This window comes from Dryobates pubescens, chromosome 2 (assembly GCF_014839835.1).
Source record: "Dryobates pubescens isolate bDryPub1 chromosome 2, bDryPub1.pri, whole genome shotgun sequence".
NCBI lineage: Eukaryota > Metazoa > Chordata > Aves > Piciformes > Picidae > Dryobates > Dryobates pubescens.
This window is the reverse complement of record NC_071613.1, coordinates 38,277,693-38,398,696: the sequence shown is the minus strand read 5'-3', so window position 1 is coordinate 38,398,696 and position 121,004 is coordinate 38,277,693. Positions and strand designations below refer to the sequence as shown.

The following is a 121,004-nucleotide window of genomic DNA, read 5'->3' as shown; positions in this document are numbered from 1 at the left end:
GCCCATCCCGGTCCAGCCCTGCACCCACTGCTGGGCAGAGCGGCCAAACTTAGAGGTCCTGGCAGCCAACGAGAACACTCTGGCCAAAGGCAGCCACCTCAGGGAATCTGCTCCCTGCTCCTGGGCTGGCAGGTACAGAAGAGCAGTGCTGCAAAGGCATCCAGGAGAAAATGCCCAACAGCAGGGAATACTCCAAGCAGTCACTCCAGGAAATCACCAAGTGCCGTTGGATGGCAGAGAATGGGTCTTTCATCCCTTGAAAAGATATGTCCTTTGGCACAGGAGAAACCCTTGGCATTCACCTGCCCAAGTGCTCACCCAGGCTCACTGCTCATGGCTAGAAATGGCTGTCCTGAAACTGGGTGCTGAGGAGTACTGGGAATGGCCCCTCCCAGTGCTCAGGTCCTCCCAGCCTGCTGGGCAAAGCAGCACTGCAAAGCTTTGCCAGGGACCCCAGATAGGGATTTCCAGGAGATGAGGAAGATATCCAGCTGCATTGCAGGGGTGCCAGAGAGTCCAAAAGGGTCTGGCCCCACCAAGACCGGGCTCCCTCCTTTTTCCATTGGCAAATGGGAATAGGAGGATTCCTGTGGCCAGGACAGGTTCATGACTACAGGTGAGTGTCTTTTGGACTGCCCACGGCCCTAAGGCTGAATAAGAGCAGCTCCTCAGCCGCATCTGCCCGGGCAGGGGCCACAAAGAGGAAAAGCCTACATGAAAGCTGCAGATGTATGGCTTCACCCGAGTCCCGGTGATTCAGGTACCCGGGCAGCCCGGTGCTCAGGCTGGCTCGCTGCCCCCAGCTCCTCTGCAGCGATGCTCTGCAGCCTGGGCCCCTAGCAGGGACCAGCCTGGCAGGTCGTGCCCCTTTACGTCCCCACCCCGCCTCAGTGGGACGGCCTGGGCAAAACGCTGAGTCACCCCAGCTGTCCCCTCCCGCTGGCCTTTCTAGCAGGGCCCGGCCGGGCAGCTAGCTGGGCAGGAGGCCAAGAGCAAGCGGAGTCGAGGGCTGCCCCGAGGCGGTGGCCGTGCCGCGGTGTGCTCGCAGCATTGGGGCCAACGAGCGAGGTGAGTACCCCGAAGTCTGCCCAGGAGCTGCCCGGCCAGCGCACAGCTTGGGACAAGGCTGGAGAGGAGGAGCGCAGGGGAGGGTAGGGGGAGTTGGGGGTGGAGCCCCTGCCCGGGGCCCGGCGGCGAAGCCGGAGGCTCTCCTGCACGCCTTCCTATGACCTCACCAGCCTGACAGGCGGCAGTGTGGCGTCACTCGCCGCCGCCGCCGCGGTTGGCTATCGCCGCCGCCCATAATCCTTCAAGACCCGCCTCCAGGCCCCGCTGCGGCCCGGGCTGGGGGGGGGACGCGCGACGCCGGCCGGGCGGCCCGGGGCGGGCGGGGAGGGCTCGGCTGCGGCATTCAGGTGGGCACCGGGGTGGGAGGTGGGTGGGGTGCAGGCAGGGAGAGCGAGGCGCAGGGGGCCATCGGGGGTGGGGGTACCGTGGCGCACTGGGGGATCGGCGCACAGGGGAAGCTGGGCCGGTCCGATGCGTTTCCTGCCCGTGCTGCCGCCCCCGCCCCTCCCGGTGGCCTAGATCCGCTGGCCGCAGGCCAGGGGTGCTCGCCGGTGGCGGCGACCGAGCGCGGGGAGGGGAACAGAAACTTCCAGCAGCGGCAGTGCCTAGCCGGGCTGCCCCGGGAACGCCGTGTTTACAGCCAGGCCGGGCCGGGCCGGCGGCACCGCCCCGCCGCGCTCCCAGTGCCGTACTGGTGCCGGTGCCGGTGCCAGCGGTGCCCCTCCCTGTCGGCCGATGCGCCCTGGCCGGGGGGCGAGTACCTGGGGAAATTGGTCGGCACCCCCTGGGGTTGGGAGCGGCCGGAGCGGCGGCATCTCACTCCCGTCCCCGATCCATCTGAGTGCCCCGGGGTGGCCCGGCAGGGGTGTGTGGGGGATGTCCCGGATGAGCCCTTAATCCGCTCCAGCCGCTAAGCACCTTAGCAGTATGCTCCCGCTGCCTCCCCGCCTGCCTCGGGACAGAGACCCCCGCGGGGGGAGCCGGGGCAGCTGCGGGGAACGGGGCAGAGCAGCGGGGCCGGCGGCGGGTATCCCTGTCTTTTGCTTAGGCAAGTGAGGGTGATGGCAGTGGGAAGGTGCTGTGGCAGTAGCAAGGGGTCCCCGGCCGAGCATCCGTGTGGTGGAGGCGCAGGCAGGGTGCTGGGGAGCCGTGGGTGGGTGCTACTGGAACGCTTTCGTGGTGACCTGTGTGGTGGTCGGGAAGCTGAGGAGGGCAGGGCCACCTGCCTTTGCTCTCTCGCCTCTGGAGCTGCCAGGCTACGTCTGCGGAGTACTTGACGTTGCTTTTGCCCCACCTCAGTGACCCCGCGGGACAGCCGCACGTCATGGTGGACTACTACGAGGCGTTGGGGGTGAGCCGCAATGCCACCGCCGACGACATCAAGAAGGCGTAAGTGCATGAAGAGCGTGCCCCTGCCCCGTGGGCAGAGCATATCGAGACACCTCCTAACCCCCGCTCCGCCCCTGGCACCAACGAGCTGGGGGCTGCCTGTGGGACCGGGACAGAGCAGGGGAGGAGGGGCAGGAGGACGGGACAGAGCCCAGTGTGACAGAGCCCAGAGGTGACAATCCGGCTTTTGTTTCCTTTGTGTGGAGGCCAGAGCAGGCTGGGCTTCACTGCCACACAAAGCCATCTCTTGGTGGGGTTTGGTCCCTTTGTCCCCTTGCATTTATACTGGGGCTAGCGATGGAGGCAGGAGGTGGGCCTCCATGGAGGTGTCCCTTTTCTCTGCCACAGGGTACAGGGATGACAGGGGGTTGGGACAGTAGGCCTCTTCTGGCATCAGGGTTGTGGGGCTGAACTTGCAGAGAGAGGAGCAACGTGTCCCCTGGCAGGGACAGAGGTTTCACTGGCAGATCTTATGCTGTGCCCCAGGGGCAGACAGAGCCTCCCAAAGCTCCTGCCTGGCACTCTGCTGAGGTCTTGCTGCTGTCTGTGGATACAGACATGGCCTGGGGAAAGAGATGCAGACTGGTGGCTTGTCTGGAAGGGGGCATACGTCCCTGCTGAGGGGCACTTCCTAAGAGCAGGTGAGAGAAGCTGTACAGACTGGATTAACCCCAGCTAACTGCAAGCAGGAGGAAAGGGCTGTTTATTCTCCCTTGGCCCCAGGAACCCCCTAGCACACCCTGGTCCTTGCTCATTCACGGAGGAGCACACCTGTGAGCATGATTGGGGCATCTAGGTTGGGGGCAGGCCACGCTGCTGGGCTCATTCTGCAAATACTTGCTCAGGTGGCAAAGCCAGTCCAGGAAACTCCCATTTGAAGATGCCTGAGACTGGGCGAAGTGGGCTCAGGGTGCCCCTGCCCACAGTGCCAGAGGGGTCTGTTGCTGGCCTACCCACCTAGGGGCCCTAGCCACCCAAGATCTGCTGTGTGCCCATTGTTGCTTGTCTGTGCAGGTACAGGAAGGCTGCACTGAAATGGCACCCTGATAAAAACCCAGACAACAAGGAGTATGCTGAGCAGAGGTTCAAGGAGATCGCTGAGGCGTATGAAGTGCTGTCAGACAGTAAGAGGCTATGGTGCTGTCTTGCATGTTTCCCTGTTCACCTTTGGGTGTCCTGCTGCTGAGCTTACACAGGTGGCATCCTGGGATGTCCCTGGAAGGCAGTGGTTCCCTCTGGTGTTACTGCCTGGCTTGTGGAGCTTGGCTACTTCCCCACACATCCCCCAGCACGGCTCTAGGGAGAGATGCTGGGGCGCTGGCCTGATTTGTGCATCCTCACCTGATGCCCTGCTCATGCCACCCACTCCTCTTGCTCCCTGCTGTTCCTCACCTCCCTTGGCCAGGGGAAGTGTTGGTGCTCCCGCCCATGCTGGGCAACGGGCTTCCCCGCAGCCCCCTTTCTTCTTTCAGAGCAGAAGCGCGATGTCTACGACCGTTACGGCAAGGACGGGCTCATGGGCGCAGGTGAGTGGGTGAGCAGAGCCGTGCTGAGCTCTGGCTACAGCCCCATCTGAAGACCTGCTGTGAGTCTGCCTGCTCCCCACACTGCTGTTCTCTGCCCTTTGGGGCGTTCCCACTCAGGGCTCCGCTTAACTCTGAGCCTCTTCCCTTCAGCAGGACCAGGGGGCTCCAGGGCCGATGCTGGGGCCCCAGGATTCACCTTCACCTTCCGCAGCGCTCATGACGTCTTCCGGGAGTTCTTCGGTGGGAGAGACCCCTTCGCTGACTTCTTCGGTGCGTGTGGTGTGGGGGGGGACAGGATACCAGCTCTGGGGCACCCCTCTGGCCTTGAGGCAGCCACTGGACTTGGGTTCAGAGTGCAAACCTGGTGCTAGTGACCGGTCCCTGCACTTAGCCCTGCTCCTGGCTTGCTAAGCTATGGGGGCAGCGCTGATGGGAAGGGCCCTGCCTTCCAGATGAGATGCTGCCCTTCTCCGAGCTGCGAGGACCTGGCCCTCGGCACCATGGGGGAGGTCACTTCTTTTCCCCCTTCCCAGGATCCTCAGGTAGGAGATGCTGCCAGCCACCCGCTATCTGGGAAGTCCCAGCCCACTGCATCCACCTGTGTGCTGGGGTCTGTCACTTGTCTTCCTCATACCTCCAACCATGAAACTGATCTTGTTGCTCCCTTCACCAGATTTCTTCACCTCCTTCAGCTCTGGTGCTGATGCAGGGCTGGGCTTCCGCTCTGTCTCCACCTCCACCACCTTTGTTAATGGCAAGCGCATCACAACCAAGCGGTGAGGGCAGTGCCAGCCCACCTTACTCCCGCAGACCCCCTTCATCAGTGGGTCTCAGACCCACAGCTTGTTACTGCAGTACCTTAGCTGCCTGGCCTTGACTGTCCCTATGTCTCTCTGCCTGTCTGCAGGATTATTGAGAATGGGCGGGAGCGGGTGGAAGTGGAGGAGGATGGGGAGCTGAAGTCAATCCACATCAATGGTGAGAAGTGACACCGCAGAGCATCCTTCTGGGGTCTGACAGTGCTGCCTCCCAACACCCTTTCCCTTTGAGGACCCCTCTTCTCCCTTGGGTGGCCAGGGGGTGCTGCATTGCGACTTGGTTTTGGCCCTAGCCCTCGTCACCCCTGGTTTGGGGCTCTGCCGTAGAGGATTGGTGGGGTGGGCAAGAGTTGCTGGGAAGCTGTGTCAGCTCTGGGGAGCTGGAGTGGACATGACTCCTATCTACTGTTCCTGTCCCCACAGGCATCCCTGATGACATGGCACTGGGGTTGGAACTGAGCCGCCGGGAGCAGCAAGCCTTCCCTAGCCCACGGCCCCCCTCGCCCCCACCGCCTGCCCCACACCGGCCCCCGAGCTCCTCACCCGTCTGCCTCTACACAGACAGTGAGGATGAAGATGAGGACTTGCAGCTGGCTATGGCTTACAGCCTCTCAGAGATGGAAGCTGCAGGGCACCACCAAGCAGGTGGGCACAGCCCTGGCACCCCACCAGCACGAGGGGGCACCCCATCTTCTGCGTGCAGAGCCCACGATCCCCAGGGAGGGCCAGAGAGGGAGCCACTGGGAGCTGGCAGCCCAGCTGCAGCTGGGCACGAACCTGCCCCCAAAGCAAAGCAGTGGCACTGTCCTCTGCTCTGAGCATGAGATTGTGGTTGTGCCCCCACTTTGTGGGTTGGGCAAAGGCAAGGAGGGTGGGGTCTCATGGCCTGGAGCTCAGCTCCTGCCTCCCCGTGCAAGGAAGAGGGGTCCCTCCTGTCCTACTTCTTGCTTCTGTGGTGGGTGGAGAACTGGTGGCACCCCAGGGTAGGGGGACTGCCAGAGTTTTGTGTCATGACTGGAAGAAGGGCCCTTGGTGGAGTCCCAGGAAAAGGGGCAGCTCCTTGCCCTGGCTCCTGGAAGCATGAGGTGCCCACTGGCAGGTGTGCTCAAACTCTGCCTGCTCCTCTCTCCCTGTCTGCCTTGCAGATGGGCAAGGGCTACAACCAGTGCCTCCCTGACTGCTGCCTGCCCCTGCTTGGGCTGGGGAGTACTGGGTCAGGCTCTCCCTCCTTGCAAGGACGCGTGCACACGTGGGCTCTGCTTGGTACCTTGTGTCTGTCTCTCCCTTCTGGATGCTGTTGCTCCTGCTTGTATCCCCTCCTCCTCTGTCTCCCCCTTTGCAGCCCCTGCCCCTTCCCTGCCCCTTGTACACCCTGCAGGGCACTGTCACCACCCCCCACCACCGCTTTGACCTGGGGGCGCTGTCCCTCCCTGCTTTCCACTGCAGCAGCGACCCTCAGTGATGATGCTCATAGATGTTCCCACCCTTGCCCGTGGCTCTCTTCCTTCTAGGACCTTCCTCCCTCCCTCCTTGCCCCCTCCCAGCACTAAGCCCAGGAGGGTTTCATGGGTGCCGTTGTGTCCCCCCTCCGCTTGTCTCCCCAGGTGTGTTCTGAGGCTGCTGCGCCCGGGGACTGCGCACGCCCGCTCGCCCACGGAGGCTCTCCCAGCCAGGACTCTGCTTTGTCCCTGCACGGCCACCCCCTGCCACCCCCCTCCCCCAGCACCCTTTGGCTCTGTGGGATGCAGTGGGGAGGGGTTGTGGGGATGCTTGACAGGGCTTATGGCTAAGCAATACCTGGGGCTGGGTGAAGATACTTCAAGGCCCCATGAGGTGGTGGGGAGGGTGGTGATGGGGGAACTGGAGGGGAGGGGGTGACGGGTAGGTGCTGTAATTAGGCTGCTGGGGGGTGCTGGTGGCAGGCAGCAAGGGGCAGCATGGCTGGGCTCAGCCAGCAGGGCTGGGCTCTGCCCCGCGCCCAGCTGTAGCCCCGACTCCCTAACCCTTTTCTGCTGACAGCCATCAATAAACATGTTTGCAGGAGCTGCTGCCTGCAGAGTGTCTCTGGGATGGGGGCTGCTTGGTTTCTCCCCCCATACTTGCCTGTAGGCGTGGCAGGAGCCTAGGCCTGTGGTAGCTTGTCTGGTGCTCAGGTGCAGGCTGCAGGGGTGGAGGGGAAGCGGGGGATGCCCTATATCCTCACCCCATACACACAGTCAGAGGTCAGGCCTGGCTGCAGCTGCACGAACGTGACACGAGAACTTTATTCACATCAAGATACAAAATTATAATTCTCTAGAAATTCCTCTTCTGCTCAAGTGACAAGGCAGGGAGCACAGGGAGGAGACCTGCACCCAGTTTCCCCTCACCATGAGGGACTCCTGCCCACTCCTGCCCCCAGCTGGGACACAGGGAGGGAGCTGACACAGGACCACCAATTTAGGGTGCAGGAGAGAGGCCAACGCCCAGCAGCATCACCTGGTTCCCCTCCTTGGCAGGGGATAGTGGACATGAGGCCAGTAACCTCTGTGGTGGCAGCAGGTACCATGGGGTTCTGGGCCCTGCACGCAGAGCGGCTGAGCTTTATGGGAGAGGGGCAGGGGGGCTGGGACAGGGGAAGAGAGCCAGTAGCACAGACAGCATTTTACAGGGAGAGCAGCCCCATGAGTAGGGCAAGGAGAGCACACAAAGCCGGGGGTGAGAGGGAAGACAGAGGGGAGGGCTCCTTGCCATCACTGTGGCAGCGCCTTCAGGATGGCATTCACTTCCTCAGCCACAGCTGTAAGTGCAAACTCAAACTGGTCCTGAGGGAGCAAAAGGAGATACTAGTGGTACCTGCCAGCTCAACCCTTAGGGCTGTGCAGGCTCAGGGAGGGAGGGGAGCCCCACTTTTGGAGATACCTTGGTCTGCACCATGCCGGGCCGCTGGTCTCGGATGTGCTCCAGCGTAGCAGCTATGTCTATCTCCTTCACCCCTGGGGCAGAGGGGGAGAAAGCTGCTAGGAGGGGTTCCACAGGCCAAGCACATGGCCCCCCCCACCCCAGCCAGGGCAGAGCAGAGTGGTGCTGCCCTGCACCTACCTTTGGCCATTCGGTTCAGGACCATGTCGACAAGGATGTATGTCCCAGTCCTGCCTGCACCATCACTGCAAGACACAGATGCTTGGACCAGGGAAGTGGACAGCAGGGACTGTTCCTGGCCAGCCAGACCCAGCCTTGCAGCCACTCCCCAGCCCACACTCCTACTTCCAGCCCCAGCAGTACCTGCAGTGCACAATAATAGGGCAGGAACGACCCCGGTAGCACTTGTTCACCTTCCTGCAAGGACAAGAGGGAACGGGTCAGTGCCCTGCCATACCACGGACAAGGCCGCTCTTGGTGCCTTTTGCTGTGCCGAGCTGGAGGGCAGTGGACACCCCATGACGGGATGGGAACAATGGGTGGAAAGGGGCTGGGGCAGGGAAAAGAGCCCAGCTCCTTGGGTGTCCAGCCCGGGGAGGGGAACAGTGGCAGGACCCCAGGGGAGCAGTTCAGGTCCAGTGAGGCACAAAGCTGAGGGCCAGGCGCCGGCAGGGCTCCCGGCACGCTCCATGCAGCAGGCACGGCTGCCAACGATCACTTTTGTGACTATGCAACTGGAGCCAGATTACTAGCTGCAAATCACAAAAATGACGCCGACAGCTGCGAGAGAGAGAGACAGACAGAGAGACAGAGAGAGCGTGAGCAGGGTGGAGAAGAGGGTGACGTGCTCAGGGACCCACCACTGCCCTAAGTGGGGTCCCCCTGGTCTCATGTAGCCTAAGGATGGTTTCCTGGCAGAAACCCACCACCACCCCAGGACCCTGCGAGCCCAGCAGGCACTGGCTGCAAACCTCCTGGGAGTAGTCCCAGCCCTGCAGCACTCTCCCTGGGCTAGCTGGGGAGCCACTGTTGGCTGTAAGGTGTGAGGAACAATAGGGTCATAGCTGTTCAAGGCTGGCTTCAGGAGTTTCTTCTTGCATCTGTGGCTTGGATGGGTGCTACATAGTGCTGCCCTCAATGCCAGCTACGGGAAAAGGTACTTTCCCACCCTCCCCATGAAGTGTGGAGTGCTCTAGCAACCTCAGATGGAGGTTTCTTGCTCCCAGAAAACTAAGCCTCACCCCAAGCTGGCCAGAAACCGGTTCTTTCGCTCCTCCCCATGCATGGCAGCCCCCTGTGTTCCCAATCAGTCCATGCCATAGGCCTGACCCTCATTACACTGGCAGCAATGTCTTTGCCCACCTCTCCCCTGTGGTTGGGACAACCTCTGGCTCCCTGGGGGCTGGCACATGCCAGGTGGGCACTCACCTGCGGAAGTCGAGGAGCGGGCGGGTGGTGGTGGGGATGCCCTCGGCTGGCCAGCTGAGGAAGTGGAACTGCGTCAGAGTGCGGGTCTCCTGTGACTGCACGTTCTTCAGGTAGAAGCTGCGCACCAGGAAATCCTCACACCAGATGTGCTCCGACACCAGATTCACCTGCCCGAGAGAGGCAGCCAGCAGGTGTCAGCATGAGGCAGGGGGGCTGCACTCAGAGGGGACAGAGACTGGAAGGTGCTCCCTCCTCTGGGCTGCAAGCCACACTTGCCTCGTAGATGTGGTAGAGAGAGGACCCTTCGTCCGGCCAGTAGCGGTCACACTGCTTAACACTGTCTTCGGCCAGCGGGCTCAGCATGACGATGACCGTACAGCCATGCTCCCAAACCATCTGTGGGCAAGGCACGAGAGTTGTTACCGCTAGGTGACACTTCAGGCAGGAGGGCAGCTGAGCTGCTGGGCTCATCTGGTGTGCAGCATCCAAAAGGACTCAAATGGGCTGGTAACAATGGGTGATGCTCACCTGCCAGAAGTCTGCAATGGTGTGGGACAGCGGCCCCTGTGTTGCGATGTATGCAGGCATCCGTGGATCATGCTCAATCTGGAGCAGGAAAGGGAGTGTCAGACAGCACTGGTGACACCAGGATGAGTAGGGGGATACTCCAGGGGCGATGGGAGGGCTGAGGAGGGAGCTTTGGGTGCCACAATCAGAAGGGAAATGGGTTTTAATCGCATACGAACAATGGGGCAAGCACATTGCTCACATCCCAGCCCACAGAGATGTGAGCTCAGTCCAGCTCTATCCCAGAGTGGAAGCCTGGCCTGGGCTGAGCACATCACAGGATGGGGTGGCAGAGCAGGAACCCCTGGTGATCACTTACAATTGGACTGGCATTGATGAAGTCGCTGCGGGATGGGTTGCTCTCTGCTTTCAGCTTGATTCGCACATGGTCATCTGGGGAAACAGATGGAGATGTGGCAAGTGCCTGAGGCAACTGGAGTCAAACTCATGCCACAGCCTGCTGTGCCCCCAAAGCATTCTCGTGCTCTGTACCACCCTCCTGACACAGTCCTGGGGGCCGGTCCCTGGAGCGGGATGGCTGGGATACTCACAGGGCACATAGTCAGGACTCCGGTTCTTCTTCAGGTTGGCTTCACTCTGGGCAATGGAGCAGATGCTGGGCTCAGCCTGATAGGCACAGAGAGCCTGCCACTCCTTGGCCAACCGGTCCCGGTTGCGCAGGTGGTCCTCCATATAGGCCTAAGGCAGAGGGGAGAGGTCAGCCCAGCATACAGCGTGGGGGTACATGCAGTGCCATGGAGAAGGCTGGTACCCTGCCAGGCCAGCTCACCAGGATCATGTGCCCAGTGGAGATGTCCATGTTGGACTGGACAGGCTCTTCACACCAGGAAGGCGTGCTGCTGTGGGAACTGGGACTGGGCTGCGGCGCGTCGCTGAACTGGGACGAGACGCTGCTGACGCGCGAGGTCTCGGCCGGTGCCTCGGCGCGGCCGAAGAGGGACTTGGCAGCCATGTGCTGGCGGCACAGCTCCTGCAGGACCCCAGCGAGAGTCCTGTTCCTCAGCCACAGCACTGCCCTAGGGCAGCCCTGTGCCCCCCGAGGAACGCTGACCTGTCAGCGTCGCATGCCGCAGGGTCCTACCTGGTACTCAAAGGTGGTGTCAGCAGCACCCTCAGGCCCCAGGGCAGCCAGGCGCTCCTTCTCCCGCTGTTTGGCATGGCGCCGGAGGCAGAAGGCGGCGGCAGCTGCGATGGCGATGCCGGCCACGCAGCCCAGGGCAATGAAGGTCAGCAGCACCGAGTGAAAGCCGTCCCCGAAGCGAGACGGGCGTGAGTAGGCAGCAGCCTCATTTCGCTGGGGGCAGAGCCAAGCAAGGGTTAGCAGGATGGAGTTTGCATGGGGCTGGAGGGGCAGAGACCCTGTTCTGCACAGCATTTTGGGGGAATAAAGCAGAGCAAAGACACCCAGTGCTGTGGTGATTCTCATGGCACCCTCAGCTGGGGCATCGCTGGGGTGCTGGATGTCACTGGAGTAGAGGCGTTGTGCACTCACTTGCATGTTCCATGGAGCATTGCTCACTATGGTGTCCCTGGGGCTGCTGGAGGGGACAGAGCCTGTCCAAGCCCAGGCATCAGCAACCTGCTCCCAGGGCTGCTCTGCAGGGCAGCTCCAGATCGAGCTACCCCCCTCCATGGCAGACAGTAGCCCTGTGCAGCTCAGGTGCAATGAGCTCTTGCCCAGCTGGAAGTCAACAAGGGGCAGATTCAGGCCAAAGGGTTAACAGCAAACGATGAGCCATTGAAACCCTGGGTCCAGGGCAGCAATTGCTGTTCCCAGGGAACTTCCCCTGCAGCCACTGCTCCACAGCAGGACACAAGAAGATGGTCCAGCACTGCCACAAGGCTGTTGTTATCCTCTCTGCAGAGTCTGGGGGACAGGTCCTCCCCATCACTCTCCTCAATTGGGACACAGGACAGCCACTGCCCCCCTGCAGGCAGTGCCTCCAGGACTCCTTCACTGTGGCTTGGGGCAGGCAGCCTAATCCATGGGACAGAATGCTGCTGAGTCCTTACTAGATAAGACCCATCCTCACACGGCTGAGACCTCGCAGGGGCACATCCTAGAGCTGCTGCTGATCAGAATGCTGTCACTCTGACAGCCAAGACCTGGGGCAGCACAGGGATGCCTGGGGCATCACCACCACCAAACACCCTGTGCCCAATGAGGTGCCAGAGCCCAGCATTACCTCACTGCCACAGGCTCCCATTGGCTATGAGCCTGATGAGGTTACTGAGGGAACACTGCATCATTATCACCTACCTCACCATTGTCATCACCTGGGAATGCCCACACCCCAGGGGTCCCCACTGCTGTCTGCCCTCCAAGTCTCACCAGCCCCAGTTTCTGGTGGCCAATCTGACTGCTGCCAGCCAGCCCTGCAGCTGCTGTGCTCACCAGGGGCAGCACCCTCCAGCTCCACAGGACACAAGCAGCAGCAGCCCTGCAGCCTCTGTAGGTATCGCCAGGACTAGAGATGTCAGCAGGGCTGGGGTCAAAGAGTGGCCCTCCCTTTCAAGGCCTGCCTGGGCCCTGATGTCCCCTTGCCTCTCTACATCACTCCTTCCCCAAATCCTGCACCAGTTCCACTGAGTTCAGAACAAAGATGGGGGTGTAAAAGAAAAGAACAAGCTGGTCCATGCAGAAGAGGGCTCACAAAACTGCCTCAGCCACCTCTGAACTCCAGTTCCATCACCTGTCATCTCACCCAGTTCCAGCCACACCCACATCAAAAAGCATTGCCAGAGCAACGCTCCAGGTTGCTGGTGGAGAAAGGTTGCCTCGGTGGTCAGGCCATCCCTTCTTTATGGCCACTGCCTCCTCTTCCAAGGTCTCCCCTTCCTTCCTCCCTGCCCATGGCTACGACCACAGGACAGGAGGCTGGGAAATAGGAATGTGCTGTACCACATCTGGGGAGCAGGCTGCAAACTCAGAACCAGGCTCAGTCCCCCATCTCTGGCCTCTGTTCTTCCACCAGGAGACTGTGGGAGTCCCCAGAGTAGCATAAGGAGGGGGTGCCCCTCTCCAAGCAGTTGGCTCCTGCTCTGTTCCTGCCTTCAGCTGCTTTGTCATTCCCTGAGGGCATGATGGCATTTTGCCTGCCTAGCCATGGTGTCTGGGGGTGCTCCGGGCAGAGCCCAGTGCAAAAGTGCCCAGGCCACAGATAAAGATGATGATGTAGGCTACAGCAAGGCAAGGGTGAGGATGAGCCCTGTGTGGTGTAGCCTGCAGCTCCCTGGCCTTGGTTGGATGGGTAAAAGCCTCTTGGAGACTCTTTCACATTCCTTTAAAACTTGAAGAGCATTTGTTTTGGAAAGAGAAAAGTGTGCAGGGAGTGCAGGCGGAAGGGGGTTGCTGGAATGGTCTGCCCTGGCTCATCCGCAATAATCTGAGTCTGTCTTCCAACACAGCAGCTCCAGCACTAGCCAGAGACCTGTGCTCTTCAGCTACACCACAGAATCATGTGTATGGCTTGCTCACAAAGACCCCTGCACGCTGGGGCATACTGTGCTCCCCTGCTTGCACCTGGTTGGTGCTGCTCACAGCCAGTAGCAGCACCTTCGCTGCCCCATCCCAGGCCACCTCAGCCCTGGGTGTGCTCATTCCTACCTCTCCCACTCCTGTTTGCACAATCTTCAGGCCCAGCTCTTCCTCCAGCTCTACCTTCACTTGCTCTGTGGATGGAGAGGAGATGGTCAGAGCTGTGCTTTCCCTCCACCCAAGACAAGCCCCTGGGGTGTCCCCAACAGCTGCCCACCCCATGCCAGCTCCTCAGTTCAGCCAAGAGTACTGAGATGTATGGTGGCAGCCCTCCCTTCCCAGTCCCTGAGACGGAGCAGCAGGACGTGGGGACCCCTGCACAACTCACCAGCCTGACTGGCCACGTCTGCTAGCGAGAGGTTCTGGGGGTTCTGCCGGATGCGGAAGGTGAGCGCGGGGCCCACAACGCTGTTGGGGAGGGATGACACAGTGTGAAACGGGAGAGCATAGGCCCCATTCCCAACAAAATCCAGCCCCTCACACAGGGTGGCTGTGCATGGACAGGGCTATGACAGCAGCACCCCACAGCTCCACTTCCCTCACCTGATGTTGATGAAGCTGACTGTGGAAAGGTGGAGGTGCTTGGCAAGGAGCTCCAGCAGCCGCACGCCAGCAGCCAGCCCCAGTGGCCTACAGGGACAGCAACAGGGTGAGCAGTGGGTAGCAGGGGAGAGTTCACACTTGCTGGGGAAAGGGAACAGGTAGACACAGCGAGTCCCATGTGTACAGGGAGGGTGGTGCTAGCTGCAGGTATGTCAAGGTGCACAAGAGGTAAGAACACAGGGGGGCACGGTGATGGGGGTAAGTGGATCTCTTTTCCTGCACATGGGCATGAGCAGAGGCAGGTGTGTACATACACTTGCTCCCAGCCTCCCATCATGCTGCAGTTAGCTCTGGCCTTGGCATGAGCTGAGAGCCCATGAAACTCTGACAGCTGGTTGGGCAGGGAATACAAACCCTCCACACACACATCCCCTCACCCAGCCCCTGGCTCTCACTTCTGGTCTGTGATGATGTAGCCGTACTCATCCGGTGGCTGTGTGCCCCGCTGCACCCCACTGTCCTTTGCCTCTGTGTAGCTCTTCTTCTCTACCACGACTGGCTTCCCAGGGCTGAGTGCATCCCCACCCTGTCCCTGTTGTGGTTCAGCCTGGGGGACTGCTGAGGATGATGCCCTGTCCCTTGGTCTGTCTCCTGGGGAGCTGCTGGCTGGGATTTGGGGGGGCAGTGCTGTGATGGAGGGGGACGCTGGCTCCTCCCCGTGCTGCATGTTTCCCTCCATTACCTGAAGGAAGGGAAAAGAAAGAGATGGGACATCCAAGGGGAGCCCTCAGGGGCTGTGTCATCTCCCTTCCTTCTGCCTTCCCACACATGCATCCCACCTGCAGTGCGGCACCTCCTCCAGCACCAACCTGCTGCAAACCCACCCGTTTTGCTGTGGGCACTTCAGGGCCAGCAACACCTGGGGAAGAAAAAGACAGAGGTCTTGCAGCACCTGCTCTGAGAGGCAACACTCCCGACCCCGAAACAGGGTCGTATTTGCACTCATTGTTGCCAGCCTCTGCCTGCCCTATCCCTGCACCCAACTGACCAGAGCTCTGGAGCAGCTGGAGGAGGGTGGAGAGGCTGCTCAGCTGCTGGGGGCTCAGCTCCGGCAGCCCCACACCATAGCTGGCCAGAAGGGAAGACAGTCTCTTCAGTGCAGCATCTGCATGAGAACACGGCATCAGATTGGATGCTCTGCATCTACATGAAACCCAAGGTCTGGGGACACAGCAGCTGGGGTCAAGGGGGCACCCTGCCCATGGACATGAAGCCAAAGAGGAGGGAGAGTCGGAGCTATGAGAAATGTGGCTGTGGGGACAGGATGGGGAGAAGAGTTGGTGCCTAGCTGTAGGATATGGTACCTGTCTGTGCAGGGGGTGGCTGTGCAGCTAGGGTTGCAGGCTGCTCCCTTTCTTCCAGGTCCCTGTAGTCACCAGGGAGCCGTGAACCATGCTGGAGCCTTGTGCCAGCAGGGTCTGGGCGGCTGGCTTTTTCTCTGGGCAGGGAAAGCATGCCCAAGTCCTGGAAGAGATGCCCCCCATCTGTTCCTGGCTGCCCACCATAGGAGGGCACAGGGCCAGCCCCAAAAAGGGTCTGGGCAGGGACTCGGTTCAGCAGTGAGGAGGTCTCAGAGCTCTGCCTGGATGAGCTGCTGGGGAGCTGGTGAGTATTGTCCTGATAGCCAAACTGCAACCAAAACACAGAGCCATCATGGTCAAACCCCACAGGACCCCTGCCACCCCAGAGCTGAGGACGCCCCCCAGCACTGCCAGGAGAGTGCTGGAGTGTTGCAGCCTCCTGCCGATCTTTGCCTTTCTTCCCTGGAAAAAGGGAGCTCACTGCCATGCCTTGCTTACCTTGTGGTATGAGTAGGGGTTGAGCAGAGCTTCCTCATAGCTCAGCTGAGGTGTGGGGGGCAACAGGAGGTGCTCCAGGTACCGCTGAACCAGAGAGGAAGGCAGCAACGGTGGGGACTGTCCCAGATGCTGAGCCGCTGGCAGGCCAGGGTCTCCAGGGTGCAGGGCTCGCCACGGGGAGCTGCGGAGGGGCTGGAACCTTGGAGGCAAACAGCACTGGGGTAACTCACCCGGGTAAGAGAGAGGCTCTCCCCAAAGCCCCATTTTGGGGACAAAGCCCTTGTTGTCCTGCTGGGCTTTGCTCACAGGCTTGCCACTGGCTCTACCCTACCTGTCCCTGGCTGCTGGCTCCAGCGAGGGTGGTGGGCGAAGGCGGGGAATGCGTTCCATCTCCTGAGAGATCACATACTGGGTAATGCCATCCTGCCATGACAGCCCTACCATGGGAGAGAGGTGTAAGACATGGAGGTGGCCTGGGACTGCAGGGCAAGTCTGTGAGAGGCTGCCCTAATATGCTGATCCTGTGTTCCATGGCCTGGGTTTGGCCCCATTGCTTCCAGAATCAGCTGGACCCCACTTCAGGCCACCCCATCCCCTGGACCAGCAGGAATCTAGACAGCCTTAGTGCTGCTAGGTAATGCTTTGTGACACCCCCTCCCTGATGGGCTGCAGTGACTCTCCGCCCACATTCTCCCCCTTCACCTTGTGCCATGAGATGCCGCAAGACATCCTGGAGGCGCTGGAGCACAGGAGAGGTGACCTGGAAGTAGGGTCTGTCCTGCATGGAGCCCACCTGGCACTGTCCAAACAGCCCATCTGCAAGAGATGAGAGATGGCAAAGCTGGATCCATGAACACCCTGGGGTGAGGGTGTCTGACACCCCCTGCTTTGCACCTCAAGTTTCCTTGCAAGGCAGCTCTGCACCCTCCATACTCCCTTGAGAAGCAAGAAGGGAGGGATCCCTGCAGCCTTGCCAGCTGCTTACCCTGCACGCACACCTCCTGGGGGGAGCACAGCCTCCGGTCAAACAGGCAGCCTGGGACAGACAGACAGGCCAGTCAGTACAGCGTCCAAGGGGGGCTCCAGTGGAGTTTGCTCATTGCCAACTGTTTGGGGAACCCCTCCTCTCCCAGAAAATGTCGCGGGGGTGCAGTATGGTGATGGGTGGGAGGGAGGGAAGGGGGCACGGTGTGGTAAGCCCAGAATGGAACATCAGTATCAGCCCTCTCCCGCTTGAATACGGGACCAGGCTGCATACAGAGTCTGCCCCTGGGGAGAGGCCTGGAGTGTTTTGGGGTGCTGGCAGTTAGGAAGGGAAGGCTAAGAGTACAGAGTCCTGCAAGACCACCTCTTTTGCCCTCCCACATATGGCATTACAAGGCAGGGACACAGCCCCGTGCTCTGTGGCACCAGATACCCACACTCTTTGTGAGAGGGACCCCAAAGAACCCATGCAGCGAGTGCATGCGTCTCTCCACCCCCTTCGGGGGGCAGCACTTGGGCAGGGGGCGGCATCCCTCTTCCTTTCCCCCCCCGTCTCGGTCCAAGACCGTCAGCAGCGAGACGGCAGCAGGCGATGACTCAGCCCCGGATGGCGAGGAAGGAACGAGAAAACAACCGGGGGGAGGGGAGGGAGGGGCCCGCCGAGCCCGCCGCGGAGGAAGGGGCAAGTGGGCATGGGGGTCCCCGAAACCCTTGCATCCTCGCGCCCACTTGCCCCGGAGCGGGTGCCAGCGCAGGTGCGGGGCACAGGCCCCCGCTGCCGAGGGGCGACCCCCGGAGGGGTCCGGGCCGGGGCAGCGCAGCCAGGCGAGCGCTGTCCGCGGTGCTGAAGCGGAGCAGCCGCCTCCCGCCGGGACGCACGGCTCCGCCGAGGGGCGACGGCCCCTGCCCCTGGAGGTTCCCCCAGACACGACGTGGTTCGTCTGCAGCCACTCCGGCACCATCCCTGCCTGCTCCGGGAGTCGGCGGGGCCCTCAGCGGTGCGGCTGGATGCGTCCCGGCGCTCCCGGGCCCGCGGGAGGACGAGGGACGCAGCGGCTCCAGGGGCTCGGTTGTGAGTCAGCGGCCACCGGGGCCGTGCCGTGAGGGATGATTCCGGGGAGCTTAAGCCCTACTAACGCAACAGTACCTGGGTCCCCTAGAGCCCCGGACAGGGGCCGCACGGGCCGAGCTGGAGGTGAGCAAATGGCCCGGCCCTCCCTCACATCCCGGGCCAGGTCGCGCTTACCAGCTGAGGACGACTAAAGGGCGCCGGAGCCTGGGAATGAGCCCTTGCTCAGGGCCCCTACCATGGGCTACTCATCCCTGCGGCAGACCCAGACACCAGCTTTGCTCTGGGCAGAGTCTCTGAGTGGGTACCGATTTACTCGAGTCCCATACAACCGGCTCAGGGGCGGCAGCAGCAACTCTAGCTAGCAGAGCGCCCCGGGGCCAGCACCGGCCCGGCAGTCCCAGGAGAGAGGCGCCTCCGCTGTCCGTGGTACCACTACTGGTACCTCTCCGGCACTGCGCCCGGGGCCAGGCCTGCTGCTGCGCGCCGTAGCACAAATCACATCACCGGCCGCGGAGACCCCTGCCCTGCCGCTCCCCGGCATGGGTTCCCCCCTCTGCTCCCGCGCTTCCCCAGGAGGGCGCCCCAGGGTCCCGGTCTCACCGTGAGCGGCGGTGGCGGAGGCACCGCCGTCCCGCAGCAGCCCGCGGCCGGCCAGGAGGAGGAGGCATAGGAGCGCCCGGAGGAGCCGCCGCCCCATGCTCCGCTCACGGCCGCACCATGGCGCACCCGCCAGCCGCGCCCCCGCCACCGCCGCGGCCAACCCGCGCCCCGTCGCGCGCCCCGCCCACCACCGCCTCATCGCCAATGGCGCACTGCCCGCTGCCGCCGCGCCACACCCCCCCCGCCCTGCGGCCAATGAGGCCCAGACCTTGATCGCCTTCCCGTCGATCTCGCTCCTCCCCGTTGTCGAGCCAGACCAATTACGTTACGCCCCGGGGGGTGACAGCCGAGCAGTGTGCCAATCGCAGCCTCCCTGGAGGCTGGCCACACCCCCGAGGGTGGGCCACCCGCTTCACCCGCCCCTGCCCAGTCTTGCGGACCCGCGTCCCTGAGAAGCACCCAGTAAGAGGCGAACGTTGGGCCACACCCTCACAGCCTCACCCCGCAGCATCACTCTGGGAAAGGCAGGAAGGTGTGGGACACCTCTGAAGCGGGCACTGGGGACTCAGCACCCCCAGCTTGGCCAGCATGTAGATAGCAGTACCAGGCTGGTGCCTGCAGTGCAGCCCTGACTGTAGAAGCACAGAGGCAGCCCACTCTTCACTCCCTGAAGGAGAGCAGCAGTCCCAGTGCTGAGAAGAGCCAGAGGGACACCCTCTGTTCTGCCCCCGAGCTAGGACACATGGCATCCCCCACCCAACATGGCACTGAGGAGGCCATTCCTGTCACCATTCGAGAGCACAGGTGGGAGTTGTGGGACTCCCCGAGGGGACCCAGGTCCATCACCTCTGCCCCAGCTGCACTCATGGACCACTCGCTGATGAGAGAGATGCTTTAATGGCCCGTGGGCCAAACCCACAGCTGCTAACCGCCCATGCCACTCAGTCGACCACCAGACTGCTGCTGACTGCTGGCAGGAGCTCGAAGAAGCCCTGGAAGAAGACAGGCTGTTAGGGTGCCATGGTGTGAACAGGCAGTGAGAGCAGGCAGCACAGTGGCTCCCTGTCAGGTTACGCATACAGCATCATAGCAGGCAGCTACTCAAAGAGAGCAGGACTGCATCACCATAGTAACCCATCACTGACTCAAGGCTAGCCCTGGTTGCCATAGAAACCATTTGGGGATGGCTGTCACCAGGGAAGGCTGGGATGTGAGGAGGCACCTCAGGAAGCAGTCGGTACCTGCGCTGCTCCAGAAGGATGGAAAGCCCCAAGGACAAAGGCTGGATGGGGATGGGGGAGGTGTGGAGCAGCAGGGAGGGGGCTCCAGCACAGGACGAATGGGACAGGGGTCTCACCTTGAAGAGGGTGATGCTCTGGAGCACACCTGAGGTGCAGCACATCTCCCGGATGGAGTGCATGGCCAGCTGAGGGCAGCCGATGTCCAGCACGCGCAGCCCCAGGCGGGAGGCCAGAATGGGGCCAATGGTGGTGCCGCAGGGCATGTCATTGCGCACCATGAACTCCTGCATGGGGACATCATTCAGAAGCTCCCCATGGCTTCCCACATGGGGCCCCAGACCTGAAGTGAGGTAACCTGGGATGGGGAGCTAGCACTATTCCCAAGCCAGGGTGCAAAATCCCACAGGGACAGGACATGCTCAGGACAGGCCCTCCCCTCCTGTTTCCAAGCCTATCTCCAAGGTAGCCCTGAAGGTGAAGTCCCAGAGCAGCAGGCAGCACAGACCCTGGCATGTAGACACAGTAACTGACAGGTGGGTTATCTGTCACAGAGCCCCCCTCATGAACTTATGGACAGGGCCATGCTCCAAGCTGGTAACACTCATGGAGGTGGCTTGCCCAGCCCCCTCACCTGCAGAGGGACACCCACGTGGGCGGCGATGTCCCGGATGACTGCTTCAGTGACAGCCGTGGAGGCGTAGCGCTGGTTGCTGTTCACTTTGATGACAGGGCCCTGCACAAAGGAAGGCACTGCACACCCACAATTTGCACTGGGGATAGTTGGTGGCTCTGGAAACAACCATGCCCAGGCAATATTCTCCCACCCCAACCAACTAGTCCATTCTCCCACCCTGGGTGATCTGTCAAGATGGGACAGCCCCAGGTGAGGGCATGGAAGGGCTCCAGGGCCAAAGCTGTGGTCACAAGTGCTTAACACAGATGAGTGGCATGACCAAATTGTGCTGCTGGACAAATGCCCTTTGAGAACTCTCAAATTGCATCCCAGGACCATGCTCCAGGCAGCAGATGGGTGTTTCACAGTACTGCTGGACAGCAACCAGTTTCAGCCCACAGCAGAGGGCTGCCCTCACCTTGTGGAAGGCTGGACGATGATTCTCCTCATGCTTGTCCCTGCAAAAGAGAAGCAGTAGTTTCGTTCTACAGTCCTCCCTCCCTGCGGCACCAGGAAATGTCTTGTCCATACTCCCTGGGGAATGACAGGGGTATGGCCCGACAGCCAGCATGGCAGGCAGGCTGCCCTGGCCTGCAGTGCTGCTCAGACTACTCACACATAGTTAGGGTGCACAGCATGGGCCATATCAGCACTGATCATATAGGACTTGGCCACAGCTTCCTCGAAGGCTGTCAGGTTTTGTGGTGATGCTGAGATTCGTCGCAGCACCAGCTCCGTCAGCAAGGACTCCGCACCCTGTGCACTCTCTGACCCTACCTGCCAGGGACCACTGTCAGCACAACCCATGGGGCACAATCCTCCAGCAGCCAATGGGTCAGCTGAGTGATAGAAGCACGCTCAAAGGCAGCAAAGCAGCTTCCAACCACACCCCCTGCCTGGGTCATTCTCCATGAGGGTGTAAACAAACCGCTCTTTGACCCACTGGTGCCTGGATTCTATCTCCTGCTAGGCATGGCTCAGGAAGAGTGAAGAACATGGAGCCCTTCCCTGTGCCAGCCACCCCATAGCCCTCCTCACCTCCTCATTGTCGTAGAGAGCGATGAGACGCACATTGGACTCCTGGGAGAGAGAGGAGGGCGCTGCACACGAGTCAATCAAGGCCTGAAGGATGAGAGGAAGGACACCAGCCTGAGTGCCATCCCCTCTCGGAATGTTCAGCACTGTCCCAGCAGGAACTTTTCCAGGAGAGCATAAAGCACCATGGAAGGGAGCTGTAACCATGCACACTGTGCAGTGAGAGCAGCAGTCACCCTTGGTAGTGGCTGGGAACCCCATACACCCACCAAAGGGGGCAAAACACCCAACCAGCCCTAGATCCTACAACATGCCACACATACCCCACAGGAACACATCTTGCAGAGCCTTGGGCAGAACATGGCCAGAACACTAAGCTGACCTGAGCTGGGGCATGTGGGGGACATGCTGAGGCCTCCATGATCCTTTCCCCTTCCTGCTCACCTGCAGGGCGCAGAAACAGCTGTGCAGGTTGTCCAGGCGTGGGGAGAAGATGAACTCATCGAAGGCACCACCCAGTGTCTGCAGGCAAAGAGTCAGGAGGAGCAGAGCCCAGGCTCTGGGTCACCAAAAAGTATCTGCCACTGGGTCCCCATTCTGGTACCCTCATCTTTGCATGTCAGGAGCAGCCTCCTCTCACTCCACTCAGCTCACAGTCCTGGCACGCTCCAGGCAGAGGAAGCATGCCAGGTAACACCTGTATGCAGCATCAGCCCACAGGCTGCATGCAGGCAGAGGGAGGTTTCTGCTCCTACTCACCGCTGGCTGTGTATCTGCCAGGCATAGTTCCAGCTCCACAATTTGCTCTGGTTTCACCCCCAGCTGGGAGCAGAGTAGAGAAAGCAGGACAGTGCTGTGCCGCTCTGCCTGGGAAGAATGCAGAGCTGTGGGCAGGGCAGGCAGCAGACAGTAGGAGAAACCCCCATTTCCTTTGGCAGGACAGCAGAGCTGCTCATGGGGTGCAGCGAGGGGCTCTCTGTCCCCTGTGCAATCCCTTCTCCCTGCCCTGCCTCACAGGACTTCACCCCCTTCTCTATGATGGCTGCAGACCAGGGTGGGAACAGAGAGAGGCCTGAGCACATGTGTCATGTACAGAGCTCTGGGCTGGAGTAGAAGGTTACCAGCAGTCCATTGAAAGGAGAACCTGCTGGTGAGTCTCCAAGGGATGGAAATCAAAGTTGGTAAGTGGAAGGTCCTACCGAGTGCTCCAGCTAGCCCTCGGCACCACCCAGCTTACCTGGGCTGCAGCACCGCAAGGCAAGGTCTCCATGTGCATCTCCTTTTCCAGTTCCTCTTGCACAGCAGTGGCCAGAATGGGAACTCTGTGGGGAGACAGTGTGTTGGCTCCCAGGGCTTTTGCTCATTACTCCTGCTTGGGTCACACACAACCAACCCAGGTTGCCTGCCTTGCTCCTCCAGGAGCAATTGCCAGGCCAAACAGAGCAAGGGAACAGAAGATTTCAAGCACCACTATCGTGCCACTTTAGGACACCCCAGTGTCCTTTCCCAAGTCCCAAGCTTGGGAGCATCTCCTGGGAAGACTCTATGGGGCTAAGAAAAGCTGTTGCAGACTCTGCCACTGCAATAAGCAGCTGCCAAAGGGAGAGAGCTGAGGCTGGGCACAACTCTAGCTGAGTCCCAGCTCTCCCAAGGGCTGGCCAGGGGTCAAGGCTGAGCCAGGCCTTACAGGTGGTGCTCGGTGTTGGGCCCAAAGTTCTCATTGATGCTGCGCTGCAGATGGATGGCCAGGTGGGGAATACGGAGGATGGGCCGCTCCACATGTACCAGGCGCTGTTCCAGGCGCCCCGTGGCTGTGTCCTGAAACACAAGCAGGACTCCTGGGGCCAGGCCTGCAGGGCTGTGAGGTTATAGTAGGTCCCAGTTTGGGTAGGAGCCATGAACCCAGGGCGAGGGCCACACAGCTGGCCCTCTGTGTCTGTCCAAACCTAGGCTTACCTTTATGATCACCCTCCCAGCCACAGTGAGGTCACGGTCAAACCATGTGTTCCAGATGCCCCCTCCGTAGGTCTCCACACCAACCTGCACCATGCCCACCTGCCCCCGCTTAGAGCGGCGCTTCACCTGGGCAAGAGGAGAGGTGTCACTGCCAGCTCTACAAAGTCCCACCAGTTAACAACTGGCAGGGACTGGGCAGAGTATGCTGAATCTCACTGCTGTCAGCACACAGCGAGGTGTTTTGTGAAACAGAGTACACAGAGGCAGTAACAGTAGGTGGAGCAATGCAGGGAGTCAGCACGGGCTGCTCTGGGTGGCAGATCTGCAAAGTGTGTGGACCCCCTCCCAGTGCTGTGGGACATAGTCAGGGTATTTTTCACTTGGGGAGTGAAACTGGAGGGCATCAGAGAATCACAGTCCACAGATGGTGACTCAACCACTTCCCTGGGCAACCTTTTCCAGGGTGTGACAACCCTCTCCACAAAGAAATTTTTCCTATGCCCAATCTCAACGTCCCCTGGCAAAACCTGAGGCAATTTGCTCATCCTTTCACTTGTTACTAGGGAGAAGAGCCTATCACCCACCTCACTACAACCTCCGTTTAGGTAGTTCCAGAAAGTGTTAAGGTCTTCCGTCAGCTCCTTTTCTCCAGATTAAACAATCCCATTTCTTTCAAACCACTCCTCATAAGGCTTGTTCTCTAGACCCTTCACCAGCTTCACTGCCCTCTTTTGGACATGATTTAGCAACATAATGTCCTTCTTCTAATGAGGAGCTCAAAACTAAACACAATCTTGGAGGTGCAGCCTCACCAGTGCCGAGTACCAGGGCATGATCACTGTCTTAGTCCTGCTGGCCAGGCTATTTCTAATACAAGCCAGGATGCTACAGGCCTTACGCCCCGGCTCCAGGGGAAGGCACTCGGCCGGCCAGCCTTACCCTGAGGCAGGGGCTATCTGTGTGGGCTCCCAGCAGGCTGAACCCATTTCCGGGCTTGAACTGGCCGCCGACAGCGAAGGCGATGAGGGTGGAATAGTTCCTGGTGACGAAGTACTGTGGGCAGAGGGTAAAGGGTAAGGGCAGAAGGGCAGGGGTGAGGGCAGAAGGGCAGGGGTGAGCGCCGGCTGCTCCCCCCGCCTTCCCCTCCCGCCCCCGTGCCGCCATTCCGGGCCCACCTTCTGCGCGGGCCGCACTTCCCAGTGCTCTGTCTCCTTCAGCTCCTGGAAGCCAGCCTGCAGCAGCCGGCTGCGGCACTCGGCCACCACTGCGGAGCAGGGGAAATTAAGAGCCGTCAGGGAAACCGCGCGGAGGAGCGGAGAAAGGGAGGCGGGGGCCGGGCGGCTCCTCACCGTGGTAGGGCGAGGGACTCCGGTTCACGAACTTCACCAGCTCCTGCGCCGCCGCCGCGTGCGCGGCCTGCTTCGAGCCCTGCACCGCCGCCTGCGGGCACCGCCGTCACCGGGCAGCGTCAACACCGTCCCACCCCGGCCCGGGACATCCCCCCGCTGCGGGCCCGGGGACGCCCCGCAGCCGCGGTCCCGGCCCGACCCGCGCCCCTTACCTGCATGGCCGCCGTCGCCACGCGCTCCCCCACGACGTGCGCCCGCTGCTGGCGCGGAGGAGTAAACCCAGGCGGCCCGAGGTGCGCGCCCGGAGCCCCGCAACCCCGCGCCCGCGCCGCGCACCCCGCAGCCCACACACCTGCACCACGCGCCCTGCGCGGCACACCCTGCACCCTCCGATCCAGACCTTGCACCTTGCGCCCCGCACCCCGTAGTCCACACCCTGCGCGTCAGGACCCGATTGCCGAGGTACCCAGGGCAGCGCGGGGGCGTTGTCCTGCTGGAATCGAAAGCGCCCTTAGAGTAAATTGCGGTGAAACAGCACCAAAGGGCTGATTAGTTAAGTTTATTTGAATCAAGGAGCATTATATGCTCAACGTGAATGCGTTTGGTTTCTTGTGCCTTAAAGATTAGATAGTTCGTAAGACTAGAAGATGGGAGGAGGAAAAGAGAAAGTGACATTGCCTGTCAGTAATGTCTTACAGAACTGGTGCAGATCTTGAGGTAGTTCTTCAGTGGTGGGTGTAGACACAGCAAAGTCTTCTGTGGTAGATGCACATCGATCAATATACTATTACCCTTTTAAATTCATTTGGACTATGAGTGGAGTGGGCATGGGCATGGTCATAGAATGAGAAATAAACTCAGGAAGACGCTGTCCCACCTTCACAGAATTTACCTCCTACCATGGTTAGATTCCTGAACGAGCAGCCCATGCTCAGGCTGCAATAAGCATGGTCCTCTCTGCATTTCATGCCTCCCCTCTCCATGCAGGCCTTTCCCTCTCTACACTCTCTCCTGGGGCACAATGTTACACCACACAAAATTTGAGACCCTAAGAAGCAGTTGGGCTCCTACAGCAAAGTGCACCCTGCACCACTCCCTGTGCACTTCCCAGGCTTCACACTGTACTCCTCACAAACGCACCACACGCCACTCACCGTGCACCCCATAATCTTCATACAGCATCACGAAGCCTGCACCCTCAAATCCGCACCCTGCCCCCATCACTCTACACTCCACAATCCACACCATACAACCTACACTCCACGATCCATGCTGTGCATCCTGCACTCTGTAATCCACACCCTGCACCCTGCAGCCCACACCCTGCAATCTACACCCTGCACCCTGCAATCCACCACTTCACACTGCACCCCACACTCTGCAATCCACTTCCACACCCTGCACCCTAATCTGGGGCCAGGCAAACTCACTGCCTGTCAAAATTAGTGCAAAAATGGGGACTGAGTAGGTGGAAGCTGGAAACAGCCAGGAGGGGCTGAAGTGGAAGCCAAGAGGCAAGGACAGAATTCCCAGGGATAGTCATTGAATTGTTTTGGTTGGAAAAGACCTTTAAGGTCATCAAGTCCAACCATTATCTAACTCTACCAAATCTGGTCCTACACCATGTCCTGTAGCACAACATCTTTTAAACACCTCCAGGGATGGTGATTTGACCAGTTCCACGGGGAATCTATTCCAGTGCTTCCCTGGAGTTCACCAATTCCAAACTCCAGGTAAGTCAAGGCTACCCTAAAACAGGGCTTGATCTATCTTCAGCTGTCCCCACACTACCCAGATGTGCAAGTGCCCAGGGGAATGGTTACATCTTTGGGATGAGTCACTGGTGTAGGCCAGGCTGCAGTCGCCCATCACTGCTGCTCCCCTGCCTTAACACTGCCTGGCCCTCACAGAAAATGAAGCACAAGACCTTGGTGCCATGTTGGGAATCAGTGTCCCTGAGTGGTGATGATGAACAGGGGTGCTGGGAGTTGGCATAGCGGCAGGGCAGCATCCCAGCTGCCTGCCAGCCCCAGTGGGAGCACAGCCTGGGCACATCTAGGGTATGGGACCCCTGGGCCTCACACAGATCAGGATGGCACTTGCCCTTGGCTGTGTCCTATGCATGGCTGGGTACAGCAGTGGGGTTTTAGGTTTCTATCAGTGCTCCTGCATCATTTCCCAGCAGGATCCTATGTCTTCCCAGCAATGAGTATACAGGCTTAGGAGGGACGTGGCAGCCTTTGAGCACTGCATGGGGCCCAGGTGCTCTGTGCCAGACAGATTCTGATCTCCTGAGTCACCAGTGTGGGTGCACTGTTAGCCTGAGATGCCATCTGTGTACTTAAGAATGTAAAGTGGGGCCCTGTTGCCCCTAACCCTGAGACCTGCTGTGCTGGGAGTTCATGACAGCTCTGGATTTATACTCCTAGTCTCTAGCACCTGCCTCTCCCCAAAAGGGACTGAGCACCCCCACCACCTAGCACCCTGTGAGCAGACAGCTGGAGGGTCTCTATGTCAACCAAAGCCACCACAGCAAAACACCCTGCTGAGATGTGACCAGGCTGGGAGTGGCAGCCAGCAACCCAGCCCAGAGCTGGGGCACACATGCCCCCTACCTTGCACTTTCCTTCTGAAGGGACATGGATGGCAGGCAGCTGCCCCCCTACTCCCCCTGCTAGCATCACTCTTGGCTGGAGCAGGCACCCAGCTAAGGGTTGGGTACTACTGTGTGGTCCCCAGGCTATTCCTGGGAGACCTCTGGGGACATCTGCAGTACAGGTGCTTGGAGCCCTTGGTTCCCCTAAGCTGGTGGCTGCTCCGAGCGAATGGGGTGGACATGGGTGCCCAGGGCAGATGGGTCCCAGGGTGGGTGCAGAAGCAGAGGGTACCCAGATCTGGGGTGACCAGAGCAGGGGTGAGTGGCAGGGCCGGGTGTGGCCCTTGCCCAGCCCTGCAGGCTCAAGCAAAGGGCAGTGCCTTGTCATGCCACAGCTATTCACAGGAGAGTGGAGCTTCCAGAAAAAGCTCCTGCTGGCTATTTCCGGGTGGTCTCTGACTCACCCCTGGCTAGATGCCAGGGGATGTGCAACACCTGCTGTGGCCACCCCCAACCCTGACCACCATGCTCCTGTGAAAGCATGGCTCCTGGCCCCATCTCTCTGCCTCACAGACCCCCTGGTGAGGCAGGGAGCTTCAGGCAGTGCCCCCAGACTAGCACCACCTCCTCCCCTGTCTCCCCACAAGCTGAGCTCACACATGTGCTCAGGGGTGCCTGGCAGGGGCAGAACCTACAGGGACAGGGCACCGTGCCCCTTCCCACATTCCCTGGGGTGCCATACTGAGTAGACTCTGGGGCTAGGCAGCCAAAGCTGAGCCCCACTGTAAGGGGTTAATGGAGGTACAGCCCAGGACAAAGCCTATAAACAGAATTGGAGCTTCAGGAGGTGCCACCCCTTTCTCCTGCTGCCTGACAGGCTGCTTGTACCCCCTCCCTGCCCATCCTACCAGGAGGAGTGCAGGGATGACACCAAGTGAGGTGGCTCCCCCCCACCTCTCAGGCCATGTGTCTGGGCTTGGGAAAGTGAAATCACAGCTTGGGCATTGTTGAAGGCTGAGCAAATGGTCTCCATGCCTTGCGTAAACTGCCAGTGATGCAGTGGGTGACTGCTACCTCATCTCACTGGCATGGGTGATGCTATTGAGGCCTGCAGGAGGGCAGACAGACACCCCAGAATCCTCGTGGATCACAAGGACAGCAAATCATCCTGACATCCACATAGTCTTGAGGACAGCTAGGCATCTCCAAAATCCTCGTGGGCACAGGGGCAAGTGAACATCCTCAGAGACAATGAGAGCAAGTGGACATCCCCAACCTGCCTGTGGGCTGCAGGGATAGTTGAACCCCCCTGTCATCCTGATGGAGGCAGGCATCAGCCTTGAGCCTCCACATAGGCATGGAATTCTTCCCCAACATCAACATGGCCCTGGGGGTAACAGGTCTTCCCCAATGTCCTCATGGACCACAGAGACAGCAACTCACCCAGAGGACCTACACAGTTGCAGGGGTGCAAGAAAACACCCCCCAGCATCCATTCAGGTTACGAGGGTTATCTGGCCACCCCCAGAATCCACACAGGCTGTGCACCCACAGCATCACTGTACCGCTTGGAGACACGCCATCATCCCCAGCATCCCCATCACTTGGGGTCACAGGAGGTGGGGCTAGGTGCAGCCAGGCAGGATGTACAGCCACAGTGCCAGCCCTGAGTCCTGGGGTCAATGAAGGCATGGGAGCAGCTGGGGTGAGCAGTGGGCTGGGGGGCTGCAGCCTGTAGGGTACCCATCAGCTCCTGGGACCTTGGTGGGCCAGGCTGGGCCATGGTCCAGGCAGGGAAGGAGAAATATCTCCTATTTAGACAATGTGCCCTGGGTCCGTCAGCGCCAGGGAATGGGCCAAACACTCCTTCCCTCTTAGGGTAAAGGAGCCTGGGAGGCTCATGGCTGTAAAAGGAGTGGGATGGAGTGAGACAGCCAGAGGCCAGGAGAAAGGGGGATGGATGTCCTCACTGCTTCATTCCCATCCCTCTGCTCACCCCCTAGCCAAGGCCAGACACAGGGTGGGCATGGAGGCCCTGGTGGCAAGGTACAGAGCCGAGGAGGGGCAGCCACCCCATCCACACATCCTGCCCAGCTCCGGGCCACGAAGTGCCTGCAGCCCAGGAATGTTGTGTTCAGCTCCCCGGGCAGCTTAAATCCTTGGGGAGCAGTGGGGAGGGAGGGCCAGGGAGGAGGGGCAGCCACGGGATGCAGCTGGCTTCGCTCAAGAGATGTCATGACTGGAGGGAGTTGTTTGACATTCCAGCTTCCCGGCAGCGGCTTTGTCCCAGAGCCTGGCGGGAGCTGGGGCGAGGCCAGTGCGGGGGCTCCAGGGCCGTTTCCCAGGCTCCGCCAGTCTGGGTCAGCCTGGCCTGGGATGGAGCTGTGGGGAAGCTGAAGGAGGCTGGACAGGGCAGGAGGCAACCCTGCACCGCTGCTTTCTTGTTGCAGCCTCCTCACTTTTCACAGCAAATGGGGTTTCAGCTGGCACTGAGTGCTTGGGGCCACATCCCTGGAATGGGACTCTGGCAGGGTCCCTGGGTCTTGCTTCTCATCCCCTGCTTCCCATGAAGACAGGACTTTCCTAAGAGGCTGTGGAAAGTCCAAGACATCTACCCACCCTCTCTGAAAGGAGTGGCCCCTGCCTGCACAGGGGTCTGGGGGAATGCACTCTTGGGCACTGCAGCTAGGAAGGGAAGCAGCTCAGAGGGGTTAACAAGCAGCATCCTTCTGACCTCGATTTAGGACAGGCTGTTTAAAGTGGATTTTCCTTGACTGCTGTCACAGCCTCTGCTTCCCCTCTCCAGGGCACACCAGCCCTTCCTTCCCCTGTTCCATGGGATGGGGTCAAGGACTCTTCAGGCCTGAGATGGGGTTTGCACCATCCTACTTGAAGCGCTGGGGCAGGCTGCTGAACACCACTGGACAGTCCTTTCCTGTGGGGCCCATCTACCCCACAGCCCCAGCCAGCCGGGAAGCAGGATTAGGTCACGGCAAGGGATGGCTGGATGGTACAGCTGGCACTGTGCTGTACCCAAACTCCTGAGGTCGCCTGCACCAGTGTGGACACCCACCTGCCCCTCTGCACCCCAGCTAAGGGCTGGCATGCCGCCCTGCTGGTATTCATGCATCAGGCAGGGCACACGTGCTGGGCTCAGGGATGTTCAGGGCATGCTCGAAGCAGGGCCAGAAGGAGGAAGGATGCTGTCTGTTTTTCCATCTTCTCCCTCCCCCCCCCCAGCCCCCCTTCCTTCCATCCTCCCGCCTGTGCTGTGATGAAACAACCCCATCTGGAAATACCTTCCCTTTTAAAGGCAGGTTCCGCCAGGCACTGTTCACCCTCTGGGAAGCTGCTGCATTACCCTGAGACTATGGTGGTTGAGAGGGGCTCCAGGGATGGGGGCTTAGCTGCAGACAGAAGAGATGTGGAGCATTGAACCTCTATCTGTATGACTGCAGGGCCCAGACCTTTGGTGGCCCCTCAGTTGGCCAGGGGTTGGCAGGTAGCAGGCAGGAGTGACTCCTGGAGCCAGGACAGTTGGGGATGCTGCTGTGACCAAGCCCAAGTCATTGTCACACTGATGCTGCCACAGGCAAGCCGTGGCAAAGCTCATCGTCTGTATTACAGCTGCCATGGAGGGCCACGAGGTGTGGGACTAGGCAGGGTTAAGAGCTGCTGCTGCAGCTGAGTCACTCGGTGCCCAGTGGCATAGCTGTCCTCCTCTGCCAGGGCCTCCAGGGACAGAGGTGCTGGGGCTGTGCCAGCTGATGTCAGCCAGAACAGCCTGCCTTGAGCGGGGCTGGGGGTCACCAGGCTAGGGTGACTGGAGAGGAGGGGGTGCTGCCCAGACAAGGTTCAGTCCCCAGCACAGCCTCTCTCCCCCAGGCTGCCTGTTTTAGTTGGCATAACTTTATGAATGGTCCTGGGGTGTCCCTGCCTTGGCCCACCACCTGTCCAGGATTTGGGAAGCTCTGATGGGGGCCTTGGGTTGAACTAGGGTATTTCCCATTCTGGGAAGATTTGGGGAGCTAGGCTGGGCTTCCTGTTTCCCAAAGTACTACCAAGGGGGAAGTTGAGGAGACAGGGAAGAGCTTGAAGCACCCCAGGATGTGCAGGGGGCTTTGTACTGCTCTTGGGGTGATGGGGACCAGGCAGGAGCTGTGTTTGCTCCAGGCAGGGTCGCCATCCAACTGTGGTTCTACACACCTGATGCAAGAAGGGTTAACATGATACCTCCGGTGGCTATAAATACCACATATGTCCCAGCATACGAGCTTGGGAGGCTATTTTCGTTGGGTGCCTGCTGCTTCGGGAATGTACCAGAGCAGGACCTCGGGGGTGATGTCACCAGGACTGCTGGGACCCAGCACCTGCTCGGGGTCACTCAGTAGCACCCTGAAAGCGCCCAGCCATGGGCAAACCCTCAGCTCCCTGCATCAGATGAGGATTTTGGGTGGTGGGTCAGCACAAGCACACTCACACATCACCCCCTCCCCAGGGCCCTCCCTTGCCCTCTCTCGGTATGAGGGGATGGAGTGTGGTCCCACATGGAGAGTCGAGCCTGATGCTCTTGCTGCGGGGTGGGTCAGGAAATCATCAGGGACATTTTGGGGTACTCAAGGTGATTTTGCTGATGGTGACTACTGGGTGTGGGATCTGGCTCCAAGGGATCGAGTGAGGGTGTGAGGGGCTGAGTCTCCTTTCCCCCTCAGCACGGCTCGGGCCATATGTCTGTCCATGCCCCCCCGGATGGCACTGTGCCCCGATGGGGGTCTGTGTAGTGCTGAGGGGCTTACCACCAGCCTACTCTACTTCCTCCCTCAAATCCCTGGGGACAGAGCAGAGCAGTGGGTGCCAGCAGGGAGGCTCAAAAACCAGCGTGGCCTGTGGGTGCCTGGGGTTCACAGGCATCACCATTGCCTGACCAAGGGGCCGCGGTCTAGTGGCGTGGGCAAGTGAGGGGCAGTGGGCGGGGGCTGGAGGCCATCCCCCTCCCGCAGCAGCATCCCCCAGCTGCCCGGCAGCAGGAGGAGCGAGTGATGTCAGCAGGATACAAATAGCAGCGGCACGGGTCCCCTCCCGACGCCTCGCCGAGGACGCCGGCCGTTCGCCAGCCCCGCCGCCTGCTCCCTGCTCCGGCCTCGCCACCCCACGCTGCCACCATGAGCCAGTCCTACTCCTCCAGCCAGCGGGTCTCTTCCTACCGCCGCACCTTCGGCGGCGGCTCCCCGGTCTTCTCCCGTGCCTCTTTCGGGGGCAAGGGCAGCAGCGGAAGCTCCGTCACCTCCCGCGTCTACCAGGTGTCCCGCACCTCGGCCGTCCCCAGCCTGTCCAGCTTCCGCACCACCCGTGTGACGCCCCTGCGCTCTTACCAAAGCGCCTATCAAGGTGCCGGTGAGTTGCTGGACTTCAGCCTGGCCGATGCCATGAACCAGGAGTTCCTTCAGACCCGCACCAATGAGAAAGTGGAGCTGCAAGAGCTCAATGACCGCTTCGCCAACTACATCGAGAAGGTGCGCTTCCTGGAGCAGCAGAATGCCCTGATGGTGGCCGAGGTGAACCGCCTGCGGGGCAAGGAGCCCACCCGTGTGGCTGAGATGTACGAAGAGGAGCTGCGAGAGCTACGGCGCCAGGTGGACCTGCTCACCAACCAGCGCGCCCGAGTCGAAGTCGAGCGTGACAATCTGCTCGATGACCTGCAGAAGCTCAAGCAGAGGTGAGGAGGGGCCCCGGCATGTCCCTGTGCTCATCCATCCCTGCATCTCCATCCCTAGGGATCAGTGGTGGCAGAGCTTCTCAGAGCTTCTGAGAGCTTCTCAGGTGTAAACTGCTGTCCTTGTGCCCCACACTTGGAGCGCATCATGTCCCCAGTACTCTGTTCCTGCCTTGACCTGTCCCCTGGGGTGAAAGAGCACCTTGGCCATGCCTCTTGCTGGCTGCACTCATCTTCAGGGCACTTTGCAGGATGCTAAGTCCTGGCCGTGCAGTCTGAGAGCAGGGTAGTTGCGACCCACTACACCAGTGCTGGGTACTCCCCGACCCATGTCAAGAGGCAGGCAGGGGGAGGGAGCTGGCCCAGCAACAAGGGAGGTGCCCACAGCCTAGGCATCTCAGCAGGGAATCTGGATGGCCACTGCCTGCCCTTGCCCCAGCACCCAGTGGGCAGAATGGCTCTTGCCAGCAGAGGTGTCCCGCATGCCCTCCCTGGCAGCAGGGTCGAGGTAGGGCTGTGATGTCCTGGAACCTCCAGAGATGGACAGTTGGAGAGATTCCCCTCCCTGGTCCAGGCAGGACTGGTGAGTCCATGGGTGAACTGAGCCCTGTGAGACAGACACATGGACAGAGCCAGGCAGGTGGAAGTGAGGGGGAGGATGATCCAGGGGATTGCTCCAAAAGCTCCGGATGCAAAAGAGGGAGGGGAGGAAGTGGCCACACTTCTGCAGGCCAGGGATGCTCCAGGCCTGTTGTAGGTGTCCCCAGTGCCCCAAGAACGTGGGGACACCCCAAGGATGCAATAGGCCTGGCTGGTGGTGGGGAGGATGACAGTGTTACGAGGAAATAGCCACAAAGACCAGCCAGGCTGAGTCACCCCCACCCAGGGACTGACCACTGTTGGGGACACCTGGCAGCAAGGGTGGATGCTCAGGGGAAGCTGCTTGTTCTGATGCTGGTCTGCACCTTCCCTCCTGCCCCTTGTGCTCAGTCCCCATCTCCAGGAGATAACACAGCCTGCTGCCTCTGCCCACAGTGCTGGTGTCCTGCTGGGGTAGAGCCCCTGATGCTGGGAGGCTGGGGGTGGTGGCAGGGAGGACTCCTCAGTGTCAGGAGAGGAGCAGGATCCAGAACAAACAGGTGTCCAGCTCCTGACACATCATGTCAACACCACCTGGGCACCTCTGTCTCCTCCCCACTGCCTTCCTCATGATGGGAAGCCTGCAATACTGCCCCCTCCCTTGGCACAGCTGGCTCCCTAGCCCTCACCTTGGGCTCACACCCCAGTGGTCCCTACTCCACAGCCTTCTCCCACAGTATGACTGAGACCTGCCTGTCATCTCCTGCTGTCCCCAGACAGCTCAGCTGATGGCCATTCCTTGGGCCCCCTATGCAGACCCTGCACCCTGCCCCTCTGGCTGCTGGCTACTCTCCCCTATAAGGGCCGGGGCAATGTGTGTGGCACCAAGCTGACCTCATGCCTTTGTGCTCTCTCCAGCATTGACTATAATAGGGAATGGGAGGAAGAGCCCCTGGCCTCCTGCCAGCCCTCCTGCTGCCTGCTGGGAACACAGGATAATCTACTGTCTTCACACTGAGCCACACTGGGCTCTGGGACAGCTCAGGGAGGACACTGCTACTGGACTCCCCTAACCTCCCCTCTCTGCCTGCAGGCTACAAGAAGAGATCCAGCTGAAGGAGGAGGCTGAGAACAACCTGGCTGCTTTCAGAGCTGTAAGTACTTGTCCTGGATACGCCATGAAACTTACTGCCTTACCTTTCAGCCCCATCTCCCTTTGGCAGCTCAGCCCCAGCACCAGGGCTTAGCCCTGGGTGCAGCTTTTCACTTTCTAGCCCTGGTGGTCTCTCCCAGTCTCTCCACTACCCCTCTCTCTGTGTCTCTCCAGGATGTGGATGCAGCCACATTGGCACGCATTGACCTGGAAAGGCGCATCGAGTCCCTGCAGGAGGAGATTGCCTTCCTCAAGAAGGTTCACGAAGAGGTAGGCCAGGAGTGACCTCCTTTCTTCTGGGCACCCATGGGGTTAGGGGATGGAATGGTGCCATAAGATTCCTCTCTGTCACCCCAGGAAATCAGGGAGCTGCAGGCTCAGCTGCAGGAACAGCACATCCAGGTGGAGATGGACGTCTCCAAGCCCGACCTGACAGCTGCACTGCGGGACATCCGTGCTCAGTATGAGAGCATCGCTGCCAAGAACATTGCTGAGGCTGAGGAGTGGTACAAGTCCAAGGTGTGAGAGGCGGTGGGCTCCAGGTTTGTCCTGGCATAGTGAGTCTTAGCTATCCCAGTGGCTGTGTCCACTGACCTTGGTCTCTCCCCAGGTGAATGACCTGACACAGGCAGCAAACAAGAATAACGATGCACTGCGGCAGGCCAAACAGGAGATGTTGGAGTACCGGCACCAGATCCAGTCCTACACCTGTGAGATTGATGCTCTCAAGGGCACGGTGAGCTGTGGGCAGTGGTGGGAAGACAGGGATATACTGCTCCAGGGCTGCTAGGAAACTTCTTTGTGTTGGAGGGCTCTGAGTTGCTGCCACAGTGGGACTGGTTCCCCAGCTTTGGGCTGCACTTCCCCCAGTGTCAGTGTGGCCCTCTGTGAGGTGTTTTGGTTGAGCTCTTGGGTCAAAGCACAAATTGCAAAAGGTGCCCCAGCCTGGGAGGCGCCAGAAAGGCAGGTGCAGGGCATAGGGTGTCTGGTTGCAGGCTGGGAGCATGGTTGCAAACAAACAAGGCATATCAGGCCCACCCTGTCATGGTCAGATGAGCCAGCCAGCAGCCAACAGTGTGGTAGTGCCAACCCTGGGCAGCCGCTCAGTGCTCCTGCACCCCTCCGTGCCCTCCCACTGGGGTAGGATAGCTTTGCTGGGGAGTCTGTGCGCCTGCCCAGCTTGCCTTCACCGGAGCCTGCCTTCCCAGGCAGATAGAGGGTAACAGTTACCCATCATGGTCCCATGTCAGATGGACTCACTCCAGGGCTGACCACAGTTCTTGCAGGTCCCTTTCTCTTCCCTAGGACCCCCCAGAATCCCCATTTCCATCTCCCCAAGTGGCCTCTCTGGGTCTGCCCTCTTGCTGAGGTTCCCTGTCTCCCCAGAACGACTCACTGATGCGTCAGATGCGGGAGATGGAGGAGCGCTTTGCAGGGGAGGCTGGTAGCTACCAGGACACCATTGCTCGGCTGGAGGAGGAGATCCGGCACCTGAAGGATGAGATGGCTCGCCACCTGCGCGAGTATCAGGACCTGCTCAATGTCAAGATGGCCCTGGATGTGGAGATTGCCACATACCGCAAGCTGCTGGAGGGCGAGGAGAGCCGGTGAGTGGCAGGAGGGGCAAGACAAGGTGGAGGGACTAGCAGGTGAATTGCGGGCCCCACGCTTTGAGCAGACACCTGAGGGCCAGGGCTGGCTGGCACTGAGTTCTCCCTTCTGTGTCCCCACAGGATCAACATCCCCATGCACCAGACCTTTGCCTCTGCGCTCAATTTCCGAGGTGAGCATCACCCCGTGAGAGGAAGGATGTGGGATGAGTCCCCAGGGATCCCCAGTGTGGGGTCAAGTGCCCTTCCTGGGGGGTTGCAGCCGTGCTGTCCGTTTGGGGACGCATGGGTGCCACACTGAGTTTGTGGGGTGGGGGCCACTTGGTGTTGCCATGAGCTGAGAAGAGGTTGAGGCAGGGCACCCGAACCCCCCTCAGTGGCCCCAACTCGACTGTTGTGTCCCTATGCTACACATCCCCGAGGTCCCATCGGCTGTGCCCTCCCATTTGCAGAGACCAGCCCAGAGCAACGCGGCTCTGAGGTGCACACCAAAAAGACCGTGATGATCAAAACGATCGAAACCCGTGATGGGGAGGTGAGTACAGGGCGGCACAATGCTGTGGCAGGGAGGTCCAGAGGGCTGAGCATGGTACCTGTCCCCACAATCGGGGCTTTGGTGCTGGCAGGGCACGGTGTCTCACAGTGTGTCTCTCCTGGCAGGTGGTGAGCGAGGCAACCCAGCAGCAGCACGAAGTGCTGTAGAGGAGGCTGCTCTGGCAGCCCACAGGCACCTTCCATCCCTGCCTCCGTCCCGACGCCAAGCCCCCCTCCTGCCCCCACCTTGTCCCCGGCACTCCCCTGGCATTGCCTGAGGGGTCTCCCCCTGTGCAATTGCCTCCGGGCTCCTTGCATGCCCCAGGCTCTCTCCCTTGGCTTCAAAACGCTCGCTCTGCTTTTGCAGCTTCGCAGCAGCAACGCCAGCATCAGGATCAGGCCCGGGCCGGGGAAGGGGGGTGGCAGGAGGGAGGGAGGCAGGGGACAGGCAGGAGGGGCTGGGGGGAGCAGGTGGTGGCCTGGGACAGCTCCCCAGAGAGCTGGACGGTCCCAGCAGCAGGTTCTGCATCCCCCCACAGTCCCCTCCCCGCACCAGGCATGGGCTTGGGGTTCATCCTGCGGGATCAGGGACCCATCCCCTGTCCTCCCGCACCAGCACCACCGGCCTCCCCAGAGCTGGCACTTCTCTGGGTGCATGGTGGCGGTGCCAGGGATGGGGAGAACTGAGGTCCAGGCCAAGCCCCCTGTTCTCCACCTGGGTCCAAGCCAAGGTGTTCCCAACCTGCATTCCTCCCTGCCCAGGGGAGCTGGGGTCCTACTCTCCCCCCTGGCCCGAGAGGCAGCCCCTTGGGGCAGAGAAGGGCAGCGCCCACCCCCATCATGGGGACCCCCAGCAGCAGAGGCCAGGCTTGTGAGCCAAGAGGGTACTCGTAGGTGGACACAGGAGAGAGGAGGAGTGAATGAGTGGGAGAGAGGGGTGAGAGAAGGAGAAGAGCCGGAGAGAGGCCTGGGGGTCAGGGCAGGTGCCTCCACCCCTTGCCCCACAGCACCCCCACCCCACTGCGTCTATATGACTCTTCAGACGGCTGAAATAAACAGTGGAGCATCACCCCTTCCTCTCAGTGTATCTCTGTGGCAGGGATGGGATGGAGTGGTGGGGAGGTGGCATGCCATGGTGGGGAATCACATGAGCCTCAGGGCCTGGGCTGGATTTGGGGGCAGCATCCCCCTGAGCCATCTCTTCCCTAGGTGGCTGGGCCCCCCACACTGAAGGTGCCCTAGAGCATTCTGCTGCTGGTGATGGTGGGTTTCCCAGTTGCGTTGGTTGGGAGAGCCCTGCTGGGAATGGGAGCAGTGGCAGCCAAGCTCTGATCAGGTTCAGAGGGGCTCTAGGTGACTGATCTCTGCCCACCCATATGCCCAGGGCTCCACGCCATGGTCCAGTGGCTTTCAGCCCCACAGATGCCCCCCCTTCTGCCCTTACTTGGGCCAGCTTTGTTCCAGACCCATACTTGACAGGGACCTCTCCAAGTCCCCACCATTGCCACTTACCTGAAAGCACAGCCCTTGCTCATCCTAAATTTACCTCTTCCACAGCACTTCACAGTCATCAGCCTCACAACTGTAGCCCTAGTCTCACTCCAACCTCAATCTCCAACCTCAATCTGTCTCCTCCACCATCTCCTCCCAGCACAAATGCCTTCTTCCCGTGGTTGGAATGTGGTGGTCTGGGCTTCAGTTCCTTTGCTTCAGGGACAGGGGATGAATCAGGGGAATCCAGGGTCAAGCATCCCACAGGCAGCAGAGATTCAGGATTGCTCTGTTCTGGGATACATCAAAGGGTCCACGCCACCCCTGCCAGGCAGTAGAGACCTGGGAGCTCAAGTGCCTTGGCTGGGGGGGGTGTGTGTTTTAGGGACAAGGGGATGCTGCTGCCAGCAGTGGGGACGGGACGGTCCCTGGTGAAGATGCCACTGTGGCAAACCCTAGTTTTGGCTGCAGGGCCTGCCAGGGCCGGGAGAGTTTAGTATCTGAAGGGCTACCACCAGCAGGTGGCCCTGTGACATCGAGGACAGTCCCCAGGGCTGCCCTGGAAGGGACGACCACCTCCTTTCCCTGCCCGGTTCTGGGTGGCTGAGCCAGGATTCTGTCCCCCGGGCTGGGAAGACAGGCAGGGATCAGAGCAGCTCTGTACCCTCAGGGCAGCACAAGCATGAAAGAACCATTCTCTGCCAAGGCTCTGGCAGGCTTCTCCTTCAGCCTCCAGAGACCCCGAGGCTTGCTCAGCCGCTATGGGACTGTGTCTAGCAGAACATCCTGCTCTGGTGTGCCTCAGACTCCCGAGCCTGGGATTTTTTCCTTGATGATGAAGCTTCACTGGCGCCGGGAGTGTTGGACTGTTGGCAACGGGCTGTGCTGGAGCCTGGAGAAGAGGAGGCTCAGAGGAGACCTGATTGCTCTCTGCAACTACCTGAAGGAAGGTTGTAGACAGGTGGGGGTTGGTCTCTTCTCCCAGGCAACCAGCACCAGAACAAGAGGACACAATCTCAAGCTGCACCAGGGGAGGTTTAGGCTGGATGTTAGGAAGAAATTCTTCACAGAAAGAGTGACTGGCCATTGGAATGTGCTGCCCAGGGAGGTGGTGGAGTCACCATCACTTGGAAGTGTTTAAGAAGAGACTGGATGAGGCACTTGGTGCCATGGTTTAGTTGATTAGATGGTGTTGGGTGATAGGTTGGACTTGAGGATCTTGAGGGTATTTTCCAACCTGGTTAATTCTATTCTATTCTATTCTATTCTATTCTATTCTATTCTATTCTATTCTATTCTATTCTATTCTATTCTATTCTATTCATTGGGGCTGGCCTGCAGCTGGGGAGCAGCATGCTGCGTTGCCCTCCTCCTGCTCACCCAGATTTACAGCCCTGGCAAGGGTGGCTGGGCCAGCTGTTGAGACATGTGCCATCACACTGGGAGCTGGGGAAGCTCTGCCTGGTTCCAGGGATGGCACCCCAAGCCAAAGAGTGGGGTGCTCCTGCTCCAATCAGGGCTTGAACGGGGGGCTGACCAAGACCTATGCTGACCAGGGCAGTGAAGGAGAGGCTCAGTGGGAGAAATCAGGGTTTGCTGTGTTTTCAGCCTCTTGGCAGGGTGGATTTGTGATGAGCAGGGATGCGGGGACTCTTACCTCTGGTGCCTGCTGGGGATGAGGCTAAGAGGCCCCGCGGGGCTGGCTCCTGCCTGGGGTCTCGCGTTGCAGGAAGCATGACTGTGTCCTTTCCCTCCACATGCCACCAGGGTCTCTATGTCCCGATCTGGTGACAGTGACGGAGAAGGGGAAGGGAGGGGAGAAAGGCTGGGTTCTCCCCTCAGTCTCTTTGCTAATATGGAAAGGAGCTGGCCCCTTTCTATCTTTGCCAGGCAGAGCTGGGCTGCAGGGCTGGGGCGGCGGGCGCGGAGAGGGGGAGCCTGGCCAAGGAATGTGACATATCAGAGGCAGCTGCCACTTCGTGAGAGGGGGCAGAGGGAGCGCAGCTCAGCAGGGGCTGTGCGGGACGGGACAGGCAAGGGGGGGGGGACGCCAAGGCCCCAGGGCTGGGACGGCTCCGCCAGCGGCCGGCACCCGTTGGACTCGCAGTCAGGCCGGCGAAGGAGCAGGTGCCGAGGCGCTGGGCGGGCTTGGGGTTGCAGTGGAGCATGGGGTGTTGGTGCTGCACTGCACTGGGTGTTCTGTGAGTGGTGGTTCTGCGAGCAGCAACCTGAGTCCCCGCCTAAAAATAGCCTCTCACTTGCCCACGGCACTGCGACCTTCGGGGCTGCAGCCGGCGGGGGGGAGGCACTGAACCGGACAGCATCTGGACTGGGGGCTGCCCCTGCTCTGAAACCCCTGGCAGGCACCCAGCACCCTGGGGCTGCGGGGGTGAAGAGGGGGAGAGGAGAGGCAGCTCGGGGTGGTGGGGATCACAGGTGAGGGCGTGGGAGCTGCAGAACATGCACCGAGCACGGGGACGTGGTGGAATGAGTAGGGGCGGTGGGGAGCCCCGGGCAGCTCCGCCGAGCCCCGGCATCCCCCCGAAGCGTGCCAAGGTCACTGCAGAGCAGGATGAGGGCCCAGCTCGCCTGGCAGCACCAGCTTTTGCACGGAAGCTGAAGAATGCAGCAATCGGCACCGGCTGTGACATCCGTCTGCGGGTGGTGGTAGTGGGCAACCCCCAGCCCAGCCTTCGTTGGTACCGAAACGAGGAGCTGCTGGCCCCACGCGAGGAGGAGTATGGCAGCCTCTGGATCCGGGACAGCAAGAAGGAGGATGCTGGTGTGTACACCTGCGTGGCTGAGAATGAGCAGGGAGAGGCCATGACCAGTGCTGTGCTGGCTATCATTGACATGGAAGGTAAGGGTGGTGTGGCCACTGGAATGGCTGTGCCAGCACAGCTGTGGGCATGGGTTTGCTGAGGGTGCCAACCGTGCTTTGCAGGCTCCTGCCGCAGTACATGCCTGGGGCCGGACAGGGCTGGACTTCGGTGTGTCTGCCCTTCTGCAGGCAGGGGTGCCCAGTGCTGACAGCACAGTGGTGGCTTTCTGGCCTGGAGGGAGCATGTGGCTACAGTACCTACTGCCAGACCAGGCAAGATGCCAGGGCCGGGCATGGAGGTATCAGGAGCATGTGATGCCAAGCCTGCTCTGGGCAGGAGGAGAGAGAGAGATAAAGACAGAGATGCAGCTCTGGTGCATGGCACCGAAAGTGCCATGTGCCACAGCCACTGACATGGTCCCCGGTACTCTCCAGTGCCCCTGCACAAGCCATCCCCACGCACCAGCTACCTGAGGGCAAAGCTGCCCGAGGCTGCACCATCAGACCGGCATCGGGCGGTGGGACTGCGGTGGGACTACACTGGAACTGCACTGGGAGAACTGGGACCTCCCAGCGGCGGGGCTGTAGGGAGGAGCCTGACACTGCAGGAGGTGGGGCTGTCAAGTGGGGGGACCCTTCGCCCCCGAGTGGGCGGGGACAAGGGTTAATTAGCGGAGGTGGAGCTAGCTTTTGATGGCGACCTGGGGCTCACCTGGCAGCTGGTCAGGCTCTTCTGCTGCACAAACGGTGCCTGGGGGCTGCTGTGCCCCCTCGCATGGATGGGCCTCATTCTGCACAGAGACCAGGCAGCTTTGGGGCTCACCCCCCACTGCCCCAGAATGGATGACAATTCCCTGGGCCATGGCAGACCCAGATGTCGGGGAGTGTGTCATGCCGCTTAGTGACACTGCTCTGAAACGCGAGCTGTGCTGTGTCCGGACAGTGAGAGCAGAGGGCGAGGGAGGCGGTGCTGAACCCCCAGGCTTTGGGGAAGGAGCTGCACCTTGGGCTTTGCAGCACCTTGAGAAGGGGACTAAGTGGCAGTGGGAGAGCAGAAGGAGCCTTTGCAGTGCTGAAAAGGACCAATAGAGAAAGAGGAGTTGCTCTGCGTGAGCTGGAGTTTGGAGGAGTGATGTTTGGAGGATGGAGGAGGTGTTTGTGCTGCTCATGGGCCTGGGGAGTGGAGCAGGGAGAGCAGAGAAGGGGTGCTGCTCTACAGTGGGTCCGTGTGAATCACACAATCATACAACGTTAAGGGTTGGAAGGGACCTCAAAACATCCAGTCTGACCCTTCTGCCAGAGCAGGATCACCCAGAGCAGTTCACACAGGAACATGCCCAGACAGGTTTTGAATGTCTCCAGAGGAGACTCCACAACCTCTTTGCACAGCCTGTTCCAGTGTTTTGTCACCCTCACAGTGAAAAAGTTTTTCCTTATGTTCGTGTGGAGCCTCCAGCTTTCACCCGTGAAGTCACTGTGCATTGCACCTTTGGGGCCACGGCACTGCACAGTCAGCTGCATGTCACGGTGTGTGCAGGGACTGAGAGCCAGGCACTGCTCCACAGGGCTGGCACAGCCTTTCCTGGAGGGGCTGGGGTGGGCGGGCCACCCCGTTCTCTGATGCGCAGCTCCACCTCTCCGTGGCACCAGATCCGGTCTCTGCTGCCTCTGCCCTTCGGCACTGCCTAATTTCCCCAGGTACCCGTTCCCATTGTGCTGACGCACTCGTCCCTGCTCCCGATTCCCCGTCGCTGGCTCTCACTGCTGCCTTTCTGGAGCAGCTGAGAGAGGACTTGAGCAGCCAGGATTGCCTAACGCCTGGGGTGAATGTCACCCTGCCCCAGGCTCTCCTCCCAGCAGGCACTTGGCCGTGGGTAGACTGGTGAGTGCACGGCCACCGAGCACACAGCCACCCAAAAAGTCAGCCCTGGGGCAGAGATGCTGCTGGAACCGTGCAGGCTCCGGGGGCATCCGGCTGGGTGAGCTGTGTGGCAGCCCTGGGTGTGGCTTACTAGTTATGCTTTTAGGTTGGATGTTAGGAAGAAGTTCTATACAGAGAGAGTGATTGCCCATTGGAACGGGCTGCCGGGGGAGGTGGTGGAGTCACCATCATTGGAGGTGTTCAGGAGAAGACTTGATGGGGTGCTTGGTGCCATGGCTTAGTTGTTTAGGTGGGATGGATTGGTTGATGGGTTGGATCTTGAAGGTCTCTTCCAACCTGGTTTATTATTATTAGCATCTGCCTTGGGGCAGAACAGTCTCCACGGTGTGGCAGTGCCCAGGGAGCACCATGTCCTGCAGGTGCTGGAGAAAGGTGCTGGTGTGGAACTTCTGGGATGTTGTGTGCCATTGCAGGGCACTGGCACTCAGTGTGTTGTTCCCCTGAAGCCATTTTCTCCATGCCAGTGACGGAGTGGTGAGACAGGTCATCATGTGAAATGGAAAAGCTGTGGCACTGCTCTGCACCCACCTGCCCTGGCACCCTGCCAGGCTTGCCAGCCATGATCTGGCTCTGGCTCTGGCTGCCCAGGGGCTCTCCATGCTCCCTGCCAAGATCCAGGTCTCTGGGGACCATGGAAGTTCCACTGGTGGCTGTGCTGCCCCTGTGCTGGGCAGGGACACCCCATCCTTGCTCCCTTGAGGGCCCTGTGACCCAAGTCATCAGACAGTTAGTGGTCTTGTAAGAGGAAATGTGTGCAAGGTCCCTGGTCAGGATGAGGTCTTTCTCTGGGCTCAGGGTCCTGGGACCCTATGTTTGGAGGTATTGGGGTGCCCTTGCTCCATTTGCCTTTGCTGGGTTGTGGTCTCTGCTGGGCCTAGACCCCATTCCTCCACCGCTCCCCTGCACACAGGTCAGGCTGCAGCTCTCTGTGAGAATCACAGAATCATAGAATTGCCTGGTTGGAAAAATCCTTAAGATCATCGAGTCCTGCTATAAGCTAACATCTCCCTGCACACAACTGTTAGACCAAAATGCCAGCACTGGCTCTCCCCAAGGTGGCTCAGGTCACTGCTGGTGGGCTGGGGGGTGGGAGCTCCATGCCACCCAGCTCCACAGTCAGCTCCAGCAGCTCCTCCTGTACCAGCTCAGCATTCCCCCTTGCTTGCATGAGCCTGATTTAGCTCCTCTAATCCCTTGCCCTGAATCTGTCGCTCCACCCCACTAATGATTTTCTCCTGCTCTTCTCCCAGGTCCCCTGAGTGCGTCAGTGCCCAGCTTGGGAAGTGCACACACGGGGCTGAACAGGCAGCTGGGCACAGGGTCTCCCAGGGGCACACCATCCCCACTGTGTCACACTGTCCCTGCTGTGTCCCCACCACTCTCCTGGTACAGGTTCTCCCTTGAGCCCCAGCTCCATGAGTGTAGGTGGAGGCTGGTCTAGAGACATCCTGGGTCCATCTAGACATGGTCCAGACCCTTCACAATCCAGCCCAAATTCCTACCATGGCTCCATTGCCCCCTGTCTCACTAAAGCCTATGTCACCTCTCAGCTGCATCTCCCGATGCCCCCTCACAAACCAAATTAAATCACCTCTTAAGAAGCCAAGCTAATCTTTTAGAGCCCAGCCCTCCCTTGCCCTGCCAGCACTGCCTGATCCTCCCTGTCAGAGCTGCCTCTTGTTTCAAGGTTGGATGTGTCTGTCTTGGGCTCCTACCACAGGGTCTTGCTGCACTCGCCTCCACCTGCACTCAGCAATCAAATATCCTTGGAAGCTTTCCTCTGCCCAGAGAACAGCCTGCACACATCTTTGATTTGGGGGCAGGGAATGGGACAGAAGCTGCCTGTGCACAGCAGCCCTTCATTGCTCCTCCTGTCCAGCCCAGAGTTACACTGGGGGAGTGTGGGCACGCTTGTGTGGCTGTTGGTGCATGGCAATGCCACCCCAGTGGGGACGGTTGTGCTGTCAGTGTCCTTGGTAGCTCAGCACCTCTGACCATTTATCTTAGTGCCTAATTTTAGTTCCTTACTTTACAGCACCATGCTTGTGTTTAAGGCCAACTGCCCCTTCCCTCTGGAGCCCTTGCCAGCCCTGCTTGGGGACTGAACAGGACCTAAAGTCTCCTGTTGCTACATCCTCCCTCCTGTAGGACTCTCTGGAGCTCCCTCAGTTTCTCCTGGCTGCTTACCGAGTCCCAGGGCACAGGAGCATCTTGGAGGAGCTTGGGATGTAGCCCAGGCTGCCATGCCTCACCATGGGGTGGGCACTATGCCAATCTGCGTGAGCACAGGTGCTGCCTCTGCAGAGCTGCTTCACGAGTGCCACCTGGGTGCTGGTCTCAGCTGGTGTGTGGACAGGTCCCTAAGGCTGGGCAGTGCAAGAGGGACAGGGCTGACCTGGCCCTCAGGATGCCTGCCAAGCCCAGCCATGCACCCTGGGGCTGCACCCATTCCCTGTCGCCAGGGGTGGCACTGGGGCTAGCCCGCGAGCAGCTGCTGGGGATGCAGGCTCTCAGGTCTGCCCCCAGCCATCTGGGCAGGGGGTGGTGCAGTGGCTGCATGTGCTAGGTCCCTGTCTTGGGGTACTGCATACATGGAGGTCTGCTCATCAGTAAGCAGAGAGGTGGGTGCAGCTGTCCAGTCATTCACCTCCACCCCTGCCCTCTCGCCGCTGCTGGGGGGTTATTTTTGATGAGGAATGTGCCATCCACTCAGATTCTGGCAGGCTGCAGGGCTTGTGTTACAGGCAAGAGGCCGAGACTTGGGCCTGCGGGTGGGTAAATATAGCACTGCCACTCAGGGCTGCCTGCTGGGGCAATGGCCTCCTCCTGGGGCTGCTCAGTCCTCCCTGTTTCCCTCCTGCCTCCCAACAGCAGGTTGCTGGCTTGTGTTCTGGCACGATGGCACTGGGAAGAGTCTAGCTGCTTTTACCCTGCTGCCTGCACTCTTGCTTGCTTCCCCTGCTGCCTTCTGCATGCAGCCTCTTAGCCCAGGCAGGAGGAATGCCAGGAGGAGGGCTGGCAGAGTAGGGACAGAATGCCTTCTGCCATCCCACTCCATGCCCAGGCACCCACAGCCAAGGTCACATCATTATCCTGCGTCCCCTGTTCTCTGTCTGTACGAGCACCGTGTACTCGCTCAGGCATCCTTCTAGTGGTGGGAAAGGGGAGGCAGTGCTGGGGAGGGCACCTGAGGTGTCCCTAGCCCTTGAGAAAGGAGTCACAACAGAGCATTTCTGTTCCCCTGGGCCAGAAAGGTGCTGTGGTGCTGCCCTGCCCCACGACAAGCACCATCTTGCTGCATTAATTTTGCCCTGGGGACAGGGCTGGGAAAGGTCCCAGCCTCACCTCTCATGAACCATCCCCAGTAGCTATGAAAGATGCAACCACATGAAAGATTCATGCCCAGACCTCCTCCTACCTGAGAAGGCTGCATGCACCCACTGTCATCAATTATTCCATCACCAAGACAAGGGGGCTGGGTGGCTGATGCCTGACTGGTGCTGTGGAGCAGGGGCAGAATCTGTGCAGGGCTGCTGGGAAGGCCCAGCAGGGCAGTATGTGCTGTGGCTCTTTGAGCAGCATAATTAATGCTGTATTTTGAGCAAGTGTTTGCTGTCTGCTTTGCTTGGGTTGGTGTGTCCAGCAGGTGAAGCTGAAGCTGGATGGTGATGGGGCCACCTGTTCCAGTTCTGCCCCTTGTTGTGCAATGGCTGTACTGGTTGCTGTCTCCTGCCCTGAGTCCCTGTCCTGCAGAAGAGCAGGGCAGTGCCAGGGCTGCCCCTGGGACAGGGCAGGGCGGAGGGGCTCACTGGGAGCAGGCTGCTATCATCTCCCATCAGACACCTGTAGGGACTTTAGCCTTGCCCTTGTCATGGTATTTGCAGGTGCTGCTGCCTTTGGAGAGGACTTTTTGGGCCCTGCCACAGTCACAGCCCTCAGAAGTGACTCAGCTGCTCCTGGAGATACATTATCTCCAGGAGAGCCCAGAGCCACTCTGGGGTCTTTTGTTGGGGCATGGCTAAGTGGCAGAGCCCCAGTCCCTGGGAAGGGCAGTGTGCCCAGCCAGACAGGAGCTGTGGCTGATGGGGCAGTAGACATGGAATTCATTGGAGGATACCCCAATGACTATGTTTTGGCTGGGTACATGTGATTCCTCCTGTGGCCGGCCCTGGCGCTGTCCCTGTGATTGCTGCGATGGCAGCATCCTTGCCTTGGCATCACTGTATGCCAAGACCAAGCCTCAGTGCTCCTTTCTGACATCCCTGACTAGGCTTTTCTCCCCCTTGACTCTGAAAAAGAGTCACAGGTTCTGCAGGTCTGCAGCAGGACCACAGGCATGTGCAGCCTGGGTGAGAGCACCTGGCAGGCATATCCTGCGTGCAGGGACCGCGGCAGACATAAGCCCCACAGCCTGCCTATTTACTTAGCCCTGGCACAGGGGTTTCCATCTCTGTCCCCACCCGGGGCTGGTGGGCAGAGCAGAGTCCTCTGGCTCTGACAGGAGATTCCCTTAGTGCTAGCTCTGGCATTCGTGGGACTTGCCTGACGTGCGGGGTCTCCACGGAAACCCCGCAGCATCACTTGAATTGTGGGATTGTCAGAACTGTTGTATAAACAGCTCCTTTTGTGCTGGGTAATTTGCGAGTTATTATGGAGCCATGAAAAGCCTCACGTTGGGAATCATGGGTGGGGAGGGGAAGTGCAGAAAATCTGCTGGAGCTGCCAAGCATCATGGGGAGCTTGATGCCTGTGTGCAGCTCTGCGTGGGGCGGCCGGCTCCTCAGGGTACAGGTGAGCATCATGTGGACAAGCGCTGCGTGGGGAGGCCTCCAGCGGCGTCCCCAGGGATGTTCTGCGGTGGGGAGGGGCAGCATGGGTAGCAGGTAGGGCTGGCACCTTGGCAGCCTCTGCAGGAGCCTGTAAAGGTGGCTGATAAGTGCTGTGGGGCTCAAGCAAGAGATGTGGAGGGCATAGCAGGCAGGAAAGGCTACACTGAGGCTATGAGGATAGAGACTGCCCCTTTGTCTTATTTGCAGTGTCACCCAGAGAACAGAGATGGGCTGGCAGGGTTGGGGGTGCTCAGAAGGGGAAAGCATACTGGAGTTGTGCCAGCAGCCCAGGAGCACTAGTAGGTCTTAATGGCCCTGACCAATCTCGCAGAAGACCCCCACCCAGGGGCTTCTGCCCCCAGCCCAGGAGTCCATCACAGCCCAGTCCTGGGCACCCAGTCTTATCCTTACCCCAGCACAAGGGGAGATCTCATGTGTCAAGCTTGCATGGCCACCAGACACAGAACAGTGATGCTGGCCCAGGCCTGATGCTGAGTAGTCCAGGCCTGCTGTCTCCTGTATGTGTCCTGAGGTACCAGGGAGACAAGGAGCAAGGTCTACCTTAGGGTGCCTGGGGCTGGAGGCTGTGTGGTTTGCAAGGGACGCTCATGCTGTGGCTTGGGCAGTGACAGGCCAGAGGAGCTGGCGTGAGGGATTGTGCCCATACTAGCTACAGGTGGGCCATCAGGGCTAGGATCCACACCTGTGTCATGGTAAGGAGTCCTTTCCGTGTCAACACTGGCTAGTGCCTGTGGGGAGCTGATCAGTTTGCTGGTGAACCTGGATGTCAGCTGGGCAGTGTCATGGTACAGTGACTGTGCTGCTCTGTGCAGGGATGTGGCAGTGGAGCTGCCCGTTTCAGGAGCACTTTGAGGGGGCACTTTGTGGGAAGCATGTGGAGGGCAGTTTCATGCAGCACTGGTGCGGTGTGGTGCGTTACTCTTGTTCCCGTGGGAGTTGTGGCGGTGGGATGAGCCCCACGGAGAGAAGAGCTGTCCCTGCCCTAGGTGGTGGGGCAGGATGGACCAATGGCAGGGGCCAGAGATACAGCCGCATTGCTGGGCAGTGGGCTCGTACCCTTGGGTACCGTGGAGCCACAGCCAGCGTGGGGGGAGGCCGTGTGGCCGCCCCAGCCACACCTCTCTCTCCTTCCCCCTCCCCGCGGCTGCCCTTGCCCCCCACCACCTGTGCCCTGCCTGTCCCCGGCCGCTGTTACAGTGTGCCAGGGCTGGCAGGGAGGCGGAGGCGGAGGCAGGCGGGGGAAGGATGAAGGGAGGAGCACTCCAGTGATGCTCACAGCTCCAGCCCTCCCGAGAGCCCAACCTGGCGAGCTCCTTCCTTTCCCTCCGCCGTCCCCGGCTGCCCGCAGCGAAGGATGCTCGGAGCATTGCTTGCACCCCCGGCCTGCTGACAGCAGGGACCCCGCCGGGAGCGGGCTGGCATCCTGGTGGGCCTGAGCCGATGTGACCGGGCCAGCGGGGCTCTGCAGAAGCATGAAGAAGATCTGGGTGAAGAAGCGTTTCCAGGTAAGGGCTCCGGGCTGCCGCGCCGCCGAGTTGCCGGGAGGAGGGGGAAGTGCCGGGAGCGGGAGCGCATCGGGATGGCGACGGGGATGGTGATGATAGGGATGGATGGGGATGGATGGAGATGGGAGTGGTCCCTTCGGCCCTGCCGCTGCCGCCCAGGGTTCTCCAGGGCTTTGCCCAGCACCGGCTCCAGCCCCGCTTGCGAAGCTGCCAGCTGCCTGCCAGCCCTGGCCAGCTGAGAAGGAGGGACGGAAGGCAGGTGCTCAGCACCGCCCGTACCAGCAGCAGGCTGGGACCCTCGCCGGGGGCTTCTCTCCTTGTCACCCTCTCCCCTCTCTACCCTCCGGAGTCGGGGAGGCAAATGGAGGCTGTTTCATGGCTTCCCCATCCCCGCTGCTGGTGGTCACGGAGTTGGAGACGAGGCTTTGCCTGCGTCATCCCCTCCGCGTCAGGAGCATGCCTGGCACAGGCGAGGCTCCTCCGCGGGCCCGCCGCTCGCTCCGCCGCCCAGCAAGGAACAAGGACGTCACTTGGCGTCGGCGGGAGGTGGAGGATGGGGGAGCATCCTTCCAGGAAGCCCCCGACCCCCGACTCTTTTGGGGCACACAAGCTCACCCTGCTGCTTCATAGCCTCCTCGTTGCCACCCTGCTGAGTGTCCCAGCAGAACACGGGGACAGGCTGTCAACCTAAGCCCCTTCCCAGGGATGCGGGATGCGCTGGGGAACACGGGTCCCCAGGGATGCCGGGAGCCAGGTGTGTGGGGGAGTCTCTCTGGAGAAAGATGAGTTGTACTGCCCAGCTTGCCCAGCTGCTCCACCTGCCCTTGGGGGCAGCAAGCGCAGGGGCTTGTCGATATGTGGGGCAAATAGAGCATGGCAGGTAGCAGGACACTCACAGTGGCTGTCTCTGCAACAGGCATATGACCCACTGGCTTCCCACCTCACTGCATCCCTACTCCCTGTCTGCCTGTCTCACACCAGTGGCACCAGTGCCATGTGGTGCTGGACTGCACATGCCAGGTGGTGGCAGGCTGCAAGAGCTGGGCTGCATGGCCCAAGGAGCCCCTTCTCCCCACTGACTCCTCATGGCCCCGTGCCTGTCCTTAAGGATGCCGTGCCGGAACCAGAGTGAGTCCCCAGCCTGGGGCAGGGTGTATCTATGCCTGGCACAGGGGAAGGAGGCAGCAGCGGGTCCCACCCAGCTGTCTTGTAGGGCAGGGCTGAAGCTGGGTGCTGATCCCAGGCAGCCCTTCTCCCTACCCTGCGTTGGGTGGGTGGAGAGCAGCCTCCTGTGGATCCCTCGCCCCTTTTCCCAGGGGCCAAATGAAATTCCAGCCAGGGGACATATCCCCCACTCTCTGTCTGGCCCCATCACCCAGAACATAGCCCCACAGTAAGTCCTGAGCTGCTCCTGCCCCTTTTCCTCCTCCTGTCTCCTAAGTGACCCTGCATCATCGAGCGCTCAGTGTCCTGATCAGCTGTGGGTGGGTGCTGCACCCAAGGGGGATCCAGGCTGTGGAGTGCCCCAGTCCTGTAGGGACCTGTTGCAAGGTGGAGGGGAAGAGGCTTAAGCCACCCCACAGCTTTTGTTGGTAGAGCCCAGGCGTGCTGGTTGCAGTCACCATATTTGTCGGGGAGCTGGTGGCGCCAGTCCCTGGGAAGCCACAAGAGCACCCGATAATGGCACTCAATTGCATTTTCATTTTTTAATGGGGGAATTATCCGCCGATGGTGCAGTTAATCATTCATCTATCTTTCCCTGGCCTGGAAGACGGGCTGCCAGCCAGAACCAGCAGAGTCAGCGAGGAGGGGAGGTGAAGCCTGGCTCAGCCTGAATACAAATGTGTCTCGTGCAGCCGCTGCCCTCTGGCTAGCACCGCATGCAGGAGGGGGGTTGGAGGGAGCCCCGAATGCTGCCCACGAGCTGGGGCTGACGCTGCAGCGGCAGCAGCCTTGGGGCACACAAAATGAGCCTGCTGCTCTTCCAAGGGCAACTAACTGCTGGCCCTGCTTGGCTGGCTGTCCCTGAGGATTGTCCATCTCTTGGAGCTGTCTGTCCCTGACCCTTCTTGGGAGCTGTGGGGCAGCACGAGGGGCTAGCAGAGCAAAGGGCTTAAAGAAAACTGGGTGTCCAACCTTGAGTTCCATGCTGGGGAGACAGGGCATGTGGTGTCAGTGTCCTGGGGAGAACCTGTCACCTAGACTGTCTGGGAAGGATGCTCAGTCCTGGCAGCTCAACCCTGCCTGTCTGCTTGCCACCCCTGTTCCTGCCTGCCTTGGAAATCACCCTTTCCCTCTGCTTTCCCGGGAGATGGCGTCAGTGCACGCCAGGCCTGGCAACCGGGTCACCCTCAGCCAGTCCCTCCCTTGGCAAGCAGGTGCTTGGCCCTGGGCTGCGGTGTAGAGGACAGCCAAGCTGGCAGGGAACTCCTGGTGCCTCTGCTCATGCATGGGTCCCGTCTGCCTGCCCAGACGAGTGCAGCCCCCACACTTCCAGCCCCGCGCGGTCAGGTCAGTCCTCTGCCGCCTGTGCCAGGCAGCCTCCCTCACAACTGGCATGGCCTCCACGGGGGTGGGGGATGTTGTTGCCACGCTGGGCCCATGTGTGTGTTAGTGTCTGGGCCAGCACCTGGAAGATGCTTTGCTGGCCCAGTCCTCATGCTGGTGTGGCCCTGTCCCCATGCTGTTGTGGGTGGTGGCTTTGAAGGGGCTGCAGAGAATTTGGGCAAACAGCCAAGGCAAAGACCTTGTTGCAGGTGGTGCTGTCTGCAGGCAGCAGTGCTGGGGCAGCCAGGCTGCCTGGGGACGTCACTGTCAGGGTATAGGCTTGTGGCACCAGGCTGGGGTGCACAGTGTCACCCCCCCCCAGCACAGGCAATGATGCAGGGCTGGGAAGCATGGTGCCATCACCAAATGGAGCGTGTGTGCACAGGTGTGAGTGTGTGTGCATGGCTGGGCACGCGCTACACGTGCCCACCTACACCCGTTTGTGTCTCTGTGTGTGTGGGGGTGTGTGCCTGCGGATACCCAGTGGGTGTGCAGCTAGGGGACGTGTGTGTGTGAGCGGTGCCAGGTGTGCCCTGCCAGTGAGAGGGTGTGAGTGGCACTGCGTGTTGTGTCCTGGGGTGTGTGTGTGTGAGCGATGGTGGGTGTGAGCAGTGCCGCTTGTGCTGTGGTGGGGGGTGTGAGTGCGTGTGTGCCACGCCAGCAGTGTGCATGCATGTGTGTGGCACTGTGCCACGGGTAACACTCTCTTCTCTTTTCCTTTTCAGAAGACTGGCCACTCGCGGCGCTTTGGGCGCTTCACGCATGGTGCGTTGAGTTACCAGGACCCGGCTCCCCCTGCTGCCCTGAGTGCACTGGGATGGGGCGAAGCCCCACCACTGTGCTGCAAAGGGACAGTGAGCGGAGGCTGGCTGCATCTTGCCAGCCCCCAAAAGGGAGTCTCAGTCAGACAGGGGCTCCCAGTGTCCCCCATGAGGTTTGATTACTCCTGGCCCTGCAGCACTAGTTCATCAGGCACTGGCTGTCATGGCGGAGAGTGATGTGATGGCAGTACGTGAGGCAGCTGGTAGTGTGCTGGGCTGCAGAGAGGTGGCTCGCACCATGCCATGACATTGCTGTGGTGGGGAGCATTGGTGGGGTAGAGGACGTGTCCCTTGCCTCAGAGGTCTCTTGCAGCAGTTTGCAAGGGCTCAGCCGTGATGAGAAATAAGGTCTGGCCCTCCCTGGCTGCATGTCATCAGCTTTCCTGGGATGGGATATTAGGGTGGTACTCATCTGGCTTGGCCACATCCTGCCCATGGGGAGGGCATCTCACTGATGCCTTGCCCATACCATCTCTGCTGTACCAACCAGGGCCATGCTGTGGTACATGGCTGTATCACACAGCAGCTGCCACGAATGGGGTAGGTGATAAACGTGCACATGCCACAGGGAAGGTGCTTGCACGTGGACACACCTGTGAGGTGTGTGAGGCCATGTGAGTGCTGCAGCCGTGAGGTCAGCCCCACAGCCCAGTAGCTGAGGGTCACAGGGTGGCTGTCCTGCTGGGCAGGATGTGGCGGTGGCATGGGAAGGGGATGGTGCTGTTGCACTGCACAGGTGGGATAGCGCGTGTGCGAGAAGGGTCTGTGTGCGGCGCTGTAACAACGAGCACTGAATGTGGGTGCTGAGGGGAGATATGGTGGGGAAGTCTGGGGGTGTTGTTTCCACACCCTGTGGATGCATGGCCTCTGCCAGGAAGGTGGGCAGTGCATGGGGTGCTCCTTGTGGGGTCCTGAGACAGGCAAACTTTCAGTCCTGGCCCCATGCCTGGATCCAAAGTCTGGCACAGGGTGCCAGGCTCTCTGAGCCAGCATGGCCCACCCAGGTACTGATCTGGCAGGTCCTTTCCCCATGGCAGTGCGGGGAGGTGCTGGTGACAAAGCCCCTCCCTGCTGCCCCCGGCGTCTCTGCAGGCCGGGCCGATAACCGGGTGTTGATGTCTCTCTCTCTCTTGCTGCCCCTATGGAAGCGAAGTTTTCCGCTCCTGCAGGAAACAAAGCTACGGTAGGAAAAGCCCTGCCTAGTGGCAGCCCTGTTCTCCAGACTGAGCCCCATGCCTCAGCTTATGCCACTGCTGCCACTGTCCCCCTGTGTCGCTTTCCCCATCACCATGCTGCTTCTGTCAGCCACATCCCCAATGCTGGTACCATCTTCTTTCTTCCCATCATCCAACACTGCTCCTGCCCACTTCGCTGGCTCTCCCCTGCCCTTGCCCCACTAGACCTTTCTATCCCTGGTCCTGCCTTTCCCTGTTGGCAGCTTGTCCCTGCACTTCATGGTCATGCCCTCCATCCCAGCACTGCCCAGGTACTGCTCTTCTGCCCCCAGTGCCAGTGGGTCTGCAAGGTCCATCAGCTTGGCCTGCTGTCCCTCTGTCCCCTCACCCCCTACTCTCCCTCACCCCAGACTCGGAGACAGGCGAGGATGAACCCAGTGACCCCCAGGTGACACAGCACAGCAATCTCCATGATGAGACGGCCTTCAGCACCCCCACAGGTGAGCATCTGTAGCACTGAGCTACAGCACTGGCTGCTGGGCATGGCCTCCCCTAGGGGCTCTGTTGGGCCAGCTTTGGGAGACTCCATGGAGGAGAAGCTGTGATCCATCCATGTGAAGAGGAGAGGGCTTGGGGCAGCAGGATGCTGCTCAGGACACCCTGGAACACCAAGTGGTGGCTCAGCCCTCTCTGAGCAGGGTGGAGGGCTCATCTCCATTGGCACCTAGTGTCTGCTCACTCCTCTCCTTCCAGGTGGGTCTGACACCCTCGTGGACACCTCCATGAACACGACACCAACCTCAGTGCTGGCCCTATCACAGGCAGAGGAGCGCTCCAGCTGGTCGGGCAGCCAGCAGACCGTGGTGGAGAAGGAGACAGACGCCAGCCTCTCTGCGCGGGGACCCTACCTCCGCCCTGCTGCCCGGCAGCAGCCGCAGGGAACCCCAAGGCAAGCAAATACGCTGGCCCCACGCGGCGCCGAGGTCCGGCACTTGGGTGTGGAGCCTCTGGTGCGGGCATCACGGGCTAATCTGGTGGGCACGAGCTGGGGGTCAGAGGATAGCCTTTCGGTGGCCAGCGACCCGTACGGCAGCGCCTTCAGCCTGTACCGAGGACGGGCGCTCTCGCTCCACGTGTAAGTAGATGGGAGAAGTGTGCGGAGGGGACATCGTGCTGGGGCCATCTCCTTCCAACCCCTGCAGCCATCTTCTCCCCTCCTCCTGGGCTTCCTTTGCCTTCGCCATGCCCGGATGAGGAACAGGGGCTCTGAGCAACAGGCAGCTTGTTTCCAGTATGGAGGTAGGAGTGACCCAGCCCAGGAGGGTCAGGTCCTTGCGTGAGGTGAGGGACATGGAGTGGGCTCCCTTTCTGCTGTGGCCAAGTTGCGTCTGAGGGTAATCCCTGTGCCACTACATGATCTGCAGCATCCCACCTGCAAGCTGTGTCCCCCCCATCCCACCCAGCTGTGGGGCCTCTGTGCAGCCCAGGGTGAGGGGACCTGGGGGTGTACAGCAGCCTGGGACACTCACTGGCAAAAGTCTACCACCCACATCCCGTACCACACAGGAGTGGCAGCAGGGGCCAGGGACATGCTGCCTCCCTAAGACCTGCTGATGTGCTCAGAGTCCCTGTACCTCCCCACCACCTTCAGTCTTCATCCTTGCAGGCCTTGCTCCTTCGACCTCCATCCTGCCTCTTTTTTCATTTGAGGCTGCTTGTTCCACCAAAACCTCATCTCCACCATATGATTTCTACACCACAATCACTAAGGCCCCCCAGGGGCAGCAGAGTTGGGTACATGCCCACAGCAGCATGTGCTCAGGGAGGGCTTGTAGCCTTGGGGATCCGCTCTACTTCGTGGAAGAGCTGGCCTGTGCTGTGCTGCCCGGCATGCCAGAACCCTGCAGCAAACTGAGGCACTCCTTGGCTCTCATCTTGTCTGCATGGTGGCTCTGCAAAGGTGACTTGCTGAGTATCCCAGCATCACCCTGCTGTCCCAGAAGAATAACCCTGGACGAGGGGACATGGCTGTGTCACAGCAGCCCAGGACTAGCCAGCTTCTGATGATCTCCAGGTGGACAGATGTACTTGCTGGAGCCTGTTGAGGATACCTGGTCCCAGGGCTTCCCTGGCTACCTGCCTCCTTTGCTGTGCCCCATTGGGTGCTGTGGTGTGGGGTGGGAGTAGGGACACAGCCAGGTGGTGGGGTGGATTCTGAACCTTGCTCCTTTGTCTCTCCCCTTGCAGCAGTATCCCCCAGGGGGGCTACCGGAGAGATGACTCCCACAGTGGCCCTGTCTCTCCGAAACCTGGTGCTGAAGCCCCAAGGTCCCCTGCTGCCCTGCCATTGACCACCAAGCCACCCATTATCCGCTCACCATCTCCCCGTACTGGTGCGTGCCTGCCATTGCCCACTGGTGCTGCATCTCAGCCTGCCACCCGTGGCCCTGGCGTCCCCTCCTACACGCCTGTGACCCCCCGCAAGAAGTCCTCAGTGCCCGCTGAGTATCAGGACACTGTTGCTGAGGAGTATGAGGAGAAGATCAAGAAGCCCAAATCCTCAGGGTACTCCCAGGGCAGCACACAAGAGTCCCGTCCCCAGACGCCCATGAGTGACACCTCCGGTCGCATCTCTGTCAGGGCATCCCCCAAGCTGGTGCGTGCTGGTTCTAAGATCTTCGAGAGGCTGCAGTACTTTGAGGACCGGCGGCGGAGCCTGGAGCAGTCAGACAGCCTCTTCCCCCCTCACTCTGGCCTTCCCTTGCGTAAGACACGCTCCTTCGACCAGCCTGGCTCCGGCTTGCGCCGCGCCAGCACCCCGGGCGGCTCGCGGGAGGACGTGCGGGACCGCTGGGATGCGGACAGCACAGCGGCGTGCCGGCGCTTGGCCTTCCGGCAGAAAGCCGCTTCCTTTGACGAGCGCGGCAAGTTTGCCGGCCGCGTCTACGCCATCGAGCACAAGTTCGCGGAGGAGCTGACCCGCATCAAGCGGACGGTCTCCAAGCAGCAGCTGCGGCGGTCCCAGGAGCTGTGCAAAGCTGGGCTGCCCCCGGCACCCTCGCCCCCAGCGGCCGCCGAGCCTGCCGCCCCCCACGCCCCTCGTACCCCCTCCTCGCATGGTGCTGGTGGGCGCAAGGCACTGCCTCCGAAGACCCTCTTGCCAGCGGAGGGCACGCATGTCATCCAGCACCTGGCGCTTTCCAGCGTGGCACTCGTGGGACCCGATGGGGAGCTAGAGCCGCGGGGCCAACGTGGGAGGAAAGCACCAGCACTCGGCAGTACGGCAGCCAGTCAGCCCACTGAGGTGGAAGATGCAGGTGCCAGGAAGGGTCCGCAGCAAGAGGGCACTAGGGAAGTGAAGAAGAAGGAGCAGTGGCTGTTAACACAAGCTGCTCCACATGGATGGGCAGCTCTTTCACAGGCGGGTCCTGCTGAAGGCAGCCCGTGCCCGGATGGGGGCCCCACTGGAGAAGCCCGTGCCCCCGGGACAGTGAGTGAAGCCCTGGCTGCCCGGCTCTCTGTGCCTCATGGGCTGCACCGGCGGTCAGAGGCACCCACAGAGGTACGGTTTCTGCCTTGGGCGAAGCCAGGGATGGAGCAGGAGGCTCGCTTGGAGAGAAGCTGGGCAGGGCAACATGGCATTGGCAGGGAGGTGGAGAGAAGGCAGATGAAGGTGTCAGAGAAGAAAGAGAGTGGCCGAACAGTTCAAGAAGGCAGGAGCACACGAAGCAAGGGGAAGGGGCGTCGAGCCAGACCTACCTCTCCGGAGATAGGTAGGGGACAGCTTTCTACTTTTTTCTATTTTCTACTTTTTTCTACTGTGATCTACTGTGATCTAGTTACTTTTTTGTGGGCACAGAGCTGGCTGGGCCAGATTCTGAGTTGGATGGGAGACCCCAGCCTGCCCTGGGAGGTGTGGGAAGCCCTGGGTGTGTCAGAAAGCACAGGGGTGGAAGGATGGGGCTCTGGAGGCTGAGCATGTTGGGTCCAAATGGTGCCATAGGACACACAAGCCTGGGTGCCAGTTTGCTGGGCCTTGAAGTCGTGATGCTTACTGACATATCCATCCCTTCAGCCTGGCATGGGAAGGATTCAGGGTGCTGACCACTGTGACCCAGCCCTGGGCTGGTCCAACTCCCCGGGACACAGGGCACCCATTGCAGCTTGTCCTGGCTGGTCAATGCTCCAGGCAGGGCATGCAGCCAAAGCATCCCCAGGAGATGCTGCAAGTGGCTTGGCCAGAGGAGAGGTTCCCTGCCCATCTGAGCGTGAGACCAGACTGCACGTGGGATGGGAGCTCCTTTCAGGTTCTGCTCTGGCCAGAGAACTGCCAAGCCCACATGCCTGAAGCTCCTGCCAGAGCCCCAGGACCTTTGCCCTTGTGCTGGGGCCATGTGAGGAGAGGGAGCTGGAAGACTGATGATGGTGTGGTGAGGCAGAGCAACCAGCAACCTGTGAGGGGTTTGGGGTGGTTTGGAGAGGAAGGTGCTATGGGCTGTACAACCCTCCTCCTTTCACACCTTGCTGTTGCTTCATTTATGCTGTACAAGGATGTACAGCAAGCTATACACTCCCTGCCTTGTCCCATCTCCTGCCTTATCCTGTCTCCTGCCTTGTCCCATTTCCTGTCTCGTCCCACTGCAGGCACCGTGCTATGGTGGCCTCTGATATGGCCCTTTCCTCCACTGCATGGCCCAGGGACCTGCTAATGCCCTGGCAAGGGTATGGTGCATGTGGTGGCAGGGGTAGGCAGAGGGCTGCAAGGAACAGCATGGCACAGGACCCACTTCCTCCACCCCACTGACAGCCATGGGGTCTGTCTCTCCCTATCCAGAATCCTCCGACGATTCTTATGTCTCAGCGGGTGAAGACCCCCTGGAAGCCCCTGTATTTGAGATCCCCATCCAGGACATGGCGGTGGCTGTGGGGGCAGAGGTGCTGCTCAAGTGCATTGTCACAGCCAACCCCCATCCAGAAGGTGAGTGACTGCTGGGCTGGGATGGTTGGAAGTTGGGGCTCCCTGCATGTCCATCTGCCAGGCCATCTCTTGGGGCCACCAGAGCTGTGTGGAGCGGGACTCTCAGACTCAAGCTGGGTGTCGCAGGCAGGTGACTTGCCCACCACCAGAGCACGCCTTTCACCCTGCTTCCCCCCAGGCAGGAATGAAGTGCTGGGGGAAGGCAGAGAAGGCAGGGGTGCAGACAAGGTGACTGGACTGGGCTGGAGAAAGACCGCTGAGCCCTGTGTGGGCAGGGACGGGTGATTCTCTGGGCTGCTGTTGGCATGGCTCAGGGGGTTTCCCGAGGAGCGAGCCTCCAGGGCTGATGGGCTCTGGGCATGTTGTAGCCAGGACATGGCCTGGGGGAGCTGGACAGCTGGACAGCTGGAGCCGGTATCAACCAGCGGGAGTCGGGCAGAAAAGTGCCTTTAGTTCCCTCCTCCAGCCTCCACTGGAGGGCAGGAGGGTGCCAGGAATCAGCCGGGGGCCGTGGGAATCCATGACAAAGAGATCCCCAGGCCGGGCAAGGGAGCGCCTGGCCGCATCGGGACCCTGCACCGAGCCCTGGAGGAGCTCAGGCTCTCCCGCCCAGCAGTGACCCTCGCCTCTGCCTGCAGTGTCCTGGAGGAAGGACGGGGTCCCGCTGCGGAGCAGCACGGCGCGGCCCATCAAGGCGGAGGGCGAGCGTCACACTTTGCTGGTCAGGAGCGCCCGGGTAGCCGACGCTGGCCTCTACACTGTCACGGCTGCCAACGAGGTGGGGGCGACCTGCTGCAGTGCCATCCTCAGCGTGCGGCCCGGTGAGCCCCGCGGTGGGACGAGAGCGGGAGGCGGCCGGGAGAGAGGCAGGGAGGGAGGGAGGGAGGGAGGGAGGCAGCACCGGCAGGACGGTAGGCTGGCTGCCAGCTCCGCCGCTGCTGTCACTGGGAAGAAACCGGCTTCCTTACCCTACAAGGCTCTGTCTGAACCAAAGCAGCTGTCGTGCTCCCGGGAAGCACGAAGGGATCCTGCCTGGGAGGGGAGGAGCAGAGTGGGGTCAGGCTATGAGCATCCCTCGGCGACCAGCAAGCAGCCCTAATGTCTGACTGCCCTTACACCTACCTTGCAACCCCCTAGCCGTGGGGAAACCTCAGCCTGCCCTCCGACCCGCAAACCATGGGGTACCCCTGCCTCCGGCTTCCAAACCATGAGGATATTCCTGCTTGTCCTCCAACCTGCAAACTGTGAGGACACCCCTGTCCTCCAACCTGCTGGCCGTGGGGCCACCACAAGCTATTAGCCATGGGCATTCCCAGCCTGCCTACCAAGCTGCTAGCCAGGGGGTACCCAGTCTGCCCTCCACCCCACTGCAAGCTGCGTCCCACGACAGTCCCAAGGCTGTCCCCATTCCCCATCACGAATGTCCCTGGGGAGCGTGTGAAGGCGCAGAGCAGCAGTGGGGGCTGGGAGCACCTAAAAAAAGCCCACCTGCTACGTGATGAGCGGGGCTATACACCCAAGGACAGGGCCAGCTGCTGAGGGGGCAAAGAAGGGGCCCAGTAGCCCCCGGCCCGGCGGCAGGCCCTCCCCCGCGCTGCTGGCCCAGCCCCGGGGGCCGGCCGGCTCTGGGACGGGGAGGGCACAGCAGACTTGGAGGCGCTCCCGGCCAGCACCGGCCCCGGCAGCGGCAGCGGCGGCTCGGCGGTGCGGCCCGGGCTCAGTGCGGCCCAGCCCGGGGTGGCACGGCTCGGTTCGGGGCGGGGGCTGCCGGGGCCGCCACCCCCGGTGAGTGCAGGGGGCGGTGGGGAGGATGTGGGACAGCAGGCAGAGGGAAGCCGGGAATCGCTCCCTTGCCCTTAACTCTCGGCCCTGGGGCTGCCCGCGGGCATCGTGGGGACGCGGGTGGGGGCACAACCCTCACCCTGTACCGAGCAGTCTGTCCGCCTTCCCCCGGTAAGGGCGGGGACGGGGGGTGAGAGCGCTCCGGCAGCTGGGTTGGAAGGGGGCCAGCACCCCCGGCACGGCGGCCGCTCTCTGCCACCACCCCGCGCCTCGCTGCTCCCACCGCCTCGCACTGCACCCCCGGACCCCGCACTCATCCCGCACCCATTGCGGCCCCGGGTGGGCCCCCCAATCAGGCAGGTCTGGCCCCGCCCGGGGAACAGGCGGGCGGCCGGGCGGGCTGCTGGGGGAGTGCAGCTGACAATGTCACCTTCAGCCCTCGCCGGCTCGGGGCAGGGACAGCCATCCCGGGAATCCGGGCGGCTTAAGGATGGAAGAGCAGGCTGCTGCGTAAGAGCCACTTGAGCCTTGCTGTCGCCTTGCGGGATATCGCGTCCCCTTATCGCGTCCCGTGGAGTGCTTCTCACCCCCTCCCCCTGCGCAATGCCGCACCCCTTCACTGCTGGCTGCAGCCGATCTGGGATGGGTGTCCTCGGGCACCCTTGGGGTGCAGGGTGGTGGGGTGAAGTGGCCTGACCCGCCTGCTCAGTTCTGGCTTACTGCCATCTTCTTACTGGGCGTCTCCTGTGCTAGCCCCCGCAGTGGAGCGGCATGGGAACTTGCCCCCCCCCCTCGGCCAGGCGAGCCCCATCACCTCGGATGAGGAGTACCTGAGCCCCCTGGAAGAGTTTCCCGAGTCTGGGACCCCGCAACGCCGACCGGCCATGAAGCTGCAGCCTAGAGCTGAGCATGGGGCTGCCCGTAGTTCCCCAGAGAGTACCTTCAAGGCTGCACCCACCTTTGAGGTGAGCTGATCCTCCTCCTCCCTCTCCCTACCCCCACACCTCCCAGGATCTGGCAGAGGGTGTGCAGTGCCCCGTGACCACAGATTTGTGATACCTGGTGACAGGAGATGCCGGGTCAGGATTTCCTGCCCCTTATGTGGGGTGCTCCTTGCACCTGAGCAGCATCCAACCAATCAGCTGCCCTGGTACTCCAGGGATGCAGTTGTGATGGACACATAGCCCTGAGTGCAGTGGTGAGGATACATGGCTCTGGGTGCTGGTGGGTACTCGCTGCTCTCTGATCCCTGCTTTCCCAGGTGTCCCTGTTGGACCAATCTGTGCTGGAGGGGCAGGATGTCAGCATGACCGTCTGTGTCCGTGGGGAACCCAAGCCCATCATTTACTGGTGAGTCCTGGTGCCTGCTGGGTCACAGCTGGGTATGGAAGAAACAGACATCTTCATTTGGGGATGGGCAGCTCGAAGCTTTTGTCTTGAGTAGTATTTCAGGAGAAGGAAAGGGGTCTTTTGGGGACAGCTAGAGTGGGCGTGCAAGGCCAGGCATGACCATGCCTCTCTGCCCATGTCCTGAGCAGGCTGAGGAACCGGCAGCCAGTGAAGTACGGGCGCCGGCACCATGCAGAGGAGGCAGAGGGAACACGGGGGTGCTTCACGCTGCACATCCTCGCGGCAGAGCGCACCGACACCGGCTTCTACACCTGCAAAGCTGTCAACGAGTATGGCACCAAGCAGTGCGAGGCCAAGCTGGAGGTCAGAGGTAAAGCTACCCAAGTGCGTCTGCCCCCACAATCCCCAGGGGTCAGTTTGCTCCAGTGCCCTGCATGAGCTGTGTGGGGAAGAGACCACTGCAGAGCCCACCCCTTGGTGGTGCTGGGGGAGAAGGGGACAAGCCATCCTGCCTTTCCCAGTTGCAGCACAGGTGAGCCCAAGCTGGGAGCAGGAAAACAGACCTGCATACCTGGGACTGCCTGCAGAGGCTGGACCTGCAGCAGAAGGCAGGCTGCCTTGCTGCCCCATCCAGATGTGCAGACCCAAAGCCCTGGGTCTCACTACCCAGCCATGCCAGAGCTCACAGCAGCCTGCCCCAGAGCCCACTGCTCTCTGCAGCCTAGCTTTGCCCCATGTGCCCTGATGTCTCCACTGCTGGAGCCAGGTGCTAACCCCTCTGCAGGGAGGGCTTTGGCCCTTGGTGACCCTGCAGGGGACATGTCCCCCAACTCTACCATGCCAATGGTTCCCTTCCTCCCTCCCTGCCTCAGGCAGTCTGCAAGCTGTGTGCAAGGCACAGGGCAGCTTTCAGAGGTCTCCCCTGCCTGTTTCTAGCAATAGCCTGTATGCACGGGACTGGTCTGGCCAGCCCTTTTCTCCTGCAATCCCTCCCCAGCCCTGCTGTGGTCACCCTAGCACCCCAATATATGTGCAAATTGTGGTGGGTGGGGCTTGGGACTGGTAGTCAGGCTTTGTCTGGCATCCCCTGAGGTTAGGGAAGGAGCCTGTGGGGATGAAAGGTGCTTCTTCCCTCCTCTTGCCTTTTGCTATGTGTACCCTGCTGCCCCCAGCCCTCCTTGCTGAAGGCTGCCTGAGCCTCCCAGGCTGCACTCATCCCACTTGGCCTTGGCTGCACTGCTTGTACCCTGCTGGCGCCCTGCTCCCAGCCTCTGTCAAAGTGCGGCAGCACAGGGGTGGGAATGAGATCCAGCCACGTGCCCCATGGCCAGGGGGAGCTGGGCTGTGGGGACAACAGTTCAAGCCCTAGGCCCTCTCTGGAGGCTCAGTAGGTGGCTCTGTGCCTTGGCACACACTCGCACCTCTTGTGCCACGCTGGCATGTGTGTGCGTGCTGGTCCCATCGCTGCTGCACTAACCCTTCCGCTTGCTGACTGCGGTTTTTGTCTGTACGCAGGGGGAGTACGATAAGGGGGTGCATCTCTCAGAGCCGTGACCCTGGGGCTCTTAGTTGGACACCTCTTAGGCAGTGGACCTCACCTTGTGTTATTACCTTCTGCTCCATCCACCGCCTCATCCTGGACGCATCACGGGGACGCGTGGGCCCTCGACTGTGGGCAGGGGCTCACCGGATGGCCGGGGCAGGCATAATTGAGGCGGGGCAGGGGGAATGGTTGGGGAGCACCAGGCACTCTTTCAGCCAGGCCAGGGTGGCCTTATGATGCTGTCCTGTCTCTTGCTCCATTTGTTTGTCCCTGTCTGCGTGTCCTGCCGCTCTCCATGCTTCCCAGGGAAGGGAGCAGGGAGCTGAGCCCATGGTCACCACTGTGACAGCCAGGGCTGTAGCGAAGGGGTTGTGATGTGATGGCAGTTCTGTAATGGTCATCTTGGACCATGGGAGACAGGAGACTCCAGGGACCCCGTGTGGGAGCACCCTGCCCCAGCCACTGTGGGGAGAGAGAGCATCAGCCCCTTCGGCTTCGAGGCACCCACCCAGGCATCAGCCTGGCCACTGCAAGACCTCCCTCGTAGCCCCAGGGCTCAGGATCTGCCCAGAGCACCCTCCCCCTGCTCTGGGTCTCTTCTCACCAGGGAGGGGGCTGGAGGGGGGTGTGGTGGGGTGGGCTGCAAGGCCGTGACCCTTTTTTTTTTTTGTAGCTCTAATAAAATCTGTTTGTAAAGCGCTGTGTGGTGTGTTCCTGGCACGGACACCTCCCCTCACCCCTGGACCGCTCCTGGCTCAGCTCTGCTTTCCACATCTCTCCCCCTTCACTTCCTGCCCTTCACTGCTGCACTCCCCGCCCGCCGCACCAAGCCCCCTTCCTGCATGTCCCCCTCTGTCCCGCACGTTCCTCCCCTTCAACCCGCCACCTCTCATGATTGCTTTTCAGTTGCTGAGACGCGTCTCTCTTTCTCTCTCTCTCTCCCCACTTCCCGGGCAGCTCGCCCCGAGTGCCAGTCCCTGGCCATCGTGGTTCCCCTGAAGGACGTGGTGGTCGGGGCGGGGGAGCTGGCGCTCTTTGAGTGCCTGGTGGCTGGCCCGCCAGACATGGATGTAGACTGGCTGTCCCGGGGCCGGCTGCTCCAGCCTGCCCTGCTCAAATGCAAGATGCATTTTGACGGGCGCAAGTGCAATCTGCTGCTCACCTCCGTGCATGAGGACGACAGTGGGATCTACACATGCAAACTCAGCACTGCCAAAGGTAAGTGGCAGTCGTGCAGCAACCTGGGGGTGTCTCGCTTGGGGCTTGGCCCTAGGGGGGTTCGTGGGAGTGCTCAGACCTCGCTGCCCATGGGTTCAGCAGTCTGGTCCCCCAGGGATGTAGCTGTGAGTGCTGGAGGTGGGATGCAGGGAGTGGGTGCTGGCCCAGCAGCTAGGGAGCTTTCCCTGGCTGGGAAATCTGGTGTGTATCGGTCCTCAAGCTCCAGCACACTGAACCCTGCAGCCCTGTCCCACTCCACTCAGCTCTTTTGGCAGCCTGCATGCAGCTCCTAGAAATTCATTGCACCATGGCTGCACCAGCTAGATGCATGTCTGAAGCCCAGCTGTCCCTGTTCCTTGGTCCAGACCCTCTGGACAGCTAGCTTCAGTACTGACCTATTTCTGCTGGCTTGGGAAATGTCAGGGGCTGGGGCTTCAGGGCTGCCCACCCTCTCCCACGAATCCATCACTGGTGGCAGCTGAGAAAGAGCAGTAGGACCTGGCCTCTGACCCATGGCTCCAACATGTGTTATTCTTGCTTATTCATGCTTCCTGCAGCCTCTGTGCCCCACATCAGGGCAGGAACAAAGGCCCCTTTCCATTCCTATCTGCCTGGGCAACCCCTTGGCAGTAACCTAGGCTGGGGCGGTAGGTGCAGGGAGCAGCAGTATTCCTAGCACCCTCTGACTGGTGCCCATGCATCCTGTCATGGAAGAGGCTGTCTGCCTGTGGTGACTTGAGGGCAGCAGAAGTTTTGGGTGCAGTGAAGTGGGGCTGTGTCTACCCAAGGTGGGCAATGTCACCATCATTGCAAAGTGATCCCTATTGCAAACTGCCTCATCTGGAGTATCCTACCTTGGCCCATCCCCATGGGCATCAGCATCACTGCCCTGTCCCATGGGGATAGGCCAGCTGTGATCCTCTGCTCTTTAGAGAGAAAAGGCATCCTCCCACCCCACTTTGCTGCTAGCATCTATATATTGTGAAGGGAGGAAAGGGACATGTCTGCCTGCAGAAGCCCAGCTCTGGGCATGGGGACCTTGCACACGTTTGTACACACTCTGTCCCTACCCTGTGCAGTGACAGAGCTTGGCCCCCGGAATGGCCAGGGTCAGCCCCACTGGGTAGGGTATGCTCAGCTACAACCATGTTGGCTGCTGGAGCTGCAGCTGGGGAGTCACAGGCTGCCTCCTGTCCTGTAGACCCCTGTGCCACCCAGGGCTCACCCCTGTCCACTCTCCTTGCAGATGAGCTGACCTGCAGTGCCCGGCTTACAGTGCAGCCCTCCGTGCAGCCGCTCTTCACCCGCAAGCTGGAGGACGTGGACGTCGTGGAAGGGCGGACGGCACGCTTTGACTGCATGATCAGTGGGACTCCCCCCCCTGCAGTCACTTGGACCCATTTTGGTAACTCCCAAGCCCAGAGAGCGTGCCCAGGGTCCTGCAGAGAGATGTCTCCTCATCCCCGTGGGGGTTGCACCCAAGGGCTTGTGCCCAGTTAGGTTCTGGGAGGGAGGGGTGCTGGTGCTGGTGCTGATGCTGGTGTGTGTCTCCATGCAGGCCAGGCAGTACAGGAGGGGGAGAATGTGCGGATTCAGCGTGATGGCGGGCTGCACTCACTGGTCATTGTGCATGTGGGCAGTGAGGATGAGGGGCAGTACATGGTGACTGCCAGGAATGCCCATGGCCAAGTGGAATGTTCTGCCGAGCTCTACGTGGAAGAGCCACGACCATCTGCCACTTCTCAGATGTAAGAGTTTGGATTCTCCAGGATATGCATTCCCCCCTACTTACTCCCCTCTGGGATCTAGGAGGCAATGGGCTTGTACAAAGCCTGGGGGCAGGGCTTGTCTGGGAACACTCTGTTCCTGCTGCAAGTGTGTGTGGGCTTTTGCAGCTCCAAGCTGGAGAAGATGCCATCCATCCCAGAGGAGCCAGAGCAGGCAGAGACTGAGACAGAGTGCTTCACCATGCCCGATTTCCTGAAGCCACTGCAAAACCTGGATGTGGTGGAGTCAAAAGAGGCCGTGCTGGAGTGCCAGGTGGCCGGGCTGCCTTATCCCTCCATCACTTGGTTCCACAATGGCTCCCGCATTGACAGCACCGATGACCGCAAGATGATGCAATGTAGGGCTCCCCACCACTCTCCTTGCTCCCTTGGGGTGTCTCTGCCCAGGGTAGAGGAAGGGAGGGGATACCCCAGGAGAAGGCATCATCCCCTAGATCCGCGTGCCTCATGGGGCAGAGCGGAAAGCTCTGTGCTGCTTGGCTGGTGGGATCTTAGCTGTGTCCCCCTGTTCCCCCTACAGATAAGGATGTCCATCGCCTGGTGTTCACAGCCGTCAGCCATGCACACGCTGGTGTCTATAAAAGTGTCATTGCCAACAAAGTGGGGAAGGCCACGTGCTATGCACACCTCTATGTCACTGGTAAGCAGCAGTGGGTGCCACCTGGGGTGTGTGGCCACATGCTGCCACCCTGACAGGCTGTGCCCCGAGGCTGGTCAGTGGGTATATAAGCAAGGTCCTAGAGTGGTAAGATCACAGGGCAGTTTGAATTGGAGGAGACCTCAGGAGTTCTCTGCTTCAACCTAGAAGTGGAGTCATCTGTGCAGTCCTCACCTTGTGGGGACAGGACCCTTTCCTAGACCATCAGGTCCCACATGGGACTTGCTGTCAGCACCAGCCCTACAGGGGCTGCCAGAATGAACCCTTGCTGGAGAGCTAGTGAGGGTCACTGGCCCCGTTCATCCTCTCCAGCCTACGTGTCCTGGGGCAGACACTCCAAGGAGCACCAGAGTAGCCATGCTTACCCCCCTGCCTTCTTTCCCGTGCAGATGTGGTGCCAACACCCCCAGATGGGCCACCCACTGTGGCCTCGGTGACAGGCAGAGCCATTACACTGACCTGGAACAAGCCCAAGTGGCTGGACACTGCCATAGGTGAGGGGACTGGGGCAACATCATGATGGGGCACATGGGGCAGTCTGATTCCAGGAGCTCTACATGGATCCTCTCCTCCTGCAGACCCCAACTCGCTGACCTACATAGTGCAAATGCAAGTGCTGGGCACAACGCAGTGGCTGGTGCTGGTGGCCGGCGTGCGGGACACCACCTACACGGTGCATGGGCTGACCAAGGGTGCCCAGTACCTCTTCCGTGTCATCACTGCCACCCCCAAGACCAACAGCAAGCCCTCCCCATTTGTGGGGCCTGTGCAGCTCCTGGACCGGGGTGAGAGGGGCAGTGGGGAGGGGGTGAGCAGCTGGGGTGGAGGAGTCTCTGTCCCTGGAGAGGTGGTGAGATGTTCAGGGCTGGGCAATGCAAGGTCTGGAGGTGATAGTGATGATGCTTGTATCAGGTCCCTACCTGGAAGAGGCCCCAGTCATCCTGGACAAGCCAGATGTGGTGTACATGGTGGAGGGTCAGCCAGCCTCCATCACCATCACAATCAACCACGTGGAGGCCATTGTCACCTGGAAGAGGTAGGACATGGTGCTGTGCCTGTTGCCTGCCTCATGCTCAACATCATGCAGCAGGGTGCATAAAAAGAGGGCTTCCCACACCACCTCCCTATACAGCCTGTGATGGGTGGACTTTTCTTCCCTGGGGCTGGTCTTGGGCTTGGCCAAGCATGCAAGGAGGATGTGCAGAGCTTCATGGAGGAGGGCTTTTTCGGGGAGGGGGGAGTTGGTGCTGTCCATGGGGTGCTAAGGCTTGAGAGCTGTTTGGAAGGCAGAGCTAGCAATGGTGTGGGACCTCTTTGTGGGAGCTCTAGGGTGGGACCCAGGGATGGGGCTCTCTGTGGGGCTGTGGGATAGAAACTATCAATGGGGCAGTGGGTGTGGGGCTGCCTGTGGGGCTGTGATGTGGCAGCTGCTGTGCCCACAGGGGCGGGCAGGTGCTAGGGGAGCAGGTGGGCACATGCGAGGTGACGATGCCGGATGACAACCAGCACTGCCTGCGGCTGCTGTGCGTGGGCCAGGAGGCCATGGGGCTGCTGGCCTGCGAGGTGAGCAACCGTCATGGCACTGCCAGCTGCACCCTCCACCTCTGCCTTGCAGGTAGGTGCTCTCACAGGGCTGACATTGCTCTGTGGTGCTCCAAGCTGATGTGCTGGGGGGAGGGGGGGCATTGCCCTGCAAGGTGGCACTGCTCCATGGTGTCTCATGCCCATATATTATGGGTGCACTGCCCCGTAGCATGGCACAGCACCTCAGACCCATGTCTGACCTAGGTAGAAATGTCCCATGTGCCCCACTACCATGTGCATGGGTTGACAGTGCTCTGTGGTGTCCCTCAGCCATGTGCCATGGGTGTCACTGATGAGGGTGTCCCATACCTGTATATAATGGGGTAGCACAGCCCCCACAGTGTCCTGTAAGAGCCATGGGAGACATGCCCGCAATAATCCATAGAAGTTGTCATGGGTGGCACTACTCTACAGTACCCTACATCCATATGTAACAAGAAGATGAAACTCCACAGTACCTATGCCCACGTGTCATGAGTGGCACTGCCCCATGGTGTTGCAGCACATGTTGTTGGTGGCCTGTCCTGTAGCGTCCCACTCCCATGTGCCTTGGGGTGGCACTGCCCCATGGTGCTCCATGTTCCTATACCATGGGTTGGCACTTGCTTGCAGTGCCCCACAGCTTTGCACCTGGTGTCATTGGAAGGGGCATGGCACTGCTCCATGGTGCTCCATGCCCTGTCTCTTGGCAGAGGCACCATGCTTTGAGTCCATCATGGAAGACATAGACGCCCATGAAGGGGAGACAGCTCGCTTTGTAGTGGTGGTGGAGGGGAAACCGCTGCCAGGAATTATGTGGTACAAGGTGGGCTGGGACTCCTCCCCCTCCTTCCTGACCCACAGTCCCCCCAGACCCACACTCTCCACTGTCTCACTTGGGCTGCTCATTGAGGCTTGGGGTTGTATTCGCCCTCAGTGATGCATGTCCCACTGATGTGGAAAGGGTGGTGGGAGCTGGGAGGTAATGGGACAAAACACCCCTGACACCTCTGCCACTCCCAGGATGGGGAGCTGCTGGAGGAAAGCAGCCACCTGAGCTTTGTGTACGAGGACAACGAGTGCTCGCTGGTAGTGCTGGGTGCAGCTGAGTCTGACAGTGGTGTGTACACCTGCACAGCCAAAAACCTGGCTGGGGAGGTCTCCTGCAAGGCGGAGTTGGTGGTGCGGGCAGGTATGGTCAGCTGATTCTCTCGGCCTGGGGGGCAGAGCCTGGGTGCCCAGCTGGACCTCCACCAGCATCTTTCCTTCCCCCCAGCCCAGCCTACTGCTGATGCTGCCATGGAGGAGGAGGCACTGCACAAGGCACGACGCCTGACTGACTACTACGATGTGCATGAGGAGATTGGGAGGTACAGGGGCTTTCAACGTGGGTAGAGAAGCACCTTGGGTACAACAGGGACAAGGAGTGCTAGAGCCAGGCTAGTCTCTGACCCACAGGTCTGAGCTCCATGATACAGCAGATCCTGATGTGCTGGGGCTGCTCTCAGCCATTGTGGGATGCTCCAGTGTCAGCTCAGGGTGGAGAGCTGGGGAAGCTGGAACAAAGCCAGACCTGGGGTCTCTCTGTGGCTGGTCTTGGAGGACTGCTGAGGTTGGGGTCAGCTCCTTGCAGAGTGGGTGTCTGCCCCAGCTGCGTGGGGAAGGGGAGGTCTCTTGCTTGCTTGCCTTCTTATCCCTCCCTGCCCCCATTGCTGCATTGCAGGGGAGCTTTCTCCTACCTGCGGAGAGTGACAGAGAAGAGCAGCCGGCATGACTTTGCTGCCAAGTTCATCCCTGGGAGGACCAAGGCCAAGCAGTCAGCACGGAGGGAACTGCACATCCTCTCACAGCTGGACCATGAGCGCATCGTCTTCTTCCATGATGCCTTTGAGAAGAAGAACGCCATCATCTTGGTCATGGAGCTGTATCCTCTGGCTGCTGCTCCAGGAGCATATGGTGTGGGAGATGAAGGGAGGCTTTTGGGGAAGATGGGTACTCAGAGGAGCTGTGGAGTAGCTAGGCACCCAGGAGGGTGCAGGACATGGCAAGGCATGGAGTTTCTGTGCTCCTTAACTGGGGCACAGCTGTGCCAAGGAAGAGCTTCTGGACAGGATGGCAAGGAAGCCTTCAGTGTGTGAGTCTGAGGTGGGTGAACCCTAGCAGGGGCAAAATAATGAGGGAGGTAGGGAGCCTGGAGACACAGGGGTCTGTCCTAGCCCAGGGATGTGCAACACTCATTGTACCAGGCTACAAAGGGGACTACAGCCCACACCCTCCTCTGCACAGGGCTAGTGTGGTGCTGATCCACACTCAGGGCACCCACCCTCCCCACTCTATCTCTTGCAGGTCCGGTCTTATATTCGGCAGGTCCTGGAGGGCATCTGCTACCTGCACCAGCACAAAGTCCTGCACCTGGACATTAAAGTGAGTGCAAGGCTCTCCAGTCCCTTCCTGCCCTGCCCAGGTTCCTGCCATGCTGGCTTCAAGGGGCTAGGGCCTACAAACGGGGCACATCCCTTCCCTGGGGGGAGCCCCTGCCTCGTGCCAAGCTCCCCTCTGCCCCACACTGTCTTGTAGCCAGAAAACCTCCTCATGGCGGATTCCAGCAGCGAGCAGGTCCGGATCTGTGACTTTGGCAACGCGCAGGAGCTGACACCTGATGAGCCACAGTACTGCAAGTATGGCACCCCTGAGTTTGTGGGTCCTGAGATCGTCAACCAGAGCCCCATCTCCAGTGTCACTGACATCTGGTAAGGGCAACCTGGGAGTGGATGGTGGGCTCCCTTTTACGGCAGGAGGAACTGGGCACCGCAGAGGCCAGTACGGTGCAGTAACTGTGCTCTCCTCTCTGCAGGCCTGTGGGGGTTATCACCTACCTCTGGTAAGTGTCTTGGTGGGCCCCCAGGGGAGGGACACCCTTCCTGCCCCCTTGCTGGTTGCAGTGCTGGGCTGCAGCCATACACATCACTCCTTTCAGACTCATCCTCCTCCCTGGCCACTTGAGCCTCTGCCCTCTCCAAGGCACTGGGGCTGAGGTTCAGGATCCCAGCCTCAGTCCCCCATACCTGCCACGCCATTCCCCATGTCCCAGTGGCCTGACGACAGTGTTCACTCCTTGGCAGCTTGACGGGGATCTCCCCCTTCGTGGGGGAGAATGACAAGACAACACTAATGAATATCCGCAACTACAACGTGGCTTTTGAGGAGAGGATGTTCCAGGGGCTCACGCGAGAAGCCAAGGGCTTTGTCATCAAAGTGCTGGTTAACGACAGGCTGTGAGTGCTTCATGGTCCCTGGCCCCTGCCTCTGGCATGATCATTGTGCTCAAAGGAGGGTGGGGACCCCTGTGCATCTTGGTCCCTGATGGCAGGCTGGCTGCATAGCCCTTCTAGGGTGCAGCACAGGCAGGCAAACCCTCCTGCCCTTTTCCGGGCTGGCCAAAGCCCCCCCAGGTGAGGCAGGTCAAGTGGTTCTCATCTAGTCATGTTGGTTCACAGGAGACCGACTGCAGAGCAGACCCTGGAGCATCCTTGGTTCAAGGTGAGCCTGGGCAGGGAGCCAATGCCCAGCAGCAGTGGGGGTCTCCCTGAGCCTGCAGCAGGCTCTGTGGGACACTGCTGTCCTTTTGCTCCACAGACGCTGGCCAAGGGAAAGATCATCAGCACTGACCATCTAAAGCTCTTCCTTTCCCGTCGGAAATGGCAGGTGAAGGCAGGAGCAGGGGAGGGAGGGGGCTAAGTAGGGCTGTGTCCTGGGCAGGATGGGATGATGTTCACTGGGCAAGATGATGCCATGCTGTCCACCTGGGCCTGATCCAGCCCTCTCCACTGGGTGTAGCGTTCGCAGATCAGCTACAAGTGCAACATGGTGCTGCGGCCCATCCCAGAGCTGCTAGAGGACACGTCCAACCACCTCTCCATTGCTGTGCCCCGGCACCTCAAGGAGTCACCGGCGCTGTCATCCTCCTCAGATTCAGATGACCTGGATGAGCTGCCTTTCATCCCCATGCCACACCAGGTGGAGTTCTCTGGCTCCCGCATGTCACTCAATGAGATCCCCACGGACGATGAGGCCATTGGGCCATTTGAGGGGTTACAGCTGGAAAGTGTTGCAGTGGGGGATGTATCCACCATGGAGTGGCAGAGCCAGGGCTCAGGGAAGCCTGTGGTAGCCCTAGGGAAGCGGGCCAGGGGCTCTGGGCTGCGGCAGCCGTGCACAGAGGCAGAGGCACCTGTCTCCTCTGACGAAGAAGCCCCTGAAACTCAAAAGCGGCCAGAGTACCCTCGCAAAGCTATGAGGAAGGGCTCTAGCCTGGAATCCCCAGGGAGTGCCCGGCGGGGAGAGCTGAAAAGAGGCAGTTCGGCTGACAATGCCCTGCTGGTCCATCAGCCTTCAGGGACTGATGAGGGGGCCGAGGTTGGCCGGGGCCCGTGCCGGGCCCTGGCCAAGGCAGCCTCCATGGAGCTGCCACGGCGGAAGGTGGTCTGGGGGGAGGATGATCATGCCCAACGCCTGGAGCTGATGCGCCAGCGGCTACTGCGGGGCAGCTCTGGGGACAGCAAGGTCAGTGGCCTGCGGGGTCCCCTCCTGGAGACCCTGGGGGTCAGCCCTGACAAGAAGGTCCCACGGCCAACCCGGTTGGAGCCGCGGGCATCGGCAGCACCACGGCTCGTGCGGGCAGCCTCCAGTGAGGCCACCTCTCCGCGCCTCCTCCCCACTGAGCGCCGGCTGCAGAAGAGCAGCTCCTTCAGCCATGGGGATGCCGAGCCTGTTGTCCGGCACCGCCGCTATGGCGCACCCCTGGAGATCCCAATGGGCCACCTGGAGGCCCAGCAGCTCAAGGAGTCCCCGTCGCTCTCAGCCCTCTCTGATGCCCGGCCCCCAGTGTCACCAGACACCCCTGGCTTACCAACACCCCCAGCAGCAGAGCTTGCCACGACCCAGGCCCCTGCTGCCAAGGCTGCCTTAGGGAGGAGGCTCACCTCTGAGGAGCGTGGCCAGCCAGCAGCTAATGTGGCTGCCACCACCACAGGAACTAAGTTCACATCCAGGAGGCAGGAGGAGAAGACACCCATCAAGGTGGCTGGAGCCAGTGGGGAAAGGGTTGCAAGGGTGGGAGCACTCACCCCACAACAGCCCCTCACCCCCAGCATCCAAGGTCCCCAAACTTCTTCCTATGCCAAGGTCATGCAAGCCTTGGGTGCTGTGCCAGGTGGGGAACCAACCACCGAGGAAATCCCCAAACCCTCACCAGCTACCTCCACTGAGCCACCTCCACCAGCACCGCCATTGAGGAAGGAGATGAAGCCCACTGGCTCCTCCAGTTCCCTGATCATCCAGGACATTGACTCAGAGGAGGTATTCGAGGCCAAGTTCAAGCGGGGCCGGGAGTCATCGCTCAGCCGAGGGCTGAAGCTCCTCACCCGCTCCCGCTCCGAGGACCGGCACCTGGCTGGGCCTCCAGCCCCTGATGAGGGCATCTACCGTCCCACGCCAGCTGGTGTGCCCCTGGAGTTGCACAGAGATCGACCCACTGGGCTGGCGGCCAAGTCCAAGTCGGTGCAGGATCTGCACGAGGTGGAGAAGGACAGGGGCTTCCTCCGGAGGATGTCTGTCCTCCTCAAGCGGACTCCACCTACTGAGAGAAAGAAGAGCAGGGGGGAGGATGGAGGTAGTGAGACCCCGTCTGGTGGGCGCCGCTTGTCCTGGAGCTTGTCCTTGGGCAGCTCCAAGGAGCGGAGGGACTCGGAGAGTCTCAAGTCAGAGCCGGGAGGTGTCGGGGAGAGGGAGTCGCCGGTGGTGGCCGTGCGGAGGAAGATCAGCAACACGGTAGAGAGGGTCTCGGCTCGGCTTCGCAGCCGGTCTGACGAGCAGCTGGAGGGCGAGGGGGCCCCAGAGCTCCGCCGAGCCATCTCTGAGGGGGAGAGCTTGCAGCCAGGGACCCACCCCGAACCTGCGCCGTCCTCAGAGTCCCTGCGCTCAGAGGGCAGCACTCGCTCCTCTGCCTCCGCCAAAGGTGAGTGATTGGACGGGTGTGTGTGTGTGTCTTGGCAGCACCCTATGGCCCAGCTGCCCTGGGCAAGGAGGGTACGGCTGCCGTGGCTTGGCCCTGCTCTCAACCCTGGCTGCTCACAGGTGGGGGTGACAGCCAGAAGCGGACCCGCTGGGAGCGCTGGGGGCTCTCGCGGAGCAAGAAGGAGAAGATGGCATCACAGCCCAGCATCCCCTCCAGCCTGCTGCGGGAAGAGGGACCTGCTGCTGGTCGGGCACACACACCCAGCGAGTCGGGTAGGTACAGCTCCATGATGGAATGGTGAATGCTGATTGCCACCCCAGCCTGAACCCCCCTTTGCTTTCCAGATTTCCCCCCCATTTTCCACATCAAGCTGAAGGACCAGGTGCTGCTGGAGGGTGAGGCGCTGACCCTCTGCTGCCTGCCTGCCGGCAGCCCAACCCCTAGGATTCTCTGGATGAAAGGTAGGTAGCACACTGCCTGTGCTACCTCAGTGGGCGGGCCCTGGGGCAAGTAACTGTTACCATCCCTCTTCTCTGCTCCCTGCTGCAGACAAGAAGTCCCTGCAGCCAGACAGTGCACTGAATGTCGTCTCCTGCAAGGATGGCCGGCAGATGCTCACCATCACCAAGGTCTCCAGGAAGGATGCGGGGCTCTACGAGTGTGCAGCTGCCAACATCCTGGGCACAGCCATAAGCTCCTGCACGCTGGCTGTGGCACGTAAGGAGGCAGGGAGGGGACCTCATGAGGCATAGGTGCAGCTTCATGTGGAAAGAGCATGTGCCAGTCACAAATCCCAGGGCTGGGGACTGGTCGTTGCATGTCACTTGATCTCTGAGCTCCACTCTTCACATCTGCAAGAGACTGGAACTTTTGAGTGGGACAGGCTGATTTTGCTAGGCACTTTCAGCATCTCTGAGCCTACGTGTCGTGCTGCTCTCGTACTTCAGCAACTCAGCCCTGCCCCTGGCTGGGCACACAGCCCACCCTGCCTGTCCCCTTGCAGGGCTCCCTGGGCGGCCGGGCACCCCAGAGATCCCCCAGAAGTACAAGAACACGGTGTTGGTGCTGTGGAAGCCTGCAGAGAGCAAAGCCCCGTGCACCTACACGCTGGAACGCAGGCTGGATGGTATGTGGGGCTGCTTCCCATCCCCCAGGAAGAGCAGCCAGAAAGTTGGGCTCAGGGACACCAAGCCAAGAAAAAAGTGCCTGAAGTCCTTGCTGTCCCCAGGGGTTTGTTGGGGTCCTGAGTCAGGGGTGGGGGACAGGGTGCTGCCACTGGCCTGCCCTCACCTTATCTTACCCCCATGCTGACAGGGGAGCACGAGTGGAAGATCGTCAGCACCGGCATCACTGACTGCTACTTCAATGTGACGGAGCTGCCCCCTGGGAGTGCTGCCAAGTTTCGAGTGGCTTGTGTCAACAAGGCTGGGCAGGGGCCCTACAGCACCCCCTCAGGGAAGGTGCACCTCGAGGCAGCAGGTGAGTGAGCCCTGTCCTGCAGGGTGTGGGGCATCTATCTGGGATGCTCTTGGGGTCCTTGAGTCCTGGGGGATCTTCCCCTCAGGGCTTTGGGGAAGAGGGTGTCACGTGCACCCTTCTCCTGGCTTACTCCCACCCCAGCTTGTACCTCCCTTTGCTCCCTGCAGATGCCCGAGCTGCCCCAGCCAAGGACAGTGCTGTCCTGGTCCCTGAGAAGGTGGCTTCCAGCCGGTCAACCCAAACACCCATGGGGCAGCTGGAGCCGCCAGTCACAGTCGCCCCTCCCATCACACCACCCCGCAAGCACAAGGGAGGACAGAAGGCAGATGGGGTAGCACAGGTGGATGTTCCCTCAGGGGTTCTCCAGCCTCCTGCACCCCCAGAAGGATCAGAGCGGCCGGACCCTGAACTCCCACCCAACATCACTGTCTGTGTGCCCCCTGAACTGATGTTCACCCCACCTCGGACTGCTGCCTCACCCCACACAGACACCCCCCCCCGGGGCTCTCCTGCGCTCCCAACGGACACATCATCCCCACCCCAGGCTCCGTCTCCTTCCAAGTTGTCCCCCAGTTCCCCACCTTTGGCCACCCCCAGTTCAGCCCCCGTGCCGCCTCTTGCCACCAACACCACACCTGCAAGGAAGATGCCCCCCTACATGGTCACTTCCTTCGTCTCCATGCCCCCTGCACTGCCCCCTGCGCAGGAGTCACCTGCCACTGCCCCATCCTCCAAGGAGTCCCAAACTGAGAGTAGGGTCCCAGGAGCAAAGGACAGCATGGTGCTGCAGCAAGGTGTCCCCCAGAAGCCATACACCTTCCTGGATGAGAAGGCAAGGTGAGTTGCAGTGGGACAGGATGCTCTGCCAGGGTTGTTCTGCAGCACCCACACCGTGGATGCTGAACACCATCCTGTGCCGCAGGGGCCGTTTTGGGGTGATCCGGCTGTGCAAAGAGAATGCCACTGGGAAGCACTTCATGGCCAAGATTGTGCCTTATGAGGCAGAGCGGAAGCAGAGTGTGCTGCAGGAGTATGAGATCCTCAAGGCACTGCACCATGAGCGCATCATGGCCCTGCATGAGGCATACATCACTCCCCGCTACCTGGTGCTCATCTGCGAGAACTGCGCTGGCAAGGAGATCCTCTACAGCATTGTAGACAGGTAAGGGCAGGTGTGGGGCTGCCAGGGACAGCTGCCAGCACAGGGCTGCCCACTGATGCCACTTGCCCCCAGGTTTCGCTACTCAGAGGATGATGTGGTGAACTACGTGCTGCAGCTCCTGCAGGGCCTCGAATACTTGCATGGCCGCCGCATCGTACACCTCGATATCAAGCCAGACAACGTGCTCATCTCGGGCATGAATGCCCTCAAGATCATCGATTTTGGCAGTGCCCAGACCTATAACCCCCTTGTGCTGCGGCAGCTGGGGCGGCGTGTTGGCACCCTGGAGTACATGTGTGAGTGGGGCACCAGGGGTGCAGTGGCATGAGGATGGGGATGATGACGGGGACAGAGCTGGGGCATGCTCGTGCCCAGGGTGTGCATGTGTGCCTGTGTGCTGTGGGTGTTGAGAATGAGGAGGAACTGAGATGTTCTTCAGGATGCTGAGGGGTCTTTGGGGTGCTAGGTGTTTTTGTGAGGGTTTCTGTAGAGCTGCTGGACTTAGTGGGAGAGTTTGGGTAAATAGGGCAGTTGAGGTATCTTTGGAGGTGCTGGGCTCTGTCAGGGTAATAGCCAGGGAGGGTGTCAGGGAGGGGTGCTGGGGGGGTGCAGTGGGGGGGTAGCTGTAGTGGGTGCTGGGGATGCCGTGGGGGCTGGGCCACCCAGTGCATATAACAGACATTCTTCCCTGCCTGCAGCACCGGAGGTGGTGAAAGGGGATCCTGTGGGCTCCGCAGCAGATGTCTGGGGTGTTGGTGTCCTTACCTACATCATGTAAGAGAAGGGGCTGGGGGAAAAAGCACCCTGAGGTGTAATCAGCTTCACCCAGGGCTCAGTGCCATGGGGGACACCAGGGTGGTGGGAGGATAGGGGATGCTGTGGTCCTGCAGACCCTTCCCAGCTGGACATGGGGATCAAGACAACCTGGGCAGATGTGGCTGTCCCAAACCAGGCATGGGTGGGTAGGGGTTGCTGGGTGCCTTCCCACTGCTGCTTCCCAGCTTGTGCCACCCTCTCCACCCTGGCAGGCTCAGTGGGCGGTCACCCTTCTTTGAACTGGATCCCATTGAGACAGAGAACCGCATCCTAGCAGGGCGCTTTGATGCATTCAAGCTGTACCCCAACGTCTCCCAAAGTGCTGCCCTCTTCATCCGAAAGGTCCTTGCTGTCCACCCCTGGTAAGTACCCAACCCACCCGAGGAGGACACATGACTCTGGACTGTGCCTGCAATTAGGGCAGAAGGACAGCTACCTGTCCCTGGGGCCCTTCCATACACCAGTGGGATCCCAGGTGCTCCTGTAGAGGACTGGAATCTTATCTGTCCAGAGCTTTGGGTTCTGTCCTTGCTCTTGGAAAGGGCTGGGATGCCCTGGATCTTGCAGAGCAGGGTGGCTGGGTTTGGGGGGGTGCAGCAGTGGTGGGCACCTTGCAGCCTTTGACGTGGAGCTGCCCCTGCCCCAGGAGTCGCCCTACAGTGAAGGACTGCTTTGCCAACGCCTGGCTTCAGGATGCCTACCTGATGAAGCTGCGCCGCCAGACTCTGACATTCACCACCAATCGCCTCAAGGAGTTCCTGGTTGACCACCAGCGGCGCCGCGGCGAGGCTGTCACCAAGCACAAGGTCTTACTCCGCTCTTACCAGGGCGGCCAGCCACCGGGGCCACAGTAGCCGGTGCCACGGCTGTGAAGGGCCAAGGAGCCAGAGGAACATTCCAGGGGCCGTGGGATGGGGCGGCCAAGGAGTAGCTAAGATGAACCCATGGACCTCACGTGCCTCCGCCAGGGATGCTAGTGGCTGACGTTATTTTGGCAGTTCCAACAGAGAGGCAAGGTGCTGCCCCAGCTGGCCCCACAGCAGGGTCCGGCAGCGGGCGAGCAGGAAGAAGCTTTGCTATGGAGGGAAAGAGAATGTGGCAGAGGGTCAGGAGAAGGATGGGATGGAGACATAGTGACAGGGGGAACAAGGAAAGCTCCAGGTGGGAGTGGGAGAGACACCAGCACACTGGCCAGCCCTGGCCACAAGGATTCCATCAGTCGTGTGCCTTATGCTGCATCCTGCAGCTGCCCCCGGCCACGATGCGGGGGTCCCTGTGCTCCCTCCAGCTTGCATGCCGGTGCCCGAGGACTAAGACTGTTCCAGCAGTTCCTGCAGAGAGGGCCCCACTTACAGTCCCCCAATGGTCTCTGGCCAGCCAGCACAGCCCTGGTCCTCATGGCTGGGAGCAAGGACCACCACTCACCACCAACACCTTCTGCTCCCTCCCAGCCCTGGTCCTGGCAAGCAGGTTTGTGGCTCCAGGATCGATGCCAGTGCCTTGCTGGGGGCTGTTGGCTGCGTCCCATGCTGGGGCGGGGGACTGGCTGGCACCCCTTCTTTGCAGGGGGGCACCCACGTGCCACGCACACCTCCTGCACCTGCTCAGGCTCATGCTGCTCGTGCTCTGCCTGTCCGGCTCTGGCCCTCACCCTGCACCCTGCTGCCAGCCCACCTACCTGTCCTCAGGTACCCACACACAAGCCTCTGTGTTACCTCCCATCGGATTCCCTGGTCCTGCTTTGCCAAGCCCCACAGCCCCTCCTTATCCCCTCTCCTCTGGCAGCAAGGTGCCAGTGTGGCTGGGTGACCAGGGCAGGGGTCTGGGGTGGGAGTTGGGCAACTGCCTTCCAAACGCTGCTGTAGCAATAGGGCTTTATTTATTGGCTTTGGGGAGAAGGTGTCTGCCTGTCCTCATCCCCGCCCCGTCCCTGTCCCCTCCTCTCTGCCGAGCTCCGGAGTTACCAATGTCCCTGTGGTTTGGAGCAAGCAATGCGCCAGAGCAGCAATAAAGAACCTGAGCAGCAGGTCCCGTCTCTGTGCCTCGCTGGGAGGGGATGGGGAGGTGGGTAGAGCAGCCCCTGGTTGCCACCGAGGGCTGGGCACCATGGAAGGGTCCTGTCCCAAAATCCAGAGACCCAACGCCGGGAAGGTTTCTAGATGGCGCTGGGCTAGGAAGGGTGTCGGAAACCTGGGGCAAGAGCCAGGAAAGCCGCGGAGAGGCACAGGGAGGGCTGGCTCACGGGGTGCTAGCATCACGGGCTGCTGGCATCACGCAGCGGGAACACCGGTCGCTGGAGGGCCAGGCGGCAGCAGCAGAGCCCGCGGGGCCCTGCACCCTTAGCTCTACGCCCACCGTCCGCACGAGGCCCCGCCGCCCGCGCGCACGCCCATGCTCGTCGGCGCGGGCCCAGGTGCCGGTGCCCGCGGACCGCTGCAGTCTTGAGCCGCGCGCACGCGGCGGGGCCGCGCACACGGCGGGCCGCGCACACGGCGGGCCGCGCACACGGCGGGGCCGCGCACACGGCGGGGCCGCGCACACGGCGGGCCGCGTGGGCCGCGCGGTCTCCTGCCTGCGCTCCCGCGCGCACTCAGACTCGCACGCGCCGCTGCCTCCCATTCCTTTCCTGCGCCCCCCCCAGTTCTTGCACGGGCGCGCGGTCACGCGCAGGCGCGCTACCTCGTCTCCCGCCGCTGCCGCGCACCCTGGCGGTCGTGGGCGCCGCCCGGATGACGCGATTGAGCCCTGCGCGGTGACGTGGCGCAGCTACGCGTGCGGAAGTGGCGGGGGAGCCGGGGCTGGCGGTGCCGGGGCTGACGGGGCAGGCAGAGGGAAGCCGCGATGCCGCTGAAGGCGGTGATCCTCATCGGGGGCCCGCAGAAGGGTAAGTGCGCCGGGCCCGCAGGGCGCCCCGCTGGCGCCGGGCCACGTCCACCCAGTTCTGCTCCGCTCCACAGGGACCCGCTTCCGACCGTTGTCCTTCGAGGTGCCCAAGCCGCTCTTCCCCGTGGCCGGGGTGCCAATGGTGCAGCACCACATCGAGGCCTGTGCCAAGGTACGAGGCGGGCCGAGAGGCCAGGGCCGGGGCAGGGAGCCAGGGCCGTGCTCCTCACTCAGCCCCGCCTCTGTCCCAAGGTACCTGGCATGAAGGAGATCCTGCTGATGGGCTTCTACCAGCCCCACGAGGCCCTCAGTCGCTTCTTGGTGTCAGCGCAGCAGGAGTTCAAGATCCCCATCAGGTGGGCAGGAGCACCCAAGGGCACAGCCTCACTCAGCCCCTCACCCTCCTCCCGTAGGCTGGCAGCCCCCAGCCCCTACCAGGCAATGGCTGGATGGGCCCTGTTCCACCACAACTGCCATCTCACATTAGTTCTGCCAACTTTCCCTTGCCCTGGCTGGTTCCTGCTCCAAAGATGCCTCTCCAGACCCCTTCAAGCTGTCATGGCCTCCTTTCCCTGTGCCAATGTCCACATGAGCCTTATTGCTGCACAGTGGGAGTGTAGCTCTTCAGCCTTTGGCAGCCCTTCCCTGCTCCACTGCTAGTGGGTGTCACCAGAACCTCACTTCCCTAAGTCCTCACTTTCCCCTGCTTGGCTCACAGGTATCTCCAGGAGTATGCAGCACTGGGCACAGGTGGTGGCATCTATCACTTCCGTGACCAGATCCTCTCAGGTGGTGCTGAGGCCTTCTTTGTCCTCAACGCAGACGTGTGCTCAGAGTTCCCCTTGCAGGAGATGCTGGAGTTCCGGCAGCAGCACGGGGACGCGCACAGCTTTGTCATTCTGGGTACCACAGTGAGTGGCAGTGCTGGAGAGCAGCAGTGCTTTGCTGTGGGCTTGTCAAGAAGCCAATGGCTCCTATGGTGGGTGGGTCCTTGGGTGCAAGCTCTGGGTCTCATCGGCTTTGCACGCTTGCTGCTCCACTATTGCTAATACATCCTCGCTCTGCAGGCCAACAGGACACAGGCGCTGAATTATGGCTGTATCGTGGCAAATGCAAACACCCAGGAGGTACTGGAGGGCCTCAGGGAGCCAGGCACAGCATGGGCAGCACCGACTCTGCCACTGGCATGGGTGCACATTCCCAGCGTGCCTCAGGGGGTGTGATGCCAGGCATGGGGCCTGTGCCCTGGGACTCATCTGTCTTCCCTTACTTCCAGGTCCAGCACTATGTGGAGAAGCCCAGCACGTTTGTTAGTGAGATCATTAACTGTGGCGTTTACCTGTTCACACCTGCCATCTTCCAACACATTGGTGAGGTCTTCCAGAGGAACCAGCAGGAGCTAGTACTGTGAGTGCCTTCTCTCTGCCCCCACTCCATCCCACCCCACTGCTTCCCAGGGCTGCAGCAGCACGCTCATCCTCCATTCTTTCTCTGTCTTTTCCTCTGCCATCACTCACTTGTTTCCTGGTCCCACACCAGCTGTCCTTACCTTGGGTAAGTCTCCCTCTGTGCCTACACTGGCTGCTCTCTGGGCTGGATTTGCCCTAGGGGTAACGCATGCTTTCCTCCCTGTTCTAGGCTGCTTTGCAGGGCTGCTTTTTCCTCTGCTTGCCTCCTGGGCAGCTTGAGACTCTCCCTCTCTCTTCCTCTTGTCCCGTCCCATCCCATCCTCATACAGCTCCAGACAAGGGGCTGAGCAAGCCTTTCACCTGGGAATGCTCTGCTTCTCCAGCACTTTGCATCAGCCAGTCTGTCATGTGACATCTCTGCCACCACTCAAGCAAAAATCCAGCTGTGCAGGGCTCTGGAGCAGGACTACAATCTGTCACTCGTATACCTACCAGCATTGGATGGGGCTCTTGCACCATCAGCTTCTGCCACAGAGCTTATTTCAGCTGGCAGAATCCCCTTCCCCTGCTGCTTTGGGGCTCAGTGGGGCTGGGGCTGACCCCACTTTAGGAAAGAAGGGTGTGGCTGGGTAGAAATTTAGGATCACTATATCCTCTGGCTTTGGGGAGGGTCTCTCCTGGCTGGGGCTGTGATTGAGGTGGGTGTCTTAACGGGGCTCTTGCTTGCAGAGAGGAGAGCTCTAATGGCTGGCAGCGTGCAGAAGCGATCCGGCTAGAGCAGGACGTTTTCACAGCCCTGGCTGGGAGTGGCAAACTCTACGTCTACAAAACTGATGGCTTCTGGAGCCAGATCAAGTCAGCTGGGTGAGGGCTGGGTCTAAAGTTGGCACATCAAGTAACCCAGGAATGGGAGAGGAGAGCTCCCAGGCAGGGCCCTGGGGAGGGGTGTAGGGAGGTGCTGAATTCAGATCCTTCTCTGCTCTGGTAGTGCCAGAGAGGCAATAACTGCCTTATGCTCACCCTGCAGCTCTGCTATCTACGCCAGTCGCCTTTACTTGAACCAGTACAGCAAAAGCCACCCAGAGAGGCTGGCCCAGAACAAACCTGGAGGACCTATCATCCGAGGTACCTCTCTGACACCCTACTGCTGCCTTGAGGGCTGCCTAGGGAGATAGTGGACAAAGGAGCAGGACCTCTACTGCTTGGGGAGGCAGCTTGCAGAACCTGCCTCCCCTGATACCGCTGCTTTACATTATAGGCAATGTGTACATCCACCCAACAGCCTCCATTGACAGCACTGCAGTGGTAAGCACAGACCTGGGGTGTTCTGCAGCAGGGAGATGCTCAGTTGTGATGAGCATCCTTGTGCTCAACCTCATGGCCTCTCTCTGTCCTTCTAGCTGGGCCCCAACGTCTCAATTGGGGAGGGGGTGACAGTTGGAGCTGGTGTGCGTGTGCGAGAGTCCATTGTCCTGCATGGTGCCTCACTCCACGTAAGAAGGGTTTGCCTGAGGGCAGAGGTGTCAGCCCCCACCCCTTGAAGGGAGGCAGCAGAATCCTTCATCCCCCTCTACTTTGCCACAGGATCACACCTGTGTCCTCAATACCATTGTGGGCTGGGACAGCACCATTGGGCGCTGGGCTCGAGTTGAAGGAACACCCAGCGACCCCAACCCCAACGATCCCTATGCCAAGATTGACAGCGAGACCCTCTTCCGAGACGGGCGCCTCACACCTTCCATCACCATCCTGGGTATGTCCCATCCACCCCAGCCCTGTGCAGTGAGGCAGAGTCCCTGCCCTCCTGCTCACCCTCTCGTGCTCTTCCCACAGGCTGCAGTGTCACTATCCCTGCTGAGGTTGTTATTCTCAACTCCATTGTCCTTCCTCACAAGGAGCTGAGCCGCAGCTACAAAAACCAGATTATTCTCTGAGTCAGCAGCTCACTGGGTTGGGGGGGGGGGGGGGAAACAGCACCAACCCCACCCACTTCCTGCTGTGCTGTACAGCCAGAGACTGGGCTGAGGCTTCAGCACCTGGGAGGTTCCCAGCATCCCAGAGGGGTAGGTGCAGGCCAGGAACCCTACAAGTGCCTGACTCCTACTCCTGACAGACATTAAAGCTGGTAAGCATCAGCCTCCTGTGCTGCCTCTCTTGCAGCCCAGGGACCAGCCCTGGGGCAAGGTGAAAGCATGTAAACCTGACAGCAGGAACCCTAGGCAGAAGCTGTTGAGGAAACACTTGCTGCCTGCAACATCTTGGTTCCAGATTTGCACTTGTCTCCACCAAAGGGCACTACCAGCATCACCTTGCGACCCCTCAACAGGTTGTTCTGTCTGCAACTCCCTGAAAGGCTTTGGCCCATCTCAGAGGCCAAGGAACTTCAAATATGCCCATCCTGCAGAGGCAGCTCAGCTTGCAGTAGCCAGCTGAGGATCCCAGTTTCATCACTGTGATTACAACAGCTTGAGCTGGGCTCCTGCCTGCTGCTGGGGAAACAGCACAGCACGAGGCTGTCCTAAGGCCACTGGCACACAAGTGGAGAGGCAGACTGCTGGCCCTGGACAAAGCTGCAAAAGCACCCCTTGCCCCAGCTGCACCCCTGTCCCACCAAGGCCTCAAAATCAGTTGGGAGAGCTCTAAGCCCTACCAAGCCTGCTGCTATTATTCCAAGACCTGCCTAGGTTGCCTAGGCAGGGCTCAGGGTGGCAGCAGCAGGCTCCTGCCCCTCTGGGCCCAACCACCTTTTCCACACCCTCATGGATATAGATTGGAGTAGGGAGGGCATGGGGAGCCTCACTGCATGTTGCCTCTTGCACCAGCCACAGCACACCAGAGCACTCGACTTCTGTGCAGGTGGCAGGTATCTCCCACCTCAGTCTTAATATGTGATTTTAGTGAAGGCAGCTCCCTGCTGCTGCTGGCACAGTCTGTGGCAGCCAACAGTGCCCTTTACCTGCTTATCTCCCTATCTTCACCTCTGGTTTTAGGGCTCTGTGCTAAAGCTCTGCACTCCACCAAGGACCCCATCATGCTTCTCACCAAGGCACCATGTTAGGGATTCTTTATTCATCTGCTACCACCCCAGCTTGATGGATTTGCAGTAAATCCTTGCTCCTAGCCCTGTGCCTTTATGCGTCAGTTCTCCTGTGGTCCTGGGTGGGGAGTAGCTGTTCCGTGGCTTTAAGCACATTAAAAACTACTTGAGTTTTGCTTCTGCCTTGGATGTGCTAATTTCCTTGCCCTCTGGTGAAGGCTCCAGCACTGGGGGAAACTGTGCCAAAATACTTGCTTTCAGGATTGTACATGAATTTTCTCTTGTGTCCTATTTATGGCTTTTAGTATGGACAAAGGTTTCTCAGCTGCTGGACATGCCTCCAGAGCATTTTTCAGCCCTGTTGTGTAATACCTTTGCCCTAAGGTCTCCTTCTAGTGACTGTTCCCTGTGCGGTCATCTAGGGGACGTGCCTTTTCTGGGCCCTTGCTCCACTACAGCCTCATCCAGCTTCCCTCTCGTGGTGGGACAGAGCTATGCATCCCAGCCCTGCTTGGGTTTTGCTGCTTCAGTCCTGGAGCTGGAGGAGGGGAAAGAGTTAAAGGGGCCTCCACTGAGGTGCCTGGAAGTCTGGAAACGCTTTAAAGTTGTTCTGCAGCATCTCCGATTACTTGAGGCCAACGTTGGGCTGAAAGAGGGGCCCCCTACATCCTGGGATGCAGGGCAGACAAAGGCTTTAGCTAGCCCATCCCTGCCCAGCAAAAGAGGTTTGGGGAGCACTGCTTACCCATGCTGTCAGTACAGTTCATCTGCTGCCCAGCCAGGCTGCCTCATGCCAGAGAGCCCCAAACCCTGGCACCTAGCAGCAGCATGGAGGGACAGACGGCAGCCACAGTCAGGCTTATTTTGCTGCAAACATTTAATACAAACCAGGCCCCAAGTACAGCTCGGGGGCACTGTCCAGGGAAGTGAAGCAGAGCTTGGAGCTCAGCACCACGAGCAGGCTTTGCTTCTCCAGTGCACCCTGGGAGCCACTACTGTAGGCTACACCAGAGAAGGGAAGAACTGACCCACTTTCTTCAGGACTGGCCCCTGCCTGTGTGGGGAGAGGTGGGTCAGGGGTGCAAAGTGAGCTCCCTCTGCCCACCCCTCATCATACTTACCGGGGATGGGGAGTCCTGTCCGTGTGGCTCTGCAGGGTGCTGGGGAGACAGCAGAAGCCAATTGAACTCAGCTGGCCTGATTTGGGCTCTGGGGAGGCGACAGGGTGGAAGAATAGCTCTGCAGGACAAAGGAGGGGTGACTCTTGCTGTACCCCCACCCAGTCCTGGACACCCAGGACTCTTCAGCCACAGGACAAGGGAGGGGGCTGGGGATTCAGTGCCTCACTGTTTTCATGCCCCGGGGCAGCTGCTACTGGCACTAGGTTCTGCTCCATCTCCACAAAGCCTCTCCAGAAGTCAGGTGGCAGTGAGAGGAGTCGAGCCACCACCTGGGCAGAGAGGGATTGAGAATGGGGATGGTGTCAGCACCCAGACACACTCCACATCTCTGGGACCCCCTCACCTCGCACTGCCGTGGTGTGTCCTCCATGATTTCAAGTGGTGTGGGGTTGGCTGAGCTGTGTCCCACCAGTGTGGGACCAAACACACGGGACAGGTTGAGGATATCCATCTTGCAGTCGAGGCTGTTCGACACTCTGTGAGGTGGGATGGTGTGAGTATGCTGCTCCCACCAAGGGAACCCTCATCCTGGCTTCCCTGCTCCAAAGCCCAGAGCCTGGGTAAGGGGCAGAAAGTCAGGACATGGAGAGAGATGCACAGGAGCCTGTGCTGGGATGAACCACTCACCTGAGCAGGTGTAGCATGAGGAAGGCCAAAGTGTCCCTGTTGGCTGGAGGCAGCTTGCTCACAACCTGGCACAGGGCTGTGCTGCAGGCAGCATCATCTGGGATGTCTGCAGCAGCACAGGGGAAGAGTGTTAGTGGGTGAGCAACCCCTCCCTCCTTTTCCCACTTGGGACACCCACTCACCAGCAGCCTGCAGGAAGGCAGGGTGGAGACTGAAAGTGACCAGCGGCTCCTTGAGCCCCCGTAGAAAGTCCTTGAGCACACCACACACCACATGGATGTCATCCACGCTGCTGAGGGCAGGGAGCACACCCCCAGCCCGCAGCAGCCTCCGCTTCCACTCCCGCACCAGCTGCTCTGCACCTGGCACACGGTACAGCCCTGTCTGGGGCACAGGGAGAGAGGCTCAGTGCTGAGGGGGAGCACAGCCTCGCTGCCCCCACTGCCCTGGACCCTACCTCAGTCAAGCCTCGCTTCTCCACCTCGGTCACACACTGCACCACCAGCGGAGGCACAAGGGGTGGCGTATCGGGGGCGAAGTCAGCCAACACACCCTGGGGAAGACAAAGCTGACCCACTACTCTGTGCCTGCTGCCCAGCCCTGTGGCCAGGGCGAGCAGAGCCCCAGCATCCTGGGGCTGATAGTTCATCAGCATCCTGGGGCTGATAGTTCATCAGCCTCATGGGGACATGAAGCAGACACCAAGCACTGCTGTGCCTCAGCTCACCTCGTGGGGCCAGGCGCGGTCGGGAGGCTGCGGCACGCAGAGGCTGGGGCACTGCTCCCGGCACTTGAGGTGCACCAGCAGCTGACACTGGCGGCACTTGATGGCAGCCTTCCCGAAGCGGATGCGGGAGCCACAGACACCACACGGCTCAGGGCGGATCACCTGCAGAAAGGGAGCTGGGTCAGGACCTCCCCTTCTTACAGATACTCAGTACCACTCTTCCACCTCCTTCAAAACAGCCCCCTTCACCTACATCCATCCCTTCCACCACAGGCAGAGCTGGAAGGGGAGGAGGGAAGAGCGCGTTGTACCACCCCCACCCAATCCACTTCCCCTGCCTAGTCCTTTCTCCGTAGCAGCCAAAAGGAGGCAGAGGGGCTGGGACACACCGTTTTGGAGGTGAAGTGGTGCTGGCACGGAGGTAGCCCCTGTGGAGGGGAGGGGAAGGGGGCTGGCACTGGCTTCCCCACAGAGCCACCCTCGGTGTGGGTGTCCTGCCCCGGGGCATGGCAGCTCAGATCCTTGCTGGTGTCACATACTGTGGTCACCTCTGCAGACAAAAGGTAGTAGAGAGGATGCTGAAAGGCAAACCACCCCAGCTCCTGACTGGGACATGAGGAGGTTCCCACCTCCCAGGGAGTCCCTACAGCATTCCAGCTGCCCTGGGACAGTGGTATTTAGCATGTCCAGAGAACCACAGTACCCTCATGGTGGGGACAGGCATACCACAACCACCCCCCCCCCCCCCCCAGGATGCTTTTCCTCTCCTGTGACATCATCACACCAAGGCTGGTCCTGCACCACCCATGAGCACCCTCCCTAGCCCTTCCCATGACCTGCAGATATGGACACATGATGCCCTTGGCGAGAGCGACGTCGTGGCACCAGAGCAGTTGGCAGAAGGTTGCCAGCAGGGCCTGGAGCCTCAGCAGGAGGCAGCACAGAGGGGACACTTGCCTGCCAAGGTGAGGGATAGTGAGAACACGCCTGGTTGCAGCCCCACAATGCTCCAACACCTCTCCATGAGCTCTGCTCTGCCTGCACCCTGTGGCCATGGTCCTGCACATCCAGGGATGCTTCCACCATGGCTACAGGGGGGATAAAGCCTGCAGAGCACTGGTCCAGCACAGTCAAGGATACTGTCCCCATTAGAACTGGTATGATACAGGCTGAAGGGTAGAGGCACACACTGGGGATGGCTAAGTATCTCCAGATCCCACAGCACCCACAGAACCAGAGGTTGCCACATTGCCTTCTGGTACTGGGGAGGCCCACACATCCCCTTCCTGTTCAGGGAGCATGAGGGTCCCTACTCACAGTGTTGCAGGCTGCCACAGAAGAACGGTGACGCTTTGCTACCACCACAGGGCCAATCTGAGGGGCCAGGGACACACGCTGGGGAGAGAAAATGGGGTGAAGGGTAGGGAGGGACCCCCTGATCCCTCTGTCCCCCACTCCAGAGCATCCAAACTCAGTAGTCTCACCCTGACCCCTGGCATTATTGCCCCATACCAGGTACTGTAGGAACCCATGGAGACTTAGGCCCCCCACTTGGGTTGGAGCCAGCCCTGCACCTGAGGGAGGCCAGGCCAGGCCTGCAATGCAGAGATGTGCAGGATGTTCACACATGGGGATGAATTATTGAGGAGCCCAGCTGGGCCACAGTGGAGGGTAATGGAGTTTCTATTGATTGCAGGAGGTTTGCTGAGAGATGACGCTCCTCGCCCAGCATCAATAAATTAACCCCCCTGCCAGGCTCCTTGCAGCCTCCTGTGCTGGGATGGAGTATTTGGGTCACCCCCAACCCTGTGAGGCACAAGGAGAGAACCCCAGCCTGGGCTGCACACTGGGAACTGTGCAGCTAGAGTCCCACAGGCACAGTGCAGGAGAGCAAAGTAAACCCAGGAGGTCCTCACCCACAGAGATGCACAGACCCCCACCTCAGCCCCAGCCCCCAGGACTGTCACTTCCCAACAACTCTTGTACCTGCTTCTCCTGGGCTTTGCGCTTCAGGGTCCGCACTGACGTCCTATCAACATCCTGAAAGGCAGCACGGATGCTGGGAACTGGCAGGGCTACACAGGGCCAGGGGGCACCCTCTACATCCATGTTCTATCTCTGACAGAGATAGGACAGGGCAGCCCAGCACACCCCTAAACACAGCCATGCAAAAGGGCTGGCCCACTGCAGAGCGAGGTAAAACCACTCCCGCACTGCTAAGGAGACACCAAACCCTGGGACCTGGAGGAGGTCATTCCTTACCGTGTCATCCTCAGTGTGGTCATAACTGATGTCTGAATGGGACAGGAGGGACTGGCATGACTCATCCTCTGCAGATGATCTGCAGAGCAAGGTGGGGTTCAGCCCGGCCATGCCAACAACCCCCAGCCAGCACCTTCTCATAGACCTGCTCATAGAGCCTATGGCTTGCCTGAGGGGCTGGGGCAAGGGCTGCCAGCCCTGCTCACCTCCTGCCTGCTGTCAGGGTCACTCCGAGATGCCGGCCAGCCAGGGCACTGAGGACAGAGCACTGCTCCCTACTCAGCCCCCCGCTACCCCATGGCTCCTGCATTAGGGACTCAAAGACCAGCTGAAGTTTTCGCTCCTGCAAGTGAAAGGGGGTAATGGTGAGTAGGTAGGGGTCCTTCAGCCAGCCTGGCAGGGTACCCCTGCGGTCAGCTCCCCCAGACCTGCTTCTCCAGCTCAGCCTCTGCACGGTGACGCTTCTTCATCTCTACTTCCACCTGGTTGCGGGCGTGCTTCAGCTTCACCTCCAGCACCGCCCGCTCCGCCTCGACGCGGCTCAGCTGCTCGCGGGCCCGCTGAGCGTCCTGCTGCAGGTGGCAGCATCTCCGCCGCGTCGCCTCGAAGCTCTGCGCTACCTGGAGCAAGTCTGGGGGCAACACATGCCAGGGTGGGGGGCGCTGGTCACCAGCACCTCCTGGAAACAGAGCCGGCGATGCCAAGGTGCCCCAGGCCAGGCCCTGCGCTCACCCACCTTCCTCCACGCTGCCGCTGAGCTCCAGGAGCTGCAGCGTCCGCTCCAGCCGGGCCAAGAGCCGTTCGCAGCGCTGCCGCAGCATCCCGCCGCCCCAAGACGGGACGGCGCCGCCGCCGTAGCCAGGCAGCGTGATTCCCCTCTTCCCACTTCTCCCGCCTCACGCTCTCCCACGCACGCTCCCGGGACGGCGCAGACCCCGGAGATAGGGGGGCCTCCCTGCCGGCCTATGTGGGCCGGGGGCCGGGGTGGAGCCCGTCCCGGCTCCGCCTCCAGCCGCCACCGGGGCTCGACCCACCGCCTTGACGGCTCCCGATGTGGGGGAGTCCTCCTGGGAGTCTCGGGCGTGGGATGCTCAGGGGTTCAGGAATTCCGGGCAGGAATCCGGAGCAGTGCTGGGTGAGGGTCACCTTTGGGGGCAGAGTGCCCAGGCACCGGTCGCACCTGATGAGAGCACTTTAAGACAGTGAAGACGTAGTGGATGCGATGTGCTCTGGGGGTGCAGGAGTGGGAAGCGGGGAAAAGAGCAGCCAGTGTCCTTTGTGAGGTGTCCGCCGCCCGGCCTCGCATGCAGAGCGGCTGGGGCAGGAGGGGACCCTCAGCACCGGGCTCCCCTCCGGGGCCGTGTCCTGCAGATGGAGCCACCTCCCCGCCTTAAAGCCCGGCCGCTGTCCGGCGCTGCGGGGGTGCTGGGCCCCCTGGTTTCCCTACCCAGAGGCTCCCCGCCGCAGCCCCCATCCCCTTCTCTGCCACAGTCTCCAGCTCCTGGTGGCCCTGTGTTCCCGCGAGGGCTCCGGGTGGGGTTATGGGGGCCCCCGGTGAACAGCAGCTCCCCCTCTTCGGTGCTTGTCCCGACCTGCTGCGAATTCCGGTAATAGCAGCGGGGCTGGTGGCAAGGCTGGGCATGCAAGCCCCTGCACACACTCCCTTTCCCGGCTGCCTGGAGATGGGCTTCTGCACCTATTGGGCACAGGTTCCTCCCAGCACTCCGGTGCCTCTCGAGGGTGTCTGCAGGTCCAACAAGTTCCTATCCCAGTGCTGGTCCCACACAGGAGCCAAGCAGCGGCAAGTGAAGGGCAAGAGGAAGCACCCTGACGTCCAGGCTGCACGGACCCCACGGTTCACCTTATCAGGGTTCCTGCCGGGCTGTGTGGTGCTGAGGACACCAGCTGCGACACCGCCTGTTGGAGTTGTGCTTCCCTGGGCCCAAGGCAGGGGGGGTGCGATGGGCTGGCAGCACTCTGGCAGAGCTGAGCACTACGCTGTGCCAGCACATGGGGACCAGAGGGTGTTTCTCAGAGAATCTCCTTCCTCCCAAGGTTGAATATGAGTCAGGTTTTGGAGCGACTTTAATTACTGCCGGATCGATAGGCTCAGCACAGCCAAGCAAAATCCAATCACAACCCTGGGGGCTTGCCTGCTCAGCCCTCCCTGCCTGCTCAGCCCTCCCTGCCTGCATCTGTGGAGTGACACTTTCCCTGATTGTGGGTGCTTCCTAGCACCTGCCAGCTTGACACCCAGATCCAGGAGGTGGGGCCCCATCTTGCACATGGAGCTAGCCCCTACCCAGCTTGCTCAGCCCCAGTAGGGGATATGCATCCCCCAGGGCAGGGCAGCAGATGGAGATGCCCCAGGCTTGAAGGGTACAGTTAGAAAGGGCTTTCCCCACCCCACACACCTCGACCCCTTTCCCTCACCTGATGCCAGGGTGTCAGGTAGTGATAGGACTAGGGGGAATGGGGAAAAAAATAGAAACAGGTAGATTCAGATTGGATGTTAGGAAGAAATTCTTCACCATGAGGGTGGTGAGACACTGGAACAAGTTGCCCAGGGAGGTGGTGGAAGCCCCATCCCTGAGAGTTTTTAAGGCCAGGCTGGATGTGGCTCTGGGCAACCTGATCTAGTGTGAGGTGTCCCTGCCCATGGCAGAGGGGTTTGGAGCTAGGTGATCCTTGAGGTCCCTTCCAACCCTATCAATTCTATGATTCTATGACTCTGTGCCAGGAAGGAACAGGTCTGTGATCCCCACACCCACCCTGCACCTTGGGCACAAGGCCAGGATCCCCCAGGAGAACAGCAGCCTCAGCAGTGTGTAAGCAGCCCCTCTTTTACGTGCAAGGATGGGAGCAGGGCACTTGCCAGTCCCCCTGTGCTCCCCTCCCACCTCCTCCCCCCCTCCCAAGCCACCCTGACTTGGTCAGGAGCTGCATAAATAGCTGTTTGTGTCTGCGCTCGGCCCCTGTGTGGGAAATAATATTGGCTGATGGAACATAATGCCCTGCTTCACATGTTCAATTTTATCATTTTCCGAGGCAGGCAATCTTCGTTTAAAGCTGAATGGGCTGGGGAATGTTAATGAAGCGCTGGCGCTGCTCTGCACCGCGCTTTATCTCTCCGAGAATAATTTGGGTGAGCTCGGAAATAGAGTTCCCAGTCCCAATTCAAGCGGCGGCAGCGCCGTGTGCCGATAAAAGTGTAATTCCTGGCCAGCGAGTGGCCCTGAATACATGACAACTTAACTCTTGGGGCCCCGCTGGGGTGGTGCTGCCCGCAGATGCCTGCATGCCTGCACTGAGCCTGGCCGCCCTGCATGCCCAGCACCAGCCTGGGCGCTCGGCTAGGGCAGGATGTGGTCTATTGCTGCCGCTTGCCCGGACCGCGGAGTGAGGCGTGCAGCCCACAGAAAAGAGACAAGAGGGCAGAACTCAACGCCGGAGGAAATCGGTCTCTCTGGATAGACAGGACTCTACAGATGGATCTGCAGCAGTGCCAGCCCTCAGGGTGCTTGAGGGGTGGGGGTTCTGCAACGAGAGGGAATCCCAGGCACTGGGGTCAGGGAATGATGGGGAGAGGGAAATGGGTATGAGTCAGGTACCAGGCTGGAGGGAGAGGGCAGAGGAGACATGTCTGAGGGAGCAGCCTCATGGGAGAATCCCACCCAGGAGAGACTTACAGGGCAAAGTGGGTGCTCACAGGCTGAGGACACATGCTTGGCTTGATGGCTGAGAGAGGGGCTCCTCCAGGAAGGGCCATGGGCTTGCTGGCTGAGGGAATTGAGGTGAATTTGCAGGAGATATTTGCTGATCTACAGAAGAAGTGCAGGTCAGCAGGACCAGGCAGCTTGGGCCCCAAAAAGCCTTCAGTGGTCTGCCTGGTTCTGCCCTGAGCCTGGCCACAGGGCTCCAGCAGCAGCTCTGGCAGCAGCTCCCCGAGTGAGGTGACCCTGAGATTCTGCTCTCCCTGTCCTGTGTGCAGCCTCCATGGACTCCAGACATGGTGCAGGGGTGTTCCCAGGGCATCGGAGCACCCTCTAAGACATGGTCATCACATTCTGGACCCCCCCCCCACCCCAGGGGATGCCTTGGCCTAGCAAGGGGCCTCTTGGGCACTGACCTGGACCCTCTTTGGAGGGCCAGTGAGTGGGTGGCAGGACAGACCCCACCCCAGGAATGAGCAAGGAGGGCAGGTTTCCAGGACTGTTAATCAGGGTTGCAAGAGCTGGGATTAATGTGCACTCCAAGGCTCTCCAGTCCCAGCTGTGATCCATCCCTCTGCTCTCAGGCAGAGCCGCCTCCACGCACTGAATTATCAGCCTGAGTAATTAAGTGGAGAGTTTTGTTTTAATGCAGACATCTGATGCCTTCACACCAAGGAGCACAACAACTGTCGCGGGTGTTTGTGCTCTATGCAACACATCTGGCTCACAGGGAGAAAATCCATCTCTGCTGCTGCGTGAGATTAAAGGGAACACAGCCTGAGTGCAGAGAGAGGAGGACAGCTCTGCAGCCAGCATGGTGGGCAGAATTCATCCCTGAGCAGTGCCCTGCCAGCCTCTGGAACACCGTGGGCAGGAGGCTGTCATCTAGGGCTGCCCAGCAAAGCGCACACCCCCTCTGCTCCTCAACCTGCAAGGCAGCACAATGCGTTGCATGATGAGGGATAATTACGGGTTCAGAGATAAATGGAAATAGGGCAAAATAAAACATGTGTTTATCGGAGGTAGATGGTGCCTGTCTCACCTGATACCTGCTGCTGATAAGGGAGCTGGCTTTTGGAGGAGGAGGAGGGATGCAGATCTCAAACCAGCCTCTGTGCCATGCAGAAAATTGTTGCTTTGCACAGATTAGGGGATTAGCATCAGTGCAAGGAGCTGGAAAGAGGCTGGTGTGGGAAGGAGCCAGGCTGTGAGGAGAGAGGAGATAGCAGGAGGGGGGGGAGAGACGTTACTGGGACCGCTGCAGACGTGCCTCATTTAGTAGCTTCCTTAGTCACCCCAAAAGTGGGGAGCATGAGGAAATCTGCTGATGCCACAAAAGCACAGGTCTTTTCTCTCTGCTTCGTTCCTGAACCACTGGTGCTTTGCTCATCATACCCACTCGGGTATTTGAATGGTCTTATGGATATTTAGTGCCGTTCTTATGGAGCAGCTTCACTGGCCAGGAGCCACAGTGAGCTGTACCTTCATGAGCTCCTTCTCCACCATCCTCCCCTTGCACCACGCAGCTCCACTTTGTGGGCTCTGCTGTCAGCTGGACTCTTTCCATCACTGCCCAGTGGCAGGGCTATTCCCATAAGAGAGCTTGCCATTGCCTCTGGCACCTTCAGCCCCTGATTCCCTGACACGACTAGGACGAGAGACAAGGGGCTGTTGAGGCCAAAGAGAACATCAAGAAGGACTCCTGCTGGGAGCGTAACTGCTGCCTCTGATGCTTCGCTGTGTGAGCATCAAAGGAACCCCACTGGGGTACAATGTTTTCAGGGAGAAAAGCTCCAGGTGGTTTCCAGCAAAAACTACATTCTGGGCTGCTCCCCCGCTGAGAAACACATTTTGAAATTTGGCCTGGAAGCTCTGACCCTGCACTGATCTGGCCAGGGAGCAAATGCCATTGCGGTTGAGTGAAGCTGCCTTGCCGAGGCTCATCCGGCTGCCCGCGTCATGGAGCGGCTTGGGCTAGTGCAGCTCTGCTCCCTGGAAGGGCCTCCCACAGGAACTGGGCAGTGGGAGATGATGCTTCTGGGCACAGAGACGCTCGAGGGCCTTTGGCACAATCTGGCAACAGAAATGGAGCTGAATGAGTTCGGGCAAGCGACACAAAACCATCCGGCTCTCAGGCAGCCCTGCGTAATTTGAGACTGGGAAATTGGAGCTGCAGCAGCAGGGGCCCTCAGCCACCCCCAGGCAAGCAGGCTGATTTATCGCCTGCATGAGCCCAAACGGCCGCCCATGCTGGGCAGAGAGGCAGGACCAGGTCCCCTGCCTGGAGCGTCTCATGGCAGAGGATCAGAAATGCCGTGCAAAGGAGACACACAAGAAAAGCCAGAGACATCCCAGCCAGTCGTGCCTGGCTGGGCGTGACCGCTGCCCGTGCTCAGCGATGCTACCCAGCCAAGTATCTACAGGCACAGCGCACAAGAGGAGCAGAAGAGCCCTGAAGCCGCAGGACAGCTCCAGGCATATGAAGGTGATGGCCTTGAACGGGTGCAGTGGGGGCACTGGGTGGGGCGACTATGGGCACTGCCCCATGGAGACTGGACCTAGTGCTCCTGGTATAGCCCCCCTGGGAGCCAGGGTACAGAATGGGAACTGTGGCATCTTCACCTGAGCTGGGAAAAGAGGGGCTGCTTCCACTGGCACTGTGTACACTGATGTCACAGGATGCCACCGTGCTTCCCTTGTGCCCCAGGGCCACCCCTTCGCCCTCACCTCCTCAGCTGTACCCAGCCCAGGCAGGAATGGCTGTTCCTGCCAACTGGAATTAATTCCCTGAGATGCTATATCAAATGCTTTAATAAAAGCCTGATATATCACACCTCTTGTCTCCTCTCCATCGATTCATTTAGCAATTTTACCCAAAAAAATGCAATCAAATTGGTCTGGGCAGATTTATTCTGTGTGAGCTCTGAGTACCTCTTTATTGCTCCCCGTTCCCCTGCCCTCGAGGTCCTCAGACACATTTTTCTCTTAATATTTGTTCTATTATTTGGTAGGGATGAAGCTCTGTTGATGGGCAGTAATTGCCTGGACTGCCCTGCCTTCCTATGATGAAGATTGGTACCTTACTGACAGCTGCCTCCCTCTACCCTGCTCTCCTGTCCTTTCTTGGCAACATTATTGACTAGGAAAGTTCATTAACAAGCCTCTTAATGACTGCAGCTGTGCCAGCCCAGCCCATGACTCTAACCTCCCATGGTTTCCTTTGGTGGCTGCTAGCAGGAGGACACATTGCAGGGTGTTTGCTGCATCTCTGGAGCTGCGTGGGCACCTGAGCCGCTTCTAAAATGCTGCTGACTCCCCTCATCAGCGTGTGCTGTCCCTGCATGGGATCTCACCCACCTTGTCTTTGGGGACCAGCCTCTCCAGGCAGGCTGCACTGACCAAGCAGTACAGGGGACATCCAGGTCACCAGTGGTGGGGAGCTTCTAGGGGCTTCTTGGAGCACCCCTGAGGCCACCTGGGCACCTGACAGGGTTCTGCAGTGCTGCTGTTGGCTCTGCTGCTACCATCCCAGTGCAGGCAGGCTTGTGAGCCAGGCTGGCACTGAGCCAAGTATGATGCCGGGATTAGGCACTGCCTCCTACAAATGAGCTGTTAATTATCATAATCTGGTAATTGAGAAAAATCTAATTATGCAAAGCTAATGGATTTAGAGCTGTGCTGGGGAGCATGGGCCAGGGGATCACAGCTGGGCAGGACCGGCATCACCAGCCCATGGCTGCAGACACTGTGAGGCCTGGCAGTGCCTTTTGCCCTACTCTGAGGTAAAACTGGGTGCCCAGCCAGGTGCCAGCATCCACAGGAGAGAGCTTATCTCTCTTGCCCCACTCCAGCCTCACTGGGCCTAGGCACACCTCCGCTGTGTGCCCAGGCATCCCCATGTCTGACTTCCCCATATTCCCTCCTGGGAGGTTCCTGTGCCGGGTGTAGGAAGAGGGATGGAGGAACACAAGTTCCCCTCCCAGGTTGGGCATCCTCCCCAGCCCCAGGGATGTGGTTCTGCCTTGCATCTCTGCTCTGCCATCTCTGCTCTGTGTCTGCTCTCTGCTCCTGGTGCCAGTGAAACAGTGCTGTGGGATGTGCCCAGGCGTGTTTATGCACGGCAAGCTTGTTAGAGAAATGCAACCTCTACTAGACCAACAGAGATGATTCAGAATGGGAGATAAGATTTTGGACAGAAGGGTGCTTCTCAGTGCTCACAGGCAACTGTTTTCCTCAGCTGTACTGGCTCCATAAAAGGTTTTGCCTTTTCCTGCACACCTTGAGGGCAAGGGATGCTGAACCACATCAGCCCCAGCACTGCACCAGAGCTCCAGGCCTCGAGGTGGCACAGTGCTGAAGAGCAGGCAGAATCCTTGTTGTGGTATGCAGGTAGTACCTGACATTCCTCTGGGGTCTGTGCCACTGTGCCTCAAATGTCTTGCCACCCCCTACCCTCACCCTGTGCTCAGAGGAGCACAATCCCTTGCAGCTTTTGGGGAACCCAGAAGAGATTCTTGAGCCCACAGGTGTAGGAGATGTGACAGGAGCAACACTCAGCACCTCTGCTCTTTGGCCAGCCTGATGTCTTGGAGATGTGCTCCTGGTGTACATCTTGTAGTCCCCCCACAGCCTCATGACCAAAGAGCCATTGCTCCCCAAGACACATCTGCCCATGCACCTCTCCTGAGCCTGGGGCCATGCAGCCTTTCATGGGCAGCTCCTACATGCCCTGGCAGGGGGTTTGAGGAGTTTGCCCACCTCTCCCTCCCTGGGGAGCCCAGACTAAGTGCTTGGAGATGGTGGAAGTGAGCAGGATTTCAGCTAATTGCCTGCACCCCCCAAGGGACAAGCAGTGAGAGTGCCTGGAGCTTTCCAGGATGTTTCAGCATCTGGCTCCAGTTCCTGCAGGATGCAGAGATTGCTAAGTACATCTGTGGTTATGGCACTTAGCAAGCTTCCCACTCGGGGCAGGATGTGGGTACACCAGTCCCGCCCCGGCACTGGCACATGCTGCCTGCAGCACAGCCCAGCTCACCTGCCTGCTCATCACTCTGCTGGTCATCTGCTCCTCAAACCTCCTCCAGCGCCTTCAGTTCATCAGCGAGGGGCAGAGCCGGGCAGCAGCATGTGGATTGAGGAAGATCAGAGGCCCACACCATGCCCCTGGAGTCCTCCTCAGCCCCCAGCAGCTCTTTCCGTGGGGGGCTGCCCCACCAGGCACCCAGCACGCCATGCCCCAGCCCCACAGGAGCACCCATGCAGCCTGGAGGAGTTTGCCAACCGCTCCACCCTGCACGGCATCCAGCACATCTTCCGGCACCAGCGCTACACCGTCCGCAACCTGCTGTGGCTGCTGGCCTTTCTGGGCTCCCTGGCCCTCCTCACCCATGCCTATGCCAAGTGCATTGGCTTGTACTTCCAGTACCCCCACAGCACCCAGCTGGAGGAAGAGACAGCGCTCAACATGACCTTCCCTGCTGTCACAATCTGCAACATCAACCCTGCCCGCTTCTCACAGCTCTCTGGCCATGACCTGTACTGGGCAGGGGAGATGCTGGGTCTCCTGGATGGTGCTGGCCACCCCCTGGTGCTGGAGACTGTGGAGAGCAGCAGGCTGGAGGCTCTTCTGGGGACACTGGCCACGAGCGAGGAGGAGAAGAGTCGCCCCTTTGACCTGGAGGAGTTTTATGGGCGTGTGGGCCACCGGCTGGACCTGGGTGAGATGCTTGTCTACTGCATGTTCAGCGGTGAGCAGTGCAACAGCAGCGACTTCCAGACAGTGAGTGCCCGGCGGTAGGACGTTCTGGGTGGCAGGGAGGGCTGGGCAAGACACCCACAGACTGGGGCATTGCTGGGGTGCTGAGAAGGGGATCCTAGCCCCCAGTGTCTGGGGCTCAGGGAAGGTGAAAGCTGACAGGGGACAGTTTTTGCAGGCTGTTAGGGCTGCCCGGTCTGATGCGGAGTTTGTCAGGGCTGGGGCAGAGGCCCATGCAGACCAGGGATGTGCTGGGCTGAGGATGATCCATCAGGGCTGGTTCCATGCTGGGCTGAGGGTCTCAGAGAAGACATGGGGTCAGGGGCTGAGCCATAAGACTCACCCAGAGTTAATCAGCCCCAGCAGAGTCAGATGGTGACTTGCAGTCTTGCATCAGCCCCTCCCATGGGCTCTGGTGGAAAGCTAGGTTCCCCAGGGTTTGCAGAGGGAGGGAAGGTAAGTTCCTGCCAGAAGGCTATGGAAAGGAGCAAAGCATCCAAAGCAGATGAGCTGCATCCAGGCAGTAAGGTAAGCGAGCAGACAGAGGTACAGTCCTGCCCTCCTGACCAGCATGGGATGCTCCCTGTGGGTACCAGCACAGGGAGGTGGCTGAGATCTGTTATTTCACAGAATCACAGAATTAACCAGGTTGAAAAGACCTTCACGGTCATCAAGTCCAACCTATCATCCAACACCACCTAATCAACTAAACCATGGCACTAAGTGCCTCATCCAGTCTTATTTTAAACACTTCCAGGGACGATGACTCCACCACCTCCCTGGGCAGCACATTCCAATGCCCAATCTCTCTTTCTGGGAAGAATTTCTTCCCAACATCCAGCCTAAACTGCAGAATTGTTCTAGAATCATAGAATTGTTGGGGTTGGAGAAGACCTCAAGGTTCCAACCCCTCTGCCATGGGCAGGGACACCTCACACTAGATCAGGTTGCTCAGATCCACATCCAGCCTGGCCTTAAAAACTCTCAGGGATGAAGCTTCTACCACTTTCCTGGGTAACTTGTTCTAGTGTCTTACCACCCTCATGGTGAAGAACTTCTTCCTAACATCCAATCTGAATCTACCCATTTCTATTTTTTTCCCCATTCCTCCTAGTCCTATCACTAGTCCCTCACCTGCCCCATTTCCCTTTTTCTCCTCTAATCCCAGAGCACCTGGGCTCTGTTGGAGTCTCCTCCCACCCCAGGTGTGGCCATTTGGCCCTCCCCACCCACTCCCCCTTTTAATACTACCCCCCACCCCCCCCACCCCTCCCTGGAAAGGCAGAAGCCCCAAGCTGAGCCCATTTGGGCTGAGGGATTCTCTTCTCATCACTGGTGAGTCCCTATGGTGCACACCGGGTGATGGTGACAAAGGCCGGGGGGCCAGGTGGCCCCCGGTTAGGTAGGGAGAGGGTTGATGGCAGAAGAATTACAAAAGCTTGTGAAACTCCTGGTGATGGATGCCATGAAAGCACCCTTGCCTCAGATGTTTGACACATCACATGATCCCAGCTTTCCCAAAGGCAGGAGAGAGCCACAGCCCCAGCACAGGAGTCCAAGGATCTACCCATGCCCTGCTGGGCTGGAAAGAACCAACATGTGAGGGCAGGGGCAGGTAGGTCTGTGCAAGGACACTGCCCCATACTGGGAACCAGCACCTCAGCCCTGCCATGATGGTGGGCAGCCTGAGGGGCCGCCTACCCTGCTCCCAAATTCCCTGGGATCCTGCATGGATGCCCGCCACTGCCACACCAAGATCTTGCAGCTGGTAGCTGCTGCTGGGTTGGGAGATGCAGAGCTGAGAGTGGGGAGAGTCTCTAATTTAGTGTGAGGACTTGGCTCATTGCACTGATGAGAGCAAAGCAAGGCTGCCACGTGGGGCTCTGAGACCAGGTGCCAGGCAGCGGGTGGGTGGCATAGCCACGTGTTAGGAGAGCACCACCAGTGAAGGGAGACCATGAAGGGCTGTGGCCACTGCCAGAGTCAGGCTCCTGCCACGGTGCCACCCTCCATAATATCTCCACTGCCTGCTGAGCCCTCAGTGCCCAGCCAGGTACTGCAGGGCTTGGGTGCATGTCACCCCAGTGCACCAGAGCCAAGCAGGAATTGTGTGGGGATGCAGGCAGGGCGGAGGCCATGTCCAAGAGGAAGCCACCACCTTCCCTTTTCTCTTCTTTGCTCCAGAGTCACCGGCTGAGGATTATGGCTGTAAACAAGGGGATCAATGGTGCTGATGGGAACATTTCCTGGTAATAGCTTAGGCCTGTAAAACACTGGCAGGGGGAGGAAGGGGAGGCTCTGTTTTCTGTTAACCCTTCTTATCTGCAGCCATAGTCTGACTTCTTGGTGACAAGAACTTGAACTTGGGCTCGAAAGTACAGGCTGGGTGCCCCAGGCCAGGTGAGGGCTGGGTGTTGCTTAGGTAGAGGTCCTCTGGACAGCAATGCTACTAGCTCAAGGGAGTATCACAGCACTGGGGACCTGAGTGACCAGCTACAGACCAGGCTGCTGTGCCAGGCTGAGCAGAGCTGAGGTGGTGTGTAGCAGTGTGCCAGACTGCTGGGAATGCATCAAGGTCAGTGTCTGTCAGCAATAGGATGCTGTACTGGTGATGCTGGGGGGAGGTGAGCCAGCCCCTGTGGCTGCAGGGCAGCTGGCCTGCACTGCTCAGATATGGCTGTGAAGAGGCAAGTGTCATCCCAAGGAAGAGCTGCCAGCACTGACAGGATGCTCAGCCCTAGTTCATGGGAAATCAGGGGCTGCTCTGGGCAAACGGAGTAGTAGGAACAGCTGCTGCAGCATTCTCTGCCCCCTGAGCCTTTCCTGGCCCAGGCTTTGGACAGGTGAAGAGGCTCTTCCTCCTGGTTGCAGGGCAGGGTGTCCAGGCAGGTTTCCTTCATCTTTCTCAGGCACCTCCCAGGTCACATCCACTAGAGATCCCAGTCCTGGGATCTTCATTACCCTGGAAGGAACAATGAACCCACCGGGCTGCAGGCTCATGAACCAGCTCTGCCCTAAACTCACCCCCTTGCCCATGTTGCAGCTGCCCACCTTAGTGGCAGTGACCTTGTTGCTCACCTCCACACACAGGCTACTCTGAGTGTGACACAACCACAGCACAAGCCTGGCACTTGAGTAGATGCCTGCATCCATGTGCATGGCCTGGCCACAGTGCCCTCCATCCACCCTGGTCATGACTGGCAGGTAAATGTCAGCCTGGTTTTGTCTGTTCCCCTACAAGGCAGCTGTTCGTTCCACTTGGAAGAGCAGATGTACCTCCACTTCCCATCCTGCTGGGGACCAGTGTTAATCTCTCTGAAATTCACCTTCTCTGCTTCCCAGAACCACTGTCCCCAGGGCTGGGCACTGGGGGATCATGGACTAATCCTCCTGAAATGAGCTGGGCTGTGACGGACTCTCAGTGTCACAGTGCATTGGCTCCTGGGAACACCACCTGTAGGCAGGGAGAACCAGCTCACTGCTCCAGGCTGGCAGGGTCTGTCTCCTGCTCATGGCTCATCCAGGCTGCCCAGGAACAGGCTGGAGAAAGCACTGGGGTGGTGTGCGGATATGCCATGGGGTTTGCTTGGTACTACCTTGCTGTGGGGCTGGGGATAGGGAACTCCGAGTACAGCCCAGGCAGCGTGGAACAGCATCAGTGTACCGTGTAGCCTGCAGCACAAGTAATGGGCAGCAGCAGAAGTACCCCTGCTGAGCACTGTCCTTGTAATTATGCCTGTTTCCAGCAGCTTTCCTGGCCGGCGCAGGCCGAGGCACCGCGGAGGGGCTGCGTGGCAGCCGCAGCCCTGCGCTGAGTGATGGTGTGTGTAATAGCAGGGCTGGCGGGTAATAGCAGCCCTGGAGTCCATCAATAACCCTGTTCCCTGATGGATGCTGCCCTCCCCTCTCCTGGCACCGACAGCGATAAGTCACAGCCATGCTTGCTGCTCTCCCTACCGCAACAGCACCGGCAGCACTGGGGCTCTTGGCAGGGCCGGGGGGTGGCTGTGCAGGTCATCCACGTGCCCTCACCTTCACTCCCACCTGCATGCCTCGGACGAGAGCAGATATTTTAATGCTCTATTAATAGTTTTACCTCTTTAAATTATTGCTCTGAGTTTACAGCCAGAGCTGCCAGCTTAACAGGCTTTCTCAGGAATTAGTCTGGGATCCTGCACATCAGACTGAGGGGCAAAGGGAAGGGTTGAGGTAGAGCTGACCAGGCTGGGAACACGGCAGAGGGGTAGGCAGTCAGCGCAGCATGGTGTGAAGCTCTCCAGGCACCCTGCTCACTTTTTGCCTCTGCTGAGCTCTTTCAGGATGATGGCCTCAATGCTTTCATCTGTGAATGGTGAATCCAGGCCCTTCCTTCTTGACTGGCAGGTGCCAGCAGGCCCTGGGCAGCCGGGGGGGTGGCACCGCTATCTCTGCCGCCCAGCCGCTGCCTGTGGCAGCATCTGCGCTCGAGCTCACCTCTGTGAATTATTTAAGGCTTCCTGGGGTGCCGTGAGAAGATGATAACGGTGTATCTGGGGATGGATGGAGAGCTGGAGGTGCAGGGCAGCCACTGGGGACCTTGCCTGTGTTTGGGGTCTGTGCCACCCCCACATGAAACTCTCTGCAGCCAGGCTGGCATTAGGGACACGGCTGACCCCTCCAGGGGAACTGTCACGGGGCTGCGATGCTGGGGGCTGGTGGGAGAGATGTGACCAACACAGGAGAGAAATGTGTTGCCCCTCCCGTGAACACCCAAGGGTGCAGGCAGGCAGGGAGCCAAGGCAGGCAAAGGTGGTGGGGCCAGGCGAGGTGCCTGGGTGTGGAGGTGACACGGTGGCGGGGAGGGGCGAGGAGCGCTGGGGAGGGCGGGTGGGAGTGCGCAGGTGGGGGAGCCCCAGGCCCTCTTGAGGCTGATTGCGGATCCGCCTGGCAGGGGATGCGGAACCTGCCGAAATAGCGGATTTAATTATCTCTGTGGAGCAGCAGGAAACCGGCGTGCAGGGAGCGGGCGGTGGGTACACGGGGCTGGGGTGTCTCAGAGCGGGGGCAGTGAAGGCTTAATCTAGCAGGGCTGTGCCATGGCAGCCATCACTACTCCTATACCAAGTGTCCACCTCCTGCCTCCGCTGCAGGAGGGCACAACCCCATACTCCAGAACAGTATCCCCACTAAGGGTCCCCATGTGGTGCTTGGGCCCCCGTCAGCTGTGCACCCCCCTCAGCCCCTTCTCCAGCCCCAGCCCTGCTCAATATGCTGCACACTCCCTCTGGGCACTGGGCAGGAACTCTTCATTTCACACATCGTTTCCTGCTGCCGCTGCAGAGCCACCCGCAGTCCCATCCCTGTGTCCCCCCCGCCCCCGCCTGCCCCCTATCCCCATTCCCTTGGCATCAGCCCCTCAGCTGGCCCAGGGTGCACAATGCTGTCCTTGTATCCTCGGCACCGCCCATGGCCATTATGCCCTCTCCCTTTGCTGTCACCTGTCTCTCCTGTATGCTCAGTGCTAATCCCTGGCACCATGCTCCAGCCCCTCTACACTGTCCCCTTATCACTGCCTACCATCCCTGTCCCCTTGGCTCCTCCAATTCCCCTCTGCCTCTCTGGCTCCTTTCCTTGCCAAGGATGCTCCCTACTGCCAGGCCAGCCAAGCTACCCCTGCCTGCTCTGCGCCTCACCTGGGCTGTTCTCCAGAGACACAGTCCCTGGCATCTCCACCAGCCTGCACAGGAGGTTTTCCTTGTTGCCCTGGCTGCTACAGCACAGAGGGGTGCCTGGCTCCTGGGGTCTCTAGGTCTGGAAGAGTTAACAGGCAGGGCCAGGAGGTGAGGGAGCCGCAGGAGCAACCAGGAGTGATCAATACCGTGTGCTGGAGCTGTGCACAAATCGCAGCTCAGAGCCATAAATCTCCCTCCCATCACAGGAGATGAGGATGAGAGGGAAGCTTATCTCCTGGCTGCGGCACTGCCAGCCACTCCTCCTACACCTACCCGGCTGCCCGCTTCCATGGGACTATGCCAAGGCAGATGGGAGCTGCAGCCTCCCACCATGCCAGACACCCCATGGCCTCCACAGGGTGGCTGATGTGTCAGTGGTGGAGTGGCTGGGGATTCCCAGGCACAGATACAGCTGGGCTGCATCTGTGAGGATCACCTTTGTGGAAGCAGGCGCACGGGTGCAGCCAGGGTGATGGGCTGGCTCTGGGTGAAACATTCTGTCTTGGCTGAAGCCATCCTGGCTCTCTGGTTGCTCCTGTCAACTGCCTGAGATGAATCGCCAGGGGTGAGTCACCAGTCAGCCCCCCCTGGCCCTAGGCACTTTGGCAGCAGGCTTGCAGCAGCATCCACTGCTCTTCCTCATCCACTCTGCAAAGAAACAGGGCTGCTGCTGCTTGGCTGCCTGTAAGGGAAGAGTAACATGAGGGACAACCAAAGGCTTGGGGATGGACAGGCAGCACCAGGAACTTGGCAGGGTCCCCAGGAGTGACTCCAGGGCTCTGCATGTCCCTTCCCAAGCCAGATGCCAGCTGACCCCCATCAGAGCACCAAATGCTCCAGGCTTGGACCGTAGGCACGTGGCAAGCAGCCTGATGCTGGTGTCTGGCCAGGATCAACTTAATATGTCCAACTTGAGGAAATCCAGCTCAGCCAGTTCTGGAAAGCAACAGTGCCTGGAGCAGCAGGCAGGCTGTGCTCACGACCTGGTCCCACATCCCTGGCCAGCCTCCAGCTACCCCAGTATGGCACTTCTCACTGCAAGTGAGGTGAGGCCAGGGTTGGTCTGGCTGCATCCAGCTCACTGCCGGCTCTGTGCCCACAGGCTGCTGCCCAGAGCAGAGCATCTCCCAGGTGAACCAGCCAACATCCCTCTACACAGAGGAGGGCACATATGCTGCTGCTTGCACAGCTGCATGCACGCCTGGGGCTCCTGCTGGACAAAGCCCAGCCCTGTGTGGGCAGTGCTGGCCATTGGTGCCCTGGCCAGGAGGGGACCAGTCACTAGGTGCCACCTAGACACAAGCAGGAGGCAGGTCTGGCTGTTAAGAGCTGGCAGCTGCTATTATCATGTACAAGAGCCTGGGCTGGCATGGATGATGTGTCACTAGACTAATGTGGCATCAGCCATGAGCCAAGGCCCCAAAGTAGGCAGGGGTGGATACCAGGTCCCTGTGCTTCCCTGGAATCTCCCAGCCAAGACTGCTCAGGAGCACAGGGCTGTGCAGCCAGCAGCTGAGTTGGGATTGATTTATTGATCTGGCATCTATAGGACAGGAGTGGGGACAGGCTTGGACTTTGATCAGCCTCCCTCAGATGAGCCCTGCTGCCAACATGAAGCTGGGGCTGTGCTTGGGTGGCCAGAGCTGGAACGCCCACCCTTTTTGGTGGCACTGGGGAGGGGAAAGGACTGGCAGGGGCAGCCCTGGATGAAGCTGCCTGAGAGGCATATGGAGCCATGAGGGTGGGCAGCCTGGCCCCCACTCTGCACTGTTAGCATTGGGGCATGCACCATCCCCTGGAGAAGCAGCAGAGTGGGCTGCAGCTGCAACCCAGGGGTTCATGGTCAGAGGCGTGGGGCAACATGGGCTCCAGGCCTATGCCCAGCTCTGGTCTGAAGGTGGAAGGGCAGGAGGGGTGAAGGGAGTAGGGCAGATGTTAGTGCAGCTGCTAAGCAGGGGTGACAGGTGGGATAAACGAGCCCTGGCTCTCCAGGGGCCAGTAAATTGGAATCAATAAGAAGCAGGAATAATTTATTTGTTTGATATAGCCTGTTAATTAACTGGGCTGATGTGTGTGATGGGGAGTGGCAGGAACCCCTTTACCTGCTCAGCTGGTACCTCTCCAGCAGGGCTGAGAATGGCATAAGGGGGTCCCATCCCCACCAGTGCAACACAAGCCGCTGGGCAGGAGAGGAGGGGATGGCACATGAGAACTCCTCACAACAGCCTGACTGCCTGCAGCAGGGCACGAGGTGGCAAAGGGGTGCGTGTGGGGACGCTGCATGGCTGCGTGTGCACAGGCCCTAGGCTCAGCACATGAGAAGCTGCTGGGACCGGGGGCTTGGGGCTGCAGGAGCTGCCAGACCTCATCTCCTGTGCCTCCCTGGCTGCTGTCAGCACTGGTGTGAGCCACATGCCCACCCCACCAGCCAAGCTTGCCTCTGACAGAGGCCACCTCCACTAGCTGCCTCCACCTTCTTCCACATCTGCTGTGTCCCCAGAGCAGCTGGTGGCTGTCCTGGCAGGGCGGTTGGCTGGGCACTCACACACGTGTTGCCCACACTCCCAGCACATGCCTTTGGCTGTGCTTTGCCCGTCTCCTGCCGGGCTTGCACACGTCCTGGGCAGCTCCAGTGGGAAATGTCATGAGCACAGCTGGCTAGAGATGTGTCCTGAGGCAGTGGCACCCTCACTGGGGTGCAGAGCCATCCCCAGGCCCTGTCAGTGGGGTGCTCAGCTGTCCCTGCTCCACAGCCCTGCCTTGGCCCCCCGGCCCCAGGCAGCACCATCACCTCTCTCTGTTTTTTTTTAAAGAATAACATTTCTGCTAAATACTTTAATCAGATTAGTAGCAGTGTGTCTGCAGTGCTGTTAAATCAATGCTCCCCAACACATCTCGGTGGCTAGAAATCAATTACTGTTTAAGCCGTGCCTTGGTCCCTGGCCTGCGATCAATATGGGAGATGTATTACTTTCCCAGAGTCTTTCCCACTAAAAACCTTTCATTTGTATAACAGGAGCTCAGGCAAACTGCTGCTGCCCTCCCCTCCCACCTGCTCCCCGAGGACCAAGCAGCCCCATCCCTATGCCCCTTCCCTGTGCCCAATCCCAGCCCCACACTGGGTGGCTGCTGGGGATTAGCTGTCTTGGAGGCTGTGTGCCACCATGCTAGGACACTCCTTGCTCCGTGTGCAAGACTTAGCAAGCACAAAGGGGTCCCTCACACACTAAGGTGGCAGATTAGAGACCCATGGGCAGAGAGGTCTGGAGCCCTCAGGGCTGCCTGACTCCTGTTGCAGTGGGTCTGGGTACCATGCCTGCCCCAATGCCTGCAGCCCTGGATTCTGCCCATCACTGCAACCTCAATCATGGCACTACCAGACCCAGACACCCCACAAGGAGGGTACAACCACTCCCTGCTCATGCCCCTGCCCCAGTTGCTTTGCCCCTCTGAAATGCTCCTCTCCCCACAGGGCATTTTTCCCCATTCTCCATCCTTGTCCCATAATTTGAAGAGTGAGCACCATTATTCATGATAAGGATCTTTAATTAGCTGTGAATATTAATGACTTGCTCTGTAATTAATCATGCTTTGCATGCTGGGGATGGGGTAGCTCCCACCACTACCGTGGCTAAGGGTGGGGTTGGGAGACCTGCTCCTGCAGCAGGAGCAGCTCTGGTCTTTCACCCCATCCTGGGTGAGATACAGGCCCAGAGGGAGATAGCATGGGGTGCACAACTGAGATCCTGCATATTGGGCAGACACCAGCAGCCTGTCCTACTGCTTTGGGGCTAGCGCGCCCCAGCTGCTCCCTATGATGATGGGGAGAAACTGGCCCTCCATAAACACAGTGGGAGCTTCCAGCTGAGGCTTGTGTCTCCCTCCCTCAGGCTGGGCCTGATGGGTGCTGTGTGTTGCTACTCTCACCCTGCTCCCTGCCCCTGCTCTTGCTTGAATAGCTGGGGGCAACCTGGACTGTACTGGGTTCCTATTCCCCTGCTCAGCTTTCAGGGGTGCCTGGTGAGGGATGAAAGCAGCTTTCAAAGCATCATGCCCCCTTCTGTCCCATGCAGTGGGCTTGACTCCAGGTTGGGTCCTGCCCAGGGACAGGTGGGTGAGAGCACCCTCTGCACAGGGCAGGTCTGCGTTTGCTGAATCCCAGTCTCACCCCTACTGCCAAAGCAGACAGGCATCATCCTGCCTGCAGCTCCCTGTGCTCTCTGCCCACCTGCCTGCGTATTTGCTCTCAGCTCCTGCTGGCAGGGGATTTGCACAGCTCCAGATCCTGCCTGGTAACCCCAAATGTGGCTCTCACCTTCCATGCACAGAGAAGAAACTGCGGCACTGAGGCTGGCAAAGCAGGGAGAGTCCCCACGCTGGTGTCACATGTCTGCTCCCATTCTGGCACAACTGAGACATCCCAGGTGCCAGGTGGGAGTGACAGGGCTGGGTGCCCCAGCTGCCCCATGCCCACTGTCTGCCAGAGTGCCCTGCCTGCCCACAGCAAATACTCCCTTGAGGGCACAGTTTGCTTAAACAGAGACAGATTTAACTATTTCCATTACAGTGAAATGATGAGGCCCATAAACTTTATGGCTCTGTGTGTGCGAGAGCAGCTCTAATGGCCTTCGCCATCTGGAGCAGACGGCTCTGGGGGGGACCTACCACCCACCCACCCATCCATCCATGCACCAAGCCAGCACCTTCCCTGCACCAGCACCCCTGTGGTGCTGCCGGCACATCTGAGTGCCTCGGTGCTGCCAGCTCTCCATGCTAGGACAGCTCTGTGTGATCCCATTGTGACCATGCCATGGAGCAGATGAGCTGCAGGTGGAGGTGACATGGCTAACACTTGTGGGGTCTGCAGCCCAGCCTGTACCCACACCATAGCAGGGAGAGCAGGCCTAGGTGCCTCCTCCTTCCATCCTCTGCCCAACTGCTCCACAGGGGTGTACCTCCAAATGCCACAGCCACCAGCACACTACTTGCCATTTGTTTGCCAGGGGTGTGCTGCAGGATTGGTCCCTGATGAGAGCAGGCAGACTGGCAAGGCCCCACTGTCCTGAATAGCCCCTGCCTGATGCCTACTGGCTGCTGATTGTGGTGGGAGCACGGCGGCTGGGGAGGCACAAGTTGCTGGTGCTGATTAGCCCCTACAAAGGGCCTTTGGTGGCAGAGATGCTGCTGGCAATCAAGGCAGGGTGCTGGTCCAGGCAGGGTGCTGTGGGCACCTGCTGAGGATGTGAAACCACGGCTTCCGTGCTGCTAACCCCTGCGTTTGTCACTCTGATGGCAGGATCCCCATGGCACAGAATAGCCTCCGTGATCACAGGCAAGACTTACTGTGGGGCAGCAGCAGCAGCAATGGGTGCATGGCCACTGCTGGCCAGGGCAGGAGGGCTCTGAGACTGCCAGCTTCTGGCCCTGCACTGTGAGCAAGAGCTGCTGGCACGGTGCTGCAGCAGAGGATTAGGTTTGGTGCAGGAGAACCAAGCAAGATGCTTTGAAGTCTCATGAATATGAATCAGTGGCTTGGGGCGGGAGTGGAGGGTCTACAGCTAATCTCTCCCTTGCCATGGTGACAGGTGTGACAAACAGCATGGAGACCAGAAGGGGAGGGCAGGGAGCAGGCAGGGGACAAGGGATGGTGCTGCCCTGCTGACTCTAAGGGCAGCCTTGTCAAAAGTGGGGCAGGTGCTGCACTCGAGGCTCTGCAGTGCAACCCAGGGAGCCTCCTCCACCCTTGACCCCACCCCAGCTCCTCATCCTCCTGCCCCAGCAGGGTGCTGTCCCCTGGGGACTGGGCTGTGAGCTCCAGAGGTGGTGTTCTGGACGCTGACAGTGGCCAGGCAGGGAGTGCAGCGCAGGCAGGGAACAATCCCTCTGGGTGAGCTTTGTGGGCAGAAAGCAGCTCCGAGGCTCAGCCCGGCTGGATGCTCAGAAGGGATGCAGGCACAGGTGGAGCTGGGGGTCTACATATAGGGAAGGGACCCACTCCTGTCCCCTGCTCATCCCATCATCAGTCCAGCCCTGTATGAGGTGTTAGAGCCCCTGCAGGGCCCACCCACATGCCATCGATCCAGTCCCAGTGCCATCTGCTTGGCAGTACTGTGGCCCTTTCTGCTGCACCCGGGCTCCATGGAGATGTCATGTTTGGGTCTGCTCCTCCTGTGACAGCCTGAAGCCCTTGGTGCTCTCCTAGGAGACAGTAACTAGAGCGGACGCTCGCTCCTAGCAGGACGTGACTGGGGCTTGCAGAAGAGCCTCAGAGATCAATGTGGAGGTTGTTTTGATGCTCTCCTGGTAGCAGGATGGCAACGGAAGCTGCTTGCTCAGCCCAGGGGACTGTGCATGGACCAGCACTGGTTGGGAATGCACTGCGGGGCTCAATGAAACTCTTTGGGCTTGCGCAAGCCACAGGACAGGCTGTCAGCTTCACAACCCTGTGAAGGCTACAGGCGGTGACAAAGGAACTGCTGTTTGCTCAGAGGGGTGCCTGGAGCTGCCCTCTCTCTCTCAGCAACGACAGTCAGGGATCCTATACCTCCGGGGTGGGGCAGAGCAGTGAGCAAGGAATGTCAGCCCAGTCTGGAGTGCTTGCTGGAGGGTGGGGATGGGAGAATGAGGGCTAGAGCAACTTCATGCCAGGAAGACAGACAAATGCAGAGCAGATGTTTAATTATCAGCACAGCATTCTCAGATCCCTGGAAATCTCTGCATCCAAATGTAGATATTTTACGAGAGCATACGCTTCTGCTGAGAGCCGGGGCTCTAACGCTGTGCCCACAAGCTGGTCACTCCACCTTCCTGTGGACCATGCATCACCAGGGATGGTGTGGTTTGCCTCTGCTGGGGATGGAACCCCGTGGAGCTGGAGCTGGGTTGGGCAGAGTCGTCAGGAACTGTGTGCAGCTCTTGAAGGTGAAGATCTGCTGCAGACTTGCAGACCCAGAGGCACAGCCCTCCATCCACCGGCTGCATCCTGCTTTGCAGGACAGGCTGGGATGTAGTGGCCAGCCCGGCTAGGAGCCTGGCCAAGCACAGCAGCAGGCAGGGCTGGAAATTGCCTTCTCCTTACATCACATCTCACAGCTCATCCCTGCTGGCACAGCAAACTTGTAGACATTTCTTAAAGTCCTTTGAGACCTTGAGGTCTCACTTTTATACTGTAAGAGCTATTGGGTGTAGATGCGTGTGTCATCCCTTTGGACAGGCTGTCACTCCCATATCTCACATCCTTCCCATGACCCTTGGCTGTTCTCTGGCATGCCTAGGGCAGGTGAAAGACTCTGCCATTGGTAGAGCAGGAGCTAGAGAAGGCACAGGCAAGGCCCAGGATTCTGAGTTGGCCCAAGCACCACTTGCCTCTTGACTGCTGGAGGAGTTGGAAAGGCTGCCTGCCCTGCCATGGGCCATATGTCACCATGGATCCCTTGAGACAGGGATGTGCTGTTGGCCTTTTGAGGCACAGCAGCTACAGTCAGACATAGGGTTTTTCTCCAGCACAGAGCCTAGTTCTGTGTCTCTGTAGTAGCATCATTCAAGCAAGGGCTGGATGAGGGCAGCCCCAGTTCCCCTGCCTGGGCTTGTGAGCAAGGATGAACCTGGCTGTCCCAAATAAAGGAGTCAGGAAGAAGTGAGCCCAGGCTAATCCTCACTCATGGGCAGGAGTGAGGGTCAGAGGCAGTAAGCATTGAAGACCTCTCTGCAGTATTGCCAAGTGAGACATCCACAGCCCAGGGGATCCCCCCAAGCCAGGGCTATGCTGCAGGAGTGAGTTTGGCAGAGGGGACACCGGGCTTCCCTGAGTACCTCCTGCCGATTCTGCAGAGCTGCTGGGGAGATGCCCACACCAAGGGAGGGATTTCCAACAGCACATCAGGGATGTCGGCGGTCTCTCCACGACGTGGCCTGCTTATCCCAGCAGCCCTGCCTCCCCTGCTCTGCAGTCCCCTGAGGCTGTAAACATTTTGGATTCCCTGCCTTGCCTGCTCAGGCACCTTGCAGATTCAAGGCATGTTGCTGTCTTAAAACCTATCAGGTTTCCTGTCACCTCCCAGGGCCCATGAATCCACAGGCTGGTGGTGGAGCTGGGACTGAAATGACCCTGCAGGGGAATGGCACTGCACAGCCCTCACACCACCTCCAGCTCCGCAGCCCCCGGGTTTATAATTGCCCCCGGTGCACAGGAAACTGCTCCAGGTTGGCATGCTGGAACTGGCCGCTCTTCCCTGGCGCAGTGAGAGCGCCCAGGGACATCCCAGGCATTGGGTACCACTTCCAGTTGTGGCTGGCACTGTGCCCTGGCTGCCAGGTCTGCCAGATGGGCAAGCAAAGGACCTATCATCCTGCCAGCCTAATAAGCCAGGATTTTGAGGCTGGGACATTTTAATTGCCACTGTCATGCCTCTTGGACAGGTCAGCTCTATCCCTGCCCCCCTAGAGGGGGAAATCAGTGATGCTGAGAGTGCCGGAGCCCTGCGGGGCAGTGGTGAACACAAGCCACACATGCAGCTGACAGCCCCAAACTCTCTTAAATCTCCCTTGCACGGACCATGGCTTACCTAAGTAGATTTGATTTGTCAAATATTAGAATTAATTTAGGATTGAGCGGTGGCCTGTGTGCGTGCCTTGCTCCCCCGCCTTCCCCGTGCCGCCACCTCTGCTCCTGCCCAATGCATCATCCTCAGCCCCACACTCTCGCCCCAGCCGGGCTGCCCGGAGCAGGATAAATCATCCTGCCGCCGTGCTCAAAGACGAGCTGATTGCTTGCTCGGCGGCAGGGGATCACAGGGGAAATCACGGCGTGCCGCCCGCTCGGTGCTGGGGGCGGGGCAGACACCACGCTTAGGCAGAGATTTATTTATTTGATTTCAGTGGGCTGGGATTTTTTTTTTTATTTTTTTTTTTCCCCCCATCTCTCAAACGCCCACCGGGGAATTGCAGCCCCTGGAATATTAATGCCACGCAGGACGCTGGCTCGTTAAAATGTCACCTGGTTGTAATTTGTCCTGTGCTTATTATTCCCCTGGGAAGGGAGGGGGGAGTGGGATGGGGAGGTGAGCTCCCATCCCTGCCCGCCTGCGCTGGTCCCGCCGTGCGGGGCAGCCCTGCCTGTCCCCTTTGCCGCAGCACGGACGCTGCTCCATCGCGTCGCCAAAAATTTTCCTGGCCCTCTTCCACCACGGCAGGGGTAGGCTGCACTGCCTCCGGCATCTCCTGCTGAACCAAGCCCCAGAGAGATCGATGATGGGAGCGCCCTGTGCCGCTGGCCAGCACCTGCCTGCTGCAAAAGCAGCCTGGCCGGTGCGAGGGAAGGGAAGAGGGGTGCCGATGTCGGGGTGGGTGGGGGGACAGTCAGGGGTTCGACTAGCGGGCAGTGCCAGCACGCACTGGGTGCAGGGTGGCACAGGGAACAGCTGCCTTAAGGAAACTTTGGCTCAGTTCCTGCAAATTAATGTTTTTTTCCCAAACAGTTTCCCGGCGCTAAGCGCGACGCGGGGAGCAATTATCTTTAGTGTCGATGTTATTACCATAAAAATTGCATTGAGGACTTTTCTCCTCCGATTAGAAAGTTAACGATCATCACTGCCTTCATTGTTCCCCGCACCGTGCTTGCTCTAATAAAGAGTCTGTGCACTTTACTTTTCACTTAGCATGAAAATTACCCAGCTGCTGCTGTGCACGGCTGTGCAGCCCCCGCGCTCACCTCCCGGTGACGGGCCTCTGGCAGGTACTGGTGGGAGCAGCCACGGGCACACTGGGGACAGATGAGTGACCTTCGGGCTTCCCTGTGCTGTGGGAGCCACGGGTCAGCTCAGGGTGGGGATGCCAGCCTCGACGTTGCCCGCCTCCCATGTGAGGTGCTGCAGAACCCGAGGGATGTTTTATTATGTGCTCTCCTCCAGGGATGTGCCACCAGTGGACCCTGCCCATGCCCATTGGCTGGGCATCTCCAGCCCCCTGAAACCCAGATCCATAGGAGATCACCTCTGCACCCCTTGCAAGGACTTAGAGTGGCTGAGATGGGTCCAGCCTTGCTGTGACAGCTGCACACCTGGTGTGAGCATTCGCCACAGCTCTTTATCCGTGGATGAATCAAGGTCCCCTCCTGGCCACTCTCCTGTTACCTCTTGTGGGCAGGGAGTGGGGGGTGAGCCCTGCTGCTGCCAGCTGCTTGCCTGTCCTGGCACACTGGCTGCACATCACTGCTCACAATGAGCCAGCGCTGTGCCTGCCTCTGGACACCCAGGCACTGGCACTCACCCTTAGCTCCACAGCCTGTGATTTTCACAGGGAATGTTTGTATCATTTTGCTCGACACCAGCACAGCTCTTTAAATTCTCCAAGTGCTGTAAGAACCTTAGCTAATCTTCAGAGAGCTGGTTTTTTTTTTTTCCTTTTTTTTTCCTTTCTTTTTTTTTTTCTGAAGCTCTTCATTACTCCCTAATTGTTCAAACTTCTCTTCTTTTCCTTCTGATTAAAAGCAGATTTTAAAAGTGCAGTTCAGTTTCTCAGCTATTTTCAAGTCAAATGGATTCCATCCCCCTCTCCATGTATTAATAACCTGTTCTCGTGCATCCCCCAGTGAGCCAGTAAAAGCCCTTCTGAGCAGAGACAAGGTGACAGCAGTGCTCCGGAGGGAGCTATTGGAAGGGGGTTACAGCTTGGAGGGAGAGAGATCCATCCATCCAGCTATCTATCATCCACCCTGCTATCATCCATCTACCAGAGAAATAACATTTGCAATTCTGCTTTAGCTCTTCCTAATAATAATTAATTTTTTTTCCTGTACCTTCCCAACCAGCAGCAGGAGACACAGAAGTTTGGGGTGTGGGGCTCGGGGGCTCTGTGGGGAGGGGTGTACAAGGGGCTTAGCGGTATGGAGCGAGGAGGCTGTTGTGTCTGTATGAGGGTGTCATGGGATGGCTGCACTGACGGGGAGCTGGATGAGAGGAAAGCAGAACTCAGCACTGGTCCTCAGCACATCCAGCAGGAGGAAGAAACATGCTGGGCTGGAGAAGCTTCTTTCTGAGGAAAATGCAGGATGTGGGGGCTCTAAGGGTGAAAAGCAGATGCTGTGTGGCCTCGGGCTCTGCCCCTGCCCAGCAGGGTAAGCCTGGTGCCAGTTGTGGTGACAGCACCCAAGAGTGCAGTGTGCGTCATTCTTTCACTGTCCCCTGCAACTGGTCCCAAGGGATCCCACTACCTCTGGTTGGCAAAACCAGACTTCCCTGCAGAGCCCTGCCCTGAGCCTGGCTGGTCTGAAGCAGGAGACAGGACAGTGATGGATTGTACACTTACAGATCTTCCAAGGAAGGAAATGCCAGGTCCTGCAGGGCTCCATCAGCTGTCGGAGGCAGCAGGCAGGGCTGGACTGTGGCCATGCCAATGAGTGGGTGCCCATTTCTCTCGACTGATGCAAAGGGGAGGAGAGAGAATCCTGGGTGCCACTGCCCAAACTGAGTGCTTCTTCCCTCTCTTGGACACCTTACCTCCTCTTAGTTACCACCACGCAGCCTGCCTGGGGCAGGAACAACAGGCACGTAAAATACCTGTACTCATCTGGAGGTGCCTGAAGGAGGCCCAGAGGATTAGCTGTTGTAGTTACTAGTCCTGCTCTCCAGTGACCTTCAGACCTGTCCCCAGGTTGGTTTGCACCATCTTTGAGCCACTTGCTGTTCTTAGACCATCATCTGACACTGCCAGTGATGATAAAAAAATTGAGAGACATGTCTTTGGTCACCAGCATTCTTCAGATTCATGCTAAGGTACTCTGCAGCTCTGAGTTTCAGTGTCTGTCCTCCTGGATGGGCACTCAACAGCAGTCAACCCCCATCCACAAATCGTGGCAAGTCCAGGATGTCCCCTGTTGCATGCTGGTGAGATCTCCTCCTCTTCAAAGATCTCCTCATCACCTTTCCATGGCTCAGGCCACCCATCACACTTCCTACAGAACAGTGTGGGGCAACAGCAGGGAGCTGATAGGGCTGGGGCATGGGAGAAACAGGCGAGGTACCAGGACCCAGAAACAGCACCTGGGAGAGACTGAAGATGGGGTGCCCCACACCAGGCTTAAATTTTCAGGAGATGCTATCAGGCTTCTGGCTGTGGTCATGGCCCGGGCACCTGGAGAGTCACTGTGTGCTGGGGTGCCAATGTACCCTTAGCTGGACTGTCCCAGCAGATGGCAGCAGGGATGCATTGCAGGATGGCAGGGTATGGGGACCTGCCTCGCACCCCAACCTTGGAATAATCTTCAGTAGGATTAAGAGCTTAAATGTATCCGTGTAATTGCCAGGCTCCTGCTGAGCTGGAGAGAGTATGAGTGCCAGCAGCATGGGGAGGCAGTGCCCAGGCGTGCCCTGCTCCTTTTCGCTGCCTGCCGCTGCCTGCTGCTGTCTTCTGCTGCTGCTGTCTTCTGCTGCTGCCTTCTGCTGCTGCCTTCTGCTGCTGCTGCCACCACTGGGGACACCACTGGCAGCCACCACCCTGAGTATGGATGGCTGGGTGCAAGTAAGAGGAGAGGGTGCTTGACATGGAAAGGGGTGGTGCCTGGGCACCACAAGGGAACGTGCCCTGTAGTGGACTCCAGAGCATGCCAAGCCTGCAAAACCCCAGGTGCACTGCCTACACCTCCCCAGTGTGGCCTTGGTCCTCCTGGATACCTCTCTGGGCACCTCTCCAGCACCCCTCTGGCACCTGCCAGCTCTGCACCTAGGGAAGAACGTGCGTGTGCCTTGAGGCATAAGGAGTTTTGGCCAGGATGCTGGGGGACGATGTCCTGCTCAACTGAGCCTGCCTGGAGAGATGATCCAAAAATATTTGTTGCCATGCAGGGGAGGAGCAGGACACAGGGATGCCAGTGTCAGGTTTTTCAGGGTGCTCAGCTATCAGAGGACATTCGTGGTTGGTAGAGGTGCCAGGGTGTCCTGGCAGGTGACTGGCTATTGAGGAGTACGCAGGCACTAGGCTAGGGAGACCTAGCGAACCAGCACAGTCCCTGTCCAGCTGTGTCAAGGGGCTGCCAGAACCCTGGTCCCAGCTGTCCGGATGGTGTGGGGCTTGGCATGAAGCGGGGAGCTGCCATCCCAGCCCCCTCCCTGTCTGCCTAATGGTCCCTGACATTTAAATGAGATTTAGTGCTCAGCCTGATGCTGAATATTCATGAGCCCATGCGGCCCTGACAGCCCGGCTGGGGCTGCTCTCATGATTAATAATTTGTTTTTTCCTTTACTGTAAACCTCACCTGCACCTTGCTGCTTGCTCTGGCACCACCAGCCCCATTGCTGCCCTCAAGCACCCCTGCCCCTGCCCAGTGGATCCTTCATCTCTCTGACTGCTTTACAACACTCGCTGTAAGGCTGGACAGCCCCCTGGGACCCTGCCCGGGTGGGAGCAGTGTCTGCCAAGCACCTCTTCATGTATCCAAGTGGGCCAAGCCCTGTGCACAGGGAGCAAGCAGCATGCCTTCTCCAGATGAGAAGGCAACCATGGATGCCCGACCTTTGTGAAGGAGCCCCAGGATCCCACACAGGCCACCCCTGTGAGGACTCTGCAATGCACAGCAGTGCTGTCCTTTGCAGCCTCCCCGTGCCCCATGCGGATGCTGGCACAAGCCAGTGATGGTGGGTCCTGGAGCAATTTCAGTTGTCCCCAGATAAAAACATCCTGGAGAGATGCTACCAAGTCCTTCAGCTGCTCTTGTGTCAGGCTCCATCTCTGCTGGCACCATCCCAGGTGCTGCCAAGGCTACCAAGCCCTCTCAGATGGACAAGCAGTGGGCAGGCAGAGGCTGTGGCACAGCCAGCAGCCAGTGAGCGCAGTGCCCAGGACCTTCTTTAGGTGCTCTTCATATGGTTTGTAGCTGGTGCATATTTTCCCACTGCAAACACAGGATAGCAGTGCCCAGCTCTGCCTCTGACACTCTGCCCTCCTTGTAACCATCCCCAAGGTCGTTGCTCCTAGGACTTTCCCTTCCCGTCTCGCTGCCCCGTGGCTGGGGTGCGGAGGTGCATGCACCAGCATGGCCAAGTGGGACGAGCCCCAGGAGGTCCCATGAGACCTGGAGGGAGCCAGGGGCCAGGCTGCCACCTCCTCTCCTGTTCGGCAGCTCGGATCTGACAGCTCTGTGCAAATTGCATAAATATTCATGGCGAATCGAAGGAAATGTGACTGTCCCGGCTGATTACCCGCGCCTGTCCTGAAGGCTGGGGCTGCTCCCCAGGTACCGCTGGCCGAGCGCCCACCTGGTGGGAAGAGGTGGCAAGGGCACCCCGTGCTGCCCACCTGCAGCATGGCATCAGGCACGGAGCATCTAGAACCCCTCTGTGACAGTTTTAGGCTATGCCTTTAAAAATTTCCCCCCAACATCGTATTTGCCAGACAGCTTTCATTTGCTTCCAGCTGAGCTGGTCTGGCAAATTTAATGGGGGGTGGGGGGGTGGGGGTGGAATTTTCAACCCACCACAACCTCACAGGGCTAGAACAAGGGCAGTGGGATGGGGACACGCTTGTTCTCAGCCCCTTTTGCAAGATGAAGTCAACATTGAGGCTTTTTTAGGGAAGGTCCCGAGGCTTTTCCAGGATGTCTCACCAGCCTTGCCATCGGGCTCAGGGACTGTCCTGAAGGTAGCCACGGGATGCCTGCTCCCCACTGACGTGTCACACCTGCTCTGGTGATCCTGGCACGTTCAGCACTGCCTTGGCTCCCTGGTGCTTTGGGCAGACATGGGCAGGGAGCAGGACAGAGAGGAACCCGGAGGGGCAGCCCCGCTGGGATCCCCAGGCACCGCAGAGATTAATCCCCTGCAGACCTGAGCAAGGTGCTGGGCTAATAGCCTGATTTATTCCTTCCCGTCTCTCCGGAGCTCGCGAGGTTCCCCACTGTGTCCTGAACGACCTCATGCATAATGCCATGCACAATCCTATTAACGCCGCCCCGCCACGCGCTCCCTGCTTAGCGCCGCCACTCGCCGATGCAATTTGCCCATGATATATGGGAAAAATAATTGAACTATATTTGAAAATACATCGAGAATTACAGCTCACACCCAGCGGGATTTGTAGGGGTCATATTTCACAAAGCCACAGCCCCGTGCACCCAGGAGCCCGGTGCTCCCAGGGAGACACGCCTGGTCACGGTGGGTGCATGCCCGGGGCAGGGAATGAAGGAATGGTTCCCACCACTCTTGTGGGGCTCAGCGTGTGCCCGTGGAGTCAGTGCAGGGCACGAGTGTGTCTGGCAGAGCCCTGGGAGTCGGGTGGGTGTGCCATGAGAGTGGGTGGTGGGTACAGAAGCTCATGTGACAGCTGCAGCTGCGGGTGTAGCCATGTGGGTACAGCTGCTGCCAGCCAGAGCCGGGCTGAGGTTAATCCATTCCTGACGGGAGGGAGAAAAAGCTCCTGGCATCATGCTGCCTGCTTAGCTGCACCACTCTGC

General features: G+C 59.8%; 7 protein-coding genes across 20 annotated transcripts; 4 read left to right on the top strand and 3 right to left on the bottom strand.

The window, feature by feature from the left end:
* Positions 1-951: 951 nt before the first annotated feature.
* Positions 952-6,844, top strand: DNAJB2 (DnaJ heat shock protein family (Hsp40) member B2). Of its 8 annotated transcripts, none has more exons than XM_054175513.1 (10): positions 1,307-1,415; positions 2,368-2,457; positions 3,472-3,581; positions 3,912-3,983; positions 4,137-4,253; positions 4,436-4,525; positions 4,657-4,759; positions 4,891-4,961; positions 5,225-5,446; positions 6,406-6,844. In XM_054175513.1, the coding sequence occupies exons 2-10, from the start codon at positions 2,393-2,395 to the stop codon at positions 6,414-6,416; spliced, it is 861 nt and encodes a 286-aa protein (XP_054031488.1). In that variant the 5' UTR covers positions 1,307-1,415; positions 2,368-2,392; the 3' UTR covers positions 6,417-6,844. The 8 variants fall into 8 exon arrangements, with proteins under 8 accessions (XP_054031471.1, XP_054031504.1, XP_054031464.1 ...); XM_054175504.1 differs by having other exon boundaries at positions 1,308-1,415; positions 4,134-4,253; XM_054175514.1 differs by having other exon boundaries at positions 1,310-1,415; positions 3,930-3,983.
* Positions 6,845-7,035: 191 nt separating this feature from the next.
* On the bottom strand, positions 7,036-18,464 carry PTPRN (protein tyrosine phosphatase receptor type N). Of its 3 annotated transcripts, none has more exons than XM_054175408.1 (23): positions 18,315-18,464; positions 16,644-16,694; positions 16,361-16,474; positions 15,990-16,095; positions 15,659-15,857; positions 15,164-15,488; positions 14,848-14,964; positions 14,639-14,718; positions 14,255-14,541; positions 13,800-13,886; positions 13,585-13,664; positions 13,326-13,390; positions 10,800-11,012; positions 10,488-10,688; positions 10,249-10,396; positions 10,017-10,090; positions 9,659-9,736; positions 9,407-9,526; positions 9,131-9,297; positions 8,066-8,119; positions 7,883-7,947; positions 7,703-7,776; positions 7,036-7,605 (listed from the first exon to the last, which is right to left on the bottom strand). In XM_054175408.1, exons 1-23 carry the CDS (start codon positions 18,409-18,411, stop codon positions 7,534-7,536), a joined length of 2,874 nt encoding a protein of 957 aa, XP_054031383.1. In that variant the 5' UTR covers positions 18,412-18,464; the 3' UTR covers positions 7,036-7,533. The 3 variants fall into 3 exon arrangements, with proteins under 3 accessions (XP_054031383.1, XP_054031389.1, XP_054031398.1); XM_054175414.1 differs by having other exon boundaries at positions 14,669-14,718; XM_054175423.1 differs by lacking the exon at positions 16,644-16,694.
* Positions 18,465-19,199: 735 nt separating this feature from the next.
* Positions 19,200-24,827, bottom strand: DNPEP (aspartyl aminopeptidase). The gene is made up of 15 exons (XM_009911154.2): positions 24,781-24,827; positions 24,569-24,659; positions 24,395-24,483; positions 24,159-24,272; positions 23,220-23,345; positions 22,951-23,081; positions 22,501-22,585; positions 22,023-22,130; positions 21,708-21,785; positions 21,267-21,350; positions 20,845-21,005; positions 20,647-20,686; positions 20,187-20,288; positions 19,672-19,839; positions 19,200-19,306 (listed from the first exon to the last, which is right to left on the bottom strand). The coding sequence occupies exons 1-15, from the start codon at positions 24,784-24,786 to the stop codon at positions 19,256-19,258; spliced, it is 1,434 nt and encodes a 477-aa protein (XP_009909456.2). The 5' UTR covers positions 24,787-24,827; the 3' UTR covers positions 19,200-19,255.
* Positions 24,828-32,227: 7,400 nt separating this feature from the next.
* DES (desmin) lies at positions 32,228-37,822 on the top strand. Its single transcript, XM_054175440.1, has 8 exons — positions 32,228-32,880; positions 34,550-34,610; positions 34,784-34,879; positions 34,967-35,128; positions 35,220-35,345; positions 35,996-36,392; positions 36,672-36,754; positions 36,880-37,822. Exons 1-6 carry the CDS (start codon positions 32,327-32,329, stop codon positions 36,218-36,220), a joined length of 1,224 nt encoding a protein of 407 aa, XP_054031415.1. The 5' UTR covers positions 32,228-32,326; the 3' UTR covers positions 36,221-36,392; positions 36,672-36,754; positions 36,880-37,822.
* Positions 37,823-40,238: 2,416 nt separating this feature from the next.
* SPEG (striated muscle enriched protein kinase) lies at positions 40,239-80,278 on the top strand. 3 transcript variants are annotated; one of them, XM_054175395.1, is made up of 43 exons: positions 49,150-49,362; positions 52,638-52,674; positions 53,884-53,913; positions 54,316-54,405; positions 54,659-55,040; positions 56,153-57,678; positions 58,740-58,883; positions 59,522-59,704; positions 61,419-61,630; positions 61,927-62,015; positions 62,204-62,385; positions 64,516-64,776; positions 66,023-66,181; positions 66,335-66,524; positions 66,672-66,901; positions 67,084-67,203; positions 67,611-67,715; positions 67,800-68,006; positions 68,134-68,257; positions 68,664-68,836; positions 69,498-69,610; positions 69,808-69,976; positions 70,061-70,154; positions 70,508-70,708; positions 70,869-70,929; positions 71,131-71,208; positions 71,362-71,534; positions 71,639-71,665; positions 71,907-72,059; positions 72,282-72,324; positions 72,421-72,489; positions 72,622-74,800; positions 74,920-75,072; positions 75,145-75,261; positions 75,350-75,517; positions 75,804-75,926; positions 76,115-76,279; positions 76,447-77,116; positions 77,202-77,441; positions 77,514-77,737; positions 78,140-78,215; positions 78,470-78,619; positions 78,904-80,278. In XM_054175395.1, the coding sequence occupies exons 1-43, from the start codon at positions 49,330-49,332 to the stop codon at positions 79,109-79,111; spliced, it is 10,131 nt and encodes a 3,376-aa protein (XP_054031370.1). In that variant the 5' UTR covers positions 49,150-49,329; the 3' UTR covers positions 79,112-80,278. The 3 variants fall into 3 exon arrangements, with proteins under 3 accessions (XP_054031353.1, XP_054031370.1, XP_054031362.1); XM_054175387.1 differs by having other exon boundaries at positions 52,635-52,674; XM_054175378.1 differs by lacking the exons at positions 49,150-49,362; positions 52,638-52,674; positions 53,884-53,913 and adding an exon at positions 40,239-41,104.
* Positions 80,279-81,009: 731 nt separating this feature from the next.
* GMPPA (GDP-mannose pyrophosphorylase A) lies at positions 81,010-85,755 on the top strand. 3 transcript variants are annotated; one of them, XM_054175353.1, is made up of 13 exons: positions 81,010-81,141; positions 81,215-81,312; positions 81,393-81,496; positions 81,859-82,051; positions 82,208-82,267; positions 82,417-82,547; positions 82,680-82,694; positions 83,279-83,413; positions 83,577-83,674; positions 83,808-83,854; positions 83,950-84,042; positions 84,134-84,302; positions 84,383-85,755. In XM_054175353.1, the coding sequence occupies exons 1-13, from the start codon at positions 81,099-81,101 to the stop codon at positions 84,481-84,483; spliced, it is 1,287 nt and encodes a 428-aa protein (XP_054031328.1). In that variant the 5' UTR covers positions 81,010-81,098; the 3' UTR covers positions 84,484-85,755. The 3 variants fall into 3 exon arrangements, with proteins under 3 accessions (XP_054031328.1, XP_054031334.1, XP_054031342.1); XM_054175367.1 differs by having other exon boundaries at positions 81,032-81,141; positions 81,244-81,312; XM_054175359.1 differs by lacking the exon at positions 82,680-82,694.
* A 707-nt stretch (positions 85,756-86,462) lies between these two features.
* On the bottom strand, positions 86,463-91,254 carry LOC104309789 (rac GTPase-activating protein 1). Its single transcript, XM_054168605.1, is given in 15 exon segments — positions 86,463-86,640; positions 86,708-87,036; positions 87,111-87,243; positions 87,395-87,500; positions 87,577-87,778; positions 87,852-87,947; positions 88,122-88,283; positions 88,511-88,671; positions 88,958-89,078; positions 89,439-89,516; positions 90,108-90,161; positions 90,384-90,462; positions 90,590-90,726; positions 90,812-91,014; positions 91,120-91,254. Coding segments are annotated over 15 exon segments (1,998 nt in total). The 5' UTR covers positions 91,205-91,254; the 3' UTR covers positions 86,463-86,588.
* Positions 91,255-121,004: the final 29,750 nt, after the last annotated feature.

Excerpts from the sequence above, each read along its gene's own strand:
- DNAJB2 (XM_054175496.1), top strand. The coding sequence starts at position 2,393 with ATGGTGGACTACTACGAGGCGTTGGGGGTGAGCCGCAATGCCACCGCC. Across the intron at positions 3,582-3,929 it reads GTATGAAGTGCTGTCAGACA|AGCAGAAGCGCGATGTCTAC; the intron begins GTAAGAGGCTAT and ends TTCTTCTTTCAG. Across the intron at positions 4,962-5,224 it reads GAAGTCAATCCACATCAATG|GCATCCCTGATGACATGGCA; the intron begins GTGAGAAGTGAC and ends CTGTCCCCACAG.
- PTPRN (XM_054175408.1), bottom strand. The coding sequence starts at position 18,411 with ATGGGGCGGCGGCTCCTCCGGGCGCTCCTATGCCTCCTCCTCCTGGCC. Across the intron at positions 15,858-15,989 it reads GAGCCAGCAGCCAGGGACAG|GTTCCAGCCCCTCCGCAGCT; the intron begins GTAGGGTAGAGC and ends TTTGCCTCCAAG. Across the intron at positions 10,397-10,487 it reads CCACTGGGCACATGATCCTG|GCCTATATGGAGGACCACCT; the intron begins GTGAGCTGGCCT and ends CCTCTGCCTTAG.
- DNPEP (XM_009911154.2), bottom strand. Across the intron at positions 21,006-21,266 it reads CTCTCTACGACAATGAGGAG|GTAGGGTCAGAGAGTGCACA; the intron begins GTGAGGAGGGCT and ends GGTCCCTGGCAG. Across the intron at positions 19,307-19,671 it reads AGAGCATCACCCTCTTCAAG|GGCTTCTTCGAGCTCCTGCC; the intron begins GTGAGACCCCTG and ends GTCTTCTTCCAG.
- DES (XM_054175440.1), top strand. The coding sequence starts at position 32,327 with ATGAGCCAGTCCTACTCCTCCAGCCAGCGGGTCTCTTCCTACCGCCGC. Across the intron at positions 34,880-34,966 it reads TCAAGAAGGTTCACGAAGAG|GAAATCAGGGAGCTGCAGGC; the intron begins GTAGGCCAGGAG and ends CTGTCACCCCAG. Across the intron at positions 35,129-35,219 it reads AGGAGTGGTACAAGTCCAAG|GTGAATGACCTGACACAGGC; the intron begins GTGTGAGAGGCG and ends GTCTCTCCCCAG.
- SPEG (XM_054175378.1), top strand. The coding sequence starts at position 40,705 with ATGCACCGAGCACGGGGACGTGGTGGAATGAGTAGGGGCGGTGGGGAG. Across the intron at positions 62,016-62,203 it reads CCCAAGCCCATCATTTACTG|GCTGAGGAACCGGCAGCCAG; the intron begins GTGAGTCCTGGT and ends TGTCCTGAGCAG. Across the intron at positions 66,525-66,671 it reads CCATCTGCCACTTCTCAGAT|CTCCAAGCTGGAGAAGATGC; the intron begins GTAAGAGTTTGG and ends GGGCTTTTGCAG.
- GMPPA (XM_054175353.1), top strand. The coding sequence starts at position 81,099 with ATGCCGCTGAAGGCGGTGATCCTCATCGGGGGCCCGCAGAAGG. Across the intron at positions 81,497-81,858 it reads GAGTTCAAGATCCCCATCAG|GTATCTCCAGGAGTATGCAG; the intron begins GTGGGCAGGAGC and ends CTTGGCTCACAG. Across the intron at positions 83,414-83,576 it reads AGCCAGATCAAGTCAGCTGG|CTCTGCTATCTACGCCAGTC; the intron begins GTGAGGGCTGGG and ends CTCACCCTGCAG.